At 47.2% G+C, this 117,499-nt stretch overlaps 3 protein-coding genes across 7 annotated transcripts; 1 reads left to right on the top strand and 2 right to left on the bottom strand.

Annotated features, from left to right (window-relative positions):
* The first annotated feature begins 1,683 nt into the window (after positions 1-1,683).
* LOC102048794 (alpha-2-macroglobulin-like protein 1) lies at positions 1,684-29,368 on the top strand. Of its 5 annotated transcripts, none has more exons than XM_014285646.3 (36): positions 1,687-1,939; positions 4,121-4,307; positions 4,658-4,820; positions 5,578-5,630; positions 5,923-5,943; positions 7,271-7,424; positions 7,856-7,940; positions 8,494-8,614; positions 9,443-9,560; positions 10,639-10,748; positions 11,109-11,279; positions 12,620-12,844; positions 12,975-13,038; positions 13,571-13,716; positions 13,872-14,021; positions 14,899-15,096; positions 15,787-15,874; positions 16,496-16,658; positions 18,498-18,726; positions 19,075-19,198; positions 19,379-19,500; positions 19,850-19,901; positions 20,287-20,370; positions 20,766-20,942; positions 21,264-21,345; positions 21,961-22,117; positions 23,056-23,130; positions 23,330-23,501; positions 23,934-24,148; positions 24,464-24,679; positions 25,051-25,166; positions 25,844-25,934; positions 26,222-26,290; positions 27,535-27,637; positions 28,327-28,368; positions 29,193-29,368. In XM_014285646.3, the coding sequence occupies exons 1-35, from the start codon at positions 1,842-1,844 to the stop codon at positions 28,365-28,367; spliced, it is 4,440 nt and encodes a 1,479-aa protein (XP_014141121.3). In that variant the 5' UTR covers positions 1,687-1,841; the 3' UTR covers position 28,368; positions 29,193-29,368. The 5 variants fall into 5 exon arrangements, 4 of the variants coding, with proteins under 4 accessions (XP_027670833.2, XP_014141121.3, XP_027670831.2 ...); XM_027815030.2 differs by having other exon boundaries at positions 16,493-16,658; XR_003562996.2 differs by lacking the exons at positions 25,844-25,934; positions 28,327-28,368; positions 29,193-29,368 and having other exon boundaries at positions 1,686-1,939; positions 16,493-16,658.
* A 1,660-nt stretch (positions 29,369-31,028) lies between these two features.
* Positions 31,029-55,191, bottom strand: LOC102055798 (alpha-2-macroglobulin-like protein 1). The gene is made up of 34 exons (XM_055711772.1): positions 55,133-55,191; positions 54,183-54,366; positions 53,091-53,250; positions 52,514-52,566; positions 50,444-50,464; positions 49,772-49,931; positions 49,232-49,316; positions 47,812-47,923; positions 46,663-46,777; positions 46,136-46,245; positions 45,472-45,639; positions 44,232-44,337; positions 43,748-43,893; positions 43,309-43,458; positions 42,919-43,071; positions 41,856-41,940; positions 40,934-41,048; positions 40,011-40,236; positions 39,769-39,895; positions 39,064-39,185; positions 38,525-38,579; positions 37,861-37,944; positions 36,649-36,825; positions 36,433-36,514; positions 35,486-35,642; positions 35,171-35,245; positions 34,622-34,784; positions 33,421-33,635; positions 33,067-33,282; positions 32,830-32,954; positions 32,423-32,513; positions 31,612-31,680; positions 31,198-31,300; positions 31,029-31,069 (listed from the first exon to the last, which is right to left on the bottom strand). The coding sequence occupies exons 1-34, from the start codon at positions 55,189-55,191 to the stop codon at positions 31,029-31,031; spliced, it is 4,110 nt and encodes a 1,369-aa protein (XP_055567747.1).
* Positions 55,192-59,275: 4,084 nt separating this feature from the next.
* On the bottom strand, positions 59,276-90,274 carry LOC102055964 (alpha-2-macroglobulin-like protein 1). The gene is given in 39 exon segments (XM_027814986.2): positions 59,276-60,191; positions 60,284-60,386; positions 60,592-60,663; positions 61,095-61,185; positions 61,570-61,694; positions 62,198-62,413; positions 62,583-62,800; positions 63,454-63,616; positions 66,983-67,057; positions 67,275-67,431; positions 67,783-67,864; positions 68,032-68,208; positions 68,582-68,665; positions 69,352-69,406; positions 69,888-70,009; positions 70,295-70,421; positions 70,535-70,760; positions 72,031-72,148; positions 72,606-72,753; positions 73,293-73,409; positions 73,782-73,931; positions 74,902-75,047; positions 75,776-75,839; positions 76,238-76,468; positions 76,844-77,011; positions 77,491-77,600; positions 77,980-78,094; positions 78,430-78,544; positions 79,356-79,440; positions 80,040-80,199; positions 80,751-80,768; positions 81,659-81,711; positions 82,059-82,221; positions 83,264-83,447; positions 88,121-88,219; positions 88,281-88,315; positions 89,706-89,832; positions 89,967-90,031; positions 90,191-90,274. Coding segments are annotated over 39 exon segments (4,689 nt in total). The 3' UTR covers positions 59,276-60,150.
* Between the last annotated feature and the right edge of the window lie 27,225 nt (positions 90,275-117,499).

Below are 117,499 nucleotides of genomic sequence, written 5' to 3'. Positions count from 1 at the left end.
ACTTGAGAGAAAAACTCATCTCAGCTGTGGCTGGTTTGGGTCCTGACTGTAGCATCCAATGACAGCCAAAGCTGCACACCAGCTACTGTCCTCAGCTTGTAAAAGCAACTTCAGTACTCTCTCTGTGCATAGAATCAAAGAATCATTTAGGTTGGAAAAGACCTTTGAGATCATAAAGTCCAACTGTTAACTTGGGAGTGTCAAGTCCACCACTAAACCATGTCACCAAGCACCGCATCTATGCTTTTTTTTGTACCTCCAGGGATGGCGATTCCACCACCTCCCTGGGCAGCCTGTTCCAGCACTTGACCACCCTTTCAGTGAAGACATCTTTCCTAATATCCAGTCTAAACCTCCCCTGGCCCAGCTTGAGGCTCTTTCCTCTTGTCCTGTCACTTGTTAGGAGACATTAGTGATTAATTAGCATCATTAGTGATCTTCCCCTCATCCAGTATTTAATCAGAGCTTGGAGTAAAAACCTCTCAATTTACCTCCATTCCCAGTATCACTACCTTTGTCCACCCAACCATCCAGCTATGTCTGGTCCTCCTGGATATAGAACCTTCTCCAGAGCTGCTCCTGCCACCTACTGCCAGCTCCCCTGGTAGTTCCACTGTAAGGCCTTTACAAATAAAGCAACACATATTTTAGCAAATCTCTACTTTGCACACCCACCCCAAGCCAGGTGTTTGGTCTTCTGCCAGCTTTCTCCAGCCATAAGGTAGGTCTACACTGACGCCATCACCCATGTCCTCCAGACTCTCCTCAGGCCCTGAAACCTTTTCCTTCCTTTTCCAGGGTGGCAGCAGTGAAGTGAACAGGGCTTGGGCTTATCTGCCCTGTAGTTATGGCCTCTTTTGAAGGTGGATGTCCTCACCCTGCCCTGGCCCCAGCTGTGTTTTTGCAGAGCATAACCAAAGGTACATAATATAGAATGAATTTGCCATCCACCCACTCTTTGCTCCCAGCTGAAGCAATCCCCTGGATTTACTTTGGCACAGTCCCTGCATGTGTGCTTAGCATCCACTCTCTTAGTGCACAGTCTGATGTAAGAGGAACACACTAGCCTTCAACCTGGCGCTGATATTGCAGATAATCTGCAAGTTTAAAGCACTGTATGTCACTGATCTGGGAGCAGATTTGATTCTCTGAAATCAAAAGGGGTTTGAGTTCAAGTTTAAACTAGCGGGACAAAAAACAATCTGAGTTCTGTCTGATTGCAGAAACACTCCCCGTGGCTCTGCATGTCTGAATGGTCATCAGTTTGGCTGCCCCTGAAGTTAAATGGGGTAAAACAGCTGTGTGTGAAGCTCTGGGCTAGTCTGGTTAGAGGCTGCAGGGCAGGAGTGACATTTCAGTAAGTAAATAGTATGTAAAAAGTTCTCCAGAAGAACCCTGAGGTGAAATCCACTCACATCGCAAAGAATGAATTTGTCCCAGGATGTTTCTAAATAAATCCTGATAAAAACACCTTTAAAAAATTGGGCCCTTGTACCAAATACAGTAAGTGAGCACTCCTACTGCCATCAGCTGTGCTGCATAAGGCAGAGCAAGACACCTCATGGAGAAATCAAATCAACAAGCCTTACAAAGCCTCCAAGCAAGTACGTTCAGTGTGTAAGCAATAAACATTGTCTCCACCCCTTCCACCCGCCCACATCCCAGCCCTAGCCATGCTCAGCATGATTTCCACCTTCTTGGTTTGGAAGCCAAGAGAGAGAACGGTCACCCTGTCAGGGCAGGAGCTGCATAGTCCTTCAGCTCTGGATGAGGGGCAGAGGGAAGAAGGAAGACAGCAGAAGCAGGGGTGAAGCAGGGACAGAAGAGAAGCTAAGCTCTCCATGGAGGGATTCAGCCTGCAATCAGCTATGTGGAACATCGCTTTCCTGTGGGGCAGCTTCCTTCTCCTGCCTAGCACAGCTGGAACACCTGCAACGCTGTAAGAACCTCAGCTACTTTACATACATGCTCTGGTCTGTGGGGAATCCTGGGGGGTGGCGGTGTATGAGAAACAGGACAGGAGTCATAAGACCAGGAATGTTTTTCCAGAACGGTGTAATTTCTCATATTCCTAAGGTTTCATCTGGTTCCCATGCACCCTCCTGACCACGCTACCCCTACTACTTGGCTCTCCCTTTAGTGCCTTTGATGTAGACCATGTGTTTCTGCAAGGACGCAGGCAGAGCAACTCTGCGAGCTTTCTGCATGTGATTAATTGTGACCTGCCAACATCTCACATCTCCTGCTGTGCGGCAGAATAAATTCCCTTTTGGGCTGTGCTTTTGTCCCTAGAGTGAGAGGTCACCACTGAAATCTTCAGCGGACAAAGCTGGGTGCCTTTACAAACCCAGCAAACATGAGCCCAAGGTATCTAATAGGGATAGTCTTTGTGAAGTGGTGTGTTTGCTCTGGCTTGGCTGGCTGCCTGCTCCCTCCATGCATTTCTCAGACCACTGGCACGGACAATTCCCAGCGCCACTTCTCTTCATATACTTTATCACGAATGCAGCTCTTGTTCCAGCAGGTACTGCTGTGATATACTGGCTTGTGAACATGCTCTTGCTTTTTGAAGGCCTTTGCTTTTGCAGCCATGGCATAAGTGCAAGCAGAAACATGGCTGCGCTCGAACAGTAGTTGTTACAGTGGGAAGTATGTCGCTAGGCTGTAGCTGGGTTTCCTCCTGCCATGTGTAGTGTGGCATGCACAAATCTAGTTTAAAACTCTTTTCCAGCAGGGATACAGCCCCTTCCTCTAGGACATGTTCCATAGGCTGTCACAACTCCCGCTCAAATGATGCTTTTCTGCTACCGGCTTCACACTGTTATTTTCATAACAAAGCTTTGCTTTGTGGAAATTCTGCTTGCTTCAATAGGCTGCCTGCTGTCTGGCCTATATACCAATATTTTTGTAGATTCATGAGAAAGTAATGCAGCTTGGCTCTTGGGATTCTTGAATGATAGCCTCAGAAATGCTGTCTCGTACTTTTATAGCTCAGAAGGCAAGGGTAAAGGATGAATTGTCAAAGGGGTGTAAGGCAATTTCTAGAGTAAAGGATCACTAGGAGGAAGGTAGGTACAGGAGCTTCAAGCAGTGAGTCTTTAGTGCTCAACCCATTCTTTGGCCCTGTGGCAGGGGCAGGTGCCATGAGTCAGCTTAAGCAGGAAAATGTCATTAGCACCTGTCACCAGATCCCCTTACATTAGCAGCAGACAAGCTAGTCAAGGCAGCTTGGCAGCACTTTTGTGAAACCACTCAAGGCTCCTGGCCAGCAGGACCTTGACTCCCTCTTGCCAGCGTGCTGAGCTCCAGCAAAGACCTGCCAGCAGGTCATGTCCCTGCCTCCTGCTGTTCTGATCTTTCCAGGCCCTGCCCTCCTTCTTCTGCTGCTGCCAAATATGCTGCTGGCTGAACCTGCCCAGAAGCAGTAAGCAGGAGTCAGCGATAAGGGTTTTCAGACCTGCTGGCATGTTGGCTTTTCTGTGTCCTAGTTGCTGCAGTGCAGTGTAAGATGAAAAAGAACGAAACAATAGGAATAGCTGCTTGCTGTTATCCATGGGCGCAGCTATGAGAGTAGCCACAGAAGTGTGAGATTTGGCATAAGACAACACGGAGGACAGGAGTGTTGTGAGCTGAAGAGAAGGTGCTCATGAGACTGTGTCCGGGACACGATGCTGGGACTCTGGGTCCCATAGACATTGCATTTGTTCTGAGCCCAGAGGCAGCTGGTAGGACAGAAAGACACCAAGCAAACTGATGGTGACAGGTAGTGTGGTTCAAGGCTGAAGTCTCAGGAAACCTGCAATGTAGCCAAGCTCTGCTGCTGGTCCCATGCTGGGTGTCATGGGGAGGTCTCTTCACCTTATTTTGACTTCCAGTTTTGGAAGCAGTGACTGTATAATTTTACATGTGCATGCAGTGTGTAGTGCAGAGTCAGTGTTAAGGGCTGCACTAGCTATAGATGAGAAGAACGTTGTGATCTTGCCCCACTGACAACATGAAAGTGAAGAGACCAGAAGTCTTATTAGGAAGTACTGAAATCCTACAGTCAAAACCTGTCCTCTTAGAAAATCCATTTTACCTGACTTTTTTTTTTTTTTTCCTTTTCTTTCTTTTTTAATAGAAATTATGCTGTGGCGATACCATCTCAGCTCTACTACCCCTTCTCAGAGACAGTGTGCCTTCAGCTCAGCAGAAAGCAAGCAGTCCCAATCCATGTGACAGTAACCTTGCAAAGTAGAGCTGGGAATGAGACTCTGATCACTCAGTCCATCTCTCAGCTCACCTTCTTTCATTGCACAAGCTTCCAGGTGAGGAAAAAAAAAAGGGTTTTTTCAGTATTTTTTTTTGAGTAGGGTGGATAGTGCGTGAGTTCTGCTCTTGCTGGGGAGAAGGACAAAGAATTGTGTCTTCCCATGGGGACGTCTTATTAGGGCACTGAATCTTCTGCTTCAGCCTGTATAGATCTGCCAGTGCCCTTCCTGCTGTGTAGCCCCACTGACATTTTACTCTTCTAGAAAACATTCTTAAAACTACTGTGAGGTCTTTCAGGGCAAGAAGAACTGGAGCAATATAAAAACAGTACCATAATCATTATTCCAGAAGCCTGGGATCCATGAATGTGAACCATCCTGAATGATGGTTGCAACTATATCTGCAGGTCCCTCCTCCTGCTGGAAAACCCAGTGAAGTGGCTTTTATTGTTATCACGGTCCTGGAACCCAACTCAGAGTTTCAGAAGAAACAGAAAGTCCTAATCAAGCATACAGACAAGAAGACTTTTATCCAGACAGACAAGCCAGTGTACAAACCTGGACAGATCGGTATGGACAGAATGCCATGTCTTGTGAGAGAAAGAGCAGTTCTCAGGCCACAAAATATGGGGTAGCCTCTGGTACTTGGAGCAGGGCCTTCTCTGCAAGGGAGATGGGTCACAGGCTTCATCTCCCTTCTAGGCTTTGAGGGATTTGGGGATACCTCTCTCCTATGTAGGCATGGCACATGCTTTCTCCAGTACTAGCAGTACTCAGACAGCATGCCAGTGTGAGCACAGCTTATGTGTTTTAGCTGATGTGTGAGAAAAGGTTCAGATACCACTGTATTGTATTCGTGATTGCTCCAGCCAAAGCCATAATAGTTGGTCAGTGCCCTAAATCCCTCCGTCTCCCCCAGACTTCCTCAGATGAGGATCATGGTCCCGCAGACCCCATCACTGCCCTAGCACAGCTCAGATCACCAGCTGTTTGCCCTGTGCTTCTCCACCGTTTCTGCTAGCATGACCTTCACTGCAAGCAAGACTGAGTGCCCCGCTGCAGGTCCAATGTCCAGAAAAATGCTGTTTCTCACCAGCACATCCAGCCTTCCCAGAAACTCCACACCGCCTCTCCTACCACTTGTTTTCTAGCAGGAGGCCAGCTCATAGCAAGGCTTTGACCGTAGGCCCAGGGGCGGATGGCTTTGGCTGCTGCCCTCACCCTCTCAGTGAAGCATGTGGGCACATCTTTCTTAGCCACCCATTTTTATTATTATTAACAAACTTGATTTCATTTCAGCCAGTCCTGTTTTTCTTTTGCTCTACAGTCAAGTTGCGAATCGTAACCTTGGATCAGGCCTTTATTGCCAGCAATGAAACGGTGAGTCAAGAGAGAAGAAACCTTAAAAAGCTGAAAATGCTATGGGCTGCCTCCATGCCGTCTGGATCAGTGCTTGGCCCAGCTGGGTGATCCATCTGCAGACAGCCAGTCTCAGCATTGCTGGTGGTGCTTAAAAATAGCGTTGGGCTGCTTGTGGTGTTGGGTCACGGGCAGTCCCTGGGAAATGCTTAGGGAAGACTCATGGATGGTTGGGGGAATAAAAAATTCCAGGGAAGTGGATGATAACGTCCCTGCAATCATCCCACCAGTAACTGTCACTTCCTCCCCACAGCACGGCCTGGTGGAACTGAAGGTAAAGCACCTACTTTCTTGAAAGTGGTGACCTCCACTCATCTTGGGGAAGACACAGGTTTGGAGATTATGGTGGGGAAATATGGATGCAGAAAGCCAGTTACCTCAGAATGAATGGGAACCGTCCTTCACTTCTTGCCCTTTCTTCCTTTGGTACCCACACAAGTTTGGCAGTGCAATGTCATAATACCGATCATACAGGGCCAGTAAAAAACTTCCTAGACTTCTAGTCCCTCTAGCCTGTGAAATGGAGATTTCTGAAAATCCTGAATTTTCTTTAAAGAGACTTTTATATTTAACGTGCAGAAAACAATAATTTGACCAGTTAGTGTTGTGGCTACACAGCTAGAGAAACTTCCTAAAGCAGCTTTCAGGATATTTTTCTCAGAATTTGTTAGGTTAGATTCAATATTGGAGGTAAAATATGGACTGCAATCACCTGAGCTGAGGAAAGATGCCTGAAAGTGGTGCGGAGTCTGTAATAACCCACATAGAGGTCACAGTTCCAACTAGTAAGTGGCAGTACTGCATGCCATACCTACCAAGCAATCGATTGATAAACATACAGTTTCTGAGACACCTATACAATGCTTTATGCCAGTTTATACAAACGTAACACCCTGATCCAGTTTCACTCTTCCAAACAACACTTCCCACTCATTCCATATGTTTATAAAGCACCCATCAACTGATCGCTGAATCCTTGCTGGCTGGGCAGTGTGACCGTAGCCAGACTTGTGCACCTTGCCCTCCCAAGAACCAGCAGTGTGAGAACACTGTCAGTCAGTTCATGACTGACAGTCAACAAAGCCTCTAAATGCCCTTACACCCCAGGTCTTTACATCCTCCTTTCTCTCTGGGCCTCACGGTCCCCTGCATGAAGTCCTGGACTCATTTCCCCAGACTTTCCTGGGGATTCAAGATATCAGGCTCCCCCATAATCACTCCCAGGTAGCTTATGCCTTAGGCAGCATGTGCTGTCAGCATTGACCCTCTCCACTGTGACCTGGGGGCTATGCCAGCTCAGATCACCCCAGGGGTCTCTATGAGGGACCATCTCTATCCCTTAGTGAGGCAGGCAGGCAATAAACCAGATGGTGGTGCCACCAGAGAGCAATAATATGCTAGATTGGCTTTGTCAATGACACAGGGAGAAAAGCCCTGTCCTCTTCACGCTCAGACTTACCTAAGCCCTGTAGCTGTGTCAAGACCAGGGCTCTCAGGACAAAAGGATGATTGCTCAGACCATGCTGTGGTAGCTTGGGCAGCCTGCAAAAGAGTTTCTTTTTGCACTGGCAAATAACTACTCTCTACTACTGCCTCTGCAGGACCCCAGAGGGAACCGAATTGCACAGTGGCTGAACGTTACACCTGTGGGAGGCATTGTGGATCTGTCCTTCCCTCTGGCTGCAGAAGCACCAGTTGGAGAGTACGTCATCAAAATGCCTGACCGCACACATGCCTTCAGGGTGGAGGAGTATGGTAAGAGTCTCAGGGAGCTGAAGGCAGCAGAGAAAGGTGTATTGCCTCCAGCCCCCCTCTCTCACACAGAGTTGAACGGGCCATGCAGCTGTGAACAGCTGTGCTAGTTGTGCTAGCACCTGAGATGTCCAGCTGCCTGCCAGTAGGCGTAATCGCTGACTTTCACTCAGGCCCACTGGCTTTCTCCTCCCCCATGTCCTGAGGCTGGACAGAGGCACTGTCCCACAACTGTGCCCTGGGGAGGAGACTAAGGCTGTCTATTCCCACCACAGTCTCCTGGCTGGGCTCTGGTGCATTACTGCAAGGCCCTGTGCTGGTGGTCAGGGAATGAAAGGAGGGATTTCTTTTCTGTGAAAAAACATTTGGGGAGGATTGGAACAAATGAACTCTCTCTGTTCTCAATGAATTATATTCCTTTTGCTTTCACACAGTGCTGCCCAAGTTCAGTGTCTCCATCCAGATGCCTCAGGTGGTCACTATCTTGGAGGACAACTTCCGTCTCCACGTCTGTGGCATGTGAGCTGACTTATCATGGTGGAAGGTGCATTCTTACTGGTTTGGAAACTGCACTGCTGTCTGTAACTGAACTCAAACTGGTCTCTGCCAACCCTACCCTCACCCCAAATTCTGGTACTCTGGTACCCTTTGCTAAGGAATTCTCCTGGACTCTCACCTTTCTCGATATTCTCTTGCCCTACTTCTTTCTCTGTTTGGAAATGTGGTAGTGAAGCCCCTCAGTGGGGCATGTGCCCTACAGTACGGTACCTCTGCTGCATTGATTAGTGCCAGTGTGGAAGGAATAATGACTCAACTTGTGGTCACCACAATGACCCCTAGCACTGCCTGGTGGGACTAGCGTTGATTCGGACAGAACTGACCCACCACAGCCTTCTGTCTCAATCTGATGAAGTAATTTTAACTTCCTGGTCTCTGCTGAGCTCATGAACAGTGAAGATACTGCAGGCTGCTAGATTGCATAGCTGCAAACCACAGGCTAAAGCTGATATTATTCACACATCAGCCAGTGTTTCTCTATGTGTATGTAAGTCATCTCTGTCGTATTTGCCAGGTACACCTATGGGAAACCAGTCCAAGGTAGTGTGAAGGCTGTGGTGTGCCGTAAACATCTCCACTATAGTCGGAAGTCTTCCAAAGCCAAGCGCAGTATTTGTAAGGATTACACTGGCGAGGTAAGCACATGGGACACCCATTCCTCTTGCAAAAAACAGGAACAGGGGCAAAGAGAGGGAAGAATACTGAAGGAAGAAGTGGGACAGGCATCAGTTATTGAAGCAGCATACTCTTTGCTTGGGGTTGAATGACTGATATGTCCTTAAATCCCCAGTGTAGCAGTCTTAGCCCCTGTCACTGATTTCTCTGACTGCACTTAGATGCACTCAAAGGCAGAAGGATCTGTAGGCAAGTTAGCTATTGCAGATTTGCCTACAAAACAGATATTGCAACATGGCAATAAAAGATACAAACACTGTCCACATTAATTCACTTCCACTGGATGCTTTTTAGCACCGCCTTTTAGTCTGATGTAAACACTTATGTATTGTTTCCCAGAAACAGCTGTTTTGGAGATACAGAAATTGCCTCTAGCATCTAAGCAAGCAATTGTAGTTCAGCACAGACTTTACTTTTTCATCTCTAGGGTTGAATAAATGTATCTCTATTTGTTTATATATTTTTAATATATATATATTTAAGCACATATCTTAAAGGTAAATTCTTACCTAGCAGAAGAAATCATGTTGTTAGGGAGAAATGTCAATTCATGTTTGCTGCTGGCGCATGGGTGAATGTGTAAAGATGAGACACATGTGAAACAGCGTCTCCTATTAGGGAATGCTTCACAGAAAGTTAGTACATTTCATGCCAGTATGAGAGTTGCTCCTTTAACTCAAGTGTCTTAGTCACATACTTTTAGACTTCAGGGCCTTGGGTTTGATCTGCACTGCAGAAGAGATTAGTGGGTTCATGATTGGTTAACAGATACAATTTCACATCCCCAGACAAACGAGGATGGCTGCTTTGCCACTGAGGTGAATATTAAGAATTACCACCAGAAGCGTGGTGACAGCTATGATTTCAACCTGGAAGCTGTGGCTTTTCTGAAAGAAAGTGGAACAGGTAGCAAAAACTGATTCTACACTTCATGGAAAATCTTTTATTTTACACATGCTTGTCTTTGGGGTTTTGAGTTTTCATCTGCAAGAATTCTTGTGGATCCTTGTGTCTTCCCATCAAATCACTGGAGCTTTCTGCACTGGCTCCCATGGGGTCAAATGTTCAGAGGGTTGTGTCTTCCCTGGGAGCACAATGACAGCATGGATGTTCTCGCGTACCATATAGGACATGTGAGTTCTCCCAGTTGCAGGACGAGCTTCACTGGTATGCTTGCTCCTCCACAAGCTGTTGCAGCCAGTCAAGTTTGACAGTCACCTTGATTTGGCAAAGATGGGCAACAGCTGTTTTTTCTCATCTTCTAGACACAGTAGAAATGTGCACAGAGGTGAGCCAGGTTCTTCTGTTCTTAAACCATACTTTAGGAAAGTCCATTGGAATGAGGAGACACTCAGAGCAACCAGTGATAACCAAGGTACTGACTGTGTACTGTCAATAGCTCCTCATCAGATTTATCACCACATCCCAGATAGGGAGATGAGGCTACTTGTCCAGGGCTACTGTTAAATATCCCATCCTGTAAGGCTTCCTCTCTTACAGAATTTTACAAACCCTTCCTTACAAGAAAAAGGTTTGCAGCCCTTTGCTGAAAGCAGTGACACACATTCACTTAGTAAAAAACCGCAGTGATTTCAGACGGCCGCATGACAAGACAGCAGACTGTAAACTAATGTGGTGAAGGCAAGGAAGAATGTTGCCTTCTAGTGACTCTGCTGTGAGAATGACAGGAGAATGGAAGTGGACAATTATGAGTAGGACTATCTTAAAGTCGGAAAGAGCATTTGATAACTGTCAGAGACCTCCTGGTAGACTGCTGTCATTCTAGCAGGTCAGAATGTAGGAAGCACTATTGCCATGTGTGTGTTGTGTTAAATGACTCCTGAAATTACATGGAGAACCTGCAATCCCCTATGAATGACAGTCAATGGACTATCAATGAGTTGATGGACCTCAGTGCAGCCAATCTTGCCGCCTTTGCTCAGATGCACGATACTCACCTACGTGCACCTCCTGTCTTTCCTAGGGGTGGAGTTCAACACCACTGAAAACTGCAAGGTCACTTTTGGTATCACAACTCTCCAGTTCTGGGGGACAAGCTACTACTATCAGCAAGGAGCTCCCTACTATGGCAATGTAAGTAAACAGGGCAGAAACATGGAAAGCCCAGCAGCTGGGCCTAAGGGAGTGGTGGGCACAGAAGTACTGAGGGGTCCCCTTGCTATGAGCTGCCCAAGGCTGCTAGCACAGTCCTCTGTCCCAGTCTCTCCTTTGACATCTTTACCAAGAGGTAATCCAAAAGTGTGACCATAGGTTAGGCACATGGCTTTGCCAGATGAGATGGCTACTGCATCAGTTGGGGGTGGGGTGGGGTTGGAGGAGTTAGAGTTTACGCTGAGAGTCCCTTTGCAGGAAGGGGAGCTGGGATTCCTACCAGAAGGTAGATTTTCGATCCTGAGGCCTCTAATTCTCTGACTGTTCTCTGCACCGTTACAGCTGGAACTCAAAAGTGCCAATGGGACACACCTGAAGAACAAGGAGGTTATTCTTACAGTGTCCTATGGCAGCAGGAAGCAGACCAAGAGCTACTTCACGGATGATGCTGGGATGGCCTCTTTCACTTTAGAGACATCAGCATGGGACAACAGCAGCAAAGTTCTACTACAGGTTAAGCCAAATAATGACATTGGATTTGGCTAGAGCCAAGCAATACATCCCTTAGACCTATAGTTTATGTCATTGTCTCAGTATAGCCAGGGAGATGGAGGCACGGACCAGTGAAATGACAGATTTGGGCAAAAGGAACAACCTATAGCACAGTCAGCATTCTGGCCGCTAGTACCATGCAGAGTCCCTGAGCAGTCAGGAGACATGGTGAGAGCTGGGGCAACGGACAGAGGCCCCATGAGCTTGTGACTGAGGTCTGCCTACATAGCACCTCTGTCTGAGGTGGAAATGGCTTTGTGGGGCTGGAGAGGGACAGAGAGTGAAGGAAGAACTCCCACATGGTATGGAACAAGAAGACAGGAAAGAAGCTAGGGAAGAAGCATCTGAAAATACATGTGGAGAAGAAAACAACAGTGACAAAACAAAAGTGACCAGTTTGCATTATGTTTCCTCATAGCATAAGAGTTAGGAGAAACCTGTGATCGAAAAGGCAGAAAACTTAGGATAGAAAGAAGGAAGGCTAGTAAGGAAGCAGTTGCTGCAAGGCAGTCTGGAACAGAGAAGGTAACCAGGATGTAAGAAGCTAAATAAGGACACCACCAACAGGGAATTGGCAGAGAAAAGTTTGTATTGCTTTCCCATGAGGCTCTCTTTTCTGGTTGTAGTGGTAAGTTCTAATACATGTCCTATCTAAATTTCAAAGTCAAGGCACTTTGAGGCAAACCCTGTCTCTTTGTCAGAGTGCATAGAGTATCTTAGATGATGGACCTTGCTGGAAGTCCACAAGAGGGTAATATCATAGTCTGCGTGCAGATAGGTCACAGGTCAAAGATGAGCAAGGCCATTGTGATCTTCAGTTGTCCCCTGCCACCTCTATCCTATGAATGAGGGAAAGTGCTAAAAGAAATACAGTGTGCAGGTAGAACAACACTGCACAGTGAAATACATTGTCGGGGCAGATCCACACTGATACTTTCCCCCATGTACCAGACAGAATCAAAGCGTTCAGTAGTGTGATCCAGCGACTAATAAGCCACTGTACACAGTCTAACAGTCCGGCTTGCTTGCAGGGTAGCAGCAGCATTGCAGAAGTTCGGGCTCCAGCCCAAGCCCTAGTACTATACAGCTTCCTGCCTCCTGTTTAGGTGCTAGTTATCCCAGAGTGCTGGAGTGGGCAATGCCAGGCTCCACAGAAAGGTGCTGGCTGAGCTTGGCTTAACTGGAAATAGACACCTTACCCTGGGAGAGTTCAGAGCCCACTGTCCGGTTGAGTCTTGGTTTTGGTGGGGGGAGAGCTGTAAGAAATCTTCAGACACTGAGCCACCTTTTCTGTGCCACAGGCAAAGACCCAGCCGGAGGACTTAAGAGGTCAAAATGTGAGGGTGTCTTACGGCACTGCATCCCTCGTACTGAGGGCCTTCTACTCTTCCAGCCACAGCTCTGTGAGGATCCAGCCAGGCCAGGCAACATTGCCCTGTGGGGACACGCAGCAGGTCACTGTGCACTATCGCATCCTAGCCACCGAGCTGGGGGATGGGGCTGCCAGAGCAGACTTCTACCACCTGGTGAGTGCAGGGCAGCGCAGGCAACAAGGTCAGCTTTGCCACGGGTCCGTGTCAGCACAGGGCTCTTTGATGGCCCAGAGACATGGAGCAGAGACACTATCAACCCTTTGCTCTGTTCACTACCCTTTAGGTTTTGGCCAGAGGATCCCTTGTGCATCATGGCCAGACAACAGTACTTCTTGACCCACCATTAGGTAAGAGCATCTAAATACCAGGAACAGATTAAGGACCCAACAGGAAAGCCCTTCCAGCCTAAATGGGGAAGGAGAAAAAAAAGAGATCTGAGACCAAGAGGAAACAACAGAGCTGGCACCAAAAAACAGGAAATGGCACATACGCTCCCTCTCGTCTGTCTTTTAATTTCCCTAATTTAATTTTTTTTCTGGTCAAATTATGAAATTGTCAGACTTTATCTGCCAAGCAGGAATTACCAGAGACATCCAAGAAAACTCACAGAATCCTTTTGCTGGACTCAGGTGGAAAGTAATTTCTCTTCCAATTGCTCACTGTTGCCAGGATCACTCGTGATGTAAGGTCATCGCTACAAAATGGCACTAACCTACATCCTGGTCTAGCTGTGGCCTCCCCAGAAGCAAGATAGAGTAATTTTTATCCAAGTAACTGTACAGAAGTATTATAGAGGATGAATGTGTTGTTGCTGTAAACCTTGGAGACAGACATCCTTGCCTCTTCCTACACCTTTTCTATTTGTCCTTCTTCCTTCAGGTCAATATCGTGGGACTTTCAATGTCGCTCTGCCCATTGACCTCATTTCACCCATGGCTACCCTCTTTGTTTACACTGCCTTCCCTGAGGGACAAGTGGCAGCTGACACCTTCAGTCTCAAAATCTCCAAGTGCTTCAGGAACCATGTAAGTAGTGCACAAAATGTAAGCGGACAGGTAGGCTGGAGGGTAGCTCATTAACTGCAGATTGGCCATAGATATCCAGCAGAATCCAGAAGCCACAGTCTCCCCTTTCCTTCCTCTGTCAATGTCTTCAGTCCTTTTTTCTTCTGTTGTTTCAGGTGAAGCTTGGCTTCTCAGACACAGTGGCTCTCCCAGGATCAGCTGTCCGACTCCACCTGCAAGCTGCACCAGGTTCCCTATGTAGCGTCCGTGCTGTAGACCAGAGCATCCTTCTCCTGAGGCCAGAGGCTGAGCTATCCAGGGACAGTGTGAGTCACTTTAGTGCTGAGCCTTGCTAATATTGGAGCGATGCCTTTTGAGTATTGGGTTGCGGTCACCAGTTAATAAGGCACAGCGGGTATACAAGCAAGTACTTGAATGGGGACAGGATATGGCTTACAAGAAAAAAAATGAAAATGGCTGACATCAAACACCTGCCAAATTATCCAGTCTCTATGGAGGAATCTAATAGAATAACCCACTGGCATCCCTGAGTATACCCCCAAAGTCACATCTTTGCTAAACTTAGAGTGCTTTGCCACAGTGGCAACCAGATGGCAAGAGAATTCCGTCTCCCAAACCAATTAATGACAATACACTGAGAAAAAGAGTTATGTTAAAAAAAAAAAAAAAGACCCAATGTGTGATAGGCTCCGTGTCTTTGTTCCAGCTCACATTAACCAGACAGTCCTTCCATTCACAGACTGGACTGTAAGTGGTGCCTTGGCAGTGGAAGGGTCCCATTTCTCCTCTAGACCTGAGATGCATTGTGTCTAAGGACCCTTGAATTGCCTCTTAGCATTGTCTTGGTGGATCCAGGATGTGCCTTCAGTCAGACAAGAAGCTATCTAATGACTTACTGGGAAGGTGTTCCCACTGTATGCATTGAGCTCACAGGTACAAACTATGAGCTAGAAGTGGCCACAGCTATGCAGCCATACCCCGGAGGGATTCATGTTCCTCTGTGGTGCTGTGAATGTAAAATTTGTGGACGCTTTCCATGTAGCTCAAGAAGCTTTGGGGCTGGGCTTTCGTGGCAGGCAGGATCTGAGCTCTGCGTCTGCAGTCACAGAAAATCTCTGGATAGAAATGACGAACTTTCTGCCTCTCACACTGACCTGTGCTGGTGTTGTTCTCTGTCTACAGGTGCACAACATGTTCAGCTATTCTCAGGAGCACTCCAGCACCCTCACAGACCCTTACAGTGACTACTGTACTACCTACCAGAGCCCAGGAGTCACCAGTTCCCCTCAGAGCACCCTTCCACCAGGAACAATGTCACCACTTATGTACAACAGATACTCTTATGCGGTGTCCCAACCAGATATTTATGAACTTCTGAAGGTAAATCTAATTTCCAGAAAACCTGAAATGTCAGAGGTGGGCCCTTTTGTACCCCAGGTCCACACTGGGTAGCTTCACAGATTGTCTTTCCTGTAAACACTGGCAACTTCAGGTTCTGAATCCATCAGGCTTCTGAACTAAGAGGTCTCTGGCCCTCCATGCTCCCAGCTTGGTAAATTCCCATTGATTGGGCAGATCCCTAGAAGTCAGCTCCCCATTTATGCCAAGCTTGAGACCCTCAGACTTTCTATGAGTTGGAAGGAAAGGGGAGCATCAACCTGAGTCACAGAAAGTTGGAGGTTGAAAAAGCAAAGCACTTGAGAGAGAAGGGGGACTGGGGAAAGGAGGGAAAGAATAGTAGAAAGAAATAGCAGGTGAAAGAGGAGAACAAGTCTTTTAGGGTGGGCAGCAAACTGTGATGTCAAAACGATGACTTTGTGGGCATGCACATGTGAGTGGTCACCCCCGCAATGCTGCCTGGAGAGAGCTTCCTTTGGTGTGAGGATCCATTAGCAGGATTTGGGAGCAGGGCAGATCTGCATTCTCTCCCTGTATAAATTTGCAGGTCAGGCTGTGGTGCAACAGAACAGGGTGGCTGATACGCTGGGAGGCAAGGGCAGAGACAGACCCTCAGACACACCACCGCCTCCACTGAAATCTACCTTCTTTTCTTCCCCTTCTTTCCTCCAGAATTCAGGTCTAACATTTTTAACCAACCTTCAAATCAAGTCCCCAATTGAGTGCCGCACCCAGACCACTTTCTACTACGACTACATGTGTACATCTCGATTTATCCTGTTTCTTTGGAAATTACGGGTAACATACAGGTTGCACAAGGGCAGCTGAACGTGCAGTGTGCTGAGGAACTGGGGATGGCTTCCAGAGATGAGTGGGAGGTTGCACAGGAGATGTACACCACAGGAAAAGGGGAAGGGTCCTGAAATACATGTGTGTCCAGTACACTGGAGGGGCAGAGGGGTGGCTGCATAGGAAGAACCTGCTTGGAAGCTTCTGCTGGCAGGCAGGAAGATAACATGGTCAAGGGGGGAAAGGAAGCAGCTGTCCCAGGAGGGAACATCTGTTTGTAAGACTAGGAAAGGTCTTGCTGGAAACCAGAGAACGAGGCAAGACTGGCACTGGGCAGAATCTAGGTCCTTCTTCAGGGGCTGAGGGCAAAAGTGTGAGCAGGTAGAGCTCCTCAAGGGGGAGCACACGTAATGAAGTCCAGATGGTCTCCTGGGCTGTCTTATGGAAGACAAGTAGGTTGAGAGCATCTTGGAGAGGACAAGGAGGATTGGTGTGGAAGTGGGAGGGATGGAGAGCTGAACTTTTCCTAGCTAAACTCTACCCCGATTTCACAGTTGCTCTGCTTTTGAATGAATGTTTGTATTCCTAGTAGCTTACAGCGAGCTGGCAGACTTGGATAACTTGGACAACTTAGACCCAGAACCAGATGGTGCTGTTGTGCGTGCTGAGTCAGAGCACGTTGAGTTGGGTAGCGAGGCACGGGCAGTCCGTACCTGGTTTCCAGAGACATTCATCTGGACTCTGGTTCCCATCAAGTGAGTAATTATGGGCTGTGGCCCCATATGGATCCAGACCTCCTACGCAGAGAGGGAATAGGCAGGAACAGAGCCAGGGCATTAATGGCTTCTGCGCCAACAAAGAAAAGAGAGGTGTGAAGAAGTGTATAAGGACAACAGAGGTTTGGTTCAGTTCCTGGCTCTGCTTGAGATTTTCCAAATGATCCTGGGGAACATAAAATCACAGACTCTATAGGATGGAAAAGACCTCCAAAGGTCTGTAGCTCAACATCCTGCACAAGTCAGCTCCAGTTAGATCAGGTTGTAGTCAAGTTCTCTGTACCTCCAAGGACGGAAATTCCACAGATTATCTGGGCACCTGTTCCAGTGTTTGACCATCTTCATGGTACTTTTTTTTTATCCCAAGTCAGAATTTCTCATGCTCCAACTTGCATCTGTTACCTTTCATCCTATCAATATGCACCTCAGAAGAGACTGGTTTCATTGTCTCTACACCCTCCCAATAGTTAGTTTTAGAAAGCTGAAAGATCTCTTCCTATCTTTTCCCTCTCGTGTGAGAATCCTAGTTCTTTCAGCCATCCCTTGTATATCAAATGCCCCAGCCCTCTGACCATCTTGGTAGCCCTCCAATGGATGCATTCAAGTATGTCAGTGTCTTTCTTATACTGAAAAGCAAAAATGGGACACAGTACTCCAGATGTGGTCCCAATTCAGGGGGCAAAAAAACTTTTCTCAACCCAGTGACTGCAGTTGCCTTAATACAGTCCAGAAGTCGATGGCCTTCATTGCTGTAAGGGCACATAAGATGTCTCATGCTCAGTTTTTTATCTACTAGGAACCCCACCTCTTTTTCTGCCAAAGTTGCTTACTAGCCAGTCGCTGCCTAGCCTGTACTGTTGCATGGTATTATTCCATCCCAGATACAGAATTCACCCATGTCAAGCCCATTTTTTCAGCTTGTCATGGCTCCTCTCAATAGCAGCCTTTCCCTCCGGCATATCAGGAACCCCTCCCCAGTAGGATATAGTCTGCTAATACATGGCAAGATTCATCTGCTAATCTTGCTGAAGATGTCCCCTCTCTTATTATCCAGGTTGTTAATAAAGCCATTAAGCAGAATTAATATCATTAAGTATCAGTGGCTGAGGGATGCCACAGGTAAACAGACACCAGTTGGACCTTGTGTCACCAACAATCATCCTTTGCCTGCAATGGTCCAGCAAATTTTCTGTTCACCTTATCATCTATTTGTCCAGTCCACACTAATGTGGCTACAAGGATACTATGGAAGACTGTGTCAAAGGCCTCGCTAAAGTCAGGTTATGCAGTATCTACTGTTCTCCCCTTATTCATACATCTCAGCTTTCTTAATTCTCCCATGTGTCAATGTTCTTAATCCGTAAAATAGGATCTCTGCCTCGCCATCTCATATGGCTGGATTAGGCCCATTTCAGGGCAGGTACCATATTCCATTTTGTGTATGCAGATCTGTAAGTGACACTTTTAACGATGACTGCCAAGCTGTGGTTGGGATTTTGGGTGATAGTGTGGTGAAGTGTCACGTGGTACTCCCTGGCACAGGCTGGGTGTATAATATGGACCTCTGGGAGCCCTGTGTGCCCACACAAAACAAGAATTTGAGGTGGAGCACTGTCTAGAAGCAAATTTTTGTTTGTATTTGCCTTTCTGTCCTTCCTTGCCTACCTATTTGCTATCTTTCCCATACCTCTGTGTTACTTCCTTGAAATACTCACACCTTCACATGCACTTCCAGTTCATAGTACTTCTCCATTTGTCTTCGCAAGAGAAATCTTTACAGGGATAGGGGCAACCCCTTCCACCCTGTTTTCTCCTCAGTGATTCAGGGGCTGCTGAGCTAGCTGTCACAGTACCCGACAGTATCACAGACTGGAGAGCCATGACCTTCTGCACTTCAGAGAGCCATGGGTTGGGAATCTCAGACACCACAAGCCTGCAGAGCTTCAAGCCCTTCTTTGTGGAGCCTACCTTGCCCTACTCTGTCTTCAGGGGAGAGTCATTTCCCCTGAAAGTCAAAGTCTTCAGCTACCTGAAGCAGTGCATGGTGGTGAGTGGCTCCCTCCAGGATGTTTTTTGGGCAGGGGGATGTGTGGTAACGGTACTTCACTGATAGAGACCCGGACAAGGGGTTGCCTCCTCAGGCACTGGGCAAAAGACTTCAGGAAGCTCCTCACAAACCCCATGCAGAGCCATCTCTGTCAAGCTTAACCCCCAACCCCTGATAAGTTCAGCCCTGCAGGACTGCAATGTCCGTGGGCTGTTGGTGTCCCATAGATATTGCGACAGGGCTATCACCATACTCAAACTGGGCTTGACTGATATTTGGATTAAGGAGCTAAAAGGGAAAACACAGCAGCAACTCTGTAACCCAAACTCTCTTTTGTTTCACCTCTAGCTCCAGCTTAGCCTAATGGACTCCAGGGATTATGAATTTGTGCATGCAAATGTCAGGTTCACTACGTGTCTGTGTCCCGATTCAGCAAAAACATTTTTCTGGGACGTGAAGGCTACAAAATTAGGTAAGAGGACAAGGGAGGGGCAGGAGTGGGAGGCACTGGCAGAGCTGCTTGAGGAAACCAGGGTTGGACTGGAAGTGAGAGTGGCCTATTATGTGAAGCATGAGTGAGCAGCCTTAGGCTGAGCAAATTAAAACATAGGTATGGATGTGCCAAACAGCCTCTCGATGTTTTGTTCTTTAGGGAAGGTGAATTTCACTGTCACTGCTGAGGCGATGGATCAGGAAGATGTTTGCACTGAGAGTACAGCTGTTGTGCCAGAGTCTGGAGGGAAGGACACAGTGGTTAAACACCTGCTGGTGAAGGTCAGAGTATGCTTCAGGGTCCTGGGAAGGTTGGAAACAGCTCAGGGTCGAAACAGCCCAGTGGGTGTCTCTGGCAAGGGAGAACCAGCAGGGCCGACAGGCGTGTTTCCCGGGGAGGTTGGTCAAGGAGTGATTCTAAGAGTAGGCTGCACTGGGGGCATGTAGTAGCTCAGAAACCTGCTTCCCAGTGAAAATTCTCTGTCAGCACACATATCCCCGCCCTCTCTGTGCGGTGCTTTGCATGGCCCATGAGGATGCAAAAGGTGGTTGCAGGAAGGTGGGGTGCTGCGCAACTGCTGTCTCGTTTTACTGCTCTCCCTTCCGAGCTGACCAGCCTTTTCCCCACCAGGCAGAGGGGCTGCTGGAGGAAAAGACCCACACCTCAGTCCTGTGCCCTAAAGGTAGGTGCAGGTACCCCAGAGACAGGGACTGTCTTACCACTGGGACTGTACATGCACACAGGGCAAGGAGACCAAGCAGAAGCAGTGTGGTGTGTGAACAACTCTAGGACTATCTGGAGGTGAGGGGCATGTCAGGGATTTTGGAGCTTTTATGGGAAGGCAAAGCCATTCAGCTCTACCCAGTACTACCAGTTCCTGGCAGCACCAAACCACTGCCTCACTCATCAGTGAGTGGCCTGATCTCCGGGTCAGGCTCTCTTTTGAATGCTGATTTCACCAACTGATGAGGTGATCCCAGCCTGATTTACACCATCTCCTGGGAATGCCTGTGGCTCTGCCATCTCCCTCCTGCCTGTTGTTGTTCTGATGCTTCTGCCATTTGCAGGAACTTCCACTTCAGAGACAATCACTTTCGCTATGCCAGAGAATGTGGTCCTTGGGTCGGAGAGAGCCCACATCTCTTTCTTAGGTGAGATTTAAGGGGCTCTTGGAAAGTAAGATTTTTTTCCCTGCAGGAGTCTTTCCTTCTGATGCCACCATGTCTGCTTTAGCAAACGGAGTAACAAAAGGGAATGTGTACAGGGAAGTGTGCTACTGGGCCTTTACATCTTCCAGAGAAACATCCCATCTCTCTTACACAAGTGACACTGGGCCAGGTGGATGTATAATTTCACCCAACCAGGGGAAAGATGGGCAAGTACCATATCACTGTTCCTACAGGGCTCTGCAGATATTAGTCACCCTAGTGTGAGCAGAGGTGAACTGAGGCCAGTCTTAGCAGGTTATCTGGAGAATCAGTGAGACCAGAAATTTTTTGCATGCAAGAATACGTAAAGCTTCCAAAGCTGTTGTTCTGTACTACAGGTGACATTCTGGGGACAGCACTGGACAATATAGATGAGCTCCTCCAGATGTCCAGTGGCTGTGGTGAGCAGAACATGGTTCATTTTGCCCCCAATGTCTTTATCACACGATACCTTGAAGAAACAGGACAACTGACTCCAGAAATCAAACAGAAGGCAATTGGTTATCTGGAAAGCGGTGAGTGGATTTCTGCTCATGTTAGATTTTCAAGCTGGTGATGTCCACTACAGTAGTTGTACAGTGGTGATCTCATCAGAGGCTTGGTGCTGAACAGGATTTGTGCAGCATCACTTGCCTGACACCATGGGAATTACAGCAGTGTACATCAGGCTGCTGTGTCTCAGCTGAACAAGAACTACACAGCACCCCTCTGAAAGGCCTTTGCTAAACTCCTTAGAGGCAATGTTCTAATGACCAGCAGGAGTGGCAGGGCAGGTTGACACCTTGAGAACAGGACAGACACAGAGCATTTTCACTACCCCCAGCCTCTTCCCACAGGATATCAGCGTCAGCTCCTGTACAAGCACGCAGATGGCTCATACAGTGCCTTTGGGGAAGGAAGTGAGCCAGGGAACACATGGTAAGCAGCGATGTCCAGACACAGTTGAGGAACAACAGCTTGACCTGGTCAGGCACAAGCTGGCTTGGATTTTGGTCTGGGGAAACTGAGGGAGGCTGGAGGTGTGGTGTTTTGAACAGAAACTGCTCCTGAGACTTTCTGGAAGAGAACCATGCCAATAAGCTGACTTGAGGTACCCCTGTTTGATTGTTTGTGCTTGGGAACCCCAAGTGAGACTGACTCTGAAAACTTAGCTGCAAAGACACCTTCTTCCCAGGTTTTCCAGAGTGCTTTGTGCCCAAACAGGATTGGGAAAGGAGCTGAGTGAGCTCACTAAATATCAGCCCTCTTGGCTTTAAATTGCTCAGGTGCACTGTGTTGGAATTGACAGAGATCTGGGGGAAGCAAAGAACCGTCAGTGAATTTTTTCTCTCTTGATGCAAATAGATCTGAGCTTGAGCTTCAAGACCATCCTCACGTGCATGGCTTCCAATTCTCCATGTATACCGAGGCTCTGGCCTACTGGTATTTCCCCAGGGATGACATAATGGAAGACACAGAGATTTCTGTGCCCTACTGGAGATGGGCATCTGTGACTGGTTCAATTAAATTTTCTTCTCCCTTCCTTGGCTCTAGGCTTACTGCCCTTGTCCTCAAGACCTTCAGCCAAGCCCAGGACTTCATCCACATAGATGAGCAGAATTTAAAGGATGCTGCCAGTGCTCTGATTAACAGTCAGACTCCATCTGGCTGCTTCAAGAGTGTGGGGAAGCTCTTCAACAATGGGCTGATGGTATGACATGTGCTGGCTGTTCATTAGGTACCTCATTTACCCCACTACATAATGCTCCTTCATATTCCGGGTGCCAAGAACAAATCCTACTGCAGGAGGAAGGCTCTGATGTGCTCAGGGTCACCCTTGGGTGACACTCAGGTTTGTGCTTAGTCATGGTGGCACTTTTTCAAGTTATGAATGATGGAGGTTTGCATTTGATTAGTAAGCTCATGGGAACTGTGCCCTGCCCTAGCACCCTCTCAAAAGGTAACACATGCTTAAAAAAAACCAAAAAACCAACAACTCTGTGCTATTGTCTTGATAAATTGAGCTGCCGTTTCTTCCTTCAGTCTGGGTTTCCCCCTGTACAGAGAAAGTCAGAAATGGAGTGAATGGAGATTGATGGCAGCCACTCATGGGAGATTCACCTTGCCAGGGATGTGCCCTGTACACTCAGAAGCACAGCACTTGTGCATGTATGGACACGCAGAGAATACTAGCAAAGTGGAGCCAGCAGCAGTTTGGTAGACAGGACAGATAATCCTCTAAGAGAATGGTACCTTTCACTTCCCCTTGCAAAAGATACCTTTTCTTTTGCTCCTCCATACCCTTGCCATTGTCCTGGCCCTCCATTGAGGTGCCAGCTTGCAGAGGGGTTGTGGGAACAGCACTTTCCCCGGCACTGAAATCTGCTGCTGAAAATCTTTTGCAGGGTAGGGGAAAGGGGGATGTGTTCAGCAGAGGGAGGGAATCAGCTGCCCAGAGGGGCTTGGGGCGCCATGGCTGAGAAGGATCCGCAAGAGTAGATACCAGTCCTGGCGCTTCCTTAGCAGAAAGAATAGGACCAGCAGTTTTGCCTGCGCTGGCTTCTGCTCAGGGAGCAGAAGGCACTGGAAAACTTCTCCCTCTCCTTTCTCACAGCAGCCCTCCTCTTCTCTGTTTTGTGGTGGCTACAGGGTGCAGTGGAGGAAGGACTGGGGCTGAGCTCTGCAATCATCACAGCTCTCATACACTCCGGGATGCCACGCTCCGTGAGTATCGGCAGCAGGGATGGGCTGTGTGCGCAGCCCCTCAGCAGGCAGTGCACTGGTGCTCTGCCTTTCTCCATATGTTACCAGTTTGCTCCCATGTATCCTGTCCCTGTTTCCACCCCACTCTGCACACACCAAGGCTGCATTCCCCACCCTATCCACCCTGCCAGCAACCGGTGTGCTTTTAATTGTATCCTAGGACCCAGTTGTGTGGAAAGCTCTGAAATGTATAAAGGACCTGGTCAATGCTGATACTGACAGTTCCAACCTCTATGGTCTGGCACTAGCTGCAAACGCCTTTGCAGTAGCAGGTGACAAGGCCCTCGTGCAGAAAATCCTCAAAAGATTGGATAAGGCAGCCACAGTATCAGGTACCAAAGACTGTGGGGCAGAATTGTGTGGACAACTCAGGGCTGCACAACCAAAGGAATGCAGGGAGGGAGAGGGGGGCACTGGCAGCGCTCTGTGGGGACCCCAAGGCTTGGATAGCCTCTGCTCACCGAGCTGTCATGGGCTATATCTATACTGTGAGACCGACATTTTCTGTGGATGATCTCATAGTCCTGGCTCACCCAGTCATCCAAACCAGGGCAGCTTCACGGATATTGTAGAGCTCCTTCCCAACTTGCAAGGCTAGGCTTTTACTGGGAATAGCAAGGTGTGGGGGGCAAATAGGGAGATATGCACCTATATCTTGACCCAATGTACATGTTCACTCAGTATCTAGGCGCAGGGGCTGAGTGGGGCTCCAAGGTCATTAGTTACAGCTACACGCTCCAGAATTGTTCCCACTCCATCTCTAGATGACCAAATATTCTGGAGTCAACGGTCCAAACAGGAAGAAGACTCCCTGTACTGGTATCGAGCTCCATCTGTTGATGTGGAATTGACATCTAGTATCCTCATGGCTCACCTTTCAAAATCAAGTTTGTCTTCAGATGACATCAGAAAGGCATCCCAGATTGTGTCTTGGCTCATCAAGCAGCAAAACCCTTACGGAGGCTTTGCTTCGACCCAGGTAATCCCCTTGAGCCATCATCAGCAAAGAACCTGCCATCAGCTATCATTTGTGAAAGTAATGGGCTCTAACACAGCCCATAGTTTTTTTAAAAAAGAAAAAAAAATAAAAAAGGAAAAAAGAAAGAAAAAAAGATGTAGGGATTTACAGCTCCTGGAAGTTGGGATCAGGTGAATATTTGTATTCCTCTGAGCTAATCCCATGCCAAAAGCTCAACCCTTATTGAGCTGTAGCTGCAGTATGAGGGAGGCTAAGGACTGGGCATGCACAGGACACAGGTATCCTGTTTTGCCCAATGTGTGTCTCTTCCCTCAGGACACGGTGGTTGCTCTGGAAGCCTTAGCCCTCTATGCAACCAAGACCTTCAGCAAGGATGGCCCTGATCTTCAGGCTTCTCTCTCCTCTGAGGATTTCAACCAAAACATCCGAGTAGACAACACCAATCGCCTCCTGCTGCAAACAGTGCAGCTGCCAGCCATTCCCCGAGATTACACCGTGCGTGTGCAGGGCCATGGGTGCCTCTTCCTGCAGGTAAGGGCAGCCAGGGAGGAAAGGTCTGTCTGGGGAAAAGCCTTGAAAGCCAGGGGAACCTCTCACCTTGCTATTAAGCCAACACTGAAAACAGACTGCTGCAGTGACTTGGTAGGAGTAGCTGGGATCCACAGGAAGGGAATAGCAATTCCCCAAATTAAATCTGGATTATCTCCATCCCATCAGAGCTGCATCTCTGCTCCAAGAAGTCCAGTGAACACCACCAGGAACAGTGCACCAGCAGAACCTCCACTTCTGCCACATAGTTTTCTCTTACACCAAACAGCAGCCAACACTAGACAAGAAAACTCTCCAGAAAAAAAAAATAGAAATGAAATTCTCTGTCAACTAGTTTCTTTCTGTTCTGGCAGGCCATTCTGCGGTACAACCTCCCTCCCCCAAGAAGCGATGTCGCCTTTGCTGTATCTGTGCAGACAGAGTGCACCGCACCCAGCGCCACCCAGTTCCCTGTCACCATTCATGCTCGGTAGGAGACACTCAGCTGCCCCTTGCCTCCCCTCTGCTCAGAGGCTTCTGGCACCACACAAGTCTCTTGATGGCCAGGATTCCCCTTCACTCATGGGGTCCAAAGTGCTAAGATGTCCCCATTCATTTAACTGTGCTCTCCTCAGCTGGGTGAAATGTACAATACCCCAAAGAGATGGCTCAGGCTCTAGTCCTATCTTGTTATCATGCCAGTCACCCAAACTTCTCCCAAGGTCTGTGGGTCTCACCCCCTTCTAGGATTAGGCCTCAAAACACTAGTGATGTGAAGGTTCTGTGGGACTGACTGCTGACACTTCCTAAGTCTTCCCTCCTCTGCTCCTGGTTGACTGTCACACCAGCCTCCTCTGCTATACCCCTACCTGACTTGGGACAGAACTGCCAAGAGAGCAGACAGAGGATGTGATATTCCTTGCCATGCTTAGAGAAGGTAACTCCAGAAGCCTTCCAAGGAATTTATTCTCCCTGGCTCATCACAATTAAAAGAGAGATCAGGGGAAGCACAAAGATTTATTACAGTACAGGAACAGGTATGCTTACAGGGAAAACAGTGGAAGGAAAGGCAGATTCCTCCACCTGAGTACCAAAGCTGGGCTGGAGTATCTGCAAATCATGGCTCAGAAAGTAACATTAGTGCTGTCCCCTGGGTTCCTGCTGCAGCTACACAGGGAACCGTGTGTCCACCAACATGGTCCTGATCCAAGTGGAGCTGCTGTCTGGATACAGCCCCGTGGCAGGTTCACTGGAAGAGGTGAGACCATGAGTTTGTGTCCAGCTGGGATGGGAATAGTGATGGATGTCCACCATGCAGGGCTGTATGCAGAACTGTGATCATTCCTGTGGGCAGAGAAACACAGTTCTTTTCTTGCTGAGAAATCTTTATACCCAAAGTCTCTTCTAGACCGCACCTTGCCTTCCCCTACCCCAAGGGCTTTTGGCTATGCAAACATTTCGCCCATGCTCTCACAAGGACAAATATCCCTGAATGTTTCTGCTTTCTGTTAGAGTCTTCCTGACATTTTTTCGCCCTATTTTCAGCTAAAGAAAATGCCTTTAGTGAAGAAAGTTGAAAGTGAAGCTGACCGAGTCATTCTCTACCTGGAGGAAGTGAGTACAATTTAGGCTATTTAGTCATTAAAAGGACTACGGACAGGCAGATAGCTTTTAGCTTACTCTGGCATCTTGGTTCCATTAGTATTTTAAGTATCCAGAGCTGCTGTTCCTGCATACCAGCCACATTTGCTGACCTGGAGAAGCGTTGTGTCAGCCTGCAGTAGTTCAGCTGTAGAGCCTGTATACAGGGCCCCTTAATGTGAGTAAAATGAGGCTGACTGATGTTAAGCCTACAGCTGCTGGCACTGCTCAGAGAGTGTTGAAAGTCCATGTACAGTGTCTGATCAGGACTGGGGAGTAGTAGTAGGATCCATCTAGTAAAATTCAAGCAAGCCTGAATTCTTAGAAAGTCCTTAAGCAGCCTGAATGTAGTAGGGAGCATCTAAGAGTTCTCATAGAGTTTGCCAAGATCACTCAAAATTAAACCAGGTGGTTGCGTGAGCATCAGTGCTCACTCCACAGCCTCATTAACCAACAGATTAACAACCACTCCGGCCTTTCGCTAGCTACATGTATACCTAAACAGCACCAGAAACAAGACCTGACAAGAATTTTAAAACTGCAGAATTTCCATGGAGCACTTTACACGTCTGTGATTCTTCATCCCCAGTTGCCAATAAGCTGAGCTAAGCTTGCCTCACAGTAAGCAGGTTCGTGTCATGTGGATGCATTAGACTTGCAGAGATGCTGCTTTCGTTACATCTACAGCACAGAGCAGAAAGGCAGCACAGAAAAAAATTTCAGCTCAGGCTGCCAGGTAGCACAAAGTGGAACTAAATCAACAGCAGGTCGTGCAACTGCTACCATTGAGCAGATGTTCATCCACACCTTGCATTTGTCTGCTTAATGATGAGGGTTGTATGAGCCTGGAGAATAAAAGCTGACGTAATGGGACTGCGTATAAGAAAGCCACTGAGGCAAGATTCATGAAGGCACTCAGAGCAGAGCTAGACGGGAACGTGGGATCAGTTGGGAATACTAGTGCTACATTTAGATATCTGATGCACATTGACTCTGTAGGTTTGATGTCTCTCATAAGCTGAGTAAAATTCAGTGACCAGAAATGGATGATGACCACCACAGAATGTGAATTAAAAGGTATTTCTGAGATGTACTGGAAAGCAGAACAGACCTGTTATGGTGATGAGGTCTCTATGGAGCCTGAGTGAGAGCAGGAGGAAGGGATTGTCTTACAGGACTTCAGTTCTGGCTTTAATCCTTGCATCTCTTGGTCTTAGCTGACTAGACAACCTCACACCTACACTTTGCTGGTGCAGCAGGACATGCAAGTGAAGGATCGTAAGCCAGCTAATATCAAGGTCTACGATTACTACATGCCAGGTGAGTTCAGATGCTGTACTGCAGAAACCACCCAAATGTACCACTGGAAATAAATTTTCTGAACTTGTCAAGTCTAAGACCACACCATCCCTGACATGTTTATCTAACTGTCCCTTAGAAGTTCTCTAGTGATAGACCTACCATCCTGGGTTTCAAAATGGTAGATCCTTCTTTCTCTGGTCCCAAACTTGCAAGCTTGAAGTAGGCATGCAGATCCACTTAGGGTTTAACTCTCCCAGCCAAGAGGGGAGCAAGGAGCTCGGAGCTGTGCTTTTGTACACACACTTTGTGGGAGGCAGAAAAGGCAGAGGGACCATAGTGAGGGAATGGCTTAGAAGAATGACACTAAAACCAGCTTGTCCTCTATTCTCTGGGGTCTCTAGTGGGAGGAAAAGCCAGAAAGGTGTCAGGGATTGCTATAGCTTTAGAAAGTGAGCAATCCATAATTGTAATGGAGCTGTTTGGGACTTACAGCTTCAAAAGATGGCAGGCCCCATGACTTGGGTGAATCTGGACTAGCTGCACACAGAGGGTTTGACGCAGAACAGTGATTTCGTGTGTCTTAGCAGAGGGGAGTCATGGCTTGTAAGCTGAGGGAATGCCTGTCCTAGAAACAGGCACAATGTTGGATTGCTTTAGTGAGTTTTTGGCAAGTGTATCTTACCAACACTTTTTTTCTTGTCTTCCAGAAGAAACTACCGTGATGAGCTACAGTGCTCCATGCGAGTGAGGTGAGGGCCCAACACCTCTTTTGTCATCACAGGCATGGTCCTGAAGAATATGGAGAGGGTGGAAGATGCAGGCAAGGGCCCTTGGTCAAGAAACTTGCCAGACTGCAGGTTCAGGTTAGGAAGTAATTAGCAATGCTAAGTAACAGTGAGTTCTCATAGGCCACTAGTTAAATTGAGGGAAAGGGATAACTGAAGCGGAAAGTTTGAGGTGCCTAGCTCATGACAGTCAGAGGTATGTTACAGAAAATGAGGGCTGCCTGTCCTGAGTCCTACCACCAGTCCTGGCACTTTGCATCAAATACACTTTCCTCAAGTCAACTAGCACTTTCCCTGCAGTTCCACAGCCCTCCAGCCCCGTACACACAACATGCCATGTTCACCTTTACTGCAGGCCTGACTGCGTTTCAGTACCAAGCGCCATTCCCAGCCTCAGCCTGGCTTCTGATCCATACTAGGGAACGGGCACCTACCCGTCCTCTTCCCAGGCTGGGCAAAGGCAAATCTTGAGGCTGACCAGTGCCTGCTCCTGTTCCAAACTTTGCTTGCATCTGGATGCTTCCTTGCCCACAGCCACAAGATGAAGAAAACACCTGCTTCACAAATCGCCTGTGGGAGGCACACAGCCCTGCCCTGGGATGCCTGCCACAAGCCCCACACTCTTAGTGGAGATTCTGCCATAGGCTTTGTATGGGTAGAGTCAGCAAGAGCCCCATCCTTGATGGCCTGGCAGTCCCAGGAGGTGCAAAATCCACCCTGATTCCCAGTGGTTAAGTTTTAATACTTCAGGAACATGGGGATTTTTTTGTCCTTTGGTGTCTTCGCAGGAACAGGGACAGATCCATCTTCTGCAGTCTCTGTCCTTCAGTCCTTTGTCAACCCCGCCAACAGACACGTGGAGATGAGAAGCAAAGAGAAAATACTTGAAATTCCCTGCTGAGCAGTTAGTTTCTGAAAGGCTCAGACTGTGCCTGGCATCTTATTAAAAGTCAGGAGACTAGAACTGTCTGATTGAGTCATTTTTCAGGTTTACTGTTTTTCTCCCAAACCAGGAAATTTGCATTTGAGAGCACCTGGAAGAAATAACTTCTTCACCTCTGCTCTGTGTGTGTGTGTACATGTACATGTGCAAAATTCTGCCCCTCCAGTAGCAGGCTGGCACAGGAGGAGATAGAGCATGCAGCAAGGTAGAGCTGGTACCTGTGGGAGCTGGTACCATCACACAAGCTGGAGCTGAAGGCAAGGGAGGGCTGGGATATGTTCAACAGTTCTTTCAGCCAACAGTTACATTTAGAGACCTTTATCAAGAGCAATGGTAAGGCTGTACTGGTGAGGGGACGTGAGGGGCTGGAGTCTCAGTGCGCTGCGTTACTATCTGGAGATGGCTTCAAAGAAGAGCTGATGGCACAGGAGCTTGCAGGAAGGGCACAGGAGGTACAGCTGTCACAGCATGTCCAGTTGCATCTTGTCCTCCAAAGCTGCCTGAATCATACTGCAGGAAGTATTAGGAGAAATCATGGAAAGCATGAGGAGAGAGCAATAGAGGAGCTAGAATATACATTAGCAATGGCAGAAATGGTATCTTCATGGGCTAAGCCTATAGCTCAACAACTGGCACAGTGGCAGCAAGGTCAGGAGTCATGCTTACTTTAATTCTTCTTCCTAGGTGTGTACCAGATATGTTACACCCACCCACACCATCCCAACCCAGGCCCTCACAGTGCAGGCACAATTGCTGGACTGTTGTGATCCCTCAGTCCATCTGTTGGGGTGCAGGACCACATGCGGTCAACTTTAATGTGGGCTGTGTCCCAGCTGGGGACATCCTTCCATTCAGTGCCCAACCTGAAATATTGGGCAAAGGCAGAAGCCATGGTGTGACAGTTCCTCTCCTTTCCTTTATCACATATTTGGGAGCTCCTCTACCCCTTTCTGAGGAACGATGTGTGATTGTGGGAACAGAAGGTAAGACAAACAAGGAGGACATGACCCAGCCCATCTACGGCTATCATCAGACCATGGAAGGTGCCTTGTCTCGGCTAGTAGTGGGGGTGGCTCTCCAGGCAGGTGCCTAGGCAGTACTCTTTCTGTGGGATGGTCTCAGGATGCATCATGTACCATGTCAAGATTGTGTTTTATCCTTCCAGAAGGGACTTCTCCACACCTGTCACAGCTTCAGGCTACCACTAACAAGCCATACCCCTTCTGGCAGCTGGGTATGTCACCCCACAAGACAAAATGTTATAACTTTCCGGTTTCAACTTGATCCTTCAGCTCCCTGAATCCCCTTCTTACCCTGCAATGAATATAGGGGGAGGGTGGAGGGAATGGAGCCACGGCTGTGCCTGAGGGCCCTTGTTAGCTGCTATAGCTCTGCATTCTCACTCCACACTATGCTCAGCCCTTCCTTTCTCACTCTGATTTTGAAAGACGCTGTCTCTATGTCTGCCTTCCACCAGAGCCTTCCAGCTGCCTCCCTGGCTGCAAAAAAAGCCCCCATCCTAGCTCCACACGCGTAACCACAGGCAACTAGCTGTATACATGCTCCCCACTGATTACCGTTCTCCTTCCTGTCTTTGATTGCTTCCATTCCCTCTCTCCCACCCAAGACCCATAATCTCCTGGTGCTACTGTTTGTGTCACACAGGGGCTTGCTGCCTACCTCAGCTACAGACAGCACTGTAGTCAGCCAGGGCTCGCTCCTCTGCAAAAAGAAATGAGGAAGCTGATTACACACACATGCATGCACACAGGGTGCACAACGACTTTTCCAAGCCAGAAAACTCGGAACCCAGCTCCCAACCCCAGAGTAGGAGGGAATCTGCAACCCACCTGGCTGGTAGTAATCGTAGACTTTGATGCTGGCTGGTTTCAGGTTCTTCATCTGAATTACTTGTTCCAGTTGCAGAATGAAAGTCTGAGATTCATCACTGAGCTTGGGGGGGTGGAAAGAAATTAGCAAGGAGGGGAAGAAAGAAGTCATCGCATCTTCATCTTCCCTAGCTTGAATGTTTTCCTGCACTAAATCTCTAATCCACTAGAGGTTCTGGATTTTAGAAATGGAGTATGTGTGAGGAATAGCAAATGCTGACCAATGACAATGGAATTGGGCAAACTTTCTCTTCTCACAGTTTTTCTGCCAGTGCTCTTTTCCCCATGCCAATCCCAGGCTTGGGCTTCTCACACCATTTCTTGTCCTCTGGCCTCTTGCTCTCACTGTGCCAAATCACGTTTGTTCTCACTTACCTTCTCCAGATAAATGTAGACCACATCAGCTTTCACTTCTATTTTCTTAATGATGGTTCTGCGCTCCAGCTGGGATAGGAAACAATAACACAAGGAAATCTGTGAGCACTTTCCTTAGGGCTTCTCGACCTGAGGGACCCACTGTTGTTTTGAAGGGATGGTGTGGAGCTGGTCTGTGTGTGGAACTGTGTCTTTCTCACGCATAAGAGTTTTAGTGGTTATATCTTTGGTAGTCCCTCCTGGACGTGCCTTGTGAGCATCTCTGGGATGCTGTCTCTGTCATTTAGAGGAATCTCCCACTAGAGACAAAAGACCTTGTGGACAGCACATAGGACTGATGTGGTGTTGTTCAGCAAACAGGTGCAGGCACCAGTAAAGATTCTTGCTACCTCATCTCACTGACTGCTAGACTGCTCTGAAAGACCTGCTGGAGGGTGTACAAACAATTCATCTTTTAGTTTTATGGCTCCATTGGAAAAAAATAACCTTTTTGGCTAGAACTAGAGTCTGAGAAACCTCGCCTTGAAATTTCTGGCAAAAAAATCCTGGTGTTTGGCACATGCAGCAGCACATTTTGTTCCTGGCTGAAGACAGATTAGCATCAGCAGGAGAAACTGAACCACCTCTGATCTCCTGTAGCCAACCCTTGTGAGGCCTACATGGAAATGAAGAGGTTTTGGTTCAATTACAACAGAAAAGGGCCCCTGCTAATTTAGTTGCCTCATGGCCTGAAATGAACAGCACCCAGCAGGAACAAGCAGATGGGACCTATTCACTGCAGCCGCTTATTTTTTTATTCCAAAGTCCTTACCAACATCCTGGACCTGGGAGCCAGGACAAATCCAGACAGCAGGGAGACCTCCAGGATCACCATGTTGGAAGTGACTCTGCTCCCAATGTAGCTGGAGAAGAAACAGTCGAAGGATCTGACTCTGTGGGAATAGTGCCCTCCCAGCTCCCATTCCCTCCACCACCATACCCTGTGTGCAGGACCCTGAGCCAGGTAGCCCAGCTGGGACTGGAGACATGGCAGCCGCTGCTCCCTTTCACAGGAGGTAGCCAGCACCTTCCTTTCCCACCCCTTTCACCCACCAAATTCACTCTCTGTCCTGTCCGCCCCAAGCGCCGGGCTCCTCCATTGCAGCCCTGAGGCTGTCCCAGCTGCTGTTCCCAAGCACAGTGGGTCTTGCTGGAGAAGAAAACAACCCTTGGGGTCACCTGGCAAGGACACGGACGGTGAGGACGCGCGCGTTGGCCTGGCTGCAGTTGGTCAGCTCCGTGTTGACACGCAGAGTGAAGGTGACAGCAGCCCACGGGGGAGGCTCGTGGTACCTCAGCACTGTCTGCAGGGCAAGGGCCAGGAGGTGAGAAGACAGACCAGGCACGATCTCACACAGCGAGATGAGGCAGCGTTCTCTACCTCTCCTCTCTCCCACGCTCATCCCAGCACTTCACCTGAGCCAAGACACAGCCGCTGCCGTGGACTTGCACTAGGAACTGCCCTGGGACCTCTGTCAGTGCTGCCTGCTGCACCAGCAGCCCCTTCTGGCGGTTGACTTGGAAAGTCTTCCCGAAGCCCCTCTGGGACTTCACCCTCACAAGTGCCTGGCCTGATGCACTGAACGTCCTTGCTGCATATTTTGCTAAGGCTTGCAAGGCAACAACCGTGTCCTGGAGAGGGAGACACAGTCACACTTCTGAAAGCATCAGCTCTAGTGAAGCTGACTTGGAGCAGGAAGACCTCAAGAGGACTCGCCCTGCCAACCTCGGGTGCAAAAGAATATCAGTCCACAGGGAGTTACTTGTTACCTGGGTGGAGGCAAAGCCCCCATAGGCGTTTTGCTGCCGGGTCAGCCATGCCACAATACCAGCTGCAGTTGCCATGTCACTTGCATGTACCCGTGGCTTGGAGAGGTATGCCAGGAGCACGTAGGCTGTCAACTCTATGTCCACTGCCTGAGAACCAGGCCAGAAGCCCATGGAAGCTGGAGAGCTTGGCTTAGGGGTCCAGTGGATTTGTCCTCCTGCAGAAAGAAAAGGAGCATGCAGGCTATCTGAAGAGGACATTGGGGGTTCACAGTAAATAAAGCCCAGTGTGCTTTCAGGGCTCCTTCAGCTCATTCCCTGCTCAGGCCAGGATTGCTTTCTTCAGTGTATGCCCCAGGACTTTATCTGGTCTTCGCTCACAGATTCCTACCTCCTCTCTCAAAAGGATCTTGAAATCCTCCAGGCTGAGGAAACTCTTTCTGGTAAGTCACTGTCATGGTTTAACCCTAGCTGGTAACTAAGTACCACGGAGCTGCTCTCTCTCTCCCGCCTCACACAGAGGGATGGGGAGGAGAATCAGAAAGGAATGTAAAACTCAAGGATCAAGATAAGAACAATTTACTAATTGAAATAAAATAAGACCAAAAGAACAATAGTAATGATAACAATAACAGTTATAATGAAAAGGAGGAAGAATGGGAGAGGAATGCAATCCAAAGGGAAGGGAGACAAGGAAACCAGTGATGCACAATGCAATTGCTCACCACCCGCTGACCGATGCCCAGCCAGCCTCTGCACAATGATCAGCAGCCCCAGCCACCGCCCTCCTCCCTTTATATACCGAGCATGATGTCCCATGGTATGGAATACCCCTTTGGCCAGTTCGGGTCAGGTGTCCTGGCCATGTCCCCTCCCGGCTTCCCGTGCCCCTCCAGCCCTCCTGCCAGCAAGGCCTGAGAAACCAAAAAGTCCCCGGCCGCACTGTTCCCACACCAAATCCAAAACACAGCACTGCCCTAGCTACCAAAAAGAAAATTAACTCTATCCCAGGCAAAACCAGGACAGTCACCCTCACAGCTTGTGAAATAACTTATTATATTTTCAGTCACACAGTGCAGTTACTGCACAGATACAAGGAATATGTACAAATACGTAAGTCATCTTTAACCATGCTAACTGGGCATACATTACTCCAGATCCCAGCAGGTGAATGGGAACCATTACCCCAACCAGCAGTCAGCACCTGATTTGATGGCCTGTTCCTCCAGCTTGTACAGCAGCTCCTGGGTTATCTTATAGTCCCCAGCCAGGGCGAAGGCATAGGCCAGCACGGCTTCTGTGTAGGTGTTGGTGATGTTGTGAACTGCTTGCTGCAGGCAGCGAAGCGTAGTCTGCATCAGCTTGCCCTGCGATGGGAGAAGAGACCCATGCCAAACCCTGAGAGGGGCAAAACAGGGGGCAGGGAAGCTCATTCCAGGGAGCTGGACTATGTCTTCCTGATGCAGCTCCAGAGAAGCCCATAAATCACACACTCTTTTGAGAAAACAGGCAGTGCAGCCCCGGTGCGCACTGAGTGCCATATTCACCAAACACTACCGCATCATGCCGGTTTTACAGCACTGTCTCTTTTGAGGAATGACTTCACAGGCTGGCCAAACATTGGGTCCCTCCCAGCAGCTCCCTACTTGTTCCTGGCCTGGAGAATGCCAGAATTACAAACTGATGTATCCCCATAGCAGTGACCAGGCGTGGAAGCATACAGGAGAGCAGGAGGGAGTGGGAGCATGCTCACCTTCAGTGGCTGACCCAGCTCCAGCAGTGCTGCAGCAACGTATGCCCCCAGGGAGATCTCATCATCCACGCTGCCCTGTGAAGGAATGCACCTTTCACCCTCTAAGTGGTATCTGGATGGTGCAGGCAGTGACTCCCCAGAAGGAAAAGCATTACTTTCCCCATGCTCCCCACTCCATACCCTGCTCTCTTTAAGGCTGCTTGCATGGTTGCAGGAGTGGCTTTCCAGGATCCTCTGGGATCCCACAATCTTTTGCTGTCACAACATCTGTCCAGCCATTCCCCAGCTGTGCTACCTGGCTTGGTCCTCATTTACCTTTAGGGAGGAGTGAAAGATGCTCCCTTTGGTGGCAAAGCAGCCACTGGGCAGCTGGTTTTGCTCTAGCCAGCGTAGGGCATCCTGGACATTCTTGTCATCTACGTAGATGTATTTTCTAGCTTGGCCAAAACTCTTGACTACAAAAGCTGTCAGCCTAGGAAGAGGATGAGTTGTGAGGAAAATAGAAGCACAAAAAAGGCAAAAGAAGGTCAAAGTCCTCCTGGTGCTTGTCCCTAAAGTTTACGCTGACATAGTGGGGTCCAAAAAAAGTGTCATTTTCATACAGAAAAGGAAGCTAAAAGTGGAAAAGGTCCACAGGACCCAAGTGGCTCCTCTCCCTCAGGCCTGGCTCCACAAAGGCACTATTCATGTACTACTGCTTTACTCAGTAGTTTCACAGGTTAAAAACCTCTTACCCTCTCTACTTTTACCCATTGGACTTCACCTCCCCCAAATACCTAGAGACAATCTTGAACTACCCATTTTCTTCCTCCCTTCCTTTCCCCATTTCTCCCAGCCCAGACACCACTGGGTCAAGCTGGACCAATGCAGCTTTCTCCCAAGGAAGGGCCTCCCTGGGGAGACTGTTTTTTTATTGCTCTTCCCTGATCCACCTCCAGTCAGTATGTACTCCTCTTGGCTGCTGGGACACACCAGCAGTAGCTGGTGTTGTCTGTGGGGCGACAGCAGGGCTATAGAGACAAAAAGGGATCTCCTGCCCCCCGGGAGCACATCTTTGATGTTCCACTTTCCCAGAAAATCTGCTCCCCTGCCTCACTGTTTTTTCAAGTGCCTCAAGTCCCTCAATCTGTCCTCCTGCCAAAGAGACCCTGAGGTCTCCATCCAAAAGAAGGAAGACACCTGCTATCAGCTTTCCCAGGCACATTAGCTACTCTGGCCCAGACAGGAAAAAATCAAGAGCCAGGGGTATTTGCAGTGCTTACCAGGTGTTCCCTTCTCCATCCTGCTGCCCAAAGACACTGTAGGACCCATCTCGGTGCCTATAAAGAAGCTGCATCTGGTACCCTGGGGAGGTGGGAACAGTAATTCATACAACACAGTAACACAAAGGGTGCAACATCAACTGAGTGACCAGAAGGGCAAGAGCTATTGGTAGGTAGGACACAGGGGAAGGCAGAGGAGCAAGGTGTTGTACTTGCCATTGCGCAGGAACCCTGTCGCCCTCTCCTTGATCTCAGGGGACAGCTGCTTCGTCTTCTCCAGGTACTGCAGCACATAGACAATGGGGGCAAACAGCACCATGTTCTGCTCCCCACAGCCGTGGGGCACCGGCACCAGACGGTCCAGGTTCTGCAGTGCCGTCCCCATGAGGTCACCTACACAAGGGTGTAAGAAAGGGAGCGTGATCTCAGGTGCTTCTCAGCCAGGCAGTGTTTTCTCAGCACAAGAGAAAAACACTGGAGAGAGGAGGAAAGAGGAGTAAACAAGAGTGCAATGTGGACAGTGGTGGCTTTTGTCTCTTCTCAGTCTGGCATGATGATGCAGGCTGACCACACTATGGAGTCCCTGAGGAACTTTCCTTATCAGCTTTTGCAGTCTGAAGGACTCCAACCACAACAAGTACTATTTGTAAAAGGCTATGAGCAGAGCTGCAGTTGCTCAGTGTTGTGTCATACAGACAGACAAATATAAAACCACTTAGGGAAAGGTTGAGATGTTTCTGCTCTTTAGGCCTGTTCTACCTGACCATATGTCAGGCATCAAAATGTCAGTAAGCCAGCAGAGGTGCTAGTCAGACGGTGTGAAGGTGTCTGTATGTCCTCCAGCCAGAAAAGCCTTGTATTTGGTTTCCTCCTTTGGGGCTCTGTCGCATGATATCCATGGCTGCTTACGCCAGGCCTGGCTTCATACCAGTTCTGGCATGGGGACAAATGAGCCGAGTGTGAAGAAGTGTACTGAATGGTAAGTATGTCTGGTCCTAGGAGCCTCTCCAAAGTGTTCTTTTGCAACTTAGTAATGCTGAGAAGGATTTCTTCTCTCCAGGAGCTTCTGTTGTTGAAGTGAAACTTAAGAGGGAGTCAAGAGTGTTATGAGTTTTCCTGATTGTGTATACAAAGAACTAGCCAAGGTCCCAAAGTCCCAGTAAAAATAAGGGGCCACAGTCTCTGCTCCAACATCCTAGCTAGAAAAATAAGGATTATTTTCCTCTGCAGAATTTTTTCCACATGAAAGCCTAAGTGCTAATCCAAAAATCTGAAAGCCTGGTGTTGGCAAACCTTGCAGAGAATAGAAACACAGCATCCGCTCTTTTGAGCGGTTTCACATCAAACAGATCCCCTGACACCATCACCAAGTTAAGCCTCACTCATCTGTATACAGCAGGTAGCAAGCCCACAGCAGAAATCACTTACCTGAGACAGAAATGGAAGCCCTGGCAGATCCCTTCACTACATTGTCAGGTAGGCGAAGGGACACAGCTTCTTCAGCAATGTTTCCTGATAATGACAGGATAAAGGTGTAGCATGAAAAATCAGGCCAAATGCACCTAACCAGAGGGACAAGTGTAGCACAGGTAAATGGAACGCTGCCTACATCCTGCTCTCACAGACTGCTCACCACAGTCCGTCCCAGTCATCACACCAAGCTCCATTGCCTGGAAACTTTCCAGATGGTAAGACATGAGAGCTGCTGGCCAGGCTGAGGGCTCACCAAGCTTCACAACTCAATTTGTTACACTTCACAAGAGTCACCGTTGGTCATCGCTCGGGAGGGGGACATCCTGGAGAGTGCTGGAGCAGCCCTCACTGGTGACTACCAAGCCCCAAGAACACCTGAGAGCTGCCATGTGGGAAGGAGACTACAGAGTAGGATTTTGCCACCTACACTTAGTGGCAAATTCATTAGGACAGCACATGTGGAAGTAATATTTCTTGCTCTTTCCTGTCTAATAGGAAACGAAATTTCCTACGTGAAAAATCACTGGAAAACATGCTTTCATCAGACCTCCCACAGTTTAGCTCTACTCTCAGGTCCAGTTATTTCAGGTTGCAGAACCCGTTCAGGCTGTCCACATACCTCCTCTCGGGCACAAAAGGGAGATGTAAGACTTCTCCACCAACACACCTTCTGGCTGCCAGGGCAGGAACATGAACATGGGACAGGAGAGACAAGAATATACACAAAATTCCCAAACAGCAGCAAAATTTCAGAGCAAGTTCAGGTCTGACTTCAGTGGTTAGTCCCCAGGGCTGTCAGGGACTCCATCCTCATTACCTTTGGCAGTCTTCACTGAAGCTGCCTGCTTCACTGCTCAAAAGAGCAAGAGCAAGCCTGAGGAACAGGGCTTTCTGGTCAGTAGGTATGTACCAAAGCTCATGTGCAATGGGTGATGGAGCAGGGAAAGGTACAGGGAGAAACATAGACATGGTGTATGAATGCAGCTCAAGAAAGAGTACCACAAGAAGGGAATAGGCTGAGCTAGGTCCTGGGGGAACAAAGCAAACTGAGCCACAGCATTGGTATGCTAATACTGGCCCGAAAATGAGGAGAGAAAACCATTTAGCCCCAGGAGCAAGGATACTTGGGGAGAGAAGCGAGCCTGCTCTCGTACTGACCCGGACCAACAATTGTTTGACCACTGTATGCCTCCGCCTCACAGTAGATGGCAAGGTTTTCCTGCTCCCACACCGTGATGTAGTGTCCAGTACCTCTATCCTCACTGTGATATTCACAGTCCCTAGGAATAAATTGAATAGAGCTTGGTTTGTATACCTGTGGCCAAATGGAGTCAACTTGCTTTAACTGACAGTGATATGAGATGCTTCAGGTGGCTGGTCTTCATAACCTCACTGGTTTGGCCGGTAAAGATGAGCCAGCCAGTACTGATGGCTTCTTCAGATACTCTAAGCATGAGGGAACTAGGTAATGCCTCACCAACCATGACTTCATTGCACTACATACGACTGTAATAGAATAAGTTCCAGCAGCCCTTCGGACCACGGTGTACCCTTCCCATTGCATATGAAGCACAGCAGCAGCCATACAAGGTTCCCACACACGCATCCATGCAGCCCTTTCCACCCCAGCTGGTCCCACAGCCCTTTCAAGAGTTTTCCACGCCACCCATTCAGTTTCTGCCCTCCCTGATGACCCTAAGAAGAGAGAAAGAAAGCAGACACGATGGATCGCATGCTTGAACCACTAAGAACAGACTCCGAGATCCATAAGAGGCAAAGCTCTGCCAGCTTCCCTGGACATCCTATTCCCTCTTGTTTCAGTTTTAGGGTTCCCCATCACTGCTTTCATTTTTGCTGCCATACCTAGCTGGACCACTGTCACATTCCACGTGAAAGTCTTGGACTCCTCTACACAAAGACAATCCCTGTCCCTGCAGGTCCGGCATGGCTCCACCTGGAAGTCTGGGGATTTAGCCAGGGCCACATGGATCTGAGGGTATGACAGATGCAGGCAAATGGTGACATGGGTTGGCACAACATATTCTAAAATGAGAGGGTATGGTAGGTCTGTCCCATACAGCGCTACCTGTGGCACAGGCACACACCTGTACACACTGCTGCAGGTAGTTGAAGACAGTAGCTTTCAGCAGGAAGGTCTCTCCTCGGATGACAGAATAAGGCAGTGTCACATCCACAAAGAAGGGCTGCACTGTTCGGAGGCTCGTGGCTGGAGCAAGGCCAAATCCCCTCCCAGCCAAGCAGAACGTCTTGACTTTCCATTCTGCAGCAGCAGCAGGCACTGTGACCAAGACGCTCCTGCTGCCGTTGGAGCTAAGAGGAAGAGAGCATTTGCATGAAGAAATTTATCCAAGTCTGCTCCAATGGGGAGGGCTCATGGCTCTGGGTGAGGGATGTTACGCAGGTCCTCATGCTCAGATTAACTTCTGCTACATTACCAATGACTTCTGCTCCAGTGGCTCACAGCAAGGCAGCTTTCAGCAATTTGCTCCTTAAAGCCATAAACCATGCTTAAATGCCATCAGTAATGGCTTTATACCCTTCTCCTGAGCAAGACACTGCTCAAGCATTCCAGTTCTGTACATTCAATCAAGAGCATGATGTCAGTCAACAAACAGCATGATGTTCTGGAAAGCAGCAGCATTGTAGCCTCCCGAGTGCTGATTCATCAGACTTAATCTAAGCACTGTGGCAACAAGGGCTACAAATTTGGTGCGTCCACCAAATTGAGAAGTTAGGAGAGTGTACCCCAACGTGTGAAAAGAGGGTACTTGGTGGTATGGTCTTGAAGGGTATCGTTTTTCTCTAAACCTGTGTAGACCAGTTCTGCACCTCAAGGTCTGCTAGTTTTTCAGATTGACGCACTACAAATTCAGGGAAAAGCCAGAAAATTCACATGCAGACCTCTCTTTACACCTATGGCTGGACTTCTGCAGAAATGCAAGTCAGCCAAGACTTAATAACAAAGGAATCATCTTTCTGTCCATTTGTAAAGTCTGGCATCGCTTACCCAACAGAGAACAGATTCCAGATCCAAGTTTCAGAGAAATAGTGGTGAAGTCTTCCATGGGTGGTAAATTGGGTTTGTTCCTTAGTGATTCTTTGGTCTTCTGTAGGAGGCCCCCCTGAAAGAAAGAATGAGTCCCACCAGAGTAGGAGAGATGAACCCTGCCAATGACAGACAGCCTAGCACCGGTGCAGGAGGCAAAGCACCCAGCAAGAGAGACACGGGAAGAGTCTAGCAGAGGAAAACACAAGGAAGTGGGCTGATTTGGTAGGAGAGGGAAAACAGGAAGGGAAAAAAGTGGTAAGAGGAGAACCAGCTTGCAGTGAGCTGGTTGCAAGTTTTCCAAGATTTGATTAGACAAAGCACCTTGCTGACCTGACCCAGAGTTGGTGTTAAAGAGACTAGGGACCCTCAAAGAGCCATTTTAATCAACACTTCCATAATTCTGTGAATAACAATCCTTTTTGCTTGTCTGCAGAAAATTCACAGCCCTCTGCAAGTGATGGTTTAAATATCAGCAGGCATCTGTGCCAGCTCGGTGTGATCATCTAGTGCAAACCGAGACACAGAGGAAGGCAGCCACTGTCCTTGCAGCCACAGGTGGGGGACAGAACCCGGGTCTCAGCACAGCTTGTGGGGTGGTCAACTAGGAAAAATCCTGGCCCACACTTGGGTTTGTCTGTGCCAGGAAAGGGAACGCCATCTTTTAATGTCAGTGAACATCCAGGTAGTGACAGTCTTCAGAGCCCTTTTCATAGGGACTGGGTCATTCCTGCCAAGGCTGGTGGACCGGGCAGCTAGGCTGTGGCAGCAGCACCTGTTACTCCTCAGAGAGCCAATATCCACCACCAGCAAACCCCAGAGATCAGCGGGCTCTTCCATCTGAGTGACCTCATGCCCCCAGTAGGCAGGAGGTGCAGCTCACCTACGGTTGGCTTCCTATCCGCCCGATGAAAGCATTGAGATGGCTTCTTGATTACAAGGTTTGAGAAGATTTTCAGCCCCATGTTCTGTTAGGAAAAAAGGAAGTCAGAGAAGGCAGAAAAGCATCTGCGAGTGGGGAAGAGTGGCCACTGCTCCCCAAAATCACTCTGACAGGACCAGGACAGCCTGGTGCCTGGGCAGCCCAGAGCAGCAGTGGCCCAAGCAGACACAGTGGCACAGCATGGCACAGCCTCCCCAGTCCCTTCTCTCTCAGGAGGTCACTAATCCACCTTCTGGGGGACACTGGGGTGTCTTTCTTCTCTCAGCACATTACCAGTGGCTCAGACAGAAGAGAGGTGCCAGTGTCCTGCCCTGTCCTCTCAAGCACACTGGAAGGAATAGCTGGATGTAGCCTGCCCTCTGAAGCCATACAGAGGTGTGACGGGGGGCGCAGACCCCTGTCAGCCCACGAGGCTGTGACATGGGCCTGTCCACAAACAAAAGAGACTTGTTCCCCTGTGCTGTGAAAGACCATCCTAGGAGGTCTCTACTGCTAAATAAAAGAGGACAGGGTCTGATCCCTGAGTCCAAGGCCAAATGGCACTGCCTGTCTTGTGTCAAGGCTGCTTAAAGCTAGTTCTTTCTAGAGGAGATCTGCCTTAAAGACACCAAGAGGTCTTCCTGAGAACAGCCGAAAACAGTACCAGAGGGCAGGCTAACAACTAAGCCATGTCAACGGTCTGTGTTCTAATGCTTGGGGATCCCTCCCTGTCTCTCTCTTCTCTAATACTGTAGACAAGCAGTACACAGGCCAGGACCTCATTCCCAAGCCCCGAAGGCTGGGTTTTGCTGGTCCAGGACCTCCTCGTCTTGCTTTATGTGTCTGTTTTGGGGAATACAGGTGTTCATACTCGTAGTGGAATTGTACATCTCTTGAGACAGCCCAACGAGGTCAGGACAGGCAGCTGGGGCTCTCTGGAGAACGCAAGGGCCTTCTCAGAGTGCTTGGGGTGACAGATTTATCAGATGCTCTTAATTTCAACATCTCTGGGAAAAGTGATTACCCAGAAGAGGTTAAAGATGTCAGGCTGAAAGGAGTGCTGTGGCTTCCCTCGTAGCAGAGATGACGTGGACTGCGGCTGAACACAGTGATCTGAATGCTCTTCTACTTGGGCAGGGTATCCATGTCGGTAGGCAGCAGGGAACAAATCATAGACCTAGGGAAACTCAGAGGCAGGGAAGAATTGGGCAAGGAGCAGATACCTCCAGATGCTTCCCCCCACCCTCCCCTAGCATACATATCTGTTCCCGTCCATCTCCATAAGCAGCCCCTGCTTTCTCCTCCACACAAAGACCTCCCCATCCATTAGCCTCCAGCTCCTCTTGTCATGGCCCCTGCCCCCCCCAGCTCATCCATCACTCCTAGGTTTTTGCCTGGTTGCACAGAAACTCACCGTTTGGCTTGTCAGCTCGCTCTCTGGTCTCATGAAGAACATGTTTCCATCCACCGCCTGTACTGCACACAGGGAGCCAGGGGCTGCCTGCAGCTGGAGCTGCACTGTTGACCCTGGGTGGGCTTCTTTAGCTGGGAATCCTACCTTGACCTTGAGCAACAGGAAAGGAAATATGAAAAAGAGAGAAAAAAGGGTGAAGACGCTGGCAGACAGGCGGCACAGACAGAAAGAGAGAGACCAGCTGGAGTCTTCCCTGCTCAGCCACTGCTATGAACAGAAATCACTGCTGAAGCTTCCCTGGTCCCTGGGCACTGTGCTGCAGACACCCCCTTCCTCTCTTCTTCCTGGTTCTCTCTTTGAAGGATCTGAGGGTGTCCTTCCTTCAGGCCTGCTAACTCCTGTTTGTCAGCTCTCCCCCAACCGCAGGACTGGGTCTCACCTGGTTTACAAAGCACAAGGCAACATCAAAATGGATGCTGTCAGCCGTTATCCCTCCACTGGGGAAGATGGCATACACCACTAAGGAAGGTGATGGGGTGAAGTCAGCAGTGAAAGTCAAAGGGATGGAGAAGGAGCCCTGCAACTCTGAGGAAGGAAAGGCAGAGTGTTTTCTTCACAGCAGCACCAAGATCTTCTGCCCTCCTTCTTGTTTCTGTTTCGTAATCCCACAGTGTCAAATTATTTCCTGCTGCTGGTCTGTCTGCCCTCTCCCTCCATTCTCTGACCCCATGTGCTCCATCTTCCCACAGGTCCTCCCAGTCTCTCTTCCCATCGTTTCCTTCATTCTGTCTTCTTGGCCTCCTACAGCTGACAATTTCTTCCTCAGCCTCCCCGTATCCTATTCACTGACTGCCCAGGACCTATAGATTCAGGGAATTTGGAAGAAACTCTGGCAACTCTCACTGTCCGACCCAGAAACCCACGGGGCACAATTGTTTCCCATTGTCCGACTGCTGCAGACTTACTGTTCAGCTTCCCAACCTGGACATTCCTCTGGCCCCTGACAACAATTCCAGCCTTCCCAGTGACCTGTGGGAGAAGGGACAGGGGATAAGCAGACTGCTGTTTGCCACCAGAGTGTAGCCGCACTCACCCATGTGCATCTTGCTCTACTAAGCCTCAGACATAAACTGTGGGTCCAATCCAACCCCACACCTCGGGTCCAACGGATTTGCAGACATCACAGTGTGGGAGGAGGAGCTTTCACATGTGAGATTCTGGTCTGGTCCGTCCAGTTAGGACAATGGATGGGTAGTGGGTTGACTGGAGATAAGTGAGAGACAGTTAAGGTATTTCCCCTCTAGTAGGCAGGTCTCCAGACTAGACCAAAATCTGTTTCCACTGGGCAGCTGTTTTATAACCAGAGTGAAAAAGTGATCCCCCATCCAGTTTTAAGAGTCTGACAGCAGACTCTGGACAAGACACTTCCCGCTGCAGCCTTGGCAGAGATTAAGGGGGTGATGGGCTGCAAAGGCAGAAGGTTCCTCCCATCCATGGAGGTGACTGGGTGACCAGAGCCCAAATACCAAGATCCCACTGGGGCCAGGCTGAGGTCTACTGGGTGTAGTGTTTACCCAGTTCTCAAAGAACAAGTTTTTTTCCATCAGCTCTCCATGAATGATCTAACCCTCAACATTTCCCTGGGGTCTGGTCCCATCAGTGCAGCCTTTCTCCCCGGGTTCTTTACTACCTTTACTCACATAATACGCAAAACTTATACGGTTGGTGCTTTCTCTCAGGTCATCCCGACTGAGCATGAAGGTCACCTGGATGTCCTGCTTCATCCCACAAGGCAGTGTTTCTTCTGGTGGGTGTATGTCCAGGAAGCTTTTGGTTGTGGCATGGAAGGGCTGCAGGTGATGGTAAGCGTTTGTGTAACTGAAGTCAGTTTTTCGAGGTGTGTGTGTGAGATCCTCCAGCGTGAACCTTCCCTGAGAAAGGACCAGAGACACACAGAAATCAAGAGTTTCATGCTTCAGTGCTTTGTGAGGATGTCATCAGCTTGGTTTGGGAAAGACTGTTGCTTGGTGCCTTCCTGCTGGCTCTGCACAGGCAGAGCAGGGGGTGGGGGGGGGGGGGGTCGGTGGGGCTGCAGGGCAGGGGCAGGGAGCGCTGGCAGAGCTCAAGGATTCTCACGTTCTTGTACGCAGAGGTGGGATTTACCTCCAAAGAGACTGATGAGCTGTTCCAGGCAGTAGTGTCCAGGCTGAAGGATGCTATTCCACTGCTGTCTGTGATGTAAGTTTTGATAAACCGATGCCTCATGAACTTTATCACAAGATAAACTTTTCTGTTTTTCATAACATTTCCATAGTGATCCTGAAGCTTAATCTGGTGACAACAGGGTGAGGCAGAAAAGCCAAAGTCAGATATTTCTTCCAGTGTCATACCCAAAACCTTCCTCCCTCTGGCAAACATAGTCTCCTGTGTCGGTGGCCTTAACTTCACTCTGTCCCCAAGAAGACAGGAGACCTATGAAACTCCCTCATCTCTAAAGCTAAGCTGAGAGTGAATAAAACCTGTCTGCCTCAAAAGGTGTGTGTGGCTAGACCATGAGGAGCTCATCTCCTAGCCAACAGCTAAGGCTTCCTCGCATCCCAGCATCTCTGGTAAGACATCACTCATCACTCTCAGCAGAAGCTGGAGATGTAAAAACATCAGGGAATCTGTAATGCAAAAACTGGAGCCACACTGTCAAGTAATGTAACACACTGAAGGTAAAGTACTCTGTCTAAGGAACAGAAAATGGTTTGGGTCAGCACAATTTACTAGACACTAAATTCTTTGGCAAATGATGGGGAGGGAAGAAGCAAGGGCTAAAAATCACCTTCCCCTTGTAGGGTACTCCAGGGATGTAATATGCATTTGGTGTCTCAAACGCTGCCCTTGCAGCTGTCCTGGAGATGAGGATTTGGCTGGAGGTGTTGATCTGCACCCCTGTTGGAATGCAAAGCACAAGGGAAGCAGGGTCATGTCAGAGGTGACCAGCACACCCTGTTTAATCTCACTTTGTCACTCCCAGCCCTTCTAAGCAGAGTATCTCAAACTTCCTTCTCGACAACAGCACCCTTCAAGGTTTGGAGGCTGTTCCTGTGGCAGCTCCTGCTTTAGTTAAGATATGTCCAAGCTTCTTTGTGGCCTCATGGAAGATGTTCCCAGCCCCACCGCATCAGCCTGCTGCTGTAGAGTAGCTTTCTGTGGGCACAGCGAGTTCTTCAGGCAGGATTGCTCTCTGTGTCCTGTGATGGTCCCAGCACCAGGTGGAGGAGAGGGGGAAGTGTGTCCACGCTGACCCTCACACCCCCAGAATGGTCCCTCTTGCCCTTGCACCTTCCCTGCTGTGCCCCTGGGTACCTGTGCCCATCTCCAGGAGAGAGGCTTCTGCATAGAGCTGGCTGTCCTCCTCGCTGGGAGCCAGGTTGAAGACTGACGTGCTTACAGAAGGGGTGAAGCACCCCTTGCTCGCTGTCTGCAATAGGAAGTGGTAGGTATTATTCAGAGCTGGGGAGAAGGGAAGGAGTAAGAAGTACAAGGTATTAGTCATCTGTCATAACTGCTGACTGCAACAAATCATAATGCAGGCTCATATATAGACAGATATGGTTCACATTTTAACTCCTGTATTTTCTATTTTATATGCATGAATATGTGTAATTCATATTGCAGAAATGTAAAATAAAACAGGCATCACAGTTTTATCAAAGCTACAATGCTGGCATCTTTCCAGCTTTAGTAGAAAACTGAAGACTGCACTAACTGGATCACAGAGCAAATATATGAGTATTTTAATACATGTAGCTAGAAGAACTGCAGAATCAAATGAAAATTCAAAGCAACAAATCATTTCCAGAACTGGAAGATTATAACTACCATCACAATTCATAACGACAAATCATAAAGTATGAAAAGTTTTCAACCATATGCATACAAGGGAGGAGCCCAGCTATAAAATACTTTGTTAGGAATGGAAAGATGTCATAAGGAAAATATAAAAATATGCAATATATAAATGCACAACAAGAGAAAATAAAGTATAAAAGCCACTGTGTGATTTGGCTATGAAATTAACCATGTCTCCACTGTACTTCAATGTCCTTGTGCAGTTCAGGCATAGATTCACCTTAACATGGTGATTTTGCACCTGAGAAATCTCTATTAATTGTTGTTTCTTACACTGCAACAATTTCTGGCAAGGTATAGTTCTTTACAGAAAAGAGCAGAACTCTAAATCTTTCTGTGAAATTTCTCTTTTCTTATATATATCTTTTTTTCTTAACAAGCTAAGCAACAAAGAAGAACTTCTGAGGGTAAAGGCTTCTCAGTTGGTCTGGGCAACAATAATTGCATTAATTGAACAAAAGCCATTACTTATTAGTCTAATATACATTATAGAGGTTGGCAAACATTCCCTTCATAGCAGTTCATCCTGTTGACTCAGCCCTCGATACTTAGTCCTGTGTGGTGCTCCTTCACTACCCATGTATCTTCCAGGATTTTACTCACCAGGCCACTGTATTCCCTACAGACATCCTTGCTGGTGTTTCGGGGACGCCTCCTTGCCTTCTGGCACAAAGTCACCCGCATGGTCCCTTGCACTGCTTTCCCATAGCTGTACCTGCAGGGAACGCACCAGGGGAGCTGCCAAGCAGAGGCACTGTGCGTCTCGCTGAGCACACTGCTCCACACAGGTGGCCTTCCTGATAGAGTCTTAATGCAGCTGATAAGCAGGCAAGCATAAATGAAAACACAGCACATCATGTACTTGAGGAGTGCAACAGCACAGTCCTGCATCCAAGAAAGCTCAGACAGGAAAGGACCCACACTCGGAGGCTCTCCCACTTCGGGGAGCCCACTGCCCCAGAACTGCAGGCACACCTGAGCTGATGTGTCCACGCAGCATGGAGCAGCACCCAGTGGAGATACTATCTCAGGTGTAAAAGCAGCAGAAATCTGTGTTGCGGACAGCAAGTGCATGGTATAGCAGGAATAGAGCTACAGAGTGACCTCAGACTTGCCTCACTATGGGCTTATCTCATGATCCAGATTCTTGTCTCCACCATCAGACCTGCTCTGCTGTTTTTTGCAAGGTACAGCGAAGTGTGCCCTTGTCAGGGCAGAGAGTTCACCTGCCTGCCCCACTGCCTTTCCCTGCTTTGACTCCTCTCTGGCTTTCCCTTTGGAGCAATGATCCTGACAGTATCAGTAACAGGAAGACATCCATGGCCCAACCTGAGGATGCAGAGTGCTATATTGTTTTCTACTAGAGAATCATATGGTCTAATTTTAAATGTCCCAATTAATGAGAAATTATGTCAGACCAGCAGCAGAGACACCAAAAGTCTCCAGACAATTGAGCCCCAAATATAAATGAGCTCACCCCCTTTATTTGTCTACAAAGTGCTTTCCAGACCATTCTCCTCCCTCCTTTGGCTTATACTGTCTGAGGTCATGTCTTCCTTCACACCCTCATCTGCTCAGTTTTGCTAATGACTACATAAAATTAGAGAAACCCACCTGCTGCTTCTAAGAAGGTAGTAAGTTCAGCAGCATGTAAGCGAGAAGGAACAAAATAACCTTCTAAAGAAATACCAGTTCCTGCTCCTTTACCTCAGCAGGTCAGTCCCATACCGGATAGCTGCTTTTCCCCCCGTAAGGTCTTTCAAGGCTGGACACACACAGCTTCCAGAGCAGGATATCATATCATTTGCCTGGGACCAGTCTCCCTATAGCTGCATGGTCTCTCCCAAGTGCAGCTCGTACCTCTGCCCCACAGAAGAAACCATCAGTTTGACTCTTGCACTATTTGGGATTCTTCAGAAGGAACAACTGTGTTTGGCCCTTCTTGATGGATTCAAGAGATACATATGGAAGGAAAGACACAGTTTTGATGAGCTCTTTCCTTTCCACTGAACATCTTCCTTACCTGCCACACACACGCAGCGGGAAAGTTTTATCTGAAGCATAAATCCGAGCTGGTCCCTCGAAGAAAACATCAAACTTTTTCAACACTGGAACAAAACCCACAGAGTTACTCCATGAAAGGCAACAGCCGACTTAGACATGGGAGCACTAAAACGAAGAGTGTGTTCATCTAATGCTGGAGTTCCATGAAGGAACATATTCATGAGTAAAAGCAAGGACTAATTAAAAATAGGGAAGCCAAAGAAATAACCCCCTTTTTTCCCCCCAACATATGAACAGTCCCGCAGAGGTCTTCAGTATATTCTTACTCTGTGCCAGCTTAGTTTTTAGCAGACACCTTCTCCAGGAATCTCCAGCACAATCTCCCTGGTGTCCATTTCTGATATTGCCTACTCTATAGAATTACATTTAATCCTGGGTTTCAGACAGTAAATCTCAGTTTACAATTTTTGGGTATATATTGTTCTATTATATATTGTTCTACAGACAGAAACAAGCTATGTTTTCCATCCCATTCTTTGTTCTCCATACTCCATCTTACCGTGTTCCTCCACCTTAAAGGTACTGGACACTTTTGGGTTCACCACACTGATGGTGTAAGTCCCCAGGGAGATTTTGGCAGCTAACTGGAAGGAGAGATCTGCAATGCCCTGTTTTGGTTTCACATCCAGCCACTGGCCAATGCGGTTTTGGTTTGGGTCCTGCAGTCCAAGGGAAGGAAAGAAGAGGCAGTCGTCAGCAACACCTGCTATTCTCTACCCAGAGCCCACTGGATTCAAAGCTGTTTCAGAGATGTCAGAGGCTTTCCCAGGTTCCTGCTGTTTTTTCCCCAGATGGTGCTGAAGTGGCCTGAGTGCTGGAACACCAACAGAGGCGAACCCAACCCACCCAGGGTTACTTTACTCTGTACTGCCACTGAAAAAGAAGGTATGAAAGGTCCTGACATTTAGACTCTCCAGTCTGACATAAAGATGAACTGTAATTAGAGTTCAGCTAAAGGCTGGCTAGTATTCCTGAATGTAGAAATGGCTGGAAGCTGAACCACTTGGATCATCAATGCTCGTTAACAAGAAGCGTGTGGAGAGAGTATGTGTGTGCATGTGTATACACAGACCCTAAGAAAAGTAACTTGACTCAGTAAGACAGCAGCCTAGGCATTTATCCATACTGAAGTACCTTTCCTCATAACACCTGAGGTGTCTGAAACACCCACCTGGACTTCCACCATGGAGTACTGCAAAGCAAACAGACAGCAATGTCAGAAACTGGCATGACATAGCCACTCGCATACAGACTTATCTCACCCACCTAGCCCGTGTGCTGTGACAACACTGCCAGCCCCAAACATTACAATACAAGGAGCCTGATCCTACCAAAACAAGGAGAATGTCTTTGAAACAATAAGGAAAAGATGTAACATAAAAATCTGTGCTATTCTTCAAATTTGCCTTTTGATCCCTGAATTTTTAAGATGCACTTTGATAGATACTCTGCAACTGTGAAAGCTAGAATTTCTCATAAAAAAAAAAAGGAGGAAAGTAGAAAGACTTACAAATACCATCATCCCAAGTTCTAAAATATTAAAAGGTATCACTTTTGTAATATAAATCCCAAGAATTAGCAAAACTGCATCACTTAAAGGAAGAATACACCCCACATTTTCCTGTAAAATCCCTGCCCTAGGAGGTAAGGCTCGGAGACGTGAATTACTGCTGACTGCAGCTGACAGTAACAAGGAGGGACAAAAAATGACATGCTTCAGCCCTTCCAGGCCTATTAATTCTCCGTTTGTTCTTATATCACTGCAGCTATCAGCAAGGAGGCAGTAGTGGTGAAGGATGTGACTTGGGAGCACAAGGCAGGAGCAGGGGCTTGGGAGAGTAACTGGTCTGTAAACAGAAGGCCACATGTAATTCACATTATTCATCATCCTAAGCCTCCACGCAAGTTATCATAGGCAGCTCTGTTTACACTGAAACAAAATAAAGCATGCAGGTTTACTATTTTTATAACTTGAATCTAATGTCAATGCTAAACCAAAACAAGTTCGTGAATGGCACCTGTGTTATCTCTAACCCATCTAATTTATAAACAATATACTATAGCTTTAATGCTGCAATGCACTGAAGCCTCATAATAGCTTTGGTTAAACATGACCTCTTTGGAATTTTCATCACAGCATTTTTCACAGTTATAATGCTAATTTACTTACACACACATAGATGCCAAAGATTTACGGTCAGATATCTTCATGAACCAATTGTAGGCATGGAAGCAAATTTATTGTTTATTATCTAACTCATATAAAAGACTTCTCTGTTGGGAGGAGAAAAGAGCGTGTGATCCTAGGCCATCACCAATAGCCCAAAAAAGAGGCAATTAAGTCAGCACAATGAAGCCAGAAGGATCTCTCCCTTTATTTCAGTCTAAAGGGATTTGATCCAACTCACATGTGCCCTGCAGTATTTATCTGTCATGGCATAAATTCCTGTTGGCTCTCCTTAAATTGCTTGAGGACAGAAGAATGTGAAATGGCTATAGTTGCTGGCTGCAGGTATAATTGCTTGCCACAGAAAGATGCTAGCCTTGCAATTTCCTGGCTAGCATATATGCAAGTCTCTGGCAGCTTCTCACTCCCTTGACATGGGGAGAATGAGTTACTGCCAGCAGCAAGTCAGTGTAATTTTTTTATACACTTTTCTCTCTTTCTCTTTTTTTATGATCACTTCGTGCATGTCCTTTCCCATATCAATTCATTTTTCTTAAAATTTTGCAGATGTGTCACAGCTGGCTTCAGACCCTACTGCCACCCTTAGGTGCAACACACTCTACAAAGCACGGAGCTTTCCAGAGCTGTGGGAGGGGAGCTTCAAGTCTGGCCGAGTCTGCACACAACTTGTCCGGTAATTGTGCCTGAGGCCAGCAGCCCACAGATGTCCCCAGAAGCCCTGCGTGGTTTTTTGGCAGGGGGCATAGGTGCACACAGCTCCTGGGCTGCCCTGTGCTAACTCAGCTCGCAGGGAACACTGGCACACTCCCCAGATACCATCAGCAGTGCCAACCCTCCCACCATCCAGCAGCCATCCTGCGAGAGTGACAGCATCGCCGCCGGCAAACGGGAGCTGCTGTTCCAGTTTAGTTTAGCAGAGGTTTGCTGTTGGCCGCCCTGGGTGCTGCAGATATTGGGAATGTCTCAGCTTCCATGGCGTGAGGCTGGCAGAGGAGGCAGAACTGATGGAGGGAGCCTGGAGACTTCCTCACCTCCACCTAAGAAGAGCTTTACCTTGCTGTTAACGGGAGCAAAATCTTCAGTCAACGTCACAATACGGAATTTCACTGAAGGGAGAAAATGGAGAAGAGCATATTATAGAGACGGAGCGCTTTCGGGAACGGACTTGCCCTGCACTTGTTGCAGCCTGAAATCACAGCTCCCCACACAGCCCTACCGGCAGCCCCACACCTGCCCTACAGCCCCCCCTTACTCACCACCTCTTCCCCCCAAACGTGTGGCAGTAACAGAGCACCCAGACTCACAATAGGGTCTCTCCCATGGGCTACACCCGGAGTTAACCTTGTGTTTCCTTGTCTGCAGTGTGGGCAGACCAGTCCTACCCCTGGAGGAGAAGACCATGGGCCAGCTCTGCTCCTGGAGTGTGTGAGACTGACCCTTCCAATCCCTTCCCCCCCTGAAAACATAGTTCATGGATGTATCACCCCAGAAGGCAGCAGGCAGCTTCCTCCTCTGTCCCCATGGAGGCCACATGGCACAAAGCAACCGGCATGCCACTCACAGGGAATTGGGAACAAAGTCCAGGAGGTCATGGCAGGGGAACTGTTGGGGTGCTCCATGCAGTGCTCACCTGTCTGTCCTGGGTTATAGATGGGTTTATCCATCTGGATGAAGGTGCCTGTGCCAGCCCTGCGGATCAGGACTTGCTTCTCTTCGTTTGCACTGTAGTGGCCGTTGGAGATATGCAAGCGGACAGTGCCCACCTCCTGGCTGCCTGGAGGTTGGGGTACCTAGGACACAAAAGAAGAGCCACCAGGTCAACAGGCAATAGGAGAGGACAAGATGGCATCAGAGCGGTGCTGCTCTCCTCGCTCCTGCTGCACTGAGAGGCCAGCCTCTTGTCTTACTCTGAAGGCCAGCACAGGGTGTCCCCTTAGTAGCTGAGGGCTGTGTCTATGGAAGCACAGGGGACAATGCCTTTGCACTTGGGACAAGCCTTGGACAAGAGGAGAAGGGAGCCTGTTTGGACACAGAAATTGTGTCTGCCCCTTCACAGAGCCACTGTAGAGCCTGCATGGAGTGAGGGGGAAAAGACTTAACCCAAGGAAATAAAAAGTCCATAATGACCAGAAAACTTCCCTGGAGTGTGTGGGACATGGAGGCACTCTTATTCATTAGTGCAAAGCAAGAAAATAAGGTTCATGAGTCTGGCAGGTCAGAAAGACTTGTGCTGAGCTTGTGTGTACACCCTCCCATGTTTTCCTAGTCCTCCAGCACATTTTCCAGCCCTTAAAGAGAAGCTTGGAGGGAAGCAGACAGCATGGGAGGCTGCAATGAAACATCAGGCTCTTCCTGCATCATGATTCACAGACAACACCCTGTGACACTGCACCCTTCTCAGAAGAGAGAATGAGACTTAGAAGCCATTTGGGTGCTTCTAAGCACCTCCAACCTACTCAGTGCTTTGGTGTCTGGCCAGGCAGCCTTCCCTCACCGTGCCACCAGAGTGGATTGTGAGGCACCCAGCAGGAACACTATCGTGCAGACAGACAAAGGCAGGGATCAAAGACACCATGCTCCCACTAAACGCTCCCCCTGACTTTGCACCCACTCCTTCCCATGCCCTCTCTCCTATCATTCTCTGTTTCTCTGGTGAGAGGACTCATGAGCCAAAAGAGCATGCTGAGAGCTGCCAGTTAGAGCCGCCAAGCCTGATCCTGACCTGAAATTTGGAGCACTCGAAGATCCGGTTGTTCCTGACGACTTTGCGATAGAGGCTGAGGTTGCCGGATGGATGCACAAGAGTTAAGGCAACATGACTAGGCTTCTCCACCCCACGGAGGTCCAAGCACACCCTCTGGGAAGAGGGGTAAGTCAGTGCAGCTGGAACAACGATCAGGTACCTCCTGTAGTGGGGAAACAAGACATCACATCCTTAGAATAGTCTCACCCACTCTTGGCACTAATACTCTATTATGGTCTGAAGAAGCAGGAGAGTTTACCACCTCTCTGGGTGCTGGAGTGAGAGGGACAGATGAACAATGACAAATTAACAATGATGGTGTGAACCTCTCACAGGGGTGATGGGAAGTATATAGTTAATTTCAGATAAATACAAGAGAAATGCTTTCAGGTGACCTTAGGTCACATAGGCGCGTACATGGTTTTGGACGATGCTACAGTAGTGCAGAGAAACATATACAACATATCGCTGCCTCTGCAAAGGGAACCATTCTTCAGTGTTCATGGAAAACACAACAGTCCAGCCCCTCACAGAAAAGAATCCACCCATCTTGCTTTGAGATGACTCCTATACTACCTTGGCAGCAGACTGGTTCCTGCTCAATCATCCCCAGCCCTGCAGCCCTCTTCTTTCACTCTTCACTTTATCCTACATCTTTCCCTTCAGCCTGCCTCACACTGCAGTCCCTCACTATTATTATTCCTACCACCAGTCCTCATCTAGTTCTTCTATTGCAGCAATATCCATGAGAGAGGTTCCCACCTTCAGGAAGATCCTCTGTTCATAACAAGGCTTGTGACATGTTGCACACCCCCTCATGTCTATCCCTTCCAGGGATGACTTGCAGTGTCCCACTCTCTCTCCCTGCTATCCTGGCCCCACCCTCAGCATCACAACTATCCATCACCAGATTGTTAAATGGCACTTACGGTTGTGCCACTATCCCCAGGGTGTAGAGCAGGCAGCTCAGGAGGAAGGGAGTCCACATTTTCATGGGAGGCCTTCAGAGAGGTGGTTTCCTCTGGAGGGCTGGTCAGGAGAGGAGGTAGGGCGCAGCTTCTCTCCTTCCAAGGTCTCCAGGCCACAAGCTGTTGTTGCCGTTTCTCCCAGGAAGCAGAGAAGAAGCCCTGAAGTTTCTTTCCTTCTGCTTCATTCCTGTGTTTATAGTGCTGCAGGCACAGGGTTGTACCATTCAGGATGTTCCCCAGCCAATCGAAGTCTTTTTGGACTCTAGCCTCTCCGCTCTCCTACTCCCGTGTGGATGGACCAGCATCATTCAGACAAATTTGCTTTTTATTTTGCTGAGCGACAGCCTGTTTCCCGTTCACTGCGCTGACCCTGCTCCCTGTGCCAGCTGCAGCCCCAGTCCTATTGTTTTGCCTCCAACTGGATTGTCCCACGACCCCTTGGCACGTGCACTCAGCTGCAGCTCACGGTGAACTCCTGTGGTCATACTGTCCCCGAGTTTTCTGAGTCTGTAGTTCCCAAGGCAGGTCTCAGTCTTGAACGGGAGACCAGGCTCTGTACAAAATAAGTATATATGCATAGTGCTCTGCTCCTTTGCAGAGTGCCGCCTTACCCAGGAGGAAAGCACAGAGAGCAGGCAGAGCTGGAGTCGTCGCTTTATCTCTGTCCTACAGGTATTTCAGTTTAAAGAGGGAATCGAACAGCTCCAGTTCAGCCCAGCTATATCACGCAGTCCTCTGTGGTCCAGTCCAGGGCCAACCTCCACACACACTGACTGGTGGAAATGAGGGTTGAATATTGGTCAGGCAGGTCAAAACCTGCACGGCTCGAGTCCTACAGGGTTTTCTCTTGCTACCAAGAGGCTGTGGCTCTAGCCCGAGGTGATGGGAACACATGCTATCTAGTTTGGGAGCTTCTTTACACATGCTAATTTTATACCATGTTAGTCTACTGATTATACTGAACTTTTCCCTGAATATCTTACCATAAGTGAAAAAAACAATCTGGTTCTTGAAACTACTTACTCTTAAAATAAGGACGCTCTCCTGTTTTAGTGTAACAGCCATTTCATACCAAAATGCACACTGATTTATCCTCCAGTACCAAACCGAGCTCTTAAACACATAGGGCCTAGCAATGTTTTCCTTTTCTTTAGAGAAGACTGAGGCACTAACAAGGAAACTAGAGTTTGGGCCTTTTTTATTTTTAAAACCACACACACACATATACATGGGCAGATACAAATACTCTTTTTTTCTGCCTCCCACCCCCCCAGCTTTGTTCAGCTCAGAGCTGCTGATGCCAGCGGCTGAGAAGAAGGTATGAGCGCACCTGGATAAACAAGTGAGCAGGAACCGGAGCAAGAACATGAATCACTCTCTGACACTAAGCTGCCCTTTGTTTCTTTCCATGGGTCTCAAAAAGTACAGGCAGTGCCTGCTGAACAATCCCAGCTGACATTTGTTTGTTGGCAGTAGGTTTGCAGCAGTTCCAGGGGACAGCCAGCTCCCTTGTAACAGCACAGGAGCTCACAATGGCAAAGGTGTTGACAGCCCCGGCTCCTACTGACTCCAGCTGCCATTTTGTGACAGCAGATGCATAAACACCCCTGAATTTCTGGACTTAACGCTGACTGGAAACATACACCCTGAGCCATCAAGCCAGTCCAACTCCCAGACAATGAAGCAGAATGAAATAAATGTTGGAGCAGCAAAAAACAAAGTCGCAGGTTTGGTGTACACGGTTCATCTGACTTAGCCCCATCTCCATCTCCCATTACCGGCACGGTGACCAGCTGCTGGTGGCCGGGAGGCACTCAGGAAGCAGGCACATCTTAACAGGGCTCTGCACCCACTGGAACGTGTGGCAGGGCACATGGTACCTGGCTGCTGTCTTGTGCTGAGATCCCTCCCCAGCGCACAGACCCACTCACCACTTGGGCCAGAGACGGGCAAGGGGCAACCAAGGAGCGAAGGCTGGATTTGTGTCCCTGGAGGCAGGCAGTCCCTGGTGCTCAAGCAGTGGAGCTGATCACAAGATAGCTGGAAGCAAGCACAGCGTCAAGACTCCGGGTGGAATCACCACAAACCCCCAGTTTCATGAAGAATAAACAGATGAGTGTGATGTTTGACACCACCTCCTCCAAGCAGAGAGGGAGAAATTTAGGCCACAGAGAAATCAATGTGTTTTGTACAAGAGTCTCTTTAAATTCTGGAAAGCAGCCACCTCCCTCCAAATGCTTTCTAATAGCCAGCCACCACAGCTGAAGTCCAAGAAAAAACATTTTGAAGGACCCAGAAGAGATATTAAGAAAGCAGGGATATAAATTGCAATGGATATAGAGTCCAAAATATCACTATGTGCAAATTTTTACACAGAGTGTGTGTACACGTGCATACAAGTGAGGGGGTTTTGTGTGTGAACTCCTCCTGCAATAACAGCCTCATGCACGAGCTACTCCTCCTGGGGTCAGTAAGGAGTAGGTAGAATACATAGGGGTGTGTATGACCACTACAGCAGTTGCTTTCCCAGTAAACCCCTATTCCAGGGACATTTATCAGATCTGTTGCTTGTGCTTTGCTAAGCGCTGCCAAACAGATGATAAGAGCATGATAGCATTGGCAGCGATAAGTGAGGTCCCTCCCTCCCTGCAAGAACTCAAGCTCTAGGCAATGGTGCTCTCTAGGTACCACTATCAGCTCTGCTTTTTGGTATCAGCAAGGACAGACATTGCCAGAAGTAAAGGCAAGAGGGAGAGGAGACATCTGCAAAGAAAGCTGCAGTATCTGCAAAGTTGGTTTTAAAAGGTTTCAAAAAAAGTAGTACTCTGGCAAAAATCCTGTTTCGGAGAGTTGGGCTCTGCATTGCTCACGGACTGCTGAGGAAATGGAATAAAGAGAAGGAAAAAGCACCTGTTTAAACAAAGGTGCAGGAGGAGGAAGAAAGTGACACCTGGAATAAAGCCAACCTCAGCGCAGCCACTTCTGGCACTGCACAGGGCACTGGTAACACCCAAATGCTGTGCTGGATTTATGCATTCACTCTGGTCCTGTTAACCTGCACACAAAGCACGGAACAGGCTCTCAGGAGCCTGCCTTGCTGGCAGGTCTCCTCGGTGTTTGCTCTTCACCAAAAGAACTTGCAATGCTTGTGTCTTTGCCTCACAGAGGGGAGTGCTGAGACTTCAGGGTTGCTCTGGAGCTTCAAAGTTGAGATTTAAACACATTTTCCAAATCGCTTCCCTTCAACCACCACAAATCCCAGCCTTGTTGCAGGGCCTGGTTTGTAGAACTCTCAGAGCTGTAGCCAAATCCAGACCCTCAGACCTCACCACCCTCCTAGACCACCTACTCCTAAGCCTGACTTTGTGCTTAGCCATCACACTCTCACAGCCAGCTCTAGCAAGGGCTGGGCAGACCTACCTGTCTATACAGGGACACAGCAGTGCCAAGCTTGAAGATTCCCAGATCACGAGCTGGAGTTCCTTAAATCATGAGGTTTGATATTAAAAAGCAGCAATAGATGTTTAATTTTCACATACACTTTGGTTGTTGAATTGTCCTTGCATCTCCTTGTCATGTAACAAAGAACCTGTTCACTCTACAGTAGCTCCTTAGGGGGGTGGGTTCAACCCTGGGGCACCATTCACGGCTGACAACTCATGTTTGAATTGTCTTGTGCAAGATCCAGCTTCATAGGAAGTGCAGAAATTAAAATTACTCCCCTCCCTCTTTCTATGCTAGGAGGACAGAAGCTAATCTGTGAGATACACAGCAGGGTAGGTTTACTTTACATCCATGTAAAGTGCAGAATCATCCAAGACTTTATTGCTCAGGTACATCTGTGTGCAGTAGGTGATGCTCAGTGGGATCAGTCTCATGCAGGGCTAGGAGTCCTCACCCCATACTGATGGCTGCACAATGCTGCTGGAGGGGAATCCAGTGCTGGAAGTAATGAACGCCAGGTACATGGTTCAGATACACTCTAAGAGCTTGCTTCTGCTCTCCTCCAAGGTAGTCCTCTATCACAGAGTCCAGACACAGACTGCAGTATCCAGCTTTGTGATTTTATTTTCATTCTTTTTACAAACAAGAAAATCCCTGGATTAAGACGATCAGAATCAATCAGACACCCCAAAGAATTCACCAGGAAATGGCTGTCAGGATGAGCAGCACTGTCTTGGGCTGGAGTTAGTCCTGAAATTCAACTTGAGATCTGTCCCAGTGCCCATATTCCAAGCCCACTGAGATATGACTTCCCAGGTGATGCATGCCCCATCATAGCAGAAACAATAATGCAGCAGCCCTGTTGTCCTAGGGCATCTCGCACTAGTGGCACCCCTGGGGGCTGAAACAGTGGACAGTAAGGGAGCAGACCTTGGAGAAATGAAAGCAGAAGAGCAAGTAACCCAGAGAACAAATAATATGACCCAAATTATGAACTCTGGGATGCTAAGTTAGGAAGCCCAGGCTCTCACTAAGGACTCTAAAGGAAAATGTTTCTCTGGTTTGATCTCATGCCTTGTTTTTTACCTCAGTCTCCCCAGAATGAGGGACTCTCCATAGCCAGAGTAAGCTGAAACTAGTACCATGAATTCTGCTTTAAAGTTCTTCTTGAACGGCACAAACCATCTATAAGCACGGCCACTCTGCCAGCAGACAGACCCATGCACTATACCAGCCCAGACAGCCCGGCAGAGAGTCCCAGAAAAGCCACACAACTAGTCCTTCACACCAGAGACACATGTTAATCACTTCATGTTCTCCCTACAGGACAATCCAGCAAAGACTACATTACGAAGTTCAGAAAACAGAGGGCAGAGATTAAAGTTCCTGGAGACCTAGGGAGTCCCAGATAGAGTCCTAGATGAAGGGCACAGAGACACACAGGGCTCCTATGGGACAGAGAGGTGGCTGGGTTGCAGAGGAAACATCACAATACGTCCAGGTCTGTACAGGAGCTGAGGAACATCACACCCAGCTCAGATGCAGAAGATGCTATAATCAGCCAGGGCCTGCTCCTCTGCAACAGGACAGGAGAGATCTAAGTTATCTTTGTACAAAGCCAAGTGCAAACACCCAGACAGCCCTGGCACCCCATGGTTCCACACTGACCTGGATGGTAGTAGTCATAGACCCTGATGTGGCCTGGCTTCAGGTTGGTCACCCCAATCTCCTGCTCCAGATGCAGGACATACGTCTCAGACTTATGGCTCAGCTGGGGAAGAGCGAATGACAGTTCACATGCAAGCTGTTCTTTTTACTCCTCACCTAAATTTGATCCTACTGATAGGCAATAACAACAAAGGCAGGACTTGAAAATGAATCCTGGATATCCTTCTCTGATAGCCCAGTCCTGGATTCTCCACACAACTGTGCCACTGCCCTCCACTCCTGCAGCTTCTCTAGTAGCACACACATACCTTGTCCAAGTAGATGACAACACCTCCTTGTGTTTTCTCAGTTCTTTTCACAGACTGCCAGTGCTGCTGCAGCTAGGACAGGAGAGCAGAGGAAGCAATTTAGCTGGGTCTTTTGAAAAGTAAGTGTGAGACAGCCCAACAAGGTTTATCCTGAGTGGGCAAGTTCTCATTTCACTCACTTCCAAGTTTAATTTGGGCTCTTAGCCCTTCAGGCTGATTTCCCTGCAGGGCCACTCAGCTCCTGCAAAACCCAAGGACAGGAACCCAGGACACTTAGTTGTCGAGGATGTGCCGAGCAAATTGGGCCAGAAGGATCACCATCCTCAAGGCACAAAGAGAGCACCAACAGTATGTGCTCATGCTTGTTGTGTGGCAGACGGGAAGGGATGGTGAAATTGCTCTACAGAGAGACAGACAACACCTCCCTATGCAACCTCCCCCTCTCCTTGGGCATGGGCGCTCCCAGTGACACCACATCACCATCCTGATTCCAGGCTTCTTACAGACATCCCAGATCCTGGAGCCAGGACAAATCCAGACAGCAGGGACACCTCCACGATCACCATGTTGGAAGTGGATCTCTTCCCAGTGTACCTGGGGGAGAAGATCAAAAAGAGAGTCTCTCCCAGTTTTCCCTTCCCTCCAGCACCACACCTTGTGTGCAGGACCCTGAGCCAGGCAGTCCAGCCAGGACCACGGCCAAGGCCATCACTGCTCCCTCACGTCGGCAGAAGATGGCTGCACTGCTCTGAGCATCCCCAGCCTGAGGTAACTACTTGCATTCCTCTCCCTAACAAGAACCAAAGCCCTCGGAAGCATTTCCCCATCCCCAGAGATGCTTTTATCTTTCCTTCTCCATCTTCTATCTGGACCGTCTGCTGAAACTACCTGATGCCTGCATTGCAGCCAAGAAGCACCCCTCAGCTCCCAGCCATGTCTGGCTTTCCTTCCCAAGTAGGGCAATGTCTTTAGACTCACCTGACGTTGACGTAGACAGTGACAGAGTGTGTGTCATCCTCAGTGCAATTGACTGGCTCCGTTTTCACTCGCAAGGCAAAGGATGTGGAGACCTGTGGGGAGGGCGTGTTGTACCTCAGAACCATCTGCAGGGAGAGACAAAAAGACAGAATAAGGCACTGATAATTAGTTCAATATCACCTGTCATACCTTTCTTTCACTGGCTACTCTAATCCTCAAGATAGGGACCCCAAACAGTAACTGGATAAACCATATGCAGTGAGTGCACTTATCCCAGTGCCCGAAACAAAGGTCAGTCAGATTGGAAACTGTCCGTGATCCTTCCAGCTGGGGCTCCTTCTCCTCACCCTTCCCCTTGAGACTGTGCAAGACAGGCACACAGCACTGGGACCAGGATACAACATTCCACCCTCCAGTACTCTGAGAGCTGTGGAAGCACCACTGTCCTCACATTTGGACACGTTCTGTCTCCCAGTGCCCTCCAGCACGCAGGTTTATTGCATTGGCAGCAGGCTGGGATTAAAGCACAGTCAATGCACATTTCCTTGCACAGAGCTGCAACGGAGAGTTTTGGTTTTGATAAGATAACGAGCACAGGGTTGCCACAGCAGGGTCTGTGGGAACCTACCCGGGTAAAGACACAACAGCTGCCATGGACCTGCACCGAGAACTTGCCCGGGACTTCTGTCAGTGCTGCTTCCTGCACCAACAGCCGGTTCTGGTAGGAGATTTGAAACTTCTTCCTAAAGCCTCTCTGGGATCTCACCCTCACTTCTGCCACCCCTTCCGTGCCGTACGTCAGCGCTGCATACTTAGCCAAGGCCTGCAAGGCAACTACTGTGTCCTGAAAAGCAAGAAACATTCACATTTGCATCTCTGAGACCCAAAGATGCTTGAAATCACTGTCCTGAGGACCTCTATATACAAGGGCTCCTCTCCTCAAAGTGTTTGTGCTTGTATATTGTGCAGAGGTTCTTTCTCAATCAAGATCCCCTTCCCTGGCCATGAGTTACCTGTGTTGAGGCAAACCCTCCATAGGCATTCTGCTGCCTGGTGAGCCAGGCCACAATGCCAGAGGCTGTGGCGAGATCAGACCCTGTGACATTTGGCTTGGAGAGCAGGGCCAGGAGGATGTAGGCGGTCAACTCCACATCTACAGACAATGGCTGTGACCAAGGGCTTGTGTTAGGTCTGGACTGGGATGAGGTCTGACTCCAGTGGATCTGTCCATCTGGGAAAGGAAGGGAGTAGATAACATTGAGGGATTTCAGGAAAAAAATCCTGAGGCCTAGGAGGCACAGTGCCTGCAAAGACTATGAGTAAATACCTCTTGGCTTGGTCATCACATCACTGAGTCAACTGCAATACCATGTATTTTGCAATATCCAACGCTCCACATTACACACTAAGGTGAAATACAAAAACTAACACACCAATAACCTGCATACACATTACCTCCCAGACATCCAGTTTCTCCATTGTCCTGCTTGCCAGGTCTACTGACCACCTACTACTAAAACTACTACTAGCTACCTACCCACTAGAGCCAGTCCTGGGGCTCAGGGACTAATATGAAGCAGGGCAGCTCGCCAGCTTGCTTCCCTCTCTGGCGCTTGGCAGTCCTGCATAAGAAATCCCACTTCTCTCAGAGCCCAGCCTCCACTCTGGGTACCAGAAAAGGGAGAAAGATTTGAAGGAAATCAGCACCTACACCACAGCATTGCCAGCACACACCTTGAGTTCATAGGCTGGCTGTCTAACAGCTCTCTTTGGTGAAGGACCTGGAGGGCAAGGCTGTGGTCCTTCCAGGTTGCATGTTAGCAAGGGCTCAGAAAGATCACTCATCCCTTCTCTGATGTTCACCTGGCACTGAGGCTCTCATACCTGCTCTGATTGCCTTTCGATCAAGCATATCAAGTAGCTCTTGTGTGCGTTGAGAGTCCTTAGCCAGGGCGAAGGTGTAGGCCAGCAGGGCCTGGGTGTAAGAGCTGGCAGCTTTGGGAAGGGCAGGTGCGATGCAGCCCAGAGCCTTGCGCACCACTGTGCTCTACAGAGAAGAGTAACACGGGTGTTGGTCACGGACATGCACACGTGAGGCAGGCAAACACTGAGACACAAGCAAGAAAGATGCATTAGCATATGCTGGCACAGAAAGGACCCCATACATTCACCCAGGTGTCTGTGCTCGAGCCTGCACTCTTCTCTTTGTGTCATGCAGTGCCAGTAAGCAGGGTCTCCAGCCCTTGGTGCGAGGTGCTTGAGAGGCTCCACGCACCCCAAGCTGGTCACGGGTTCCAGCAGTGCTCTCTCAACAAAATGAACACCCTTACTGCTGGAACATCACCACACATCTTACTTTCCAAGTCCAAGCACAGCAAGAGCAGAAACGCGCAATTGCAAATGCTTTCAGGCAGCCTGCCGACAAAGATTACTCTGTTCAATTCACCTCTACAGTGCCTTAACAAGGTCACTGGGATTTCCAGTTTCCCCTGGAACACCAGCACTGCTGTTGGCAGGAGGCAGCAAACCCAGTGGTCTCAGCAGCACTGTGTTCTAGCATTCAGCTATGCTATTCCAAACACGAGCCAGAGGCTCATCGTGGTTGCCTGTCCCATATGCACACCCCTACAGCACTCTGTGGGTTCCCCTCTTCCAGTGGCCTCTTGGTTAAGTACAGTAAGGATCACACAAGGGCAACATTTAAGATCGATTCTGACATGTGACATGCTCCTCACCTCCTTCCCTTCTAATAAAGAGAAAGGTAATGTCTGTATCATCTTTGTGCTCTCTAGACGGTGGAGTAGTATTGCTGGATGCAGCCACCAGTTCTCAGAAATGCCCATAGTACCTACTCATGGAGTACCCAAAGGTCCCAGGATCCCGTTGCTGCTTTCTTGGTTGCTGTCTCTTGCTAAAACCCAACAGAAGCCCTAAGCTAAGCATCCATCATCAGTAAGTCCTACTTTTCTGTTTGCTGCTCTTAAATGTAATAACTGCAAGCACCACAGTAACCTTTCTATTCTGTAATTGAATAGAGCTAAGTAGGGATTACAGCAAGTTCATGAATCCATTCAGAGGCTCCTTTATTATTCCTTTTCCTTCTTAAGTGTCTCACTCTCCCAGTTAAAATGGAAGTAATAGCAGTAGTGTTTGTACAACGCCCAAACTTAAAGTGAAAACACTTGTGCCACCAGTGAGGTGTTGACTGTTACCATACATCTTAATACCTTGTCTAGGAACAGTCTGACATGTATTACAACCCATTTGGCACCTCCGGTGTCTTCTGGTGAAGCTAACACAAGAACTGAGAGTGCCACTCTACTGGAAGTTTTTTTCACACTCACTGTGCTCATCCTGGTGTTGACAATAGCAGGCCTAAGTGCATACTGTACAGAAACATTGAGCTTCCATGGGAGCAGCTAAGAAACTGCTCCTCTACAACATGCATTTGTTTCTCCAGTCAACATAAACAATCTGTTTTGTTCCAAGAGATCAATTTCCAACACAGAGCGGGGGTAGAGGGCTGTTTGTCTAGATTTTTTGTGATGCAAACCATGCTTTAATATTCATTCATTCAGAACAGTGTAAAATATCTCCAACCTTCTCCCTGCCTTTTACTCCCTAATGACTTTCATGAGCCTTTTAGCAATGCTTCTAAGGGAAACTAGGATCTGTTCCAAATAATCTTGAGTGCACTAGCCCTTGCAGGACATCCTCAAATCCCTTCTCAGAATTTTGACCTCTAGTGAGCATGTATTCTTTGTAGAAGTATTTATAACCCACTCAAGGACACTTTTCCTGGGTGCTATGGCAAGCTCTGTGTTTCCCACTTCACCTACCCACAGACCTACTTACCAAATTCTTTCATTGGGGCCAGGATAACTCACTGAGACTTTTACATTTACCTATTCATCATCATGACCATTTTATCTAAAACCAATAGCTTAGGCGTGTATGTGCAATTGAGTAATCTGGTTACATTGACATCAAGTTTCCTGCTGCAGCAAAGCATCCCTCACTCCTTGGACAATCTTCTGAGCTAACAATACTGTTGCCATCTTCTCTGGAGCATGAGGAGTTCCATGGGGTCTCCTACCTTGTGGTAGCCTAGATTTTCTATCACCACTGTCAGAGCACTAAGCCACTCTACGTGGCTTCATTCTGGACAGAGTGGCTTCCACTAGCTCATCACGCAAATTGCTCTGAGGTACTGTTCGTCTCCCTCTCAGGATTTTACTCATGGATTTGGAGCACAGTCTGGTCTCTTCTCAGTAACTCTTTGCTTTCCTTCCCAAGTGACAAAGCTGGTTCTTAAGACTTACGACAAACTAAATCTTCTACCAGGATGAAGGTCCTTGTCCTTTTGTTTCATTCTGCTGCAGAGCACAGCATGTGTCAGGTATTTGTCATTCAGTTTCATGAAAAGCCTTCTTCACCTAAGTCTACAAAACTCAGACAGTTCACAGAGTTACCAAATGACGGAAGAATTCAGATTCGGAGGGACCTCAGAAGGTCTCTAATCCAACCCCCTGTTCAAAGCAGGGTTAGCTATGAAATCAGACCAGGTTGCTCAGGGATTTTTCTAGTCAGGTCCTGAAAAATTCCAATGATGGAGACAACTAAACCTCTCTAGGCATCCTGTTCCAACACTTAATTGTCCTTATGGTGAAAAAAGGTGACCTGAAGGGCATCTGTTGCCAAAAAAAAGGTAAATTTCCATCTGTCTCCCTTTTTTGTCCCCAAGCCCACTGCTTTCAGTTGCAACAAAAAGCACTGCTCTTTTGCTTATTTCCAGAGAGCTTCGCTTCTCAAAGTCTATAATAATAGCATTTCTTCATCAAGTTGATTACATTTTTTTACTTTCCAGTACCAGAGAGTCTAGTAATTAGTCGTGATCTGTAGCACTTGTAAGGGTTCCCTCTTACTGTTATTACTTAGGTGTGCAGTTCCAGCTGCCCTACAGCACTCCTTTCCCAGACCTCCAGTTTTTGTGAAGCTAAAACATACTAAAAACATCATTATGTCTGTTTACTTGACTGTGGGAGCAGCTATCCCCACCTCTCCTCATTAACAATTCACCATTAGCTCACAGCTGTGTAGTGGTAGCAAGGGAACAAGAGGATGAAGGCAGCAGGAATGAGCAGCCAAAGCCTGGGAAATGGGCGCAGTATCTAACCATGGACTCCAATGGCTCCCAGTAAGCTAACCTCACCACCTCCCCTGCCAGTGATGTCCTCCTCCTGACATAGCTGAGGTTTTTCCCCGAGAAGTGGTAAGTTCCTCCTCCCACACTCTATTATTTTGTCCATGAGCCTCTCCATGGTGCCTTCTGTTGCCTGCCTCAGTGACACCACTAAGCTCTTCAGGATTCAGATCTTAAGGCAAGAGCATGGCAAAGAATCCCATTATTTACCTGTGGTGTCTCTCCTGCCTCCAAGTACGCAGCAGTAATGTAGGCAGCCAAGGGGACTTCCCCATCCACACCTCCCTACAAAAAGCATAAACATCCAAAAAGCTGGAAAAGATAATCCTGGAGAGTAAGAACAGGAATGAATAAAACTTGAAACTTTTCAGCAATGGTCCCACCTATCTGGCTTGCTCCCACACAAGAAAGCAGAACACCACAAAAAAAGTAACTTAATCAAGTACCAGTATACTTGGCAATAACTGCTTTGAGCTGCCCTTCAAGGTGCTTTGGCTCCTACCTTCATGGCTGTGTGGAAAAGTTGGCCCACGTTTCTGAAGCAACCATTGGGAAGCTGGTGGAACTCCAGCCAGGTAAGAGCAGCTTGGATAGTCCTGTTGTCCAGGAAAATGTATGGCTTGGCTTGGACAAAGCATTTAACCACAAATGCAGTCAGCCTGGTTGGAAAGAGAACAGAAAAAGAGGCATGACTTTGGGAAGAGAGAAGCAGAAAGAGATGGAGTGAATGAGAGAGAGGGAAGAATGAGTGGAAAGAATCAATCTAAGCAGAAGTAGAGGAAAAAGAAAAAAAGTAGGAGTTTGAAACTGGTAGGTCTCTCCTCACCTGTTGTTGTGCTATTCCTAATTTGCTGGTCCAAGGACAGTTGCATACCCCTGAGGTGCCCTAGCCCACAAAGCATCTGGAACACTTTGGGTCCAATAGCACAGAAAGGATTCAATGCTGGAAGCAGAAAGCTGCCCACCTCCAGGCTGTCAGGCAGCAGGCAGACAGCGAGCCCAAGGCTTACCAAGTATTACCGTACTCATCCTTGGTACCAAATTCACTGTAGGAACCATCGGGGTGCTGGTACTGCAGCTGTATCTGGTACCCTGGGAAGCAGAATAGGACGTTAGTGCTCAGAATGATACCTGCAATAAAATCAGCGTGAAGGGAATGGGATGGTTGAGTGCTCGGGGTGGAAGGGGAGCTGGCACCTAGGACTGTTAGGCTGGACACAGGGGAAAGCAGAGGAGCAAGGTGGGTCTGTTGTACTTGCCATTGCGCAGGAACCCTGTCGCCCTCTCCTTGATCTCAGGGGACAGCTGCTTCGTCTTCTCCAGGTACTGCAGCACATAGACAATGGGGGCAAACAGCACCATGTTCTGCTCCCCACAGCCGTGGGGTATCTGCACCAGACGGTCCAGGTTCTGCAGCGCCGTCCCCATGAGGTCACCTGAAACAGAGCATAGGTGCCCTGACCACCTCCTGGGCAGGAAGCTTGGGGATTCATCTCCTCCCACCCATGACCTGTTCCCAGCAGCGCACCAGGCAAGATAGCCACAGCACAGTGGTTTGGGGGCACCTCTGTCCATACGGACTGTACACATCGCCATCCTGGCAGGGGAAACCCATAAATAGAAACTCTCCCTTGGTGAGTGTTTTAGATTATCAAGGATCAGGAAACGGAGCTACACATATGGGAGGAACAAGTCAGTGGAGCCTTGGAAACCTCAGAAAGGGTGGGGGGGGGTGTCTGGGTTTGGGCTTTCCTAGGGCTAAACTCAGAGATATGGGATTTGCAAAGATATTATAGCTTAATTCCTTACCGGTGACTGAGATGGTGGCTCTGACTGAACCTTCAACCACATTTAGAGGCAACATCAGGGACACAGACTCCTGCACTGGATTCTCTGATAGCAGTGGGGTAAGGTGTGTGGAGAGGACAAAAAGGAAAAAATTCTGATGATAACAGCCTTCAAAATCCCCAGAAACTGTTTCAAGACTGTTCTGTGCTAACATCCCATTTCCCTATCACAGAGATCATCTCAAAAACCCTGTCCCATTCCACCCTCAACTTCCTCCGTCTACCTCATGGTGACTGCACTATCCTAACAGCCTTCCTTCTAAAGAGGTTGAGGATTTTCTCCTGGAAAGCCTCTGTGATCAAAGCCACCTGCTTTTCTCTACATAAGTTACTCCATCCTGTTCCAGATTTCAGTTGCAGGCATGTCTTCTCAATGCACCTCATGCTCTCAAAATCTGCTAATGGCCCTGTCAGACACCATAAAATTCAAGACAGGAACAGCAATCCCAAGTCATGTCCTCCAGCCTCACCATGTTCAGCAGTCTGGTTTTATTACCACAGGTGAAAAACGGCCTCAAGCTGCCACATCAGTGTCAGGGATGTTGATGGTAAAAGACGGGACCCTCCCACACATCGTTACCCAGGGGAAGTTACCCAGGTGGCACCACCATTACAGTATGCTTCTGTAGCTTGGTGGTGACAGAAAATATTTAAACAAGTGGAAAGACCCATGGAAAGGTGGTTAGGCAGGAAGGTAGGGATGAACAGAGTGAAGGGAGAAAATCTTTCTACCTTTTTGGGGACACAGGATGGAGCTGTGAGCCTTTTCCACCAACACTCCCTCTGGCTGTTGGAGCACATAAAATAGCATTATATTGAGCACACAGGAGAGAAACAGGATTACAAGTGGATTAGAAATAGATACAGACAAAATCCTGGTTCAGGCTGGAGAGTCAGCTGGAGTCATATCATTATCACATAAAAATCTAAATTACTGTCAATCATTTTCATTTCAGATAAGAAAACAGCATGCATTTTTCGGAATATCATAACTTCTGGATGTCTGTGAAAGAGAAGCTGTAAGATTCAGCAGAGAGCTTAGGAGCAAGGACATAAAAGACTGTACGTATTTAAAGTTTTCTGTGGCATGAAGGATACCCCTCTACCTCCCCCATCCACCAGCCCTCACACTGGGCCCAGCGCAGGCCCTGAGATTGTAATTACAAACCTTGAGTAGCAAGGGGTAACTCCCAAAATTAACCCACACAAAATCTGGGTATTGCACAAAGCCCACTTTTAGGTCTAGGTAACAGAACAGCTTGTCTGACCCGGACTAGGAGGAGTTTGACAATCGTGTCTTTCTGTCCTTGTTTGGGGATAAATGGTAACTCTTTGCCACAGAGCTCTTCGGAGGCCACAGCCTCTGTGTGGAGGGTGATGTTCATGAGCCCTGAAAATAACACACATTATTAGGTGCATTAAACATCTGGGGGGGCACTTCCCGTCAATATAATAGAAGTCACCTGCTGACAAAAACTTGGATTGGAGCCCTACGAGGTTCTGTATCCCCTAGCACAGACTTGCAAGGAATCATGACCTTAGAATGAATGCAAATGAGTACCCTCTGGTTAACAGGGCAAACAACTTCTCACTCCATGTCTGCTCTTTACAAAACATCCCCATTTTGGTCCCATCCCTCCCCAGTTCCAGCACCCCGCTTCCCTGTTCATCTCACCCAGTTGTTCAGCTGTGACGCTCCACTGAAAGGTCTTTGCTTCACCAGCACATAAGCAGCTGCTGTAGACACAGCCTTTGCATGGCTTCAGCTGTAAGTGTGCAAACTCCTCCAGGGTCACCTGGATCTGAAGGGGCAGCAGGGATGGCAGGGGGTACAAGATAAACATCACAGGCCATAGATCTCAGCCATCTCCTACCCACCTTGCTTTTCTTGCAGAGCCTACCAAAGCTCACCTACCTTCATGCATCGCTGAAGGTAGTTGAAGACGGTGGCCTTCAAGATGAAGGTCTCACCCTGGATCACAGAAGATGGCAATGTAAGCTCCACAAGAAAAGGCTTGAAAACAAGCAGACTGGAGGGTGGAGCAAGTCCAAAGCCATTTCGTCCTGTGCAGAACATCCCTGCTTTCCATTCTGTGATGGTGTCAGGCACAGTGACAGTGACATTCTTGCTCCCACTGGTACTGAGGAGGAGTAGAGAGCAACAGAAGCATTTAACTGAATCTTGCTGTATGCAGCACCAGGTCACCTGGTGCGCACCCCATCCCCTAACCACAGTCTAACCCCTAACCTCTGCTGAATTTGCAGCCCTTGCAGGGTTGCAGGTAGGTCCTGTAGAAGTAGGGACCCCCACCTCAGATGCTTATATCAACAGAACATTTTTGACAATAAGTTACATGGCTGCCAGATGCCATGAATCACACTCAGTGCTTTTCTCAGACAGCGCTTGTCCTTTGCACATCTGAAAATGGTTTACACATATCAACAGTTTCATTTTTCTTGGCCGAGGGATGGAGAACCACATGCTAGAAGAGCAACAGGACTGGCTCAACATCAGTAGAACTTAGCAGAAGAGACAGACCCAGCCATCCACCTTCCTGTGGGACACTGACACCTTAAAGTCTGACATGGAGACAGGGCAGAGTCCTGCCTCGTGCTCACATCACAGCTCCTGAGAGCAGCAGGCTGTTCTGTGGCTGCTACCACAGCAGACATAAAAACAGCCCTAGCTAAAGCTAATGGTATTATTTGACTCCAATAACGGGAGACGTGCACTTTTGCCAGGCACATACAGGAAGGCAACACATACAACATAAAGATCTTTGGTTGCTCAGATCAGGCTGGTGGACAAATCACATAGGAGATTATCTGCTGCTAGGGGGTGAAGAGATGGATGTAGCTGGAGGGATAGCGGAGGTGGGAGAGGGCAGATGTGGGGGCATCTGGCCTGTGCAGACTCCAGTCTCCAGACAAGAAATTCTTAAAATCAGAGATGAAAAATCTCCAAAAGCTCCCTCAGCAGACCCTGTGTACTCACTGAGTCTCTCTCACAGGACACAACTCCCAGTCCTGTGAAGGACTTCCGCGGAGGTCAGGTTCCCCTGCGCACCCTGCGAGCACAGTTTGGGAAATGCCAGCCCACAGGGCTACCACAAGCAAAGTGGGAGCAGTAAGCCAAGCTGGTTTGCTGCACTGCACCTGCTTTCCTATCTTCCCATGCCAGCCGCCTCCCATGGATGGACAATACTTCTGTATGATCATCTAGTAGATGAACATGCATTTGATTCCAGTATCAGCTCCAATAAGAAACAGCCTGACAGGTATGAGCCCTATGACATATATATCCTTAGGTGTCTTCCTCAGCAGCTTATGATCTAAAATCGATTACACCCGCTGCCACTCCCAGTCACACTAAGCCACCCAGGCTAGACCCTCACTGCTCAGTTTACTCACCCCACAGAATACAAATCCCACATCCAGGTTTTGGGGAAATGCTTGTGTATTTTCTCTTCAGCTGAAGAAACAGGTGAAAACATAGTGGGCTGATAGGTAGATGTTGTCAGGTGCTCTGCTGGAAATAACAAAGACCCAGTCATCACAGAGTCCTCAGGCCCTGGTTTAGAGCAGAGGAGCTCCAGCCCAGCTCAGGCTGCAGCTCATCCAGTCAGTTCTTGGGAAGCATGGCACTGGAACAGAAGGTGCTATCCCAAGTTTTAAAATATTTTGCCTTACTTCAAATGACAGAGGTGCTTTGGGCCTTACTTGCATTTGTAGGCCCCATGGGAAGGGCAACCATTCCCTCACCTTAGAGATGAGACCTGGGATCCAGAGAGCCCACTAACATCTCGGAGCAAGAAGCTGTGAGCCCCAGGCAGTCTCACACTAGCACAACAGGTTTAGGGCCAGAAACAACTCTCTTCTCCATTTGCAATTACAGCAAGTACCCTCTTTGCTCAAACCCAGGACTGCTTTCACATGAAAAACCAAGCATCCCGTGTACAAAGAAGAAACAGCTGGCAAATGCTTACTGTTATATGCTCTGTGGGGCTGGGCAAACATCAACATGGGCCTGGAAATAAACATTCCTGTTTCCTGCAGCATAGTTGTTGATGGAGTGGTTGGACACACTCTAGGTTTCCTGATATTGGTGTTGGACATAATTTTCAACCCCATTTCCTGTAGGAAAAAGAAAGAACTGATGCACCAGAAGCTTGTCATGTCCTCTCTGCCCTGAGCTTTTTGTCCCCTCATGCAGTGGGGACTTGGCTATCCTCTTGCCTGGCAACGTATTCTCTTGCTTCATTTTAAGAGACAATTATTCAGATCCTCAGCAATGGGCAAACAAGGTCTTCTGAGCTAATTCATCTGGTCCGAGTCAGTCAAATTTATTCTATTTCAAACACATGGTCATTTAGGCACTATGCCTTCTCAGCCTGCAGAATGCAATTGCTCATGCTATGGAGATTAAACAAACTATTTGAAATCCAATTAAAGTAGCCAATAATCCCTGGCACCCTGTGTCACACAACCAAAGTGCAGTAACCACACAACAATTTCTTCTCGGTCAACATTTCTAGTCACGTTAGAAGGGCCTAAACTGGACCTGTTCCCTTGTATTGTGTGTAACAGCATCCCTAAGATAAAGGTAAGTCAGGTAAAGTCAGGGGTTCCCTCAGTTCATGAATTATCCCAACCCACCAAACCAACATTTTTACCCTGAATGCTGTAAACACATCAGGCTCATCAGAATTTGGGAGCCCGCATGAATGATCATCTTCAGACACTTGGCGAGAATACCTGGAGTCATAAACAGATGGGAACAGCCCATAGATCTGAGAAAGCAAGGGGAAAAAAAAAAATCAGCACAAATAAAACCTGGCATTCCCTTCCTGTCATACAGCCAAATCCAAGGCCTGTTTGAATTGCTGCTGGCTACCGTGCACGAACGCATGCCAGAAAGCCCAGGCTCATGTCACTCTTCCCTGGCTCTCCTCGGATAGAGCCAGCACACCCTGCTGAACTGAACACCAGACAGAAATACAGAAGCCGATTTACCCCTGGTGCACTGAGTGACGTTCAACCTCCTTCTTAATGCACATCCCCAGTGCTTTGAGCTCCTTGGGAGATAAGCTTTGCACAGATGCAGTGGCATCCCTGCCTCCCTCTTCATGTCAGCACCAGGGAAGGGAAGAAGGCTCACTCACCAAGGAGCTGCTGAGCTCTTTTCCTGGCTTCGGCACGGGGACGCTGGGATCCACAGCCCAGACGGCACACATGGACCCAGGAGCTGCCAGCAGGCGTACACCAACCTCTGACCCGGGAAGAGTCTCGGGCGTTGAAAAGCTCAGCTCCACCTGGATGGGCAGAATGCAGGCAACATCTGGGTGGCACTGCTGCTGCTGGCCACCCTACCGCTCCCTCAGCAGGGAAGGGACCTACGTGAAGAGAGTTTCCAAGGACTGGGCTTGGATGGAAACCAGAGGAATCTTCCCCAGGACACACACAGACACCCCGCCCCAGAAAGTATTTAAAAAATCATCACTTTTAGGTTCTAACAGGAAAGATGGCAGAGGGGGGACCATCAGTGTGCGCAGCTCACAGTACTGCCGACACTCCTGTGTCAGAACCCAGCACACCAGCCAGCTGTCACACACCTCACACTGCTGTCTTTCTGCTCCTTTTGGAGCCCCAGATAAAAAATAAGCCTAGTCCTTATCTCCGGGCTCTTTGTGCGGTTGATCTGAAGCACCTCCTGTTCGTGCTTGAATCTGACTGTCTGTGGCAGGTAAACAGCTGTAGAGCAGGGATAATGCCAGTCCTCAGAAGTTTACCTTTGGAGTGCACACCAAGAAAGCACATTCCCACGGATGTCACAAGGACCACAAGCACACAGCCCTTTCTGGATGGCCCATAAAATCCGTTTCTTCTATTGGCCACTTTCAGCTGTCTTCCCAACACCACATACTAACAAATCCATCTGCTAATGCAGCAGAGCAGCCTTGAGCTATCCTGGGAATTGCACTAATAACCTCTGCTGGGCTGTCATCCTACTGGGTTGCAGTTGCTATACAAGCCTATGGAGACGGACACAGCAATTCTCTGCCTTTCCCAAGCAGCGCAGCAGCCCCCACCACCTCAGCACACCCTCGCTCCACACACCACAGCACACTTCACCATTCACATACTGCCGTTCACGTAACAGCATCCCACACAGTATCAGCCGTGCACAGCTACACATGCTGCATATTCCTCAGCCTCTTCTGTCACTGCAGCAGACACACAGGCTGTCACACATTTAGCCACGGCCTCGGACACACATCTCACCTTATTTCTGAAACACATGGAGACGCTGAAGGTGGCAGAATCAGCGATGATTTTTCCATTAGGGAAGATAACATAAACAACAATTCTTGGAGCTGGGGCATAGATGGAGCTGAAGGTAAGAGGGATGGAGAAGAAGTCTTTCAGCACTACATGGAGAAGAGAGGGAGGAAGAGAAAGTAGATCCAGTAGTGAATATGGATTCTGATCAGCTTTTGCCATTCTGCATGTGCCTGTTTAATTCTTTTCCTCAAGTCTCTCAGAACCAAGGAGATTTCTGGAGACCACTGAAATAACCAGCATATCTCTGGATCTGGTACTCAAGACCAGCAAAAGACATTTTCTGTTTTTGTTCATTCCCTCAAGGAGATAAAACAGCTCTTTGGAGTTCAAGCTTAGCTCCGCAAAGAACAAGAGCCTCGGCTATTTTTCAAAGCCTCCCAACACCAACAAAGGTTTTTAAATAAAGAGCTGGAGAAATCAACAACAGTGAGTCAACACCCATCAAAATTATAAGTGGTGGCATCCCAACTGCTCAGGTTATTTGTAGACACGATTGCAAATTAAAATAGGAGAGTTTTGATAGAGGGTAAGGCTATAGTTTCATGCCACTTGCAGAGGGACCAAAAGGAGACTTTGAAAATGAAGACAACAGAGGATGAGCCTATGGGCTGGGAAATACTGAGTATTGTTCTCTCAGTACAAAGCAGGAGGTAAAAGGAAACATGAAAGCTGGAAAGGAACATTGCTCTGATGCAACAGAAAAGTGGTGAGCCAGCTCTGAATTGCAAAGAGGCTTATGCCAGATATCCAAATAAGAAGGGATGCCAGAGACCACTGAGTGCTTGCTGGACATGAAACAGGGGAGTGCACTTACATTTTGGCAGCCCAACCCAAACAGTCTTCTGACCTGCATGGACTAGCCCTCTTTTCCCTGTGACCTAGGGAAGAATACAGAAAGGAAAGGGAATGCCATTCACATAGTCTTTGAGATCACTGCGCAGATCAAAGTAACCCTGAAAATGGAGATTAAATGGGGTCAGGCAGGGGGAGTAACACGAGTTTCACTCACTCTCAGGCAGCCAGCAGAGCTCAGGGGATCAAGAGGCTTGGGGGAGGACAGGCAAAGCCAATACCTGCCCTGCATCCGTGCGGAGCCCAGAAGAAAGGTTCTGCCTTTCTTGCTATTACTGCAGCTCCAGGATCCAGCCCCATGATAGCTGGATAAGCTACCTGTCCTGGGATGAGCCAAATCTATTCTATATCAGGCTTGAATCTGCAGGAGATGCTGGTCTTGTGCCCTGAGCTATCACCCACTAGCACTTCCCTAGAAACTCACAAAGTAGGAGAAAATGACACGCTTGGGCCCATGTTCCAGGTCCTCCTGATAAATTCTGAAGTCCACCTGGACAGCTTGCTTTTTCCCGCAGGGCATTGTTTCTGCCACACGGACAATAGAGAGAAAACTCCTGCTGGTGCTGTAGAATGGACGTATGAAATGAGAGGCTTGCTTGTAACTCAAATCAGCTGTCCTAGTCTCTATATCCAAATCTTGATGCAGGACACTTGCCTGGTGAGACAAAAAAAAAACAAAACAAAAAAACCACCAAACAAAACAAAACACAGAAACCAGTTAATTTCTGTAGTTTAATTTCTCTGGTTAAGCGAGTCAGCTGCAAATCACCATAGCCGCAGCTTGGTAAGAAGCTCAGATAAGGTCTGAACAACACCATAGCACAGGTCTCTGTATGGAGAGCTCATGAGAAAAACAACCAGGATTTGGGGAATAAGCTCTCAGAGGGAGCTGAGATTCAGAACATGCTGAGGTGCTTTGCGTTTGAATTACTGTCCTTCAGGAAGAAACTAGGGAGATGTCTGTGGGGCAGTAAATAGCTCTGAAACGCATGCATACCCCGGCCAACACAACAGACCCTTCCTCACTTACCTCCAGGGAGGCTGAGGTGCTGTTCCAAGCAGTCGTGTTCAGGCTAAATGAAGCTGTCCCAGCGTCCCCAGTGGTGTACTTCTGCTTAAATTGCTGCTCACCACACCTTACTACAAGGAGGACTGTTTTGTGCTTCAGTGCCTTGCCTTGGTAGTCAATGACTTTAATCTAAGAACATGGTGGTGAGCGAGAGAAATGCAGAAGAGTAATCAACAGACAGAATCTCCTGCTTCTCCAAGTCTGGAGCAGCATTTCCAAAGACAGCAAGGTCACCCTTTCAGTCACTAACAATATTATCAACACTGCTACTGGTCATCTCCTATTGTCACTTGCACTACCACGTTCATTTACCCCCACGCTCTCTACCCCTTCACTGCTGGCAGCCTCCCAGCTGCTGAAATTCCAGATGTTTGCATTTGCGCCCCGCATATGGATGCCCATAACTGCTGCTACTCAAGGCTTATTTGGCTAATGGCAGTCTTGGGTGCTATTCTCACTTTTGACAATTCAAGAGTTTCATCTCTGGGAGTCAGTCATGCCCTCCCCAGCCCTTGGCTGGAGGTGAGGTTGGAAAAGACGCTAGGTAACAGTTGCTGTGAAGGCATTGCTCACACTCTCCCCTCCAAAGGACCGTAACTGGGAATTACCTTCCCCCTGTACATCTCTCCAGCGTGGTAGTAAGAATTCACATCATCAAACAAAGCCATCCCGCCAGTCTTGGAGATGAGTACTTTGTGGGAAGCACTGGCGTGTGTCTCTGAATGAAAGCAGCAAGACAGAAACATAAGGGAGGGAGCAAGGAAGCCAAGCACCCCTCAGCCATTTCCCTGCAGAGTGACCCACCGGTAACACTGATGCACATGTTCAGCTGCACACACACTTCATTCCAAGGAGATGATCTGCCCAGGGCTCTGGGCATCTAGACTTCCTCCCACTTACTTCTAGCCCTCAGAGAAGCCCCTAAGCTTTACCACCCTAGACTGCAGGCACTCAGAGTGTGTGTGTCCGTGAGGTTAGACGCCAGGACCCAATGGGCTCAGAAAGCTCAGAATGCTAGCCTGAATGTCTCTAGTGTTCTTGGCAAAATTAGTGTCTTCACATGCCTTTTCCCAGCCACCAGAGATGTTTCCAGTTACCTGTGCCATCCTCCCTCAGCAAGGCATCTGCAACTATGCTGTCCTGATAGTACCGAAAGTCTCGACTGAAGGACAAAAGACTCACATTTGTGAAGAAGCAACCAGTCTCATCTGTCTGAAAGTACAGAGAAAGGAAACAAGGTCTGAGCAAGGCACTTAAGTTAGAGGTTACCCAAATGGTGCAGAAAGAGCAGCCCAAAATCCCTGCTCTCAGGGAGCTTGCCTTTTGACATAGCGGTCCATGTTGTGGAGCGGGCACATGATGCACACGCAGCCATAGTCACCAGGCACAGCTACTAAGAAGCAGCACCAGTAGACCACTGGCCAAGCAGCCAGATCCACAGAGTAACATCATCATTATTTCAGCTAAAGCCTCCAGCAGCGTTCCCTTACTGCAGGGCTGAGCACAAATGTCCCCGAATAGGGCTCAGCTCCTGCTGAGCATCTTACCTGCTTATTGAATTCCTGACAGAGATCAGGTTTGGAAGCACTGGGCAGGAACAGAGCTACCTTCTGACAGAGGCTCACATGGACCATCCCCTGGACACCTTTCCCATAGGTGTATCTGTTTGGGGGACCAGGGAAAGGAAAAGACAGTCACACACAGCAAAAGAGCACAGGGCTTGCTTCGCGTAACTCCAGAGGCCACTTACTCATGGATATTCACAACGCAGCACAACAAGAGTGGCAGCCATACAGCAGGCCCAGGAGCCCCGACCCAGTAACAGGGTCAGACTGGGGCACTGCAGCAATGGAGATCAAGGGCTCTGTGATACAATTAGTGCCAAACTAATCTATTCTGGGAAACCACAGTGTTGTAGGTGCTGACTGAGCACACAGCTCTGCACTTTATCCATAACCCCAGGATATGCTGAAGGCATGCATTATCTTATAAGCAGAAGCATGGGCCATTAATAAAACACCTTTACAGGAGGCTGTTAACCCTAGTGTCGTCCTTGGACTGTACCTGAGGCAATTCCTTTTTGCCTCTCTAGTTTCTGCTACAGCATTATCGGGAAAAGTTTCCCTTCATTTCCCATGAGTTTGTGCTGCAGGGAGATGAACACCAAACAGCTGCCAAGTTCTGCCCCACAAATAGCTTCTTGTCAAAAGATAAGTTGTTCCCCCAGGTTTTGCATGTAGACTTGTGGAGTGTTCTTAGAAAGGGGGCATTAGAGTACCAGAAGGACAGATATAGGAATGTTTTGTGTTGCATCGGGGTGCAAACAGCTGCCATGGAAGATTCTGGACTCCTATAACTGAAGGAGTAACTGAAAACTGTAAATTTCCCCTGAGCTCCTCATGGTTACCTAGCCATCTTGTACTCATCTGGCCAGAAATTAACACAGGGCCATCCCTCAAAGCAGAATCCTCACCTGCCACATACCCGGAGTGGGAAGGTTTTATCTAGCACATAAATCTGATTTGGTGCCTCAAAGTTCACTTCAAATTTTGGCAGCACTGAAAGGAAAAAACAGAGAACTATAGGAAATGCCAGGGACAACCTTCCAGAGAATCAACATGAAGATAAACTATAGTGAAATAAGAGCCAGGAAATTGAGAGGGAAGGTGGTGAGAAGGGGAAAGGGAAGCTTTTCCTTCTTTAACACATTTGTGTGTATACCCTGGCTGATTGCTCCTTTTAGAACGAAGACCCAAACATGCCCATGATCCTGCACTTCTGACAGCTACTTGCACTGAGAGAAGGCTAGCCTCCCAACACGGTTAATTTGGGGATGGAAAGAGAAGTGGGATGGCAGTGGACATCATACTCCCTGGAAAAGCCCATCCTAAATGACCTTGTTTTGTCTGACACTGAGATCTGCAGGAATCAGTTGTGGCAAAGGTCTGAGGCCATGCACAACATTCCTCCCACACACTGACCCAAGGTCCCACCATGGTCCCTCTCTCCTGAGCCTCAGCTCACTCTTTTCTGTGACAGATGCTATTTCTTTTCTCATTTGCTCCTTGGGTGGTTATAATGGAATAAACACACAGCTTCCTGGCTCAAGAGTGCAAGTCCCTTCTGCAGCTCAGACACGTCTCCCACAAGCTCATACCATACTCCTCAACGGAGAAGGTGCCATACGCTTTTGCATTGGTTATATTGATGACGTATGTCCCCAGCAGAGGCTCATCGCTCAACTTGAAAGACAGATCTACAATGCCATCTTGGGGGCCCACATTCAGCCACTGCTCTATCCGGTTGTTCTTCGGGTCCTACACCCACAAGGAAGGAAGAAACAGTTGTTCAGCAGCTCAGTGATCCACACCCCATAGGAACCGAGCTTCGGGATTTCACTGCTGCAGACTACCTGCTTCTATAGCTAAGGAATGAGGTTTGGTATATGCTGGTCAAGAATTCTGAAGACAATGTAACGCTCAGATTCTGCTCCCAGCATCTGAGTCTCCTTCTAACACTTATCTAAATTCCAATCTCAAGGAAAGATCCTTCACAGTTCTAAATTCTGTTGTAAAGCTCTAAGCTGACGTGTCTATACTCTCTCTATATATACATTATATATATATAATACAATATAATCTATACTGCAAGTCTAAAACAACTCAAATTTCTACTGAAGTAACTGGAAGCATAAACTCAAGTAAGTACATAAATGAGAAACTGTAAGGAGTATGTTAGTTTAAGAAACCTTGAAGTTTTACAAATTCCACTCAGAGGTCTGTAAAATCTACCAGGAACTGCATATGAATAGCCCAGTGAAATGGCTGCCACCAACATCTCTGCAACCCTAGATTTCAGCATCACTCACCTGAAGAAACAGGGAAATCTGGGGGAAGAAAAGGCAAAAACCATTAGAAGACACGAACACATGCCAGCAGCACACACAAGGTACTTTGGATGCACACGCCCTCTCTGAAGGATGTGCAACTCGGGATTTTGAAATTCAGAGCACTGACAACAATATAAAGTAAAACAAATGTCATCAAAAAGAAGAAATATTAGGTGAGTCCTTTACAGTAAGGTCTGGAGCAAGGGAAAGGAAAAGAGCTGGAGGTCACCCAGCACTTGCTACTGACCTCCTGGCAGAGTCCTTCATCAGGAAAACTCACTGTCCAAGCAAACCTAGGCTCTGGCTCAGCTGCAGTTTTAAGGGTGTCACAGAGGTATAGGATCACATAGTTTGGAAGGAACCTCTGGAGGTCACCTAGTCCAACACCCCGCTGAAGCATGGCTTAGAGCAGATTGCTCATAGCCTTCTCCAGTTGAGTTTTTAACATCTCCAAGGATGAAAATGCCTTCTCTGGGCACCTGTTTCAACATCTGATTACCATCACAATGAAAAAGTTTGTCCTAATACCTAATCAGAATTTCCCATGTTCCAACTCGCAGGAGCCAGATGTAGAACACCCCTCCCTACCACACATCTGGATTGCAAACTATTCACTCCCTACATAACACCACCACATCAGCAATCGGTACGTCCCATACTTGTTCTTGCGTGAGCATTTTACCCAAATGACCAAGAGACATGTACGCCACCTTCCTGAGTTACCAGCCTTTACTTGAGTTACTGTTCTCCTCTGGACACCCATCAAGCCCGGTCCAGGGACAAATGTGGAAAAGTTGGAGCTTCGGCAGATGAGCAGGGCAGAAAGAAAGCAGGATCCACGCATGGAACAAGGCAGCTTTTCCACAGCCCCCCCAGGGCTGGCTTACCGAATCGTTGAGTGCAGCGAATTCCTCATCCAGAGTCACGATGCGAAATTTCACTGAAGGTGAGGAAATCAGGGAACACATTTATCAGATCTCAGTTCTTCCCTACAGACCCCTACTCTACCTGTTTCCCCAGCTCCTGTCTCCATTCTATACACATTTGTGATAACTGATACGGACATTCCCACATGAAACAAACCACGGACAATGACCTACTGCCTCCTGCAACTTCACAGTCACCACAACCTGGACATAACAGCCACCTCAAAACATCACTCAACAAGAGACATTTTCTCAGAGCCTTCTGCCTTTCCTGACCGTGAATTTCAGGCAATTGCAGGCTTTCCATATGGTGTTCCCAGCAGAAAGCCTAGCCATGGCTGATCCCATTTGCAGTTCTCACCTGTCTGCCCTGGTTGATAGACAGGCTTGTCTGTTTGGATGAAGGTACCACTGCTGGCTTTGAAGATCAGGACCTTTTTCTTCTCCTCAATACTGACCCCTTTGCCTGTGATGGTCAGTTTGACAGTGGCAATCTCCTCTGTGCCATCAGCTGGAGGTGCAACCTACACAAACAGGAAAGGAGAGCACGCAGCCCCCGGGTAATCTTCTGGGGGTCCTGAGCAGGAATTCAGAATAAAGTGGAAGAACTAACCGGTTTCAGTTCCCCTCCACCTGTACCAGGACATGCCCTCCAATATCAGGATCCGGATCACATCCGGATCTCACTCAGTTCCACATGACAGCAGGAAGCCCTGCATGTCACGGAATCTGTCCTTTCCACCCCTGGTTAAGGAACTTTGCCTCCGGTAACAAGCAGATGCCTGACACCTGCGAGTGTTCAGGCTTGGTCAGGAAGATGGGCAGATGCCAGAAAGGTGGGAGATGGTAGCAGGGAATCAAAGGAGAGAGATCGAGCTGTAGCACAGCCTTAAATGCCAGGCCTTCAGAGTTACCCAGCATGTACAAGTAAGAAAGCCAGATTAGAAGAGAAAACCAGAGGGTCTTCCTGATTCCAGCAACCAAAGACCCCAGCAGCCTCAGACAGAATATACTGTATAATAGAAGTGATACTGTTAGGCACATCTACCTTATCCTAGATCTTGTCTAAAATCTCACTAACAATGAATAAGCTCTGAGATGATATTTAAAAATAACAAGCACATCCATTTCCATCTTCAGCAGCTCCTAAGAGCTGAGCTGCTGCCCGACTTCGGGTCCTACAAACTGCAGTACGTCATGCAAACCACCATTTCCCCAAGCTTTAGCTTTGGAGCTGTACAAGGCCTTCAGAGAAGAGCTAAAGCTGCTTCATCTGGTCTGGGATGGAAGAGGTGGAAGCAGGTGGGTTCTTCTTAAGTATCCAGAAGCATGGTAGATTTTAACGAATGTAACTTCAATTTAAAAGTTAGATTCAGAAGGGGAATTCGGTGCTGACAAACAGACACTGTGCTGGGCTATACATCCCTAGTCACCAACCATTCCCCTTCCTAGCAGTCTCACTTCAAGGCAAAATACACCCTGTCCACATTATCCCTGGTTAGGGAGTAACACAAGGGGAGTTCCTGAAGGGAAAATCAGTGATGGCATTTGCCTAGGGCAGCTCACCCAGAACTTAGCGCACTTGAAAGTCTTCTCCTTCTGGATGGTTTCTTGCATTAAGAGCTCATATCCTGCAGAACGCTCCAGGACCAGGTTCACTTGAACCTTTGCTTCATAACAGGTGATATGCAGGCAGGCAACTTGGGTGGATGGGTAGCGGAGATCTGCAGGGATCACCACCAGGTAATGTCTGGGGCAGGGGAAAGAAGACATCAGAGGTGGCATCATGTTGAAGACTCAGAGATGCAAAAGAGCTTCCCTGCAGTGGCCCACTACTGCAGAATTCCTCAGCAACGTGCCATGGCTGCAGTCAATATTCAAAAGCAACAGTGAACCCAAGAAAGTGATTGCTTTACTGGTAACTTGAGAAATAGTTCCTGGTTGATTAGCTTAGGTATAGCCCTATAATCTTTTTCAAACCCCTTAACTCCAGCCATCCCTTGAACTCCCCCAAATCCCTTCAGGTCTTCAGAAGAATTGGCCTCAGTCTTGCAATCTAGACACCAGTGATTTGATCTGGTGTGGCAACTGGAGAAGCTAATGCATGGGAAGCAAGGTGCATGGCACAGCTACCCTTTGGGGTGATCTGATAGAGCAGGAAGCACAAGAGCTGACAGCATGGAATGTGGTCCATCTACTTAAGACTGATGCCTTCACAAAACAGACCGAAACAGAAGTTCAGCATCACTCACAGTTGGTGAAAAGCAGCTGCAGTGTGGAACAGAAGGCTCAGGAGGATGGCTGTCCTCATCCTGGGGGATCTTGCTGCCCAGTCTCCAATAGCCCTCTTCCTCTGAAATCACCGAGGCTGTTTTTAGGGGGGAATTTCTTTCTAGCACAGCCTAAACAAAGAGGTGGGATGGGGGGACAAGCCGGTCTCTCCCCACCGCTTCCTCTCTCCTGAGGTTATATGCAGGCAGCAGTGGGAAGGGTGCGCTGCACCAAGTGCCCCTCAGCCAATAGCAGCCGCTTTGGCCGCCATCCACCAGTTCAGGACATCCCCTCCTGCAAGGCTGCCATGGAGACATCTAACCAAATGGACTTCTCACGGTAAAAAAAAACCAAAAAAACAGAGAGAACTTTGCTGATCAGTGACCCAGGCCAGGTCCTGATCACTTGTCACTTGCGTCCCTTTGTTTCAGCCAGAGATGGATTGCGGCTGTGCAGCCGGCAGCAAGAGCTCACCCCAGCACACGGCAGGCAGCGTTGTCGTTTGGGACAGAGGCTCAGTAGCTCTGGATCAGACTATGGGGCTGTGGACCTCCTTAGGCTGTTTGGCTTGAGAATGGGACCAAATCCTTGCACATGCATAAGGAAGCACTGCAGCAACACTCCCACCAGCCAGCAACCGCTAATGAACCAACAACGTGGCCTTTTCCTTCCCTGCATACAATGAGGGAAATGGAAATATATATTGGACAACAGAGGTCTCCACCAGCTCCCTGCAACACCCATTAGCAGTGGCACTAACCTGCAAGGAGCGGGGCTCAGGAACTGGTTCCAGTTCCTCATTGTTCATGTCTGTGTCTGAAAGGTCTAGGGAACAGGGATACAGCAGTTTGGTTCAGGTTTTGAACCTGAGCATCAGGTTAACACATGGGACATCTGCTAGCACTGATGACAACCTGCACAGAAGGGTAGACAATTATGCCGTTTAACCAGCCAGGCCTCCAGACAAGCGTGGTCACCATGTAAATTGCCCGTTGTGAGTGGTACACAGATTGCATTAACCACACCTGAGATGTGTGTGAGACAGCATAAGCTAGCCCAGGCTGAAATGTACCGGGGACTGTCCTAAGAATACAGACAGCTACAGCTCTGTGCCTGGAAATATTTCCCAGTGCTGTTTAATACAGCTGATGCAGCCTAAGCATTCCATAGCTGGGTCCCAACGTGACGTTACTCAAGCAGCTGGTTGGGATCTCTTCGTCTGGCAAAACCAGCTTCCAGGACACCCAGAAATTTCCAGCTAATTTGGGATCCCTGTTCCCAAGGCTCTTCACACTCTTTTTCCAGATGGGGTTGGGAAGACTGATCTCCATTTTACGTCTATCACTGGGCCACTCTAGAACAAGCATGCATCCTGGGGGCTATACATTACGCACAGGAGCTGTTACTGCTAGCAATGCCTGTGTCTCAAGTAAATATTTTACTGTTCAACTGATTGAGATCACCGGCCAGACACCAGATATCCCAACTGATTTCAGAAATCAGCTTTGAGGTGGTCTAAATGTCAGGCTCTAGGCAAGGAGGACTGGACACTTTTTATTTTGATGGACACATTATCCCCATTCTTGTCTCTTTGCGAAGGAAGGTCATATTACCGAGAATGGCAGGCAAACGTATACACTTTTAACTAAAACCTGAGATTTCCCTACAGAAAGCACGAGCCGGATCTGTCATAAATCAATGAACCATAGCCAGAGAGGTCCAGCTGCCAGCAGGCTTCTGACCAGGGCCAGCACCAGGGAGATCTCTCTGACCGTGTCCCCACCGTGGTGCTCCTCCTGCTGTGTTTGCCCAGGTGCGTTCTCTATTCCTTGCTTGGCTTCAGCAAACCTGGCTCTTGGTCACAGGAACATACATTTGAAGGATCTGCATCAAAGGCAGTGACTGACAGCCGCACAGGTGTCATAGACCCGAACAAAGGCTCTGAAATGGAGACAGCACAGCAAGGCTGTGCACAGTTTCTAGTTCTGTAGCTTCTCTCCCTAAATGAGGCGGCCTTTTGTGATAGAAGCGCTGAGCCAAAAGGCCCATGGGGAGTAAAGGATCTGCCCCCGCTGAAAACACGCTGTTCAGCTGGAGCAAAGAACATAGTCCATACTGACAACGCCAATTCTCCACAGATAACTTGAGTCAAAAATGAAAAGGAAGAAGAGGAGACTTAGTAAAGGTCACACCTATGATCATGGAAGACATCTTCCATGATTCAGAATGAGGATCAGGAGTAATGGCACCTTAGAAATCATTCCAATGTTTTAATATCTTTGAAGAAACAAAAAAGGCAATAGTATCAATGAGAAGAGTACTGGGGAAGCAGTGAAGTCTGCAGAGCACTGACAGCACGCTGTGCGGAGAGGAGGAAGTAATCGGTTTCTTTGAAGAATCACATCTGTTAGAGAGCCTGTAGTGCAGAATAATTCATCTAAGCAACTGAATCATTCTTCATTCTCCTCTAGACACTCATCACCAGCTTCATACAGGCCTAGGGCCTCCTCCATTGTTGCCTTCTTTCCTTTGCATCCAACTTCATGCTCCCCATCACTGACATTTCCAGCTCGCCTCTCACAGGCACATATGCACAACTCTGTAACTACTCTGTAGCACCTTCAAAGACAATGAGATTTGATATCCTTGTGTTCTGATAGTGAAGGATGCTTCTGCATTAAGGATACTTCACAGTCCATGCAGGGTTCACGAACATCTGTGAAGCCATAATATTTCTGCAACCTGGCCACCATCCATAACATAACGAAATCCCTCAAAAGAATCTCTCTGTAATGCCACGGCAGACTGCTGCACCCACTTTCTGCTGCCTTGACAGCTGAATTTTTCCACTGCACCAAAGCCAAGCAAGGAATTGAGAACACACCTGGACAAACACAGCAGAAGGAGCAGGAACTAACTGGGTCAGAAAGCTTGAAGGCAACATAGTGTAAACTGTCCTATGCCTCTCTCAATGCTTGGCTTCTACACCAAGATCATTCAAAGAACTGCAGGTCTTTTGAAATTTTTGCCCAGAAATCTAGTGCAAGCCATTAGACTGAAGGCTTTAAATGTGTTAAATTTTTATTTAATTTAAATGTGGAATTGAGCTTTGGAGAATTATAAAACTATGCCCAAGGGAGTTTGGAAACCTTCACAAGAAAGCTCTCAAACCATGGGTGTGCCACGGATCTCTCTCCAAAGAACAGGTGTGAACCCTGAAACCTGCAGCTTTGCTTACTTTTCACTAAAGGGCACAAATAACTAGTGCCACCAATTTCTAGCTACCACTCCCAAAATCCACACAACCCATTGAAAGAGCCTATTATCTTCTGAGCCTCCTTCGCCTAATACCAAAGTTCTGCTTCTTGCTTCATCTCTCCTATTGACCCCGCTGAACTCAGAAAGTCTCACCACCACTCCAGACTTCTCCGAATCACAATGTCCTGACTTGTAAATTCAAATCAAGTAGATCAGCACTCATGGAAGTCGAAAACTTTTACAAGTTGGTAAACTGGCTCAACCAAAACCACAAAGACCTCCAGATCTGAATGCTGTGGCTTAGAAATTATCTCTAGTGTTAACAAAGAATCAAAACTTAAACCAGAAGGTAAAGTTTGGGGTCTAGATAAAGCAAGTTCCAGCAGAATAATTGTGGGGAAGCCTCTAGTATATGTAATATATTTGTGGACATATTTGTCAGGCATTACACGAGATTCTAAATTTTGGTAAAGCCACTTACTTTCTTAGTTAAGTGGCAACTTTGATTACACCCAAGGAGCCCCTTCTTGGTGGGAGGGCCAACCAAAAATCATTTTGTATAGAAACAGTCACAGTAAACTGACCTGAGACTTTGCAATAGCTTGGAAGAGCTGATCTTTGAACACTGCCAGACACTGGGCAGAAGGCTACACTCAAAGTCAGGATATTTCCTGAAATTCTTGTGACTGTGCCTTTTCTATTTAACGTAGGACTGAGCATACAACTGGAGATGAACCACACAGCAAGTGATAGAGACTTGCCCACAATTACTGAACACAGGCTCGGAAGTTTAAAATTAAAAGGTGTGTGGAAGACGCATCAACATAAAACAGATAGCCAGTGTTAAGATGCAATTCATAATGCTGCTCTACCTGCACCAGCTATTTTGATGACACACAAGCATATGCCAGGTTCAGAGGTGTGCCATCATTCTGGAGGCTGCATCAAGAAAGGAACAGGGAAGATTTCTTCCTTTTGAGGAAAAGTATCAAGAGATTATTCTTTTTCCTCTGGCAATCCCATCAGTCCCTTCTCTTGCTTCCCTCCTTTTCCTCTGCTTTCTTCTTTGGGTAGCCTTCCTTTGCTGAGCTGTAAAGGATAGGACACGGTAAGCAGCTGGCCAGCTCACAGATGACCACAGCCATAGTCCCCAGGCACTTGGAGGGAAAGGACCTGCCACACAGGGGGGCTTTCTGCCCACTGGTGTGCTCAGTCAGGGGAGATAGTCTCTATTTAACAAAGCTCTTTTCTCTCTGAGCTTATTCTTCTCCCACCCTGCAGTTCTGTTGGGATTTTGTCCTCATTTTACTGCACATTGGGAAGGTGACAAAAGTTGCTCCCTATGGCAGACACCAGCTATTGCATCCAGCACCCAGACCCAAGCAGTTTCCCTCAAGCTCTGCACAGTTTGAAGGTGTGATAGCCATCAAGGGGCCTAGCTGCTAAATACCAGGAAGACTTCAGGGACACTATAGATAGGTAGCTAAATTTTCTGTCTCTGCACACTCTAAGACATGTTACACCACAGAGCATTACAGGGCTGGGCTAGGTGGAGTACTCGCCTAACTATTTAAATAGCTGTGGGGCACCCTACAGCAATTAAGCATATTTGTTTTCCATAGGAAGGACTGAGATGATTTACACCGTAAGTTGTACTGGCTATATGTGCAGAAAGTTGGGCAATGTCTGGATCTCATGCTGCAGTTTCACCAGCCAAGAATCCACAGGGTCACATGTCAGTATCGCAGATGAGTGAGGGATCTCCAGGTTCCTGTGTTTGCAGGCATTCCAGCCAGCAGCTGCTTGGACCATGTTGGTTCCAAACCACTTTTCTTCTAGAACAGTCAGAAGAAGGAGGGAGAGGTGGGAGAGATAAAGTACGAAAGGGTTCATCATCCCTTATGTTGAGCTTCCCCTTCGCTGTTAAGCCATGGCTCAACAACAGTTCCCATCTACAGCACAGGTGTGCCAGGGGAGGTTTAGATTGAAGATTAGGAAAAATTTCTTCACCAAAAGGGTTGTCCAGCATTGGAACAGGCTGCCCAGGGAAGTGGTTGAGTCACCATCCCTGGAGGTATTTAAAAGATGTGTAGATGTGGCGCTTAAGGACGTGGTTTAGTGGTGGACTTGGCACCGTTACTAGATTTATGGTTGGACTTGATGATCTTAAGGGCTTCTTCCAAGCTAAACAATCGTATAGGTCTTTCTTCTAAAGCATTCCTGAACTTGCTTCTGTAGAGAAGCAGATACAGTCACTTCTCATACCCTGCTTGTCACACGGAACAGCAAGATTAGGGTGTTCAGAGAAATACCCATCAAGAGGTACCCCACATTGCTATTTATTATTCCCTCTCTTAGCATGTAAACGTAAGCAAACACAGCCCCTTGCCAAAATTTACACCTGCTATGGAGTGAGACTAGTGAGCAAGGGCCAGCCTCCTGGCTGCACGTCGGTGGCCACGGGAAAGAGCTGCCATACGTGTGCACAGAAGCCACCACCCTGCTGCTTCCCAGCCACCTGCTTCAGAGCCACTTGGGTGATCTTGTCACCTATGAAGACGTACTGCATGGCTCTCAGGAAGCATTTGGTCAGGGAGGCTGTCAGCCTAGAAGAGAGACCCTGAGACGGGAGCACAGGCTACCAACAGCTGGGTCTCCATAAGGAACGGCAGAAAGTTTAGGAAGACTTGTTCTTTACCGTACTGAGAAAGGCATTTGTTTACCAGAAGTTGCCTTTCACATGACTGCCTCAAAATCCAGTGGAGGATCCATTGCTATCTTTGAAGAGAAGCTCCCTCTGGCAGCCTGTGTGGGAGAGAAATAAAAGTGAAATTTTTTCCAGAAGCAACAACTCATATTGTATTCCTTAAGAAGGAACCACCTGATAATGCAACAAGGTCACTCAGTACTGGAGGTAAAGAAATGGTGTAACAGATCTGACGAACCTGTCTGCAAGAATCTCACAGCTTTAATCTCTAGCTCTTCTCTCAGCTGTCCTGCCTTCTCCAGGAACTGCAGCACACAGATGATGGGGGCAAACACAACCATGTTCTGCACCCCACAGCCAACCAGGCATCTGTCTGGGGTGCAGAACCAGACAGTGCAGGTTCTCCAGTGATGTCACCTGGGCATCAAAGATAGAGGACAAAGCAAGGGCAAAGCTCTCATATTCAGGCAAATGGGGTTTGCTTCCTTAACACCACTACTTACCCCATATCTCTGCCTGCTTTATACCACAAATCCTCTCAACATTTGTCCAACTACTTGTTACACCATCCAGCACCTTCTGCAAGCCTCCACTCCGCTTCATCCATTTCTATGCATGTCATTCTTCCCCTTCAGCATCTTCTCATACACGCAAAATGCGGCCATGTCAGTACATCTTGGTTTAGCAACTCAAAGAGTTGGTGTAGGAGGGAATTATTGTTCATCCCAGTCTTCAGCAAATAATTTCTACTTGTTCAATTTCAAAACAGGGATTTTAGTAAAAAATGTCACTTTTTACTCAAAACAACATTTATTGTCTCCATTTGGGACACTTTCAAGTGAAGCAACACAGTTGAAAAGGAGGACTATGGTGGGTATCTCTCATTAAAAGAACCGAAATAATGGGCAAGTCACTATCTTCAGCTGGTAGTTAACCTCATCCTTGAACACCACCAGCGTTCATTGAACCCTGACTTGCAAGCTACACCAGACTGACCAAACCTACCTGTTCAGAAAGCAAACAAAAATAATTTTTCAAATAATAAACACAAAAGGCACATACAATACACACATGCATTCCTAGCAAGTTTATATAAATCATGTTCCCATTAGGGAAAGACAACTCTTCCTCACGTACTAAAGGTTTTTCAGCACCATCACCTGTTCACTGTAGATTTTCACTCCCCAGGCCCAAAATTCTGTCGTGACTGAGACCCTCCCTGTCTGTTCGGCTCACACCTACCCTTCCAGGCAGCAGGGGAATGGTAAGACTTCTCCACCAACATGGCTTACAGCTTGTGGAAAACACAAGGGAAACACATTAAGGGCAGTATAGCAACAAAAACTGTTCACATCTGCAAGACTTGCGGCCTTTGCTTGAACAAAGACTTTGTATCACAGATTAGGGACCAGCATTGCTCTTCCACCCACTCTAAAGGAACCAGGGGAAGTTGGGAATGTCTTGGCACCTCCATAATGACATTCCCTAATGGTGGCCCGTGTATTGTGTCTTCCTCTCATGCAGCCTCACACCACAAATGGGCTCAGCCCAATTACAGAAATCTTGGGAAAAAGCAGGAAGAACTATGCAGAGTTCAGAGGACTGGTGACTTCCGTGGAGGATGACCTGGTAGTTTCAGGAGAATGTTGGTGTTCTGAAGTGATCTTTGTATTCTCCCTGCACACACAGCTTGACATCATTACCCAATACAGAAAAATAGAGTTAAAGCCTTGTTATGTTCTGGAATACTTAGTTATTGAAATGGAGTGCCAAACCTCAGAATTCCCACAGGATTAGAGACACCAATCATCCATCCAGCACAGCAGAAGCAAACTGGACAAGCCAGACTCCTGGCCTAGGTCAAAGAGCAAAGCAGAATCCTGGATTAGCCTGAGCCACAGCCTGAAGAGCGTTCACAGATGGCTTCTTCTTATCCGTCTCCCCTGTCTTCTCGCCCAAACGATGGCTGTAACATCTCAGGAAAAAGCCTTGGTCGTCTCAGCACATGGGCAGGCAATGTGGTCGCAGCTCATGCATGACTCCACCTGGTACTCCTTGGTCTTGGCCAGCATAAGCTGGATCTGTCCCAGATATATAGGAGTTAGCAGCCACTGACAAGTGGAGGTTTAACAGCAGACATCACTATGGGCCAAGGGAGAAAGTAGGTAACGTTTTAATACACTATTTATTCGATAGGGAATTTAGCAGACGCGGGAACAGCAGCAAGCTCTACATCCCATTCAGACCTGTTATGGATCTAACCAGAGTCTTGATACATGGAAAGGGAAATAAAGCTTGTGCTGGCTGTTGTGGACTTCTGTCCCAGCCTATGGAAAACAGGCAGGGCTAAAGTTTCATTGGATATCTTTTTTTAAACCAGTTCCAAATTTACCATGTGTCTGGGGAGTGATTTATAAAAAGAAAATCTGAGCCGAGTATGAGAGACCTTACCCAAACGTACTTTTTCAAGCAATTGAACACCGTAGCTTTCAGCACAGATGACACCATATTCCATGATTTGGGGAGCAAGGCCAGACCCACAAAGAAAGGTTTGAAGCCCATCAGTCCTACTGTAGGAGAAATCCTAAAGCCATCACTGCCTGAGGCACAAAACATGTTGGCTTTCCGTTCTGTTACAGTACTAGGGGTGGTGATTTGAACTTTCTTCTCCCCTGAGCTCCGGAAAAGAAACCACATCCCAGCATAAGAAAGAGGATACCCGTTTAAAAAAATAAATTTTAAAAATCTCTGAGGATAAATGCTAATAGTAAGTCCACCCGTAGCACTTCCATCTGTGCTTTTTCAAGCTTTGTAATGCTGAAGAACAGAGAGACCGGCTACATCACCCTCTAAGAAACTGAGGCATAGAAAGGCTAGGGACTTGCTCAGGGATGCAGTGACTCAGAACCAGGTCCAAGGAGACATCGCCAGTGCCCAAGGCCAAGCAGACATTTCCTCTAGAAATATTAACCTCTCACGAATAGGGGCGCTGGGTCCAAAGAAGCAGCCCCCCCCCTCCCCCCCCCAAACCACACCCAACAGTTTAAGCTGGACTCAGCAAGTGCGGAACAGGTCCTAGATCCAGGTTTTGAGGGGAAAACTGATGGGCATGTGACTCACTTTATCTGTGGATTCTCTGGGGAGAGGGGAAGCCATGGGTATTCCTGGAAACTAACGTAAGGAATGTCCAGCGACGGGATTCACAAAGGCACCTCAGCACTTGGAACAAATGCACAGAGGTGGAAAGGAGAGGACAGGGCAGACCAGCCCCTTCGTCAGAGGCAAACAGCAGAAAGAGACTCTACAGACAGAACAGCCTTTCCTCCCAAGGAAAATAAGGAGCTCCTCATGATTAAATACACAGAGCTTTCCTGAGGCCTTTACGTACAACTTGAGGAAACCAGAGTGTAACAGCTCCACAACATGGCCAATTGTCCCACGTGCTGCTGGCACTGACTGTGACAGAGGGGCCAAGAACCGGCCTGACTGACTGGTTCAGGCACCTTGCATTAGCAGCATGGAGCAAGCCGTAAGACAACTGGCAATAGTCCGATGCTAAAGTAAGAGCTGAACTTTTAAAGGTGTAGTTGAATCCTTGTTAGTATTAGCTGTCGTTTGTTTTTAAGTTGGAAAAAAACCCCAATTCCTAGATCTTTTTGCAACTGCAGGACTTAAACAAAACAAAACAAAAATCAGCATGCAAACCTACAGGCTCAAATTCAAACCTTAGGACCATTCTGCTGTGTTCACTTGCATTACTCTCTGTTCTGCTCTCATGAGACCCCACCTGGGCTACTGTATCCAGCTCCAGGGCTCCCATTGCAAGACAGACATGGACCTGTTGGAGTGGAACCAGAGGAGGGCCACAAAAATGGTCAGAGGGCTGGAGCACCTCTCCTATGAAGACAGGCTGAGAGAGTTGGGGTTGTTCATCCTGGAGCAGAGAAGGCTCTGGGGACACCTTACAGCAGCCTGCCAGTACCTAACGGGGGCTTATAAAAAAGACAGAGAGATGTATTTACCAGGGCCTGTAGTGATAGGACAAGGGACAAAAGTTTATACTGAAAGAGGGTAGATTTATATTGGATATAAGGAATATATTCTTTATGATCAGGGTGGTGAGACACTGGAATAAGCTGTGGATCCCCCATCACTGGAAGTGTTCGAGGTCATGTCAGACAGGCCTTTAAGCAATCTGATCTAGTGAAAGATATCTCTTCCCATGGCAGAGGGGTTGGAATTAGATGATCTTTAAAGGTCCCTTCCAACCCAAACTATTCAGTGATTCTATGAAGAGTTTGTAGGAACCTACCTTTAGAAAGCTGAAGAAGTCAGCTAGTTGAGTAAACCAGAAGAAAGATGTTCCAGAGACAGAGGATCAATGACGTGTACTGGAAATGACCTTACTCCTGGTACAGAGCAGTCAATGTTCTCATTGACTTCACAGGGATAACCTCTATTTTGTGACAAAAACATAAAATTCACCTGCATAATCACACAAAAAGACTAAGAAACTAAAAAAAAAAAAAAAAAAAGACTCATGCTGCAGACAAAACATGATAGATTGCTACCCAGCCATCACCCCACAGATTTTGCTTCCCTTTCTTAACCTTTTTAAATATCAGCAACCCACCAGGTACTGCAACCCTCTAAAATCCAAACAGGTCATGCTGTCCAGATCATTCCTTTTGAAAAGGTAGCATTTTAGTGTCATCTAATGATAGTTCAGCACACTTGCCAAAGGTTTCAAAGTCTGTGGAAAGCTAGAGCGTTTGCTCCTTTTCCCTGAAAACAATTTTTTAAACAATTAAATAACAAGAAACCAGATTTCCTATCTCCCACTGCAGAGAAGCATGCTGCTTAAGGCCAGCAGTGACCTGTGCTGCACAGTGGGTGTATGGCAGCCGTCAGTAGATGGGTACCAGTTAGTCAGAGAGCAAACAAAGAGTTCCCACACACCGCCTCCTGCCCTAGCCAAAAGTGCAGAAACACAGGAAAATGGGGTTAGGAAGCTGGGAATACATAAACAGTGGAGGGTACAATGAAGGAGAAAGGCGTAGACAAATAGGACACACATTCCTAAGAAGTCAAGCTTTCCTAAATTTTGCTGTTCATTGAACAGCCTGGACTAAAAGTAAGCCTTTCCAAAAGTCAGTTTGATGTCATAACAGACATATGCTGAGTTCTGAATATCCTTTTAGAATACAGTCAAGTAATTAAAATAAAAAATTAATAAAGCCTTACATCTTTCCTACAGTGTTTTAAAGGTAGACTACTGAGCAAGTGTAAGTCATTAGTGAATGTCCAGAAAACAGTTTACAAAGGTGTCCAGCCAGTTTTTGACAAGAGCAGTCTGTTCATGTCTCCACATAATATTTCCTCTTTTTCTGTTTATTCACCTGGTTCCAAGTAATGACTAGCTTATTCAAACTGAAAGAGCCTTCGGGGACTGCAAAAGCATGAAAATTGCTTTTACCCTCCATATCTGCAAAAACGAACTAGTTGTGAGGAGCTAAGCTCTATGATTTCTGAAACACTGAGGAACGCAGTGACCAGAAAAAGAATTTTAAAAAAAAAAAAAAAATAATCAATCAATTATTTTTTGAGAGATACATCTTGCTTTGTTTAAATTGAATCCATGTAAATGTCAAGTACATTTAGCCAAGCTTACTTTCCATGAATCCAAAACATCTAAGGTAGCTTGATTTAATAACAAATTTTAAGTGCTGAGGGATTTGTGCATTAATTGAATTCCAGCTTCCATGAAGCTACACTGGAATGAACTGAGAAACAAAACTTGATACTTATCTCGTTATATTCTCATCATGAAAAAGCTGATAAAAGTGAAGACACTAAAACTTTAACCTGGCAGGGCTGATTAAACATGCACAGCCATAGCACACATTTCTGGACAGCAAAACAAGGTTTAAAAGGCAACGTAGACAGTATTTGCTCAGTGTATACCGATTACCAGCTCCAAAGAAGATGAAATAGTTTCAATAAAGGCTTCTTATTTGTTCATTTAAAGGTATTTAAGTAAATAATTTATAGTACTTCCATTTGCATCAGTTGATCTCAGAAACATTGCAGTTCTGCCCCCAGCTCTTTTCCCAGTGCAGGGACCTGCTGTCCGTCCATCAGCTCAGCTCCTTCTACAACTCAGCACAGTTTTTCTGTCTTTCCCCCCTAGCCTGCTGCCTCACTGCCTGCCCAGCAAGCCACTCCAGCTCATCCCTGGCCTCGGGAGCAGCAGGCTCTGGTCCACCAGCTGGGAGCTGCCCTCAGGTGGAGGCTCACTGTTGCACCTGGCAGATCTTGCATTGCGAAACCGCATGGTGACCTACTGCAGCAGGCTCCAGCGGGGAGAAAGTGGCCTGGGAGCAAACAAGGGAGAAAAAAAAAAAAAAAAAAAAAAAAAGGCATTGGAAAGAGAAGCCAGCCAGAGGACACAGGTAGTGGCCTGGCTGTAGTTCTCCCGCTGCTTCAGCAGAGCTCTCTGCAACAGAAGCCAGATAATGCCTGTCTTGTTCTTTCCTACCCTTTCTGCACCTCTCTTACTGCCCAACTCTGCTTCAGTGTAAGCCTCACCTGATTACTGAAGGACAGAGGAAATCTGAATTCTGCTGTCAGCAACAAGTCTCTACCAGGGAACGTGGTGTGAGCCACCAGCGAGGGGCTGGGAGCAGAGCAGAAGGGACAGGAGAGAGGGATGGAGAGAGAGACCTTCAGACCTAAGGAAAAAAAAGAGGACAAAGTGAGAGTCTAATCAACCGGATCTAACACTACTCCCCCCCTAGGGACAGAGTACCTCCCCAGCCCCACAAGACATGCCGTCCTCAGTTACTCCCTGTAATTCTGAGGTGTCCCTCTCTTGTAGGAGGAGTGGGCATAGCACTTGAAGGGGCATACTGCTCTACTCACTGCTAAACAAGTTGCTCCACAGCTGACATGGATTGTGGGATTTCTGCGGATTTATGCTCATATCCATAGTACAAGGACACAGGAAGCATTAAGAAGCAGATAACAGTAGAGCCCAGACCCGTACCCAACGTTGGCATGGGCTGAATAATATTTATTAGCAAAGTGAGAAGCCTTGTTTGGAACCCCGGAAAGCCAGAGCAACTAGAAGCCAGTGGATCTGACCATTTTCTGGACAGAATGCCAGTCCCCAGATGCTTCCTTTCACATCAAAACTATGAAATGCTTGACTTCACAGATTCTTTCTTTTTGACAATGCTGGGAACCAGGCGGTCCAAGGGGGAAGGGGAATAGACAAACATAAACATAAGGAATTCTTAAGCATTCATAATTGACACAAGAAATACGCTGCTGCCTTTAACCCTGTCGGCAAATGCCACAGTCCCTGACATGTCAGGGTGTGTTACTGATTGGGAGATCAGAGGATGAACAAGCAGGAGATACGAGATCGGCCTCTTTCACCAGTGAGTGGCACAACACAGAGCTGTGTTCTGAACTTCTCCCAAGCACTGCTGTTACCCAGCCTTATTTTGACAGGTGCTTTGCAATCATACTTAGTTTCTTTTAATACATAGGTACTTACTTTCCCCCACTGTAGTCTACTACTTCTCATTGTCTAGAACTTCATTAACAAATTCTTTGTGGGACAGAAGGAAGGGTCCATCGGCATATAGTTGAGCCTATGCGCAGAAGGGAACTTTGGCTGCCACCTCAGAAAAAGGTCTTAAGAGAGTGCCTCACTAGCCCTGATATGAATTAAGATGGACAAGACCATTATTATTATTAAACAGCTATATTGCTGAGTATAACTCTTAATAACGTATTAATCCTTAGTAGGAACAACCATGCAATAGACCGATCTCGAACCACACGAGTGCATGAGCATGTACATACATGCTGCCATTACCAAAACAGGTATGCCATAGCTCCAAGTCACATCTTTCTAGAAAGGACATCAGATCCCATAGTTTTGCTCATTACAATGCTGATAAGGCTTTACACAGGACTGCAAGCAGGATTCCGATACTGCTTGTAATTGCTCTGGAGAACTGCTGCTTTACACAGGCGATAGGGCAGCCTGCTAGCATGCACGTTTGAAGAGTCACTTTCGTACAGGAACTCAGAGCTGGCACTAAAGCATCTCTACACTCACCTGCAGGGAACCTGGCACAAGTACTCTTGTACTGGCAGCCCATTTGGTCAAGGAACATGTGCTGCTCTGCAACACTTTAAGAACCTCCCCATGGAGCAAAGCCCCAGTTGTTAACACCCTGGTACTGAAAACTGGTGGTTGCCTTCACTGCTGAAGTAGCTCCAGCCTCAGCTTCGAGATAACCACTGGGAAGGTGAAGCACTGGAACAGTCTTCTGATGGCCACCGAGCAGCATGCAGTTCTTGCCCTCAAGTCTCCACCCTGGGGGTAAGCAGCAGGGCTCTTCCACAGTGGCAGAAAGCCCATGGGGACCTTCTCTGTAGCTTGGTCATGGTGGCAGAACCACCCCACAGGTCCTGGCAAGATAAGTGAAAACTGGGACAGAGAGGTTTACAAGCATTAACACTTTAAAAAGAGAAGCATCTCTGCTTTAAAAAGGAGAAGGGAATTCAGAAGTGAACAGAGTTTTTCACCAAGTGGTGGCCCAGCATCAACATGGCTGCAGCAGCTTGTCAGGGTCTAGAGGACACCCACAGCTCTGACTGTCCCTGCCCAGCGCCCCCAGGGCTCCCCCTACCTGACCACAGTCACGACCCCATATCAGCCCCCCCAGGTCCATCAGCCCGCACCCCAGTGATGCAGCAGCGGGGCCAGCCTCCAGCTCCCACAGCCCTGCCCAGGCACTGTCGGCCCCATCCCACAAGCTGGCTTCACACCCACACCTTGGACCTGCCCCATCGTTTCTCAGGTGCCAAAGGGTCCCAGCAAGGTTTGTGGACTCCAGCATTGGCATTTGCGAATACAAAGTGGCCCAAGAAACTGCACGGACTGAGGCAACAAGTGCTTGGGGACCTGCCCTACAGGAGCACGGCCAGGACCTGCCCTGCAGAGGAACACCCAGCACGGGGTAAGAGGAACAGCCACCAAGTACCCCATCTCTCAGAGGGAAAGGGGCCCTGCTGTTACCTCTGAATTTCAATCAGAAGAGGCCCTTAGCTGCCCCCTGTGACATCAGGGTTGTTTCCCTGTCACCCAGTAACAATGTCACGGAAACAAAGTCTTCATAGAGGTACCACAGGTGTGTCATCTTTCTGCCTGTGCCACCATCCTTCATCAACACCATGCCTCTGAGCAGTGAAGACTGGAAAGCGGCAGAGGCACTGGGAGCCAGGTGGGAGGACAAGAAGCATCCCCAAAGGGCATCTATCTGGGACCAAACACGCCCTGTGGTCCTTGGCCTTAAGTGACTCTATGACAATGACTAGATACCCCTTGAAAGGAAAAACACACTGGCAAGTGGGATGAGAGAAGGCTTTCACTATCTTTCTCCTTTATTTCTACCTTACAAAGAACAGGAAAGGGAGAGCAAAACTGCAGACGGAAAACACTACTCAAGTAGTTTCATTAAAAGCATCTCAGCACAACACTGCTACTGGCTTTTCAAAACCTCTGCTACACACCCTACTGAAGTCACACTAAATCACGAAAACGCCCAGCCTCTCCCTCCCTTGGTCCCTTTGGTTCCACTATTCATGGGGAAGACCTCACAGCTGGTTTTTCCGGTGCCCTTATCACGTTACAACCACCTCCCTGTACCCACCGGTCCCCTATCCCGTGTCCAACCTCCTCACTGAAGGACTGATTTAAAGAATCCGTCACCAGTATCCGAGCGAGCAGAGGGTATCTTTATTCGGCAGCGCTGGGTGCACGGGGGATTGCTCCATCAAAGTCATGCACACCGAGGGGACCTTTTAGCCCCCTCTTTATACAAGTCACTCATGTCTATTCATTAACTTTCCAGGAACTCATTAACATATCTCACACCTTGACAACTAGCACACTCCCATTCAAGGACCTAGTATATCTTCAAGTTAACAACATTAACATATCTCGTGCCTGGACAACTAGCACACTCCCATTCAAGGATTTAGTATATCTCCCAGTTAACAATATTAAAATAACTTGTGCCTGGACAATTAGCACACTCCCATTCAAGGACCTAGTATATCTTCAAGTTAACAACATTAACATATCTCGTGCTTGGACAACTAGCGCACTCCCTGTTTCACTCATGCAAGGATTTAGTGCATCCTCAAGTCAACAATAAGGGTCTCCCTCAAATAAACATGAGCACACAGTTCTTTCAATAAATCATATATGGCCCATTATTCAGGACAACACATCATCACTCAAACCAGGCTGCTAGCCTCCTTCCCAGCCTCCTTCACGCGCTATTTCCTATGCCTTTGCTACTCTTCTGTCAGCAGACCCTTGGTCCAATATCCATCCAAAGCTGTAAAGCAGTTAAGGTAGGAAAAATTCCCTGAATCTTAACATTCACAGCAGACCAAGCTCTGCCTAAAACTCCCCATCCCAAAGTCGGTAAAACAGCTTCTGTGCTGCCACCACTCTTCCCAGGGAGCAGAGGATCACAGCCAGCGGGTTTGCTGGTTCATTTATGCAAGATTTAAGAGAGAGCTCAAAGGCACTGCATGCCTCACCAAGGAAATACACAGCACAATGTCCTGGGATCTTTCCCAGGTACTTTGATCTGAGGGAAATCAGATTGTCACGGGAAGTCGATTTGAACTGAACTTAGAGCTGCAACTTTTCAAGTATATCAGCTTGATCCTGGTGACAGTTTGCATTTTTATTAGTAACTGGTATGTTCTGCATGGTACATGTGAGACAGAGTGAAGCCTTCTCTGATGCTAATCACTTCAGCAAAGACAGCAAGATAACAGAGGAGGACACAGTAAGCAGTAAGTAGTTCAGCAGCTGGACGAACATCTCTTTTAGCCAGAGGAAAGCAGTTACTGGAATGAGGCAGTTCCAAGGGGAGATGGTAAAACAATTTGCAGGGAGTTGAGAGACAACAATAGAAACAAATCTCCGCTGATCTGAATGACCTTTTCCTGAAGATTATCTACAGATTTAAACTTTGAAGGATCTACTGCTTGCTGAGATTAAGACAGTAAAAGTCAAATTCCATTTTATTGATGCATGCAGGTGAGGTTAATTCCTATTTATCTGCAGCGTGGGAGGTGTTACAGTAGCCTGGAAGCTCCAGGTTTCCAAGTTTGTGTCCCTTGCTTTGCATGCTGAACGCAAAAGGGATGAGCACCTTATACCTAGACCTATGATTTCCTTTGAATTACTTTTTTTTAAAGTCTTCTTGCACGTTTCCACAGCACTGTAACCATAAACTGCCACTTCTGCAGTTTTCCACCCACAAACTTTTGGATATTGAGGTTTTGTTGGAGTTAATAACCAGGAAGCTCCTCTTTCAACACACTCTACCCACCACTATGAACCAAGGAACATAATTTTCAGAAAAAAGCTCTATTTCTGTGTTTTGATCAGCCCATACCAGCATGTTCTGCTTTTTCCTGCCCTTATGTATAGGGAGGGTGATTTCTGGGAAGTGTCCCAAGTATCATGGGAAGAGTTCAAGACAGCTGAGCCCCACTGCAAGGCTAACAGAAACCTGGAAGTCCCCACCAGCTGTTGTATGGACACACTCACTTAAGGGAAGTAACACATGATCATGTGCATACTTTCATTTTGAAAGAATCATTTTTTCCTCCCCAAGGTGTTTGAAATCATATGCTGACCTGCCATCATCTGCCTTTGTTCCTGTAGACAAGCCTATATGGAAAAAATGCTTCAGCTCGCTCATTAATTTATGACATAACACACCGTCCAGTCTGCAGATCCCACCCCAGGTGAAGAAGCAAGCGTTGCCTGCAGTTCACACGGCAGCCCCGGCGGCTGAAGAGCTCTACAGCACAACAGGTCAGGTCTGCCAGCCTTACTCCTCTGGGCAATAAATGACCATTTTCCTGCACAGGCTGCCAAAACCATGGAAAAAGTGGTTGCCCTGCTGTGTTTTGTCTCTACATCAGTTACAGGTCTTGCTGCAAGGCTCTTAGCACATTTCTGAAGGGCCATAGTAATTCTTGTGAGAGTCCAGCATTCAGCTTAGCATGTTCCACACCCTCTCCCTCCTCCCATCCTTTCCCATAGCATACCCAGAAATTTCTCCTCCCTCTCCTCTTTAGATCTAGAATTCCAAGGTTTCCCTTGCTAAGATGTTTAGTTTCACTGTCGAGAAAAGGTTAGCTAAAACCACAGTTCCATAGATAACCAGTATCAGCTTGGGGCACTGCCAGATCACTTGTAATCATGCACGTGATCCAGATAAAGTGGGACAAATAGTTAAAATTCTAATGAACATACTTAGGTGTTTCCCTGACCTATGGGACTGCAGATGATGTTTGATCGGGCACAAAGCCTGCTAGGAAAGTTTTCTCTATCAAACAGAAAACAAGAGCATCTTGAACCTGCAGGACAACTTTGTATGTGTCCTTCTCTGTGCCACATTGTCGCAGTTTATAATCTAATTATCCAGTACACAGGATGTACTGTTACATGGAATCAACCTGGTACCCAAGTGAAGCTTGGAAACCACTTCTAAACCAGCATCCCAAAATGGAAGAATCACTTTTCCATGCTCAAGACAAGTGAATTTGGTCCTCCCCCTTCTGGGCCTTAGAAGTCTGTGCATTCTGGTGTGGGGATTACTAAATGTCACTAAAACACAGGCCTGCTGGTAGTGCGTACATACTTTTACAATATAAAATTCTGCATTCTTGCTAGAAAACCTGCAGGAAGACATCATATCCTTTTTAAAAAAAAAAAAAAAGCTTGCAACAGCTATGAGACCTCTTCACTTACCAACTACTCCTACGTGAACCTATCAGCCAAGCACAAACTGATGCTCTGAAAATGGTTGTGGTCCGTCTTCACTGGCACATTGCTCCATACTACTTCCCCGGTGTGTATCCCAACACCCTTAGCTCTGCTGTAAATTACCTGGAATAGTCTGTCCAGCTTAAATGATCTCCTTTGCTTCAACTTGTGCACATGGACATGGCATTCAGAGTCCCAAGACATCAGAGCTGCTAGGAAGCCACATTCCACACTTATTTATTTTAACAGTGCAGCCTGCTCTGGCAGATCTGCTTGAGGATTCCCAGTATAAGGTGAGGCAGTACCGTGAGGAACACAAATAAAAGAAAGTCAGAAAGGCCAGTGAGGGGAAGATAAAGATTATGCCTATTTACAAGACACCTGGCTTTTATTTGCCTTGACGTGATTTTTACCTTCACAAAAAGAGCATGAATTTAAAGAACGAGAAGCAGAATCACAACCTAGAAATTATATGAAAGTTGTTAAGATCAAGGCAGCAGAAAAATGTTTAGAGTGAAGCTGGACAGGTAGAGTAGGCAAAGCTGAGGGGTGATGCCAAATTCAGGCTGAACACCAAGAAATCCTGTTTAACAATATGATTTCTTAGCAATACTGGTAAGTGCAATAAAAGAATAAGACATTAGGAAACTGCCGCTTTGTTGAGAAGTAGATCCTAGCCTGAAGCCTCGTAAAGATATTTGAGTCAATTTAATCTCTCATACACTTACAGGGGTGAAAACAAAGTACGTTCTGCCCAAAGGAATTCATGTGTCTCACGAGGGGCACAGGTCCCTAAGCCCACATACCTAGAGCAATTAAACAGGATGTTTTGCTTACAATTTAACCTGTATACCCTGCTCTTTGCACATCTTTTCCCCTGATTCTTATTTTCTCATTCTCTAATCTGTTTTATCCTTAGCCTTCTCTGTATTTCCTATCATCTCATCAGGCTCCGCTTCAGATCTCCTTAGCAGAACACAAGCACAATGGTGCAAGATCAATTTCAAACCCCTCAGAGGCCATACACGTTCCTGATTTGCCACACTTCTGCCACAGATCCATGCAAAAACTCGTACAGACTAGAGCTATGCCACCAAAAAGCAATACTGAGGTTTCAAGCGGGTCATGATCACCGTTGCCTTCGCCACATGGCACATACCCTTGCCTCTCCCCAGAGCTGCATGAGATGGTCAAAGTCATCAGCAAAGATGATGTTAAGTCTAATTAGGTGAATGGATATCCCTAATGGGCAAGTCTGGCTGGCAACAGAGCATCACTCTGATTAGGCAGAATTCACTATCTCCAGAGGATGCCCGAGTTAGAGTCTGAGCTGTTATTAACCCTCCCAAACAACCAGAGGGAAGCATTTTCCCATACATGGCCTAGAGGAATATTGGAATTGACTGTAGACATACGCAAGGAAGGGTTCATAAATGCCCTCTCTAAGGCAGCAGTCCTCTTCCCCCCACATCCTCAGTGCTGTACAGACTAACACAAATTGCCCCCGCAACCTGCTTCCCATGGGAAGAGGTAAGCTGGGGATGTCTTAGCTTTGGGTACAGACTCCAAAAGCCAAGTCGTCCCAAACCAAAGGTGATGATTTGAAGATTATCCTCTTCCCAACTCCTGGCTTATAGGAAGCTGTAAGGAAATAAAAGACACCACCCGCTCTTTGACATAATTTGAATTTTGAGTATCGCCGCTCTCAAACCAGTAGACAGACCTGACGGGCAAAACACAGAATAAAGTTTCTGACAAAGCGGGAACCCAAGAACCTCCCCAGAGGACTTACCGCATTTTTAAAAGCAAGAGTTCCAGAACTACCGCAAATAAACTCTGGGAACTTGGTGCTAATTTCCCAGGGTCTTCCCAGTACGTGCAGGGATATGTGACCCAGTGACAGACCTCTTGTTTTGCATGCTCAGTCCCCACCATCTCCAGGTGGTAACTCTGCTCACACCCACCGCAACGGCCATAGGAGAGAGCAGAAAATGTTTTGACACCTGCAAACTGACTACTTGTGTTTAACACCTGGTCCCCACAAACTAAGACAGCCAAAAAGTAGAGGGAAAAGGACACAGAGAGCACTTGTATACACACACCTGCCATCAGCTATAGGTAAAAGGCTTAGAAGTATCATTACTGTCATGGTATTTGTAACTGGCATCATTCTCATCCCTTGTGATATTTAAAAGCTTTTAAAAGCTGAATACTCCTAAGGACAAGTAATTTCTTGAGTAGTTTTCCTAAATTCAGAGAATCTAAGTTCATTGCTTTTCATTCAAGACTTTGCCTGAAACTAACTACTGATAATTTTACAGTTTCATTTTTGTCAGGACTTTGTAACTACAAAGGCATACTCAGATATTGCAGACAACTGATTTGGAGGACAGACAAATCTGAAGGCAAAGTACTTCTCTGCCTCAAAGCAAAATGAGAACAGCTGCAGACAAATAATGGGTTGAGATGCTGAATCAATTAACAAGAACAAGAGATGTTTTTGAAGTCAGGCAACCACATCAGATAATAAAAACGTTAAGGGAGCATTTTACTACAGAAGTCTTTACTGGACTTTTATAATCCTCTTTTTCCTTGTCCACAGCCTAAGCAAAATACCTGGTACCCGGAACTTCTGCCCAGAGCTGGCTCCACTCAAATTCTCCAATGTGGATAACCAGGAACCACTGGGCAGTTTGCTCCCGAAGAAACATCTGCTTCCTGGAGTGAAAAAATGTGACTAATATAGAGGTGCCCTACAGGCAAACATACGCTATTTACACAAGGGCTGAGCAGTTCTTGTTTCAGAAAGGATTACCTGGGGACATCCAATAATCGTGGCTGTGATTTCTGCTTCTGAGCAGACTTGGGGTTCAGTCTGCATGTGTAATAACCACAGCGTGTGTCTGCACACATGCAGACCATGCGAAACCTGTTCCTTAGATAGGAATCTGCAGCCCAGAACAGACTTGCAAATCCAGGTAACTATGCAAAAACTGTACCATGTCTTATTAAAGCTGGCTCTCACTATAACAAGCTGGTTTCAGTCGCAGTTAGCAGTACTGGGTGACACCTTCCTCACACCAAATTTTTTGAAAGCTTCTGCTAAGAGGTGCACGCTTTCTCAAGGATGAAGCTAGGGAACTGTAATGTTGAATTTTAACATCAAAACTTTCTGGTGATCCTTCCTTATAACTCACATTGGAACTGCTGCTTGGAAACGAGCACAGACTCCATCAGAGCTTAACAGCTCGCTGAAGCCTCATCTGCTAGTGCTGACTAACCCGCTATGTGTACCAGACCCATACAGCAACTTTGCAAATTCCTTTTCAGTGCCCCAAAAGTGAGGACAGAAGTAGCTTCGATAGCAAGAAGCAAATGCTTGTGCTGAGCAAGGTGTTGGCCTTGTCACCTCTGAACGCTCCCTTACTTCTCTACATTACCATGCGAAGAGTAAATGAAAGGCAAATTTAAGAATTGCAGAAGGGTCAAAACCACCACTCTAAGACAGACAAAGGGGATTACTGGAGGACAGCCTGCAAGCAGGGGTTGCAAATGGCCAGGCTAGGCCACAGAACTCAGTAAGAACCACTGAAATTGAAGGGAAAACAGACAAATCATTGGATATATCCGGATACATTCGTTTAGATGTATCCAGAAGCCAAGAAAGGGAAAATCACTCAAAGATGGGGAACAAGGTAGGTTATGGGAGAGCACTCAGCCCAGAAACCAGTGGGAACAGGAAAATGATCTCTAAAAGGAATTGCCTAAATGTTCAGCTACTACTACTTGAGCGTCTGCAGATGCGTAAGAGTCCCACACACAGCCGCTCTGAAAGATTTCTGCAGCCATCTGCATCAAGGGTAACACGTACCAAATACACTCTTGCATCCCACACCCAAGCAGTAAGGAGTAGAATAACCCCTCCTGTCTTCAATTAATTTCTTATTTCTCTACAGTCTTAACGCTAAAATAACAGGCTGAGGACAAGGTGATGGGTCATGGGATTTTCAGTTGTTGAAAAACAGTATGAAATCAATGAGTCTCGGAAGGCAACCACCTTTTCTCTGTAGATCCCACTTACAGCAGTGAGCTGACAGCCTGGTCTTGCTAGTGGACCAAGTTGCAAGTTCATCTGACCACTACCCTCCCTACAACTACTTGGCAGAAGTTTGTAGCAGCTCTTTAAACTGCTTTAGGGGCCATGCTGTGGAAGACTGAGCTTGTTTATAGAAAGAGCCATTCCAATTTGATGTGAAATCCATTTTGTTAGCCTCTGATCTCTATTTTCTGTCCTGTCAAAAGAAGGTATAATCAAGGAACCAGCTAAGGGATTTCATTCTGTTTGAGTCTTTGGGGTTACAGTATTTATTCACATTGAGGGACAGTTTTGCCTCATTTTAGGATGGTTAGGCTCACTGTGGAGAAAACAAACGAAGAAAAACCCACCTTAAAGGCACTCCTAAGTCTTGATCATCATGACAGTGTAGCATCATTTTTTTAGATAAATGTGGGATAATGTTTCACGGCTCTGAACGGAATACTTTGACTGGAAAGACTGGCACACAGCTTGTCTTTGTAAGCTGAAATAATAGCCACTAAAAAGTCACCTTCACTGATAAATAATAGAAGAACACAGTGCTTCAAACAATGGTTTTGTCAAATGTTGGAAGACCTGCAGTCCTACACTGATGAAATCTTCCTGGCTAGACAATAAAGGTTTGGTCCCAGAAATTTGATTCATATTGTACTGGTAAGTGGCAGGCTGATATTGCTGTCAGATGTACCGCTCCCCTGCTGTAAAACAGGTTCTAACAATGACAAACACCCCAGAGTAACTGAAAGTGAGGATTGTCTAAGATGCTTTCTTTTCAGCTTTGAAAAGTATTTTGACTTAACAGGGTAAGTTCTGGCACAGAAAAGCTCTGCAGTGGCATTCTCCAGGTATCTGTAAAACAACCTGTTTCCGTAGATTGTTGTTCAGATATGCTCCACACCATGAGCCGAGAAATATCCATCTTGATGGAACAGTAATTCTAAATTCTGCATGCAACATATCATAATTTGGGACAGCAGTACTGACTTCTGGTGATTGTGTGGACAGAGAATATAAAAACGAGCTGCCGGGGTTAAGCTGAAATTGATAGCATTGCCTGACTGCTGTCTTGTCTAATCCTTCCCTGTGAGAGACTGTTTGTATCACCTAATGAAACCTCTAAGTATTTGCTATCACTATTGAGCTATTCTGTTCCGGAGAACAAAAGAAAAACAATCTGTATTATCTTTGGTCACAAGGAGGTCCACTTCAGGGATAAATGTCTATGGGATGCACTCTGAAAACTATATCAATCTCAGACTGTACTATTGCTGAATTTAATAGAATCAATCTTTTCAGCTGGGGGATGGTCTCAGACAACCGTCAGCTGATGATCAAAACACACCTGCAGAGATCATTTGTGGAAAACACAGGCTCTCTTGCTCAGATGGTCTGCCAACTGCCTGCCCTCCCTGCAGAGATGCGTAGCTGGTGAATCTACTTGATTTATGATGTCCAGTTCTCAAGACATGTTAGCTTCTCAATATAAATAGTTTCATTCCCCTTGCTGCTTAAGGTTGTTAGATAGTCCAGGCTCTGACATGAAATGTTTCTTTTCCAAATCCAATGAAAGATTCACACAACAGCCGTAACAGCTTTCAGTCCTCAAACACCTACGTGAAGTCTGAAATTTGGTTTTGATTATACTCCATGCATCAGAAAATGATGTGACTGGGGGATTAGCAGGCTCTAGTACGTAAACATTTTTCTATTCTTTCCACTGCAGAAAGGGTAAGAAAGATTTCCAGACTCTTTCCAGCAGGCTGGCATTCTTAATATTCTGACTTCACTGGCATCTAAAACTGTCCGAAGCATGACCAAGCATACTGTCACAAATATGCAAGCTGCTAGATATCCCAAAGGAATGCTGTTTTCATTTCTGATGAACTTGGATCAGCTTGCTAGTCCCACTATCTGAAGTCTCTCAGATGGCTGAGAGAGAAGGAAGGGCCCTTATGATTCTCAAGTCCAAGACCCCAAGGTCTTGAACAGACTGTCTACAGTCTCCCTAGAGCACAATTAACAAGTGAAGTCATACAGAGGTTGCTTATTCAAGGACCTGGTTCATCCAAGGAGTATGTACCATTTCCGATGCCACCTCCTTGTTCTTAATGCAGAATACCTTTTCAGGGGTGTTTTGGCCATTATCTCAACTTAGCAATAGATGACTCTGAGAACACCCTCTGACAGAAAAAGCAAAAGGAGTCTCCCATGAGCAATCAACCTAAAGAACCAATCTCCAAGGAGATAATTAGCAAATGTGCAGCAACAAATGCAAGATTTGTTACACCAAAAAGGGCTTGACTCTATAACCCATTAAGGAGGGCATTCGAAGAGGATTTCAGAAAAAATCAGGCCTTCACCACTCACACAAAGACAGTCTGCTCATCCTAGCATCCAGAGTCAGAACTCCTCTTATTTCCTCCTCCTTTGGCTCCAAGTCTTACATTTCTTCTCTTTATGCAATTGTAGATTCAACGAAGACTTTCACAAGCCTTCCCCACCCCACTTGCCTATGCCGTGATGGTACAGGTACTAGAAGAGCAAGAAGTAGATACGAAGGTTCTCAGCACCCTGAAAGAGAGTAACACCATTTCTTCTTCTTCCACCATCAGGCAACTTTGGAACAAGAGGCCACAGCTACCACACTTGGTGCTGAGTTTAGAGTTGCTGGGCCACACGAGGGACCGTCTGCAACTCTCAACTCTAGTCCGATTAAAACAGGTATCAAGACGCTTAACCCAGCACATTCTGTTCATAACAGAACTTTAGGTGACGTGCATCAGCTTTCGTCCCTTTAACTTCCCCTTGAACCTTTCAGGCATCAGGCCTGACTCTTGCAGAGCCTCTGCTAGATCTAGGCTCTACAGTTTCACCCAAGTCCTATCTTCTAGCATGGAAGCTGTAAGGGCTTAAACCCAGACTGTACTTAAAACTTCCCTGGTATTCCAAAAAGCTTTGAAAGAACTTTGTACAGATTTTTGCAGCTACAGGTTTACTCCTCCTCCGAGTACAGTACAACCACGTGAAGAAAAGGAACAGCTTTTAAATTTGCTTATGCAGAGCCGCTCAAGAAATATTGCTACCATAGGCATGAAAATCTAAATAATAAAAACAAGGCAGGGAAAACTACATTTTAAAACTCCTTATGAGCAACTTGAAAAGAAGACTTTATGTGGCCTATCCAGACTATAACAATTTTATACAGGGGCATCACGGTTATTAACAGCTGCTACTTGTAAGGAAGATTTTCAGTATAGTTTTAGCTTCTATTCATAGAAACATACACACATAAATGTGCATAAACTGCATTTGAGTTTCGCGAAATCAGTACTATTACTCACTTGCAAATCTGTACCTATCTATACCAAATCTATTTAGAAACCTCAGTTTCTAAATGACCCAAGGCCTTAGTTTCAATTTATTTTATATTTTTTTTTTAAATCTATAGCAGTTGTACAAATGGAAACTGGTAAAATGAACTTCAAACCAGTACTACTTGCAATTGTATTTTTTAATCTTAACATGCAGTGCAACAAATGTTCAGATGGATTTTAATATATCTCCATGTAACTTAGATTAGCCAATCATTCCAGACAGCAGTATGAATTTTCAAAAATATTAGTTTGAGTGTTACCAAAGTATTACTACCTACCCTAGATGAAAACAGGAGAGACTGAAAAATGTCATTTCACCTCGTCTAACACACACACACACAAAAAAAAGGCAGCATGCATATCACACTAAAAAATCGGCAAGTCAATTCTAGCCCAATGTTTTGTTCAAAGCAGAGCCAACTTTACATCCAAATTGGGTCACTCATTAGCACTGTTGCTGTTTCTTTCTTATTTTTATTAATACACTATATTTGGTCACTGAAGAAGACAGTTTAAACGTTTCTTGGGATTACAATGAAACAGTAGCTTCGGAAGCTTGGTTTTGAGAAGGGAGAAAAAAAAAAAAAAATCAAGTCAGCAGTATTAACTACATGCCAGCAGAGGGAAACACAGCCTCAAGAAAAATAACTCACCCTCTTGGAGATTTTTTCTTCACCCATCGCATCCATTGAAGCTGACTGATTTACCCAGAGATAAATTACCCATTGAATGTGGTAGGATATGTTGCCTTGTTTCTTCTATTTACTGTGTCCGCTGACAGAAATAAAAGTGATCTCTACTTTGAGTTGTACCTACTATCTATCACTTGGACAACTTACCAACTTTTTTCAAGATTATAAGTGTTTCCTACGCTCCATGCAGTTAATGGGTCCAAAGTGCCCTTGGCAAAATACGATCCAAATCCAGCACGGTTAGAAGTGTCTCCTGGATGTTGGTATTTACCTTTCACCTTGGAAGATGTTATTCAAGCACCAGTCATCGCGGCACTAGGTGCTCGTGACGAACAGTATGAACAGGCACAACCTGCAAGCTCTGCAAGCACTTCTCACGCACCGGCTCAACACGTCGCTGCCCTGAGCACCGACAACCCACACTCTTCCCATGCAAAAGAGCAGTGCAGCATTAGGCCAGGTTTTATCAGAAGTTCAACGACAAGGGGGAGCATTGCTGCCCTAAGCAGCATGTTCAGACAGCACGTACCCAAAACACTGGGAGGGCTTCCAAAACTAATGGGGAAAGCAGGAATTTTAGAAAAATACTCCAAGAGTATGACCGCATACGAGCATAAATTCCACATCTCTGAAAGCTCTTCGCCACTCTAGGCTCACAACATCTGCTTCCAAATCCCTCCAAACCAGCCTGCTTCTCATACTTGCTGTTCTAGCTCCTAAGGGTTACATCTGTTAAAGGACACTTACAAAAACATGTAATTAAAAGATGCTGAACTCCTCCAGGCAACCAAAGCAAACACACACGCTATGACCCGCTTGCCAACTCTATACAAACAAAACAATGCACCATAGTGTGCTCTGCTCCAAGGGACCCTAAATGCAGCGATATTAAACACGAGTCAATTGGGCTAAAGGAGAGATGGAAATTTAATTAAAAGTTGATGGCTATGACGACTAAATTTGCAAGATTTGGCTGCCTTAAAAACACATTCTTTTCTTTCCCTCCCCCATGTTCAAAGTCGGCTACAGCCTAATCCTAGAAGTTTTGAGCACCTTCTTTTTTCTTGTAAGTCAGAAGGCACTGACGAAATCAAGCGCTTCAAATGATTTTCCACAAAGCATCACAAATGCATTCCCCTGACTCCTACTTTGCCCCCAACATGCAGAAGAGCTCAGTGCCACCACATGCAGAGACCCAATTTGATAACCAAAATTTGATTATCCATAACTCTCAAAGTCAAAAGAGGGTCTGCACAGTGTCCTTAATGTTAAATTCCTGAGTGCATGCTCACTTTTGTTGCTGGCATTGTCAGCTGCAGGCAACTCACTGGGAGCTCCCTGTGTGACAAAGAAAACTGTGGCAACGGAGGCTGGGAAGGCAGGTCACCGCTGCCGTTGCTGTCAGCACGCAGGCTACGTTAGCTGCTCAGGAACAGACATCTATAGTTTCTACCTGCAAATGTGGTATGGCTCTGGCAGTAATTCCGTGTGTGAGGGTGAAAAACAGGATGCATGCAAGTACAGTAGTCAGCCAACACACAAAATCTTGGTAGCTTTTCATCTCTTTCCAACCAATGGACCCTACATCAGAATGGGTAGTTCTCACCGCATCATAGATGTGTTAAAGCTACTAATTATTGACATGCTGTTTCCCTGCGTCCTTCCACCTTGTCATCTGCTTTGACTGTAAGTCTTCCAGAGCAGGCTCATCTTTTTGCAGTCTAGAATGACGCATTCAATGCTGCTTTCATCTCAATACCCAACAAATCTTTCACGGAAACAAAGCTCACCCAGCTGCTGTATAAACCAGCAGGAGCTCCATACCAGTGATGATGCAAAACAGCCTTGCAAAAAGGGACATTAACCACAACCCATTAAAACTGAGAAGAAAAATATAATTCAGTGCTCCCCCCACAACCTTTTAGGCAAGGTGACAGGCACACTGTTTTTTTTAAATTAATGGCCAGTCTTGTAATGAGAGCCACAAAACCTTAGCTCCATTGCAAAAAAAGGAACCTTTAACAGTTAAGAACTGTTGAACTTTGGAATTAAAGCAAAAAAGCCACCTACCAAATCACTCTGCAAAATGCCATCCCAGTAGAGCAATGGGAGGAACAGAGCTTAAAGAAAACATCTTTAGGAACCACTCTTATCCTGCTACTGCATCATCACTACACCACGCAGAGTCAGCTGCAACTAACCAAGGCCGTACTCCACTTTCATGTCTCCTATCCAAACAAACCGATTTAATGTGACAGCTGATGAAATCAGAACCGGGGTGTTGTATTAGAAAGTTACACGCACACACTTAACAAAATCTGGAAACAGATACTGAAAATACCCTTTCTTTCCTTCCCTCTATCAGGCCTCGTTTCCCATTTCAGGGCTCACTCGTTCCAGTGGTCTCATAACCAGGCTGCAATTTTTCATTTCCATTCCCTGCTCACAAATTCAGCTGTTTTCCAAGTACACGAGCTATTACTGCAACTGGGCTAAGACAAAAGATCACCAAATACAAGCCATGGAAGGATCCAGGCTGCAGAGAACACTTTGAATGATTTCGTAGAGTTCTTCCCTCACAGTCTTACCTTGCAAACAGGACCACAGAAAGCGGTGCAGCGTGATGTTATGGGGACAATTAAGGATACTCTTCCCTGTACCACTGGTCACAAGGCTGGAAAAGAAGGCACCAGAAAACTGCGGAGGTTGCTCCTTCACCATAAGCCCCAGCTCTCCACCCTACCTCTCCCCCACCACAGATGTGACCCATCACAGCTGTAAGGGATTCTGCCTCTTCCTTCCCCGTTTCCACCGGTCTCAATTTCACATTCCACACAGACAAGCACTGTCACCACTAAGCAGCTGAATATGAATGGATATCAGGGATGCTAGAAAGCAACATCTCGTTCTTTTACCTTGGAAGCTCATCCCTGTATTCTGTATCTCTTTGTCCTGATCTTAAGGGCTGTAGGGAAGAAGCAGCAAGTAATCTTACAGACAGCTCTGACAGCTGCTCTGTGCTCTCTCTAGGAAGGAAAAGATGGTCAGAACTAGGACGACTTTTTTCCTTCATTAGAAACCTTCAAAAGCACTGTCACAAAGATACGAAAAATTTTTAATGAAAAAGCTGAAGAAAAATACAGAGCAGTTGTAACGCCATCTCTGACAGGAACTCTGCCTAGTGTGTTTCACTTTATTTTGGAGCCCAGTACTACTTACTCATCTCCCTTCCACAAACCGGGATAGCAGATCCACAGCAAATCAGGGCAAACATGCAGGAGGCCAGGAGTACTTGTCTGAATCTCAGTACCAGAAATTTGCAAAGCAATGAAAGAACACAGCAGTACAGACACAGTAATCACTGATCTCACCAACTGGCAGGGAGAATTGCTGTTTATCCCAACCACTGAAGCATGCCAATGTCAAAGATAAATGTGCGTAAGCCAACAATGCAGGGCTTAGCTTATTAGCTTCTGCTTTGCTTACTAGCCTGTGCACCAACAGCTAAATTACAGGGGGAAGCACAGAGCAGCACGCTCTCTCCAATGGATTCCACCCTCGAGGCTTTTGAGGCAACTTCGTTGTTGAATTCCATGCTTCCCTTTCTCAACATTACCAACTCAGCAGAGGAAGCCCTTCAAAGTAGCATGTCTGGAAAAACTTTGAAGTGATGGCAGTATGGGTTGAGAGTCACAGGGATGATGATGCAATGTCTAGTACCAAGCTGATATCTAGATTTTGCAGAACACCCAGAGGTAAATCTACAGTGAGAAACCAAGTTGTCTGGACAGGGACAGAGCAGGCTGGAGAAGCAACCAAGGTGATAAGGCAAAAAATAAGGAAAGTGACCCAGAAAAATAAAAAAAGACAGTGGTCAGACCATAGCTGTCTGCTTACATCATGCACAACTGGGAATGCAGGCCAGCCAAGTTACAGAGGCTTTCCAGATCCTACACTAAACAAAATTACAACCTCTCTCCCAGTTTGGCCTCAATAAAAATACACTCCACCCCAAGATCTCATTATATTAAGCAAACCAGAGTTTTACAAGTACTCCATTTCTGCAGCCAGCACAAAAGCATAATTCCAGTTAAAAGGAAATGCAGAAGTGCAAAAGGAATTGTTTACACCAGGTTTCCAACACAGCACGTCAGTATTATCACTACAGACCTATTCATTCCTCATTTTCATTGTACTGTACAAATAATAGTATCAAAATATTGCATTATGAATATTCAATTACTATTTAATTACTGATACCCAGTATTCACATCCAAAGGACAAATTCAAAGGAACAAAAGACAGACAAAGGAAAGTAAAACTTAAGATGTTACTAACACGTTCTTGACCACAGCTCTTGAACTGCAGCTTTTAAGTGAGGTACACTAAGAGATGAATTGCAACGAGACCAATCCCTCTCATCAAAGACAGCTAAATGAGTGCAACAGCCAGGGACCTATTGATCTCAGAATTGTAATTTGCTGACTCTCCCTCACCAAGACATTACAGTGAAACTAGACATCTCTATTTTCATTAACTTCTTTTAATTTAACTTCTAATGCATTTTGGGCTGCGAAATACCAAAAGAAAATGTGTAGCAACAAAACTTTTTCTCCCCCTACATAAGGGAAACACACTTTTAGTGTAATTCACACAGACATCAAAGAACCATTATCTATATAACTGACACCAAGTAAGAAATACTCTTAAGCTACTACTTATATGCCTGGCACAAGAACGAAGGCCAGCGGTTAAGAGTAGAAACAACAACAGGTCTTTCCCTGTAACAAGCAGACAGAAGCATTTGGAATTATTTAAAAAAAAAAAAAAAAAGGGGGGGGGGGGGACTTGGGGGTGAAGACATTCTGGACTATGAGGGCAGGAGGAGCAAACCTGTGAACTTTAAGCAGTAGAACAGACAGAACATTGCTGAACATCTGCAAATAAAATGGAAGAACTGAAACACAGACAGGGATCTGGAAATAGTTTAGCAAGATGGGATATATGAAACGAAGAAGGAATTTGGAAGGTTCTCAGCTGTTCTACTTTGATAACATTAAATATTAAGGAAAATGACAGAAAAGCACTTACAGAAGCATTAGCATATGCATCAGCATGCTCCCAAGTGCTGAGCCACAAGAGATAAAATGGCCACAAGCCTGCCGAGACAGGCATTTCACCTCTTACAGAGGCACCGAGTGCCACCAGAGGCATGGTTTGACATACAGATTTGCAAAGCAACCAGCCGCAAACTGCAGCTATTGGAGGAGAAGCGTAGCTGCAGAGAGAGCACAAGTCACTCCTAGCTTCCACCAGTGTGTAAATAACTGTAACAAGCATACAGAAAACAGGAATGAAAATATCCATACCACAACACGGAACGTTCTTCAGTAGCAGCCCCCAATCTTCGACAGGTTTCAGAAAACAAGCTCCTGTACTGTTTGTTACAATGTTTGGAGAACCGAGAACCTCATCCTAGAAGACATGCCCCAGTGTGAGGAATTCCACTGCAAATCTGAGCCATCAAGCTGTTTACAGCTTTAGAGGTGATGGTCTCAGCCCGACCTTGCACAATAGCACTGAACCTCTCTCCCTCTTTTGACCTGGAATACCACTCTAGAAACATCTGAACATTCAATTGTGTGCCTTCTCATTGCTACAATACATTGGTGGTTCAGTGATCACATAGGTGACAGTCATGTAAGTGCTTATAAAGATAAAACAATTGCCTCACTCTTGCTAAAACTCTTGGCCTAAAGAGCACCTTGCAACCAATTCCGTCATTCACCTTCTAATCAAAGGGCACTTTCTGCACAGAGTGTATTATACCATTTTTACCCAAACTGTGCTAGCTTTCAGCCTGGTGTGACGCAATCTAACTTAAAAATATGTTCAAAATTTTAAGTCCAAGGGAATACCACCCTTCTATTTTCTTATGCTACCTCTTGCAATTACCAATTTGCTCAAGGTTTTACATTTGACTCCGTTTTCCACTTCAATTTCACCAATTCTTTGTTTTAAAATTTAATTTGGTCAAGCATTATAATGCATTTGCCACAGCCCTTTGAAAGATTTAGCCACAAGGACAGAAGGAAAAGATTACAAAAAACCTGAACACTCTACCTTGTCAAGAGGCGTTCACTGATAGTGTACCAACTCACTATCTTGCTTCCCTTTTTTGCTTCACTTTTGTAATACAAATTTCAAGAAGGCACGTTACAGAAATAGCATTAGTATATGTCTAACTCTCTACAGTGTTTCACTAACAACAAACCAAGAGAGATGTGCAAGATGTATAACCTAAAGTTGTAAAGGTTAGCTTTCTTCAGAAACAATATTTAGTAAAAGTTTACATGACCATGTCTATAACAAGCTCCACCATGGCCTCAAAATCCAAAGGCACATTATCTAATAGCTGAAGTACCTCTGACAGGTTAACAGAGTTGCAGCTCTGTTTCTCTCTAGTAGTCACCAAAGCTATCAGTGTAACATGGTCAGCATAGTATGATTTTCCTTTTAAA

This window comes from Falco cherrug, chromosome 5 (genome assembly GCF_023634085.1).
Source record: "Falco cherrug isolate bFalChe1 chromosome 5, bFalChe1.pri, whole genome shotgun sequence".
Classification (NCBI taxonomy): Eukaryota; Metazoa; Chordata; class Aves; order Falconiformes; family Falconidae; genus Falco; species Falco cherrug.
This window is presented reverse-complemented; position numbering and strand designations above follow the sequence as displayed.

Excerpts from the sequence above, each read along its gene's own strand:
- LOC102048794 (XM_027815030.2), top strand. The coding sequence starts at position 1,842 with ATGGAGGGATTCAGCCTGCAATCAGCTATGTGGAACATCGCTTTCCTG. Across the intron at positions 5,631-5,922 it reads TTATTGCCAGCAATGAAACG|CACGGCCTGGTGGAACTGAA; the intron begins GTGAGTCAAGAG and ends TCCTCCCCACAG. Across the intron at positions 19,199-19,378 it reads CGTGAAGGCTACAAAATTAG|GGAAGGTGAATTTCACTGTC; the intron begins GTAAGAGGACAA and ends TTTGTTCTTTAG.
- LOC102055798 (XM_055711772.1), bottom strand. The coding sequence starts at position 55,191 with ATGTGGACTCCCTTCCTCCTGAGCTGCCTGCTCTACACCCTGGGGATA. Across the intron at positions 43,894-44,231 it reads ATGGGAAACAATTGTGCCCC|AGTTGCAGGGCTCCTTCTCC; the intron begins GTGGGTTTCTGG and ends TTCCTTCCTCAG. Across the intron at positions 41,941-42,918 it reads ACATCTTTAACCTCTTCTGG|AACATGGGGCTGAAAATCTT; the intron begins GTAATCACTTTT and ends TTTTCCTAACAG.